The 140,718-nt window shown below is 40.6% G+C and overlaps 5 protein-coding genes across 11 annotated transcripts; 3 read left to right on the forward strand and 2 right to left on the reverse strand.

Moving 5' to 3' along the window:
- Positions 1–10,268: 10,268 nt before the first annotated feature.
- On the forward strand, positions 10,269–18,288 carry mRpL21 (mitochondrial ribosomal protein L21). The gene is made up of 5 exons (XM_045736570.2): positions 10,269–10,426; positions 11,645–11,812; positions 12,448–12,611; positions 14,603–14,759; positions 18,119–18,288. The coding sequence occupies exons 1-5, from the start codon at positions 10,366–10,368 to the stop codon at positions 18,220–18,222; spliced, it is 654 nt and encodes a 217-aa protein (XP_045592526.1). The 5' UTR covers positions 10,269–10,365; the 3' UTR covers positions 18,223–18,288.
- Positions 18,289–22,059: 3,771 nt separating this feature from the next.
- LOC123754309 (small ribosomal subunit protein uS8A) lies at positions 22,060–29,021 on the reverse strand. Of its 2 annotated transcripts, none has more exons than XM_045736571.2 (4): positions 28,907–29,021; positions 24,833–24,983; positions 24,032–24,197; positions 22,060–22,177 (listed from the first exon to the last, which is right to left on the reverse strand). In XM_045736571.2, exons 2-4 carry the CDS (start codon positions 24,963–24,965, stop codon positions 22,084–22,086), a joined length of 393 nt encoding a protein of 130 aa, XP_045592527.1. In that variant the 5' UTR covers positions 24,966–24,983; positions 28,907–29,021; the 3' UTR covers positions 22,060–22,083. The 2 variants fall into 2 exon arrangements, with proteins under 2 accessions (XP_045592527.1, XP_045592528.1); XM_045736572.2 differs by having other exon boundaries at positions 28,892–28,969.
- A 1,574-nt stretch (positions 29,022–30,595) lies between these two features.
- Positions 30,596–43,547, forward strand: Tango2 (transport and golgi organization 2). 5 transcript variants are annotated; one of them, XM_045736577.2, is made up of 4 exons: positions 30,596–30,669; positions 34,260–34,410; positions 36,286–36,859; positions 38,995–43,547. In XM_045736577.2, the coding sequence occupies exons 2-4, from the start codon at positions 34,275–34,277 to the stop codon at positions 39,125–39,127; spliced, it is 843 nt and encodes a 280-aa protein (XP_045592533.1). In that variant the 5' UTR covers positions 30,596–30,669; positions 34,260–34,274; the 3' UTR covers positions 39,128–43,547. The 5 variants fall into 5 exon arrangements, with proteins under 5 accessions (XP_045592533.1, XP_069182485.1, XP_045592532.1 ...); XM_069326384.1 differs by lacking the exon at positions 30,596–30,669 and adding an exon at positions 32,814–32,918; XM_045736576.2 differs by lacking the exon at positions 30,596–30,669 and adding an exon at positions 32,884–32,986.
- Positions 43,548–44,282: 735 nt separating this feature from the next.
- On the reverse strand, positions 44,283–80,134 carry LOC123754310 (macoilin). Of its 2 annotated transcripts, none has more exons than XM_045736574.2 (15): positions 79,919–80,134; positions 73,995–74,136; positions 69,509–69,635; positions 69,114–69,243; positions 67,840–67,906; positions 67,247–67,346; positions 64,356–64,430; positions 62,460–62,799; positions 61,303–61,471; positions 59,969–60,129; positions 58,137–58,295; positions 56,956–57,138; positions 53,366–53,661; positions 53,114–53,256; positions 44,283–51,372 (listed from the first exon to the last, which is right to left on the reverse strand). In XM_045736574.2, exons 1-15 carry the CDS (start codon positions 79,996–79,998, stop codon positions 51,100–51,102), a joined length of 2,445 nt encoding a protein of 814 aa, XP_045592530.1. In that variant the 5' UTR covers positions 79,999–80,134; the 3' UTR covers positions 44,283–51,099. The 2 variants fall into 2 exon arrangements, with proteins under 2 accessions (XP_045592530.1, XP_045592531.1); XM_045736575.2 differs by having other exon boundaries at positions 49,040–51,388.
- Positions 80,135–94,149: 14,015 nt separating this feature from the next.
- CycA (cyclin A) lies at positions 94,150–121,094 on the forward strand. The gene is made up of 8 exons (XM_045736579.2): positions 94,150–94,555; positions 109,429–109,688; positions 109,771–109,948; positions 110,121–110,344; positions 111,848–112,052; positions 115,480–115,581; positions 118,056–118,204; positions 120,417–121,094. The coding sequence occupies exons 1-8, from the start codon at positions 94,385–94,387 to the stop codon at positions 120,463–120,465; spliced, it is 1,338 nt and encodes a 445-aa protein (XP_045592535.1). The 5' UTR covers positions 94,150–94,384; the 3' UTR covers positions 120,466–121,094.
- The last annotated feature ends 19,624 nt before the right edge of the window (positions 121,095–140,718 follow it).

Here is a 140,718-nt window from a genome sequence, read left to right on the forward strand (position 1 = left end):
TTGGTGTTAATATCTGAGGCTCTGGTAAGGAGGCCACTGTGTTTGCGTCCTCTCTAGCATTTGACCGAGTTGGTGGTAGAGTCTGGTCATTGTGGAAGATTTTGAGGATCATGATTTGCCAACATTATATGGGTAGGATATTATGTAGAATACACTTCCCCAGTGTTAAACCACCCCGCCGTCAGACTAGGCTCGTTAACGCGGCGGTCGATTATCCCCCCCCCCCCCCCTCCCTCGCCACCTCCCAAGACGCATCGACTTTCATGTACTGTGCATTAAAATTTGTTTTTATCGTGTATAAATTAATTTTATTTATGTTTAATTAGGCGTATAGTAGGTTCGGTATTTAGGTTCTGTTGGCAATTATTTGCACTTGAAGTATGTGGAGGAAGAAGCATTTACAGTTGCCTGTCCTCAGGCCAGGCTTGTCAAGGGTCTACCCCCCCCCCCCCCATTTGCAGCTGTATTTTAAAACCCAGCAGAGTTTTGGCGTTTACGGCTTCGGCGGGTAGGCGGTTCCACGGGTTTACAACCCTATGGGTGAAAAGACATCTCCTGTTTCCTGTTCAACATTCTGACTTGAGATTGATCCCGTTGCTCCTTGTTCGTGTAACATCTGACCTTTTGAAGACATTGTTCTGATCGACAAATTGTTTAGTATTTTAAAGGTTTCTATGAAGTCATGCCTGGTTTGTGGTGTTAGCCCTGTGGCCCTCAACCGTTCCTGATACGAGAGATGACTAAGCTCTGGTATAATTTTTGTCGTAAGACATGGCTCCAGAGCAGCTATGACTTTCTGAAGACGAGGTCCCCATGCCTGGAAGCAATCATTCATGTGGGGGTGCATCAGAAACTTATACAATTGAATGTCTACTTTCTTTTCCTTGAAGGTAAAGGTACGCATGATTATTCCCAGGGTTTGGTTTGCTTTTTTACTGCCGCTCCCACTTGTACAACTATCAGTGATTGGTGTATTCTGGCTCCAAGATAATGTTGAGGATTTGGTAGTTGTGGTGTGTATTGTTATGCCTCACGTGATGAATTCTGACTACAAGGTCTTTTTCTTCATCTATCTGTTGAAAGGTAGTGCTGTCAATTTGGTAGTTGTGACGTGGATTATGCCCCACATGCAAGGTCTTGCATTTATCGACATTAAAATGTCATCTGACCATTTGTGGAGTTCATGTAGATCTCTTTGTAAGGTTTCAATATGACTTTCACTTCCCACTTTACCATAGATCTTAGTGTCATCTGCAAATTTGATGATGTGGTTTGTAATATTCTCATCTATGTCATTGATATATATGACAAAAAGGGTTGGCCCCAAAATGGACCCCTGTGGCACCCCACTTAGCACATTGATGGGGGGTTGAGTGAGATATTTGCTTGCTAGGCTTACGATTACACAAATGTTCGGCGTCCAGTTACATAACTGGTTGGGGTCCAGTTACACAACTGGTTGGGCTCCGGTTACACAACTGGTTGGGCTCCAGTTACACAACTGGTCAGGCTCCGGTTACACAACTGGTTGGGCTCCGGTTACACAACTGGCGGGGCTCTGGTTACAAAACTGGTCGGGCTCCAAGGGTGTCATTTGGGCTTCGGGTTGTGCATGGTTGGGCGTCAGTTCGTTCATGGTTGTGATCCAGGGGTTCTTTGGTTCGTTCATGCTAGGCTTGCGGTTACACAACTAGACGGGCTCCGGTTACACAACTGGTCGGGCTCTGGTTACTTAACTGGCTGGGGTCTGGTTACACAACTGGTCGGGCTCCGGTTAAATAACTGGTCGGGCTCCGGTTACACAACTGGTCGGGCTCCGGTTAAATAACTGGTCGGGCTCCGGGGGTGTCACTTGGGCTTCGGGTTGTGCATGGTCGGGCTTCGGTTCGTACATGGTTGTGCTCCAGGGGGTTGTTTGTGTACTAGTGCTCCCGGTTTGTTTGCTAGGGCTCTATGGTTATAGGTTTGCTAGAAATCCGGGTTTCTTTTTTTCGTATATAGCTAATTTTTTTTTTTTTTTGCTATGGCTTGATAGTTGGTTTCTAGGGCAAGGGGAGGGTTTTAGGTAAGGCTAAGGAGATTTTTGCTTGGTCGAGCTAGGAATGGGGTTTGGTTGGGATCTGGGGCTATTTAGCTTAGTGGGGGGGGGGGGTAGATGAGATGTATACTTGCTAGGCTTGCGGTTACACAACTGGACAGGGTCTGGTTACACAACTGGTCGGGCTCCGGTTACACAATTGGTCGGGCTCCGGTTACACAACTGGTCGGGCTCCGGTTACACAACTGGTCGGGCTCCGGGGGTGTCACTTGGGCTTCGGGTTGTGCATGGTCGGGCTTCGGTTCGTACATGGTTGTGCTTCAGAGGTTGTTTGGTTCGTTCATGCTAGGCTTGCGATTACACAACTGGCCGGGGTCTGGTTACACAACTGGTCGGGCTGCGGTTACACAACTGGTCAGGCTCCGGTTAAATAACTGGTCGGGCTCCGGGGGTGTCACTTGGGCCTCGGGTTGTGCATAGTCGGGCATTGGTTCATGCATGGTTGTGCTCCAGTGGGTTGTTTGTGTACTTAATCAAACTAGAAATGCTCTACAAATCAAGGGGCCCAGAATGTAGAATGACCTTCCCAACCATGTTAAAGACTGTACCTCTCTCAACCAGTTTAAGTTAAAAGCGAAGCTATACCTAATAAATTCCCTGTAACCTACCTTACCCTTCTATTGTCAACCAATGTCTGTTTTTTTCTTTAAAGAGCGCTGTTTGTCGACATAATTGTATTTGTGCTGCTTTTTCATCTATGTTTTCATTTCTTGTTTTCATTCTACTCATTATGCTCAATTAGTATTAAGCTTGTCATTTAAGTTTATCATGCCCGAAACGCTTTGCGTAATAGTGGCTTTAGGCATTGTATGTACTAGCTCTACATATAAGTCAACCAATCCTTGTAAAAATTTATTGTATGTATGTACCTTACCTAAATAAAATTGTATTGTATTGTATTGTATTGTATTGTATTGTATTGTACTAGTGCTCCAGGTTTGTTTGCTAGGGCTCTATGGATATATGTTTGCTAGAAATCCGAGTTTCTTTTTTTTTCGTACATAGCTAATTGTTTTTGTTTGCTATGGCTCGATAGTTGGTTTCTAAGGCGAGTGGAGGGTTTTAGGTAGGGCTAAGGAGATTTTTGTTTGGTCGAGCTAGGAATGGGGTTTGGTTGGGATCTGGGGCTATTTAGCTTAGTGGGTTCTTATCTTGAGGTTATCTTGAGATGATTTCGGGGCTTTTAGTGTCCCCGCGGCCCGGTCCTCGACCAGGCCTCAACCCCCAGGGGGTCCGTCTAATTACCACAAGCTACCACAAACTACACAAACTTCAGAAAGCTTCCTGGCAATACGTTAGTAATGAATAAATATGATATATTAAGTTAGGCTGACCTAACCTATCCTAAACTATCCTAACCTAACCTAACCTAACTTAACCAAACCTAACCTAACCTAACCTAACCTAACCGAAGCTTGGATCGTCGACTTGATTTGGCGTCACCAGCTTTTTATTTTCGTCTAATTTCTTTATAAAAAGATACTTTTTCAGATTAAAATTATGTTTTTTCGTGTTGTACATTCAGCACCAACATTATAATGAGTAAATATATCATATTTATTCATTACTAACGTATTGCCAGGAAGCTTTCTGAAGTTTGTGGTAGCTTGTGGTAATTAGACGGACCGCCCCCAGGAAGCAGCCCGTGACAGCTGACTAACGCCGAGGTACCTATTTTACTGCTAGGTAACAGGGGCATAGGGTAAAAGAAACTGCCCAATGTTTCTCGCCGGCGCCTGGGATTGAACCCAGGACCACAGGATCACAAGTCCAGCGTGCTGTCCGCTCGGCCGACCGGCTCCCAACCGGCTCGGTGGGGGGGTTAGATGAGATGTATACTTGCTAGGCTTGCGGTTACACAACTGATCGGGCTCCGGTTACACAACTGGTTGGGCTCCGGTTACACAACTGGTCGGGCTCTGGTTAAATAACTGGTCGGGCTCCGGTTAAATAACTGGTCGGGCTCCGGGGGTGTCACTTGGGCTTCGGGTTGTGCATGGTCGGGCTTCGGTTCGTACATGGTTGGGCTTCGGTTCGTACATGGTTGTGCTTCAGAGGTTGTTTGGTTCGTTCATGCTAGGCTTGCGGTTACACAACTGGCCGGGGTCTGGTTACACAACTGGTCGGGCTCCGGTTACACAACTGGTCGGGCTCTTGTTAAATAACTGGTCGGGCTCCGGGGGTGTCACTTGTGCCTCGGGTTGTGCATGGTCGGGCTTTGGTTCATGCATGGTTGTGCTCCAGTGGGTTGTTTGTGTACTAGTGCTCCAGGTTTGTTTGCTAGGGCTCTATGGATATATGTTTGCTAGAAATCCGGGTTTCTTTTTTTCGTACATAGCTAATTGTTTTTGTTTGCTATGGCTCGATAGTTGGTTTCTAGGGCAAGTGGGGGGTTTTAGGTAGGGCTAAGGATATTTTTGTTTGGTCGAGCTAGGAATGGGGTTTGGTTGGGATCTGGGGCTATTTAGCTTAGTGGGGGGGGTTAGATGAGATGTATACTTGCTAGGCTTGCGGTTACACAACAGATTGGGCTCCGGTTACACAACTGATTGGGCTCCGGTTACACAACTGATTGGGCTCCGGTTACACAACTGGTCGGGCTCCGGTTAAATAACTGGTCGGGCTCCGGTTACACAACTGGTCGGGCTCCGGTTAAATAACTGGTCGGGCTCCGGGGGTGTCACTTGGGCTTCGGGTTGTGCATGGTTGGGCTTCGGTTCGTACATGGTTGTGCTTCAGAGGTTGTTTGGTTCGTTCATGCTAGGCTTGCGGTTACACAACTGGCTGGGGTCTGGTTACACAACTGGTCGGGCTCCGGTTACACAACTGGTCGGGCTCCGGTTAAATAACTGGTCGGGCTCCGGGGGTGTTACTTGGGCTTCGGGTTGTGCATGATCAGGCTTCGGTTCATGCATGGTTGTGCTCCAGGGGTTGTTTGTGTACTAGTGCTCCAGGTTTGTTTGCTAGGGCTCTATGGTTATATGTTTGCTAGAAATCCGGGTTTCTTTTTTTTCGTACATGGCTAATTTTTTTTGTTTGCTATGGCTCCATAGTTAGTTTCTAGAGCAAGTGGGGGTTTTAGGTAGGGTTAACTAGATTTTTGTTTGGTCGAGCTAGGAATGGAGTTTGGTTGGGATCTGGGGCTGTTTAGCTTGGTGGGGATTAGACGAGATGTATACTTGCTAGGCTTGCGGTTACACAACTGGACGGGCTCCGGTTACACAACTGGTCGGACTCCGGTTACACAACTGGTCGGGCTCCGGGGGTGTCACTTGGGCCTCGGGTTGTGCATGGTCGGGCTTCAATTCATGCATGGTTGTGCTCCAGGGGTTGTTTGTGTACTAGTGCTCCAGGTTTGTTTGCTAGGGCTCTATGGTTATATGTTTGCTAGAAATCCGGGTTTCTTTTTTTTCGTATATAGCTATTTTTTTTGTTTTGTTTGCTATGGCTTGATAGTTGGTTTCTAGGGCAAGGGGAGGGTTTTACGTAGGGCTAAAGAGATTTTTGTTTGGTCAAGCTAGGAATGGGGTTTGGTTGGGATCTGGGGCTATTTAGCTTAGTGGAGGGGTTAGATGAGATGTATACTTGCTAGGCTTGCGGTTACACAACTGGACAGGGTCTGGTTACACAACTGATCGGGCTCCGGTTACACAACTGGTCGGGCTCCGGTTAAATAACTGGTCGGGCTCCGGTTACACAACTGGTCGGGCTCCGGTTAAATAACTGGTCGGGCTCCGGTTAAATAACTGGTCGGGCTCCGGGGGTGTCACTTGGGCTTCGGGTTGTGCATGGTCGGGCTTCTGTTCGTACATGGTTGTGCTTCAGAGATTGCTTGGTTCGTTCATGCTAGGCTTGCGGTTACACAACTGGCTGGGGTCTGGTTACACAACTGGTCGGGCTCCGGTTACACAACTGGTCGGGCTCCGATTAAATTACTGGTCGGGCTCCGGGGGTGTCACTTGGGCTTCGGGTTGTGCATGGTCAGGCTTTGGTTCATGCATGGTTGTGCTCCAGGGGTTGTTTGTGTACTAGTGCTCCAGGTTTGTTTGCTAGGACTCTATGGTTATATATTTGCTAGAAATCCGGGTTTCTTTTTTTCGTACATGGCTAATTTTTTTTGTTTGCTATGGTTCCATAGTTAGTTTCTAGAGCAAGTGGGGGGTTTTAGGTAGGGTTAACTAGATTTTTGTTTGGTCGAGCTAGGAATGGAGTTTGGTTGGGATCTGGGGCTGTTTAGCTTGGTGGGGGTTAGACGAGATGTATACTTGCTAGGCTTGCGGTTACACAACTGGACGGGCTCCGGTTACACAACTGGTCGGGCTCCGGTTACACAACTGGTTGGGCTCCGGTTAAATAACTGGTCGGGCTCCGGGGGTGTCACTTGGGCTTCGGGTTGTGCATGGTCGGGCTTCTGTTCGCACATGGTTGTGCTTCAGAGATTGTGTGGTTCATTCATGCTAGGCTTGCGGTTACACAACTGGCTGGGGTCTGGTTACACAACTGGTCGGGCTCCGGTTACACAACTGGTCGGGCTCCGGTTAAATAACTGGTCGGGCTCCGGGGGTGTCACTTGGGCTTCGGGTTGTGCATGGTCAGGCTTCTGTTCGTACATGGTTGTGCTTCAGAGATTGTTTGGTTCGTTCATGCTAGGCTTGCGGTTACACAACTGGCTGGGGTCTGGTTACACAACTGGTCGGGCTCCGGTTACACAACTGGTCGGGCTCCGGTTAAATAACTGGTCGGGCTCCGGGGGTGTTACTTGGGCTTCGGGTTGTGCATGGTCAGGCTTCGGTTCATGCATGGTTGTGCTCCAGGGGTTGTTTGTGTACTAGTGCTCCAGGTTTGTTTGCTTGGGCTCTATGGTTATATGTTTGCTAGAAATCCGGGTTTCTTTTTTTCGTACATGGCTAATTTTTTTTGTTTGCTATGGCTCCATAGTTAGTTTCTAGAGCAAGTGGGGGGTTTTAGGTAGGGTTAACTAGATTTTTGTTTGGTCGAGCTAGGAATGGAGTTTGGTTGGGATCTGGGGCTGTTTAGCTTGGTGGGGGTTAGACGAGATGTATACTTGCTAGGCTTGCGGTTACACAACTGGACTTGCTCCGGTTACACAACTGGTTGGGCTCCGGTTACACAGCTGGTCGGGCTCCGGTTAAATAACTGGTCGGGCTCCGGGGGTGTCACTTGGGCTTCGGGTTGTGCATGGTCGGGCTTCTGTTCGCACATGGCTGTGCTTCAGAGATTGTTTGGTTCGTTCATGCTAGGCTTGCGGTTACACAACTGGCTGGGGTCTGGTTACACAACTGGTCGGGCTCCGGTTACACAACTGGTCGGGCTCCGGTTAAATAACTGGTCGGGCTCCGGGGGTGTCACTTGGGCCTCGGGTTGTGCATGGTCGGGCTTCGGTTCATGCATGGTTGTGCTCCAGGGGTTGTTTGTGTGCTAGTGCTCCAGGTTTGTTTGCTAGAGCTCTATGGTTATATGTTTGCTAGAAATCCAGTTTTCTGGATTTCTAGCAAATCTGGGGCTGTTTAGCTTGGTGTGGGTTAGACGAGATGTATACTTGCTAGGCTTGCGGTTACACAACTGGTCGGGCTCCGGTTACACAACTGGTTGGGCTCCGGTTACACAACTGGTCGGGCTCCGGTTACACAACTGGTCGGGCTCCGGTTACACAACTGGTCGGGCTCCGGTTACACAACTGGTCGGGCTCCGGTTAAATAACTGGTCGGGCTCCAGTTACACAACTGGTCTGGCTCCGGTTAAATAACTGGTCGGGCTCCGGGGGTGTTACTTGGGCTTCGGGTTGTGCATGGTCGGGCTTCGGTTGTGATCCAGGGGTTGAATGCTAGTGCCTTATGTTTCTTTGCTAGATAATGTTTTTTTTCTTTGCTATGACTAAGTGCATGTTTATTTTCTAGAGCCCCTTTGTTGTATTTTTGCAAGAGTTTGTAACAGTTCTAGTAGCGAGTAGATTATCCCAATAATATACTCGCTCCAAATGTATACTCCATTGTTAATATTCCTGTCAACCTTTGGAGATGAATGAGGTGAGGCATTGCCCGGGCAACTCGGTGAGGTGTTGCCCGAGCAATGCCTCACCTCATTCATCTCCAAAAGTTGACAGGAATATTAACAATGGAGTATACATTTGGAGCGAGTATATTATTGGGATAATCTACTCGCTACAAGTTCCAGGTTTCTTTTCTGTATGGGGTTCAACTGTTTGTTTGCTTTGGCTCCAAAGTTAGTTGTTAAGGCAAGGAGGTGGCGGGTGGCTCTTAGGTAAGGCTAAGGAAGGGTTTGTTTGGTAGAGCTAGAGAGGGAGTTTGGTTGGGCTCTTTGGCTATTTGTTTGGCTTGGTGTGGCCTGGATGAGTTGTTTGCACGCTAGGCTTGCGGTTACACAGCTGGTTGGGCTTCGGTTACAAAACAGTTCGGGCTCCGGTTACGTAACTGGTCGAGCTCCAGAAGGGTCACTTAAACTTCGGGTTGTGCATAGGCGGGCTTCGGATGTTGATTTAGGTTGTTCATGCTAGACTTGAGGGTACACAACTGGTTGGGCTTGCATTTGGACAACTGGTCAGGCTTGTGTTTACACAACTGGTCAGGCTTGCGTTTACACAACTGGTCAGGCTCTGGTTACACAACTAGTTCGGCTCCAGGGGTGTAACTTGGGCTTCAGGTTGTGTATTTGGGCTTCGGTTCATGCATGGTTGTGCTTCAGAGGTTTTGTTTGGTTCGTTCATGCTAGTCTTGCAGTTACACAACTGGTCGGGGTCCGGTTACACAACTGGTCAGGCTTCGGGGTGCACAATAAACTACCACTCGCTGGTTGAATATGGGATGCATAATGAACTAACCACCTCTGGCGTCAAAAAATCAATGAAGTGTGCAACTACGGTCTAGTTGCAAATATTGTATTGTTTGCACCACCTTGAATCTATTTGTTCTGTAATAAGAGACAATTAGCCCTCGCTGATAGATAATAATAAGATATACAACATTATAAGCTGTGCGCTAAGCACGTCAGCCCACATTTAATATCTATATAAGAATAATAATAGTAATATTTATTCAGGTAAAAGTAAATACAATACATTCAGAGTTACAAGCAGAATGGATTTCTAGATAAAACTAGTACATATGCCTAATTAAGCCACTAAAACGCAGTGTTTCGGGCATCTACCTATAATGATTTTAGTATAGATATTTTGATATGATTTTGCAATATGAAAGATGTTAAGATAAACTTATTTTCTGACGAGGGGGAAAAAGACACAGGCCGAATGGGCTTAAATTTTTTATTAGTAAATTAAATTCTGCAGAACATGTAAATAATATAAGTAGGAATTAACAAATGTAACATGTCCATGTCTGAGGACTAATTAACTTGAAATGTACCCCCGTAGTAGTAAGCATAGCCTAGACATGGCAAACATGTTCTGCAGAAACCTAATGGCAGATGAAATATAATTAGAACTAGGTATAACAGTCAGGACACAAAGGGGGAATAAAGTGTATAGACACAACACAACAAGTTTCGAGTACTGCGGCGGTCGGGAGAAAGTGAGGGAGAGCCCCTCTCTGCCTCAGAATTTATATGGCCCCAGACTTCCCGCGCATCTGCGCGGGGCGCACTGCGCAACTGTCTTTGTCCCCCTCTTCAGAAACATCTCCGCTTTGTATTTCAAAGCAGAGGCCATTTAATTCATTCAATTGTATAAGGATAAATCGCCTCGCAGATCTGAAAAATACTTCTGTATTATTATAATATAATACACTCATGTGCCATCTTATTATTCACAATTTTAACTTATTCTCAATTTCTATTGGGCATTTTTTTTTTATCTTGAAAGACGAGAACCGAAGCGAACACACGCCAGCGCATATATGTGTTTTGTATTTGCGTTTTTGTCTACAACACATACAGTACATGCGTTTTTGTTTACACCTCGTGTATACAAAAGGGTTTCTCTGTTTGTGAACGAACTGGACTTTTGTGTACTGAACCGACGCCCTCCAAACCGATTATATACGATTCGACCCGTCTCCGATTGGCTGTTTGTCGAGCTTCAGGCATGTGGCTGGTCGGCCATTATTATTATATATTATTATCTTGTACCATCTGATTACTCGCATTAACTTAGCAAATTCTATCGTCTCATTTCGGTTATATTATTGCCTTGGAAAACGAGAACAGCAAGGGACATACGCCAGCTTAATGTGTGTACGAAAGGGTTCCTGTATGTACCTCCAGTAGGGGAGAAGATGGCGGCCATCAGGTGGCTGAGGCCGGCGGTGCTGGCCTCCAGGACCCTCTGCGGTGGTGGTGAGACACTTCATACATTAATTGTAGCACCGTAATGATGGTGTAGCTCGTGTGTGTGGCTGGGTAATGTGTCCGGTGCAGTGTGGCCGCGTTATGGCGTCTCCTTCCTGGCTAGTGTGGAGGACTGGCCAGGGGTGCAGGGAGGCTGGCTAGGGGTGTGTGGGGGCTACCACCACACACGGACACTGTCTACACTAAACAAATGGAACACTGTGTAAAGTGAGGCAGTGGAGCCAGTCTCCATACACAGCTTCAAATATAGACGTGACAAACCCATATAGGCTCGGGAACAACAACAACATTGGGGGTTTAAAGGCGGGGCCACAGAGCAGCCTATTTTGCACAATTAGGCAAGTTCTACTCCTCCACCCAACCCAACCCACTCGTGAGCCTATCTAATCTAGATCCACCTACACCTTTCCCACCCACCCTCCTTTTACCCTACCCTTTTCTCCATCCCCAAAGACTGGGGAAAAATCTGAGAGTAAATTCATTAAGCCAAAAAAGGTTGACACAACGTCTGCAGTGCATGCAAAGCCTTCTGGGGTACAAATCTCGAGCTATATGTACAACCTACATAACACTTAACCTCGATTATGCAGTTCTAGCTAGGAATTTATCTAAAATAAAACTTAAATCATCAACTAGAAAATGTCTAAGATATGTGGGAAAGAGCTGAAGGCTAAGAGAACTAACCAGGCTACAAGAACCTACCATGTGTATTCCCTACTGTATACAGCATGTCACTCCTGTGTACAGCATATATCACTCCTGTGTGTATGCCCTATTGTACACAGCATGTCACTCCTGTGCATATGCCCAACTGTACACAGCATACGTTACTCATGTGTGTGTATGCCTTACTGTGTACAGCATATGTCATTCTTGTGCCAATCTGACATGCATTTATACATGTTTTTATATATGAAGAGGTTTGAACAAATCCACAAGGGCCGTGATGAGGATCCTCTCGGACGTAGGTACGAACCTATGTCCAAGAGGATCCCAATCGCTGCCTTAATTGACTGAGCTACGACATGGTAAAAGAATTACAACCAGAAGTTTATTTGAAACCTTTGTGGATTTGTTCGTTTGATGCACCACGCTATTGTGATTTCTGTGTGTAACGAAGAGGTTTGTTCTTGACGTGACTGTGTAGTGTGCACTGTACTGTATGTTAATGGTGAATTTTTTGTGAACATTATTTTTTAATTTCAGAATTCATTTTAAAACAAGCATCAACCAAATTACCTCTGGTGACACAAGTTAACAAATTAAGAACTGTCTCCAATGTTGCTACAGTATTGAAGAGAAGTGCTCAACACCCTAATGTACAGCAAGAAGTTGTTGTTGACACAGACAAGGCAGGAGAGGAATTAACTAAATGTAAGCATCTGTACCCCTTTTATAATTATTTATTGCTGCTGCTGCAGTATTGGGAAAATTAATTGGAGCAATGAGGAGATTCAAACCCTTGACCCGGGTACTCCCAAGTACTATTTATACAATATATCACGTTAGTGTGATTTCCTTGTGTAATTATTATCCAAACGGAAGTATAATTTATTTGTAAAATTAAATTATGAAATTCAAACTTCTCTGTGGGGAATTGAGAACATAGTGGGGTGATCAGAACAGTCTGTTCACAACTGAAAACTTCTAGGTTCAAATCCTGTGGTAGGACCGATAATTCTGTTTGGTCATTTTTTTTTTCACATGCCACTTTTCACCCAGCAGTAAATAGATACCCGGGAGTTAGTCAGCTGTTGTGGGTTGCATCCTGGGGAAGGTCAGTAGTTGGCATAGGGGGGACCTCGATAAGTAAAACAGGCTTCCTGTTCCTAACAATGGGAAACATACCCAAGTGAGCCATTAAAATATTAGAACATCTTTAGTGTTAGATTAGTAAATGAATAATGGTTTTAAACTTAATAATAGTTTTAGACTTTAAATAACTAACTAAAACTAAAGTTTAGTCCAAGTTTAAAACTGAGAGAACCTTCTTGCCTTTATCTTGACAGATGTAATCCAGCAAGTGAATAGTCAGATTAATGAAAACAAACATGGGAGATTGTTTGCAGTTGCATTTGTGCAAGGGAAGCAGCACCTGGTCACTACAGAGGACTTGGTGGTGGTTCAGGGACTCTTCCCACCCAATATTGGTGATGTCATCAGACTAGAGAAGGTGAGATGCAAGGTTATGCTTTATATACTTGTTTACAGTATGCGTAAGTTAGCGCTCACACTCTTTGAAATTATCACAAACTGAATACTGTGCAGTGCAACTTTGATAGAACAGACTAATGAGACTGCAAACTTTCTAGGAAGTTTCCTTTTCTGTTTTCCTTGCAGCTAATGATACACATTTTTTTGCATGTTTATACGCCCAAGTAATTTATAAACGATACATTTTAAATACTGTACAATGTATGGTTACCTTGCAATAATTTCGGGGCTCAACATCCCCACAGCCCAGTCCTCGACCTGGCCTCAGGCTCCAAAAGTTGAAGTATTTTTTACAATCAGCCTTAGTCTGTAAAGCCTATTTACAGTGCAGTACTTGTGATCCAACCACTTGGACTGGACGGTAGAGCGACAGTCTTGCTTCATGCAGGTTGGCGTTCAATCCCCGACCGTCCAAGTGGTTGGGCACAATTCCTTCCTCGCTTCCCATCGCAAATCCTTATCCTGACCCTTCCCAGTGCTATATAGTCATAGTGGCTTGGCACTTTCCCCTGATAATTCATTCATTTCTTCCTTCAGAAAGCTTGTATACAATACCATACAGTGGTACTGATTAAAATACAGGGGTATTCATATAGTACTGGACTTGCCTATGATATTGAAATCAATTTTATTAAAAGTTTTTATTAAAATCAGACTAAAACTAAGTGGTACTGTACTGTACATTATTAATTAGTTATAAACTGGTAGAGCTGTCTGAGCTAACAATAGTACCCGTACTGCTTGAGGAATTGGCACTACTGTAATTAGAAGTTCTGCACCAGAGCTTTAAGATTCTTCAATGTCTACACAAACTATTTGAAACAATCAACATAGGCCACCCAGCTATTGAAGTGGTATTTTATAGTGTATTTCATCGCCAACATCATCCTTCTGAACATGTACACATTCAGCAATGTAATCCTATGTTAACAAACAAGCATGGTTGTGTTTTTGTCTGTAACCTTCACAACATTATCCATGATGTGAGGTCTTCATTAGCTTATAATTATTCTACTTGTGTTAATGTCAAAACCTTCAAAGTCATTGCTATCATCATAACCATCTTTCTCCATCGTATATTATTTCATAATCTGTGCACAATTTTTCTTTACACTCAGCTTTATTCCAGCTGCAAATGTCATCCTTAATTGTATACTTTTTACAAATTCTCTGTTCTTCTCCAAGTGTTCCCATCAACTAGCACCAGAACCTCGTACTGCAATTTTTGTTACAGGTCTTCTAGCAGCATAAATCATACTAGGTAAATCAAACTATATATATTTCATAGAAGACCCTTGCAGATTATTTTCCCATACACTTATTTCATGCTGTTCATATGAGGAACAAGAGCATTATCAAGCAGCAATAGAGACTGCACATAATTAGCCTTCTGTATGCTTTCTTACATTTAGTATCCCTTACCTTTACGTAAAAATGCGCTTGAAACCGGTCCAGTGTGTACGAACCAGTAAATCATATATGATTTGAGCATTGCTTGAGTGATGGTAGTGCTAATTTTACATTCTGCTAGTTTTCTGTACTTTACAAGCAAACATCTCGGATGGCAAAACTACAGTCTAGGGCAGTTTTATCGGTACACATATTGTATACGTAAAGAAATTTTATTTATGATCACAATCTGTTGTAGTTTTCCATGGAATGGTTTTACATTCCACTTCAGCATTTATTTTGTTGAGTAGATATTTCCCTTATAGTTCTTTGAATTTTGTTATAAAATGATAAATATTCAAAGCCAAATACTGTACAGTAGTCTTTTTTTTTTTTTTTTTAGTCCAAACCTTTGCCAGTACAGTAGTGCTCTTTTTTGGCATTGAACTTTAAAATATGCATTTTCTGCTTTTATACATGAACAGCATTAATGTAGATACCAAATTCCTCCGTCAGCTGCTACACTCCACAACCTTCTCACACGTTTCTTTCTGTTTTCAGATTCTTGCCGTGGGTGGACGAGATTTTACGCTTTTTGGAAGACCACTCCTAAGCAAGGATTTAGTCAATATTGAGGCAACTGTAGTGGAGAAGACACTCTCACACTGCCGCGTTTTTCACTCTTATAAGAGGCGTGAAAATGCGAGGAGAACAAAATGTAAGTTTAGTGCACATTATTGCAGTGATGTTCTTTGAGGTATTTTTTTTTATTTACTATGAAAAATATTTATATAGTTAGCAATAGGTACAAATTTAATGCAGGGAAGATTTCTCTGTAGTGCACTCTGGCACATTTTGCCTGCATACCACTAGGTCATGGTTGTGGCTCACTGCTTGATTTTCTCACAAGGAAACGTTCCATTGAAGATTGTTTTCCCTTCTTTGCAATACTTGTCTGTAGTGAGGCATCACATTGTCATTGAAAAGATTAATGCAATGACCTCCTACAGCTTTCTCTGGGTGAGTCGTTTCAATAAAAGTTTGCATTTCTTCCCACATCCTACACCACTTTATAATTGTTGAGGAAGGGACATTCTCTACTGCCTCATCCTCCTCTGAAGACATATCCTCTGCTGCCTCTTGTTGCTGCTCCTTTTGAAGGGCTTGGAGTTCTTTGGTGGTCAGTTCTTCATTGTGTTCTTCCACCAACTCCTCCACATCAGCACCATTCAATTCCAAGCCCATTTTCCGGCCCAGAGTAACAATTTGCTCAACAATAGGCACTTCATTTACAGGCTCAAACCCCCTCAAAGTCCAGTTCTGACACACATTCAGGCCACAATTTTCTCCAGCCAGAGATCAGGGTTCTTTGAGTCACTTCTGGCCAGGCTTTGGCAACGAGTTTTAAAGCACTACAAATGTTAAAATATTTTTTCCAGAACTCTTTGAGGGCGAGTTTTGTGGCATGAGTCACTTCAAAACATTTCCGGAAAAGTGCCCTTTCATAAAGTTTCCTAAAATTCGCAATGATTTTCTGGTCCATAGGCTGAATTAGAGGAGTGGTGTTAGGAGGAAGGAACTTTATTCTGACAAAATTAAATTTGTTCAACAATGCATCTTCCAAGCCTGGAGGATGAGCAGGAGCATTGTCAAGGAGAAGCAGGGCCGTGAGTGGCAAACTTTTCTCCCGCAGATATTTTTGTATGGCAGGGCACACCACACCTGCTTGATACCTGCTTGATGGGGTTCTGGGAGTTCTTCTACTCCCCATGCCCAGCCTGAGGCCAGGCTTGACTTGTGAGAGATTGGTCCACCAGGCTATTGCTTGGGGTGGCTCGCAGGCCCACGTATCCACCACAGCCCGGTTGGTCCAGCACTTTTTTTACAAAACAGTCTAGTTTCCTCTTGAAGATGTCCACGGTTGTTCCGCAAATATTTCTTATAGTTGCTGGGAGGACGTTGAACAGCCGCGGACCTCTGATGTTTATACAGTGTTCTGATTGTGCCTATGGCACCTCTGCTCTTCACTTGTTCTATTCTGCATTTTCTTCCATATTGTTCACTCCAGTACGTTGTTATTTTAATGTGTAGATTTGGGACCTGGCCCTCCAGTATTTTCCACGTGTATATTATTTGGCATCTCTCTCGTCTTCACATCATTCACTGACTCCATAAAAAAAATCCTAGTCACCTATGCCTTACTATTAGCCCTCCATATCACACACATTTGGTTTTTCTGCACACTATATTTTTAAAAACCCTTGGATTTTCAGAATGATACACAAGCAAGGGTTTAATTTTTAAATTGCCACTCGCATTTCCACACAGCACAAGCATAAACCTATCTTCATGGGCTTGTGTCTGGGCAATGATTTCTCCTCCTTGGTAATATATGTCCTCTTAGGCAGTCTTTTCCAGAACAGTCCTGTCTCGTCACAATTAAACACTTGTTGCGATAGGTATCCCTCAGCCTCTACAAAACCTTTAAATTCTTCAATAAATCTTTCAGACACTTGTTTGAGCTGGCAGCCTCCCCATACCTCAACACTATGAATACCACTTCTTTTTTTAAATTTTTCAAACCATCCCCTGCTTGCCTTAGTCTTTCGTATCTGCACTCGTTCCAGGGGTTTTCTTTACAAGGTCTTCATGCAATACCCTGGCTTTCTCACAAACAATGGCCTCTGAAACGCTATCACTTGCTAACTCCTTGTGTATCCAAATTAATAACAACTTTTCCACATCTTCAAGTATTTGTGTTCTTTGCTCCGTGATTGTTGAAACGCCCTTTGCTACTTTAGCACTCAAAATGTCTTTTCTTGGCAAGTACTGTACAGTGAATATCGTTGACATGGATTTGTTGTACTGCCTAGCTAGTTCAACAACAAGAGTACCATTTTCATGCTAACGAATGATCTCTTGTTTTTCCTCTCTGGTCATTCTCACATGTGATTTCTTGTCTTGAACCTTATCACTGGCTTTCTTAGGACCCATGGCGAGATATATAATAACAACTTTTATGGTCAAATAGCCAAAAATCCAAAAAGAAACTGTAAAGCCTTGTGAAGAATTAAGGCGGGATAGTCACTGGGCGCGAGGCAATGGTAAACTGAGGCGTGATGGCCGTGCCACCACACGCTAGGTCAGCCATACGTGTATCAACAAACTCGTATCCCGAGTTAAAGTTTGTATACAACCGTGGACATCAAAAGAAAACTAGACTGTTTTCTCAAAAAAGGTGCAGACCAACCGGGTTGTGGTGGGTATGTGGGCCTGCGGGCCGCTCCAAGCAACAGTCTGGTGGACCAAACTCTCACAAATTAAGCCTGGCCTTGGGCCGGGCTTGGGGAGTAGAACTCCCAGAAACCCCATCAAGCAGGTATCCCGATAAAAATTTTCCTAACAAATCGGGTATGTAACCCGAAAAGTTCATAAACCAAGGTACCACTGTACAGTATATATTTTTCGTTAAATTTGTTACATAATGTTTAAAGGCATAGCTGGAAATGGTAAGCATTGTAGTCATATTAATATTGTTCCATGACATTTCAGTTTAATTTCTTATTCGTTGTTTTTGGTTACATTCTGATTTTTGGTGGGACTGAGTGTAAAATATGGTGTCACAGCCAAAAAGTTACTCATGATTTACGTGGACATGCACAACTAAGGTATGCAGTACAATAATATTTATCAGTGTGTGCCAAGAAACTGATATTGATGTTTATACACTTCATCCTCCATTGAAATTCTACATTGAACAATCTTTCAACATCTTCAAAAGTACCGCTTGGTTTATCACTCCTTTAAATCCATGTGTTGTCTCAAAACACAGCCAATATATAGGTTTTTGTTATATTTTCCACATGTGGCAGTACTAGGATGTGATATTATGTGGTCCTTATGGAAACTAAGGCATCACTTTGAATGTTTTCAATTTTTGTTCTAGGGTTTTTTGGGTGAGTACACCCCCTCTTCATGAAAGGAAAATGGGGAAATAATGAAAATACTTCGGAAAAATTATACAAATTTCATAAATAGATTCGTCAGGTTATATTAACCATATATCATTCTTTCCAGTTGGACGGCAGACACACACCATGTTAAGAATAAACCGCATTGAAATTACGCACAACATTGATGAAGTTCAGGCAGTGGAGGGTGTTGATGGACGAATATTCTAAGTTAAGGGACATACAAGTTGTATAAAATTATTATAATTTTTTGTTTTCAAATAAATTTATGATTAATGAGTAATTTTCTTGCCATTTATTTAGCCATTTTACAGCTTAACTCTTGCTCCATGTTGAGTATAGTAAGTTATGCACTGTACTTGTTATAAACAATTAAAACTGGGGATGTTTATCTGTAACATCAGTTGATCAACATGCAAGAAATAACAAAGTGCAGATAATAGGGAAGACAAAAACAAATACTGTACTGTACTAAGGGTTCTTCCAGATATATAAATGATTAGGGAGACCATTGGACCATTGACAAAGGAGACGGGTGAAGGCTTTGAGCTGGGGAAGAGCAGAGTGCCCCGTGCATGCCAGCCCTCATACTGCAAGTAAGTATGTGCTGCACAGGAATTGCAGTCAGCTGTAATGCTCATGAATAACTAGAATTAAAAAACTCTGAACTGCAATGTCAATCCTGACCCTAGACGCTTCCGAAAAGGTTGTAACAGAACTCGTGGGCATCACACCAGAAACAAATACCTATTTGATATTCCAAGAGTGTGACTTAACCAAACTAGAAATGCTCTACAAATCAAGGGACTCAGAATGTGGAATGGTCTCCCCAATCATGTCAAAGGTTGTACCTCTCTCAACCAATTTAAGAGTAAAACCAAGTGCTACTTAATTAACTCCATGTAACCTACCTTACCCCCTAAATGTCAACCCATGTCTTGCTTTTGTTAAACAATGCTGTTTGTTCTCCAACTTGTACAATTGCTGATTTCTGCCATGTTTTCCCTTTTTTATTTTTTATTCCTTTTTACAACACAATTTATACCTAATCCCAATTACTATTAAGTTTTAGTCTCTTTTTTTTTTTTCCACACCTTGCCCGAAATGCTGTGTATATTAGTGGCTTTAGGTATTGTATGTACTAGCTCTATCAATAAATCCAACATTATATTTGTAAATCAACTATGTATGTACTTTTCCTGAATACAAATTTATTATTATTAATAGAAGCTTCTTTTATCAACACTAAGAGGTATGTGTTGATACTTTACAACAAATTTCAAGGCTTTTTGCATTTTAAAGATAATGGATATGGGTTGCCCCAGAAAATCAAGTAACAAAAATTACTTCAACAGTATTATCCTTATAAATAATTATGTATTATCCTTATTAAAAACGTTATTATGGTAGAGCATATTAAATTAAGAAAGTATGTTTCTTGTACATGTCATACAAAAAAGGTATGTCCTTATGTCCTGTGGAAAATGCACGAAAAGTGATATTCTGTTTGTCTTTTTTATAGTGTCATTTTCAAACTTTATACACTCAGTTTACTGCTGTCAATTACATCTATGTTGAATATATTTCGGAATATGGATGATTGAATGTAGCTACTGTCTCCCATGTTCGAGGCTCCTGATGCGCAAGGTGTTACATCCATGGTAGTGTTGTGAACAGTTTTTAATAAATATTGATTTATTGGTCCTGTAGCACAGTGATCTACATCTTCTGTTCACGCTCTAGAAATCCAGGTTCAATCCCCATGCAGGACAAACTGTTGTGAATATTTGCATCCTGGGTAAGGTCACTAATTGGCCTAGGAAAACTGCAATATCCTAAAATATATAATTGTTGTGGTAGAACCACTCCTCCCCCTTACCCAAATACTGTATTGGTTTAGATTAAAAGAAAATATTTATTAACTAAATACCTCTGTACTTGTGTGTGTTTTTTACACAGTGTTGTCTTAACCAGTTACATGGGAAACAGCATTGATCATTTTTGGGTATTTTTTCGAAGCTTTATAACATTGCTGAAAAGACGGGACGCCACGAGCGTAGCTCTTGTCCTGTAACTACACTTAGGTAATTACACTAACAATTTATCACAAATAAGGTATGTCATACTGGAATGTAAATGTGTGTTAACATTGGACTGACTTAAAATTACAGCACTTCTAACCCTGCAAGTAGCTGAATTGAGAAAAGTAGTCTGTGTGATGCTACTTTCAGTTTGTAAATTATATACAGTATATTTAAAATTTCAATGGTACTTAATTTAACAGCGAGAGTGGTACAAGGATTGTGTGATTAGTTTCTTGGTGGGGGCATTATTTCTAAGTGTAGTATCTTCCAGGGTGGAAAGTGTTCCTCACGTGTGCAGAGCTCCTGCAGTCTGAACATTTTTAACCAAGTGGCAATTTTTTTAACCCATTAGGTTTTACCCACCTGTTGTTGGTTCTGAGGATCAATGTCCTCATGGGCTGGTCTCAGCCCATGAGTGCCAGCTCTATTTACCAAAAATGGCCCACTAGATACAGATATGTTGCCAAAGCTTCAGCGTTCAAGCAAGCCCAGCATCTGGGTCAACAGTCCCCAGTTACATGGGGACGTTGGTCTAATGGTTGGTGCCTTTCTTGTCGTTCTTGAGATAATGCAGTTTTAGTTTTGTGGTTTTTCTTCACCTATAGAGGGAATGACACTCATTTAAGTATGAATTTATTTTTCTTAGTGGTATATGACTTGCACATACTGTACCTATTTCAAAGCCCTCCATACATTCCAACGTCACATCGTTTTCTGTTGACGTTCCTACAATCCATTCTTTGTTTCATTTTTCAAAGCGTACACTATTGTATATAATGTTTGGCTAAGGAAACATTATATGTAATAATTTAAGTGCTTATTATAATTTACTGAGAAGTACCAAGATTTCTCCTAAGTGCTACTAAAATGCGTCAAAGACCAGAGTCCAAAGGAGAGACCTGTGCCGTTCCGGACTCTTCCTTCCTGCACCTCTGGTGAGGCGAGGCGAGGGACGATGCGTGTTCATGTAAGGGGAACCCGAGAGTCGCGCCAGTGCCACAGGGTGTGATTGCCGTTATAAGTGATGTCAGACTAAGTGGTATTAGGTACTTTGAGCTCTGTAATTACTTCATAAACTTGAGGAATATTAGAAATACTTAATTTGTACCCAGCTTACCCTGGGGGGGGGGAGGGGGGCTAATAAATCGGCCTTATATTTTATGTTCTCATCTGACTTGGTCAAGAGTTTGTTATTGTATTTGAAGTTGGTATTTTCTCCCGCTGACTACGTATGACTAACCTTCCTGTGAGATGGGAATATTAGATGAACTTGTAGCTAGTTTTTGATTTGATGTAATCTTTCATATAGAATAGGGTAGCAGCACATTGCTGTGTAACCTAAGCCTGCTAAAAAAAAAAAAAGATGCACTGTATAAGTGATCTAAATCAAGGGTTGAAAGGACTTATTTTAAATTTTATAACTATTTTCAGTAAAGAGTAAATTATTTTAGTAGAGTATTAATCATCCAAAATACGAAAATAAGGATCCATATGTTTTAATAATTTTGGTACCCCAAAGTATACACCCAAAATCACAATATGCTAAAAACGTAATGCAACCTGGGATTCAACTGAATCCTCAGAGTCCGGAGGCTTCCACTGAAACCGTCTTCAAGACATTGGACAGTTTTACCCTCAAGCAGAGGGTAAAACTCCCATACCACGGCACCGAGTATGGTAATGCATGAAGCCCTTGGGACCCCTTGAGGATTCAGTTGAATCCCGGGTTGGCCTTACATTTGTAGCATATTGTGGTTACTGGCGTGTGCCTCAGAATAACCATTGTGCAGGCTCCAATCAACCTCGTGGCCCCCCTACAGATTTTCACTGTACTTAGGTTGAGAATAATAAATCAGTCAGGAGGGTCATTAAATATACACCCAAACTCTTACAGATGCCTAAAGTAGTGAACAAGTTAAGGCACATCACCATTGTGTGAAAAATAAGGATTAATTACACGTGATTGAAACTTCATTCATAAATTTATTTAGAAGAAGAATCCCAAGATCTTCCCTCCAAGATGCTTCCTTTTCGCTTCTTCGTGATCCATAATACCACCCGACGTCGTCAAGACAACATATCTGAAAAGAAAAACACAATGATTATACATCTACATTAATAATTTATTAAAAAGTACTGCCTACCCTAATCGCTTAGGTTTGTAGAGTACCATGAGTGTGTTACAAGAAACCCATTGTTGCTTGTTGTCTTGAGTGGCAGCTTCTTATTGCCCTCTCCTACATGTTTTCCATCATTCAGTATCTCACAGATGCACATCAAAGGCACATGAGGCAGTAGCTTCTCTAGTTAAATTTACAGATCAAATGATTTAGTGATTGAGTTTTTATTATTTACTATTTATACTATTGAATAATAATACGGCAAAAAAAAAAATCAGACATTGAAATAATTATGGAAAATTATATTCGTGGCATCTCCTACCCCATGGAGCCCCTGGGGCAAGTGCCACCGGCCTAACACTCAACACCCATGAATTGCTAAATTTCATTCATTCAACACAGCCAAATTAGGTTGCATATAATATATTTTTTTTTATCTTTCCTTGTGATTAGGGAGCACACTAATAAAATTAGAAAGAAAAAAATTGAAGGAATAAATTTTTATCTGCACACCACAACGTTGTCACATTTAACAGGTGCACAATACCAGTGTTAATGCAGGTATTTAGGCGTGTGTTAGTTTGGTGGTGGTTGGAATGAGTGGATAACGATGTAGAACAATCACCATTTCCAGCCTTACAGGGGGGCAGAGGGATTGGGAGTGGCCTGGTAACCAAGCTTCTGAAAACTTCATCCCACTAAAGGCAAGAGGTAGCCTCTGATATGGAATTTACAAGTGCTCAGACCCCAGGAAGCACACACAGGTTCTGAAGTGTTACATACAATGCTAGATTTATGCTAAACTATGGGAACAGATGCATAGGCAACTAAGTTTCTTTTTTTCTTTTTTGGCTGTAAAAGGCCCAAGAGGTGAAGTGTAAATATATCCAGAGAATCACATAATTGAGTGGAGTGAGCAATGAGGCATATCTCCAAATAGTGAAATAATAATAGGCATCCATCAGTCTCAGGAGACTATAGAGTTGCACTCTGGAGTGGCCTCTCCAGAATAGTTGAACAATTACTAGAAGACGAGTAATTATGAGAACATTTAGAGTGATCTTAACACGTGAAACTGAACAAATGAATCTTACCGAGAATGCTGCAATATTCAGTCCTAAACGCATTTAAATTTTCCAACCATTATGTCATGATGCACAAAGCTTTGATATTGCAACATGCCTTACCCAACATTCTCTTTACATTTATTTTTACTATACTGCACTTAAATTTCTGCATCTAAATATTTGTAAAGCAGTGTTAGCTTGTACTGGAAAGAAAAAATTGTCAATGTTTGGCAAAGCATAACACATTTAAATCACCCTGCCCCAATATAACTCAGCTGTGTTCAGAAGGGGATGCTAAAACTTGCAACCAATTCAGTACAGCATCATCAAAACAAGTGTGGGGGAAGGGGGGGGTGGAGCAGTTGTACACCAACTGTTGCAGTTTTCAGCTATCCATTCTATGATCATAGTACAGTACTCTTATTAACTTACTCTAATTCTATTAACACATTCATAGGTTGTAGATCATTGCTTTATACATCAAAAAGACTTGTTTACCATTATAGCTTCACAAATAAAAATGGTGAAAGCTTTTACATACACCCGAGTGAACAACTGAAGTAGGTGGAACGTGTTAGGTAGCCAATGCCACCCTCAGAACACTTAAATGCTAACCAACCTAATTAATCAAATATTCCACAACCAAATTCCCTCTTCACTGTACTGTATTTAGGAATCCCACCAAAATTGTGTGGTATCAACATTAGTGATCATAATCACCAGACGTGCACATAAAAAAGAAACTTACCCAAACTGACGCGAGGGAAGAAGGTTCGTTGTCCACTTCTCAATAGTATTAATTTTGACATCAAACCGAGGGGAAATAACACCACATTTGATAAGACGGCCAGTCAAGTTCACCACAATCTTGCCAGCTCGGTGATCATCCACAATTTCAAATTCTCCAATGTACCCTAAACAAGAAAGTTAATTGAACACTGAGAAGACTAATACAAGTTTATATAAAAATCAAGGTCTGTTCCAATGAATACAGTACTATACATAAAAGTACATAACATTATCAACAACTATTATTACCCATTCCCAACTCCCCCCATTTTGCGAGGTAGGGAGGAATCTACAAAAAAAATGTGAAAGATTACACTTGTCCAATCGTCTTACACTTCACACTTTATATCGTATAAATCAACACTGCCATTCTACATCAGTTATCCACAGCTTTATAAGGCAAGAAGCATACTGCTTCTTGCTACTTCTTTCATCTAGCCTTATACATCAGGCATGAAATTAACAATTACTCATGTTACTGGAACTGTAATATGAGTAAACTAAACAACAACTTCTTCTTGTTTAGTTTAAACAAACTAAGTTGCAACTAAACAACCCATATTGATTAGTTGCAATTACTCTCATCAACAAACTGAACATCCATTGAAGCTTTGATGAATTAAAAAAAAATTAAATAGTGCAAACAAGCATGTGAGGATACTTTCATAAAATAAAAATAAAACGAATTTTTTTTTTACCTACAAAAAATGTAACAGTTTTCATCAGCTTTATCTTAACACCTAGACTGCATGAAACTTACCATGTTTCATCATTACTGTCAGGAATTTGACGACTACTTTGGAGCATGGCCGAATCAATACCTGACGCTTGCCACGTTTTTCAGCATTGTTTATACTCCTCAGAGCATCTGAAAGGGCGTTCATTCGGACCATCTTGATGAATGGTTAGACCTGAAATAAATACAAAATTTAACAAAATTAGAGAAGTTTTAATTGTATCGAACCCAGAACCTCAGGACTACAAAGCACTGTCCATTCAGCTGTCAGGCCCCACTATACAGTATTTGATTGCATAAATTTCTTGAATTACACACTTTTCAATATTACAGAAAATCCATCATTGAAATAATAATGAACTATTATATTTGTGGCAAATGCCACCCCCACAGGTTTGCCGAGAATATCGTCGCGGAGGAGAGGGGTTAGTGTTTGGAAGGGGAGTCCCCATCCATTATAACAGGAGTGATGACATTTCTGGGGTGTACACACACTCACGTTTTACAGACATACCACTAGGACCTGGTTATGGTTCACTGCTTGCTTGTCTTGCCAAGAATCTGACTATAGACATTTGTTTTTCCCTACATTTTAACACTTGTCTGTAGCGAGACATCACATGATCTCTTGTTTTTCCTCTATTGTCATCCTCAACTATTTTTTCCGGTTGAACATTACCACCGACTTTCTTGCAACCCATAATGTGATAGGTAATAACTTATGTTCAGAAATCAAAACAGCACAAAAACAATGAAATTCTACACAAAGAATTCAAGCACGATCATCACTAGGCAGGAGACAGTGGCAAACTAAAGTGCCACTCGCTCGATTGACCCGTAGGTGTATAAACAAACTCCAAAATCCAAGGCAAACTAGTACAGAATCCAATTTTTCAAAGAAATTGAGTCACGAGTACCAATAAATACGAAAACAGAGGTTCCACTGTATATATATTTGTTTACTTTCCCATCAGGAAATGCATGTTAACATAATAAAGATAACATTATTTGGATTTTTTTTTTTTTTTTGCGCACAAGAGGGTCTCGTGTGAAGGCTGCAATGTAACAAATGTAACAGGGTTCAACCCATCCTTAGACCAAGTCCATTCCATCCAGCGGTCAACCCCAAAGTCACATTCATCAATTTTAACATGCTGTTCATTTAAAACAGGAATTTTCTCAAATATTGATTATTATAATATAACATGTGCATATTTATGCATTGGTTAGGTTAGGTGTTTAGGTTCTCTTCGCAATTATTTGTATTTGCAGTATGAGGGTGAAGCATTTACAGTTGTGGTTTGAACAAAAAATCATCAGTACAGCACTTGTTCTGGAAGTGCTTAGTATTCATGAGTCATGTGTAAACAGATAAACAGCAGGTTGAGTGGGTGCATGGAATGGACTATGGCCTTTGTTTATGAGGACAGGCTGCAGGGTTAATGCTGAATGGTTCTTTAAAAATGAGTCGCCAAACATCGAGACACCTCTCAAACACACCCAGATGCTAGTCTCTGGAACCAGAAATGTTATTCTAGGGGATGCAAGTAACTCTGTACAAAGACATTTCACCATTGGATTTTAAAAGCTTTCCCCCAACCTAACCAAATCTAGCTTGAGTCAAGCTAATGCAGCCTAACTTAAGCTTACATGGTTTTTACATTTAGAAAAGTAAAAATGCATGTGTACTGTTTGAACATACCCCATTCTAAGAGTGCTGGCAAATACTATAGAAACAATACTCTTTAATCATACTATTCATGGTTACAGAAGGAAAATTCCCTAACAATTGTGTACAAAAACTTCGGACTTGTTTTTGTAACAACTCTTATATGCTGTTACAATGAATCTATAGAAGACCTATTTTAGTCCACATGAATGCCAAATGTTTGGAGAACAATGTGTTTACTGAGCACTACCAAAGATGATTATGAGTAGGTGCTAAGCCAATATGACTATACAGCAAGCACTACCAAAATAAAGGTATGGTATTTAAATAAGATGGCCAAAATATTACTGATAATTTTAACTATGTACACATTAGTGTGCTCCATGGGTCTGTATCTAATGCACTATACTCACAAACCTTAGGTGATGTACTAGTAACAATTCTTTGTTCAGTCTCATGCACCACCAAGATAAATTTCAATATGGATTTAAAAAAAATGAAATACATATGAAATGTGAAATTATATGAAGTGACCAGTACATAAAAATGCCTGTGTACAGTGTTACCCTCCCCTATTCAGATGACATCTCAGTTACTCCAGAGAAAGTGCTGCACTTTTCAAGGGATAAGGGTCTCCCCAACAATGTGCATCATATGAATACAGGTCACTTTACCGCATACAGTTTGTAGATTTTTAAACCTAACACATCACATGGCTAAAATTGTTTGAAGCATATTGTATCTGGGGGAAAAAATAACTTCAAAATAAACTTATTAAAACAATTTACAGATAACTGACAGCCGAGTGGACAGCGCTTTGGATTCGTAGTCCTGAGGTTCAGGGTTCGATCCCCGAGGGAGGCAGAAACAAATGGGGCAAAAAGTCTTTCACCCTGATGCCCGTTACCTAGCAGTAAATAGATACCTGGGAGTTAGACAGCTATGGGCCGATTCCTGGGGGTGTGTAACGAAAAGGAGGCCTAATCGAGGACCAGGCCGCGGGGACACTAAAGCCCCAAAATCACCAACATAACCTAACGATAAAATGATCAATATGGGGTATGGTCAAATGACATACAAGCATTTTAAAAAATCTTTCAAATTGTAAAAACTCGTGTTCATTAGATTAGGATATATCAGCTTAGGCTCAGATAGGCTACACTAAGTTTGTTTGGGCTGTTAGGTTAGTACTTAGGTCATTATAGGTAGGTTTTAAAATTTGTTGAAGTATTGGGTACACTGACTTCTGTGTACATGACTGCAACATGACTTTAGCAGGGTAAATGGTATTATACAGAGTTGGGAACATTTATTTAATTAGGATTTTTAACACGCATTTAAATATGGCTGCTCAAGTATAATGGTATAGAGGCAGTTTTAGTATATGGTGCCATGGCAGTCCTCATGGTGCGCACAGGACCCCACACTTTATGAGCAATTTGGCCTGGGTTCGTATCCTGGTCAGGGATTGACTAGGCATCAATCCTTAACTATATGCGTCTTCACCCAGCAGTGAATGGGTACCCAGTGGTTAAACGATTTGGCGGGTCGTATTCCAGATAAAATCAAGATTAAGGACCTGCCTGAAATGCTGTGTCAGTGTTACAAGACTAAGAACAAACATTTTTCTAATTAAGGGATAATTTTTTTTTTGGGTGGGGGGAACAGGAAGTCTGTGTGTGTATGCATATTTAAGGCTCCAATTGAGGTTCCCAAACATCACTCTACCGACTCCCAAAGACGTAAACCCACAATTGCTAAACTCTTAACGTTACGTGAACAGAGGCAGCGGGTGAAAGAAAACGTACCCATCCATTTCTGTCCTTCCAGGGGAATCAAATCCGGGATCCCCCCAATCAAGTCATCAATGTCAAGTAAAACTACGTGTAGTTCTATTACTGAGCTTGTCCCACGAGTCCAATAATGACCAATGTGGATAACGTGATCATGTCTGATAATGCACACCAAAGTATACTAAATAATTTTAATTTCGTTTAGGTTAGAATAGGAGTGACCAGGCTAGGTTAAGATAGTGTGGATGTGTAATTGTACAAGACGTTATCCTTGGTAAGACAAGAACTGCACCAACACCCCCATACACACCACCTGCACAAACATCAACAAAATTATTAAATTAAAAAAAACTCTTCGATCAGAATTATTTCATATAGATTAGGAGGTGGACCTCAGCAGCAGGATGAGTCGTATGGAAACATATATACAATTATGGCCCCAGGATGTCAACAGCCGCGAGGTCCCCACAAGAGGCTCACGTGTACCTCAACACCTTCACTTCTACTCCTCTCAGCCACTCCCCCACACATATTCCCTGGCTCCTACAGCCTCCTGAAGGCGTGGCCGCCCCCAAGGCCGGTCAACACGCCCAACGCACACTATAAACACACAAAACACACCACAAGGGAGCTCACCCGACCCGCTCTCAGAATATGGCCGCACCAGAAAGAACACCCGCGGCCCGCCACCTTCACAATCTTATATGCTTTCATGACTTGTATCATTATTTACGTTACTTCTATTGATTTATTAACATACTTACTATCGTTTTATTTTTTAAATAGTTTGTAAATGTAAATAAATCGCTATATGTATTATAAAGATATTAAGTGTTGTTGAATTAAGCATCGAGTTGCGCACTGCACGTTCTCTTGCAGTTCGTATTTTATTTTTAAATTTTGTGAAAAGTATTCAATTCGTAAATATATTTCACGCATGATATGCATACACTGAGATTATTGCCATCAGCGAAACGTGGGGACGAGAAGACATAAATGAAGGAGAATTCAAAATCTAAATAAAAATAAAAAATAAATTATTCAGGTAAGTATGCATACATATAAGATGAGTTACAAACATAATGGTGGATTTATAGATAGAGCTAGTACATACCTTATAACCTACCTTACCCCTATATTGTCAACCCATGTCTGGTTTTTTTAAACAACGCTGTTTGTCGACCTAATTGTATTTGTGCTGTTTTTTCTGCCATGTTCCCCCTTTTTTATTTTTATTTTTATATGTTCTCAACACAATTTATACTTTAATCTCAATTAGTATTAAGTTTTAGTCTTTAATGTTTTTCGTGCCCGAAACGCTTTGCGTCATAGTGACTTTAGGCATTGTATGTACTACCTCTATTTATAAATCCATCAATGTTTGTATCACACCTTGTATGTATGTACTTAATTTTGAATTTGAATTTGAAAATGGTGGCAAACTAACAGTGGGAGTATGCCACAGGGCAGACACAGCAACAACAGAGGAAGTTAATGATTTAATGATCTGCATAATGTGATAAATGCTGCAGCTGAACCCCAAGCCATTATTATGGGTGACAACCACGAGACAATAGACCGAGTGAATCTAACATCACAATTGCAAAAACAATTTCTTAACCTAATGCAGGACTCCTTTCTCGTGCAGCATGTGACAGAACCCCCATGGGCCGCCCTCAAGATGGGTATAGGGTGCACTGCCGCCCACAGGATGGGTATGGGGTGCACTGCCGCCCACAGGATGGGTATGGGGTGCACTGCCGCCCACAGGATGGGTATGGGTTTCACTGCCGCCCACAGGATGTGTATGGGGTCCACTGACGCTCACAGGATGGGTATGGGGACTGCCGCCCACAGGATGTGTATGGGGTCCACTGACGCTCACAGGATGGGTATGGGGTCCACTACCGCTCACAGGATGGGTATGAGGTCCACTACCGCTCACAGGATGGGTATGGGGTCCACTACCGCTCACAGGATGGGTATGGGGTCCACTACCGCTCACAGGATGGGTATGGGGTCCACTACCGCTCATAGAATAGGTATGAGGTCCACTACCGCTCACAGAATGGGTATGGGGTCCACTACCGCTCACAGAATGGGTATGGGGTCCATTACCGCTCACAGAATGGGTATGGGGTCCACTGCCGCTCACAGAATGGGTATGGGGTCCACTACCGCTCACAGAATGGGTATGGGGTCCACTACCGCTCACAGAATAGGTATGGGGTTCACTACCGCTCACAGAATGGGTATGGGGTACATTGTAAATAAACAAAATTGTGTACGATGTAACTTAATGTATAAGTTCCGCTGTGTCACGCTGATCTGTACAGAACTGCAGTCAAGAGCCCACGTCAGTTCTACTCCATCTCTGCACCTCTCGCCTTGTTTTGGCCGTAAGTCCACATCGATCAGTTATTCTTTCTCGCGTTGGTGACAGAAAGGTTACAGAGCTAGTTGCTGGGTAAAGGGGCTGCTGCAGCCTAATGTTCTTTCACCAAAATAATATAAATGTTAACTATAACTCCATATTATGCTTCTGAAGTACCGCATTCCAATCTGCTGTGCTACAATTGGATGATAACAATTACATAATGAGTTCAGGAGGTACATGCGTTAAAAAGGTTGATAACTGGGTATTCCTCTTACAATTAAGTTGACGTGTTAGCAATTCGGGTTGTTGTGTTGATTCCGCCTCTCAACAGTCAATCAACTGGTGTGCAAATTCCTGAGTATATTGGGCTCTATCATATCTACATTTGAAACTGTGTATGGAGTCTGCCTCCATCACATCACAGCCTAATGCATTCCATTTGTTAACTATTCTGACATTGAAAACGTTCTTTCTATTATCTCTCTGGCTCATTTGAATACTCAATTCCACCTGCCCCCCCCCCTTATGCCTGCCTGAGACCGTGCCTACCTTAGGTAGGGATGCAGTACTGAAGCAACACATCTGGCAGGAAGATATGTTGCACGTTCGGCTTTCCAACATTATCAGGTTGGGGGACTGGCCTGTCAGGTGCCTACAAGTATTGCCACAGGAGGAGGAGTCTCGGGGTCCGGTATGGGAAGATAGGCTCAATTGACCCGAGCGTTTAAGTGGACAACATCCAGGCCGCTCTACGGGTGTTAGGTTCACCCTGCCTGCCCTGCGCAACACAGGACCTCGTAACAGGTCCAGCCATCGTAGCTGGGCATTCTAGTTGCTGTATTTCAACTTTCCTGCGTTACGCTGCTATAATTGCCATCTATTGGGACATAGTCGCCTCACCTGCTGCAATGCAACATGATGTGCAAACTGTGGCAACACAAATCATGCAGATAGATATAATGGTGGGTGCTCTGCCGCATCTCGCCACCTTTTATGCCATGGCCCTCACAAGAGTAGTGGGGACCCCTCGACAAGAGCTGTTCCAGAGGTTGCGCGCCCTCAATCAGCCTACCGTTTCTTTCCGCCTCCTGGTTGGCCTCTTCACAGGTAGGGTCTGGCAGACGTACTTTCCTGTCCCGGCCACATGCCTCATATTCCCAGGCTGCTAATCGATTTTCCTTCCTAGGTCGCCTCGACATGGACGAAAACTCCATCACGGATACAGACATGGACACTCAGTCCCGACCGGAGCCCGGCACTCGTCACCCTCCTGTCTCTCCCGTGAGAAGCCAGCACCGACGTCGTCGACACACCCGTCGATCGGGAGGTTCTGCTCCATCATCGGAGCAGAATAGAACAACAAATTCGTAACACTCGATTATCGGATAGTCCTGAGTATCCTCTGGTCCCCAGGTGCTTTCCCAGGGGAGGATTGTGACACCGGTGGAACATGAGGTCCAGAGTGAAGCACCCACCAGTGTGGGTGTTTCACCCACACTGGTGGGTGCACCCCATATGGAGTGTTTGCACAGATTTAGCCTGACTGGGGATATCAAAGAGATCTTTATTTCTGGTGTGTTGCTCATGGGTTCTATTTTACCTATCAAGGAACATTTCAGATTAAGATTAGCATTTAGGAACGGTTTTGTACATGTAGATAGCACATGAGAGTGTGTGTGGAAATTGAAATAAGTTTATTGAGGTAAAATACACACAAAGGGATGAGGTAGCTCAAGCTATCCTTTAGCATGTTAAGGGACTTAAACAGAGAGGCTGTGTGTTGTCTGAAAACAGTTTGTTATAGTTCTAATAGTTGATTTTTGCTGAGTGATGATAGGCTGCAGTGGTAACTCCATGCATAGATACCGTATGTAAGATAGGTATAGATTAGTGCATAGTATAACGAGAGGAGAGCAGAGTAGGGAACATAATATCTGATTTTAGAAAGTTTACTGACCGTTTTTACGATTTTTTTGCGATGTGTTGTATGTGGGTGCTGAAGTTGAGTCTCTTGTCTATGCATAGGCCAAGGAACTTTCCCTAATTTTTATTGGTAATAACATCGTCTATCTGAAGACGTCCGTTATGACATCCTTCGCCATACCTTCCGTTTCATTCGTCATGTCCGTGGCCTGAAGAGACTGTAAAGTATGTGGCCTGAAGAGTCTGTAGGGTCCCCATGATCAGAGAGTACCGTACTATCCCCCACCCGATAGGCAGCGGCCGGAGTATATCCGACCATCGTCGCCCCTCAACCATCAACAACAGGACGCGAGTATCGAGAGACAACAGTGCACAAGATTTCCTCTTGACTATAAGCTTACGGGAACTATACTTGTGTAACGGTTCTATTGTTATGTGAACTATGGTGACAATAAACACAGACACTACGAGAATAAATATATATTCTAATGAGAGATTCAAGGCTCTCATTACTTGGAATAGGTTTCTTAAGATAGAGTGTGTTTCACAGCTTTTAAGACTGTGTTAATTAATGAGCACTTAATGAAGTGGTGGTATTGCTGGAGTCAAAAGTGTAGGTTCTTTGTGAGGTGTTATGCTGTAGTGTAGGAGATATGGCAGTAAAGTAAATACAGTATTACTGTACTATACCATATAAAGAAGTAGATAAGAGGACTTTTTTTACAAGTCACAATTATTATTTTTATATTTGTTCTTATTTCTTCCAGGCTGATGCCTCCCCCCCATATTTTGAAAGTAGGAAATGGGCTTGTAGTGGTGATTTTTACCTGTTTTATGTTTATTTTACCTGGGGACCATTATCCACTAGTGGCCTCAACAGGGAAAGGAAGCTGGCAGCCTATCAAAGGTCCTCCCATTGTTCCTGAAGATTTTTCCAACTGGATTTTGGACTGAAGCATATGTCTTGGTATTAGTCTGGTGCTACATAGGACAGTCTATGGCATTGTGGTAAAGCACTTGCCTGCCGTTTCACGAGCACATTGGCCTGGGTTCGTATCCTGGCCGGGGAGGATTAGTTGGGCACTAATTCTTGAATGTAGGCTCTGTTCACCCAGCAGTGAATGGGTACCTGGTTTTTAAATGATTTGGTGGGTTGTATTCCAGGGAATATTAAGATTAAGGATTTGCCTGAAATGCTGTGCCTATTAGTTGCTGTACAAGAATGAAAGATCTCTTGCATAAATAAATAAATAAATAAATTAGTCTCGATCTTGGCATCTTCTTTTAATAATTACTTACTTGGTATTTACAGCTTTAGTGAGTAGGCAGGGCCATGACTTTATGACCATATGGGTGAAAAAGTATTGCCTGTTTTGTGTTCTACATTGTGCCTTGTTAAGCTCGAAGCTGTTGCCCCATGTATGCAATACAGTATTTTCCCTTTTAAAGAAATGGTCTGGATTCATTTTTATACTAAGTGTCACATCTAGGTGGCATCAACTGACATGGATATATTAAAGGTTGGCTCTATGCATTAGTCAAGCAAAAATGCATACAGTATTTACTTTTTGTTCTGCTGTTGATTTCAGTCTTTTTCTCTGATATGAGAATTCACTGCAGATTTTATTTGTAAATTTGTCAAACATAATATACTCTTTATTGACCTTAAAGAAGTTTCCTCCCACACAGTGAGAAAACGACATCATGTGTTTACTGTTCTTATATTCAAATCCTGACGTGAAGACGGGAAGATACAAAATCATATTGGTCAACAACCGAGATGAGACCTATTCAAGGCCGACGAAACCTGCACATTTATGGAGTTCCAAAATATATGGAGGTAGGATCAAAGATCTAACCTAATTCTAGTTAACGTTAGGGACTATGTTGTTTGATAATTGATGTCTTTTATTAATTTATATTTTTGTATTTGAGATCATGTAGAATTTTGTTTGTCATATTTATTTTACATAGATTACTGTTGTTCATTTTTATTCCTGAGCCAAGAAGCATAACGTCATTGCAATTATGAAAGTCCTGAATTAAAGTTTTCACTTTGTAATAAACATAAAAGAGTTTTTCTTGTCAGGGGACAGGAAGCCAGGTTATACATACAGTACATGTTAGGCTTAAACCGAGCCCCTTCCCAATCGAATTACTGACCCTGCCCAGGATGCAACCCCACAACAAGCTGACTAACTCCTGGATACCTATTTACTGCTAGGCGGACAGGAGCATGGGGTGAAATGAAAAGCCCCCAACCAGCTGTGCTGCCCGGGATTCGAACCCAGAATTCTTGATTATGAGTCGAGAACGAACCAGACTGTACAGTACTACCAGGACTCCCTTTTTTTTAATAGTAAACATAGCTGTACAGTATTTCTGGATTTGAAGTGAATAGCTTATAGCAGGAACACAAATGCCTATAAGAGCCTCCCTGGCAAGTGGTGGGGTTGTGGGCAGATTGCATGACATTTGAACTGAGAGGTGGACAGGGCCTGAGCTGTGTCACCCCACTCTTTGGGGGTAGGGGGGTCCACTAACAAGCGGGAGTACTAGTTTGCATACAGAATTGCTAGTTTCCTAGTTTCTTTTGTTTGCGAGGAGTTCTTCGCTTTTTCTAGTAGTTGTTCGCTTTTTACTAGCTAGTTGTTTGTTTTTTTGTTTTGGCTTCTGGGGCTACCTCCAGAAAAGGGTGTTTCATTACATTCAACACTGGGTTTTTTCTGACACCAGAAAGCATTGTTTTATGATGTACTGTAGAGAAAAAAATTTGAGTTTATGTACACCATGATATGAACTTAATTTTAGGTGCAGTTAGGGGGTTAAAATAATTTACCCAGTTGTCAATTGAGCCCTGTGACAACACTACCATATAATGTCTGGTGGCAAGGGTTTTGGGAGGCTTCTTGTGAGCTCTCAATGATTAAAAAATAGGTATACCCTAATTTTTGTTTGGAAATATGAAAAATCACTTGTGACTGAATGTCTTTGTGTAGTTTTAACCAAACTTATATTCTACTGGTATGTTACTGTATTGCATGTACAGTAATCATATATTGAGGCTCACCAACTATGGCTTATGGCTATCTGTATGTTTTATTGCAAGTTTACCCTCCTTTAATTTAGAATAAATATTTAAGTATAATAATTTTGATAGAGAGTTGTTATTGACAGAATTCTGTGCATGTTCATGCTGTTGAGCTTTTTAACAGTGGTTAATCTTTAGGGCATCTTATTTCAAGGATATTTCTGTTTTACTTTGATATTTTGTATATGTAAGTGAGTACCAGTCTAACAGTTATTGTTTGTGTGTGTTCTTTCTAGTATTTATTAATCCACCTTTAGTTGTTAGTTTTACTCCCATTTTGATTGTCTATCAATACAGTATACCTGTATCTCTAACACTAGATTCATTAATTACATGCCCTTGAGAGGGTGGACTCATGTAGAATTTGTCTTAAACATTTCAGCAGTTTGACACACATTTGCTAAGGAATTCTTGTTGCAGGTCTTATTTTAATTTATGTGGTATTAGTGCCACTAATCTACTTTTAAATAACAAAGATGTATGGGAAGGATAAAGATTTTCTTACTGTATACTTGCAAAGAGGAAAGTTGAATAGAAGCTGTACCCTTTATTTCTTAGCAGTTCTCATTTGGAAAATGAGATCTGTTAGCATTTTCATTTAACTGAAATAAGTGTTTATTTCAGGCATGGATATTCTCGAGGGAAAAGAGGGAGGAACTTGGCTGGGTATTTCCGAAGCTGGTAAGATTGGCTGCTTACTCAATATTTTCCAACCTTCAGACAAGTTCGAAGAAAATGTAACTTCAAGAGGTTTCTTAGTTGTCAATTATCTTAAAGCAGATCAGAGTGGATCAGAATACTTGGAAAATATAGCTAAGTTAGATGCTGTATACAACCCGTTTAATTTGTTAATGATGGACCCAGGAGAGCATTCCTACAATATAACATATTATAATAGTCAGATAAAGTTGTCTCAGAAGATTCAGTCAGGCGTTCATGGATTTGGTAACTCAGCAATCAACAAGCCATTCAAAAAAGTTCAGAAAGGTAAACAAAAATTCCAAGAGATTATTGAAGCTTATGGAAAAACAGAGTGTGAAGAAAAACTTATAAATGAACTCATTATTATGATGCAAGACACCAAAAAGTATTTTCCTGATGAACAATTAATAGATCAAGGCAAAGGTCACTCAGAAGACTTTGTGAAGACTCTCTCCAGCATTTGGGTCACCTTCCCTGCTCATAATTATGGAACAAGGTAAGAAATTAGTGAAGAGTAAAGACAAATGTAATAATGTAGTGTGAAAATCCACTAGGGCTAGAGGTGGGCGCAAACCTACGACCCCGGCATTGCCAAGCCGCATACTCTACCACTAGACCACCGCTGACTTGTTAATGTAGTGTGTTGTGGGGCCACATAAAACTGTTAAACTAAGTGCATACTACTTTGCTCATCTTTTTTCCATTTTGTTTTTTCTTCCTTGTTGTTTTCCTATTTCTTTCCTTCTGAATTCCCACTCACAATTTTCAGTCTCTCCAGACATTGTCTATACTGTATAGTCATACTGGCTTAGTACTTTTTTGTTTTTTATAATTTCAGTTTCTCCAGACATTGTTGTAATGACCACAGGTAACCTTGTGGTGGTTTGGAAGATTCATGGCCTTTATGGCCTGGTCTCTGACCAGGCCTCTAGGTTGATGGTTTGGTCAACCAGGCTGTTAAGACACAGGTGCTTGTATTCTGACTTATGAATCACAGCCCCATTGATCAGTTATCCTTTTGGAAGTGTTTATCAAGTTCTCTTTTTGAACACGGTGAGAGGTCTGCTAATTATGCCCATTAGGTTTAAAGTGTGTTGAAAAGTCTTGGGCCCTTAATGTTGGTAGAATTGTCTCTTAGTGTACCTATTGTACCTCTAGTTTTTAATGAGCCTATTTTGCACTTCCAGCCATGCCTCCTGGTTTCATGTGAGACCAGGTGGCATGGCAGAATTGGAACCAGTCCCTCTAATATTTTTCATGTAAATTACTTCGTATCTTTCTCGCTTGTGATCTAGAGAATACAGATTAAAAATTTCAAGTTGTCTCAATAATTTAAATGTTTTATTAAGTGGATTTTGACAGTAAAAGAGCTTTGCACATTCTCCAGGTCAGCAATTTCTCCAGGTTTGAATGGGGCTATTATTGTGCAACAATATTCCACTCTATGGAGCACTAGTGTCTTAAAAGGTATCATCATTAGTATGGCATATCTTCTTTGAAGGTTCTTGTTATCCAACCTGTCATTTTTCTTGCAGTTGTGATGGTTACTTTATTGTGTTTTACAAAAGTAAGGTCTTCTGACATGATTACTCCCAAAATCTTTTACATTGCTTTTTCATTATAATTGTGTGATTTGACTGCATTTTATATGTGGGTTATGTTGTTCCATAGCACAGGAGCTAGAACATATCTTCACTAAACAGCATGTTATTTTCTGTGATCCATTGGAAGATCTGATTTATATCAGATTGGAGGTTTGCTGTGTCCTCTATTTGTCAACTCTCATGAAAATCCTAGTGTTATTTGTAAAGGGTGATATAGAACTACAGTTTATGTCCTTGTTTATGTCCGATATGAGGTTGAGACAGGATCAAGCACAGTACCCTGGGGGGAATGAGCTTTTCAATGATCCAGATTTTACTTTGTTGACTATTACACTGTCGAGTCTGTTAATTAGGAAATTAAAGATCCATCTTCCTACTTTGCGAGTAATTCCTTTTATGTGCAATAACACCATGACCACGCTTATTGAAAGCTTCCACAAAATCTTTGAATATTTCATCAGCAGTATGCTTGTCTGTGATTCTCTATTATCATTTACAGCTGGCATACTCAGATTTCCAACAGTTTCTCTGCAAACATTTCCCATGCTAGTATTCATATACCTCAGCATAATAATTTTCCCACAATTATTTGATTGTTTCTAAACACCTCCATCTTGTTATTTCCTCTAACATTCTCCTCATTTATTGGGGCATAGGCACTTTGAATGGTGCCTCAGTATTTTTGCTTGAAATTTTTATAGTGTATATAAATGTATTATAGAAGAGCGCACAGTTTGAAAAATCAGTAAGCCATGGGTACACAAAGAGCTATTTATGTTTTAGGGGTCTTAAAAACTCAAAGCTAATTTCCTCTCTTCACGAGTGAGAATTTTGCGGTTTAAAATGTGTATTCAATTTACTAATTTTCTAGTCTACCAGTGTGTGTCTGCTGAGGTGCAGTAACTGATTAGAAAATGTAGTTTACATGCTTTTCAAAGGCATATGGTATTTGTTACCAATGCTGTGAATGCTGGTTAATTGAATTTTCAAATCATATGATAATAGTTATGTGAAAATATTTCCACAGGACAACTACAGTCATCCTTGTGGACCACTCCGACAGAGTTGTGTTTAAGGAACGAACAATGAAGGAACCAATCAACCTGGAAGCAATTGAATGGGAAGTAAATGAGTTTAGTTTCAATTTGAAAAAAGATTGAACAATTTCTAAATAAATATAATTACAATGTAACAGTACTGCATCTACATGTATGATACATTTATTTTGAAGGGAGACAGTGACTTTGTCTTAGCAACCTTTGTAGATGTGTTAAAAGTAATGCAGTCTGTGAAGACTTTTTATTAAGTCTTTTAGTGCCATGAACAACTATCCAAATTGCAATGCCAAATCTTTTTAAATCTTTAAAAGCAAATATATTTTCGTATAGGATTATAAGCATACAAATTCCAAATACATAATACACCAAAGAAAGTAAAGTAATATATTTTTGTTTCATGTTAATTTACAGTCCAATACTTCAGAAGAAAAGTAGCATGGCTTGACAGGGAATATTGATGCTCTAAGGGCTTGTGTATGTATAGGATGACAGCCCTTCGTGCAAGGCTAGTTATTTTATTGTATTGTTAGAGTTGACATTTTAATTTACATGCTACTTGTTGATTTTTACTTTGATTATATCAGAGTCCAAAGTAATATGTTAAAGTATCAAAGAGTATCATTAAGAGTAGCAAGAATGTACTGAACATTTTCCAATAATTAGGATAGAGTTGCTGGACATCAACCACTTGAGTACTAGAGTATTACTTTGTTTATAAGTTGATTACAAATAAATTTAATACTATTTTAGAAAGCTGTAAGGTATGATTTGAAGAAGGAGTCATTTATCCATAAATTGATGTCACATTTAGCTTGAAGATGTAACATGTACAGTACTGAAATATTAATCAAAACACTATACATAGATGGTTGTTATTATGGCATAAAGAAAGCAGTTGGCCACGTTGTACCAGTGGTCAGACAGGTAGTTATATCACCCAATTTTAAATGCATTTTACCAGCATGAACATTTATATGTATTATGATAGACATTATATCTACCTACCTTTCAATGCTATCCATTCCTGTAATATCCTACTAGATACCCACACAGTCATAATCCAAATGGCAATCCAAACTACACTGGTAGTTTGTATCATAGGAACTACTGAACACTATTGCCAAACATTAATGTACTCGACAGCATGGTGTCAGTATGTTTTGGTGGTATTTTCCATTGATTTGGAGACCCTTGATTTTGGACCACCCACCGGATTGGCAGGCTCATAGTTTGGTTGTTTCTTTCCTGGGATCCTTTGAGTGTTAAAATGTGATATTAATGTACAATTGCAGGGTACTGTAATCTGTACTGTAATTGTTTGTTAATTTGGCAAAAGTTTGTTTTGGTAGCTGTCCTTGAGCTCCATGTGGCACCAATTGTCAGCCATTTAAATTTTTCCTATACAGTAAGCACCATTCTGAGTGTTTACTTTTCTACATCCTAAAGATCTTACGTTTGACTGAAATTAAAAAAACAAAATAGAATATATTGTTTTAAATTAAAAATATTAGACATATTTCATGATATTAAATGAAATGAGTTAATTTATCTTACATTTTATGCATATATAATGTTGTGACTTGAAGTTCTAGAGATTTCATGTGGACACCCTGTATGTTTGAATAGCTCCTATCATTTAGATTTATTCAGCTACATATGCAGTATATTTTTTCTGATAAGAGCCTCTTGGTGGTTCCCCTGAAACTATCTTGCCGAGATGGCTCCCTACTACCAGGTCACATCAGCTGCAGGAGTACTGTTTGGTCTCCCAGGGATCAGAGCCAGAATGTGGTCCCCTCACAGGCACAAGGAGCAGGGGACTTATTGTCACCCTCATCAGGAAAGCATCCAGAAAGTCAGCAAAGCTTTACAGATACCTGCATAGTTCATTAGAAGTGAAGCATCAAAACAGCCAAACAACTCTGCAAATGATTCATTTGCGAATAATTGGTTCACTGGAAACTAGCTCGAACTCATTAGTATCAATGGCAGCCACCAGGTGGGCCAAGGCACCCAGGCAACAGCCAGCTCCCAAGGTCAGTCCTGTCGCTGATGTTGACTAGCTTACTAGTGTGCTCGTCAGGGTCACCAATTGTCACAGCAGGTCCCACTACTTCTCAGCTAAGTACTGGTCATCCTTTGGACCTGTCCTTTGTCTTTGTGATTTGCTTATTGAATTTTCTTTTAGTATTTGATTCACGTGCACGTGTTTATTTCCTGACAAAGCCAACTTGTGGTCTACCATCGGATCTGCGATATTCCTAAAAATGCTGCTTTGGCCGAGTTTCCAGGCCCATAATCACTTCTTCAACATAGTACCTGTCGTCTCTTCTAATTCTTGGTAAGTTTCTTGTTTTACTCTTTCTCTATGGATAGTTAGCTTCAGGGAGCTGCTAAAGGGTTCCTCCCAGAAAACTAGCCTTGAATGTCATGAAATGCCTCTCTATGGTGGAGCCCCATGGCTCCCTTCCTCCCTACTAGGTTTGTCAGATCATTGTGCATCAGCTCACCTACCAGTAAAATACGTGCCTGGAAACTAGACAGGTATTGTGGGTTGCATTATGGGAAATGTTTTATATAGATTATTAAAATTTTTTACTTAAAGCCCTAAAACTTACCCATATTTCTTCTCTTGAGTTTGAACGTGATACAGTAGTAGTGTCCTATACAGAGAATGTTAACCCCCAGTTGCACTAGCAGTTTATCTTGCATTTTCTTCAAATGTATTTATCACTTGATAACTATTTCCAGCTCTACTTGGTAATTTGTTGATGCCTATTACCATACTTGAATTTCACAAAATGTTACTCATTCTCACTCATTCAATCTTCTTTATCCCTTCTCTGGCGGTATGATGCCTACTTAATATCTAGCTTATTTTTATATTTACCTTATTCTAATTGCATATACTGTGCTGTAATTATTACAATACTGTACTGTAATTTCACCTAACCTGTGGACAGTAATAAAAGAAGCTCCAGTGGTATTTACAGTACATAGTGTTGATGTGGATAACACTGCATATTTTTAGGAGTTCTAGACATCATATGCTGAAGTAACATTTCATATTAGACCTTATGTATTTGAGCTTCAGATGGTATTATATGTGCTCACCTAGTTGTATTTGCAAGGGGGTGAGCCATGGCTTTTGGGTTCCACCTTCCAATTCTTAATCATCTGGCAGAGCTCCATATGAATTATGGAGTGAATATTATAGGACATTAATTATACTGTATACAATACCTGTATTTATACACAATATAAAATTTATTTGTTCTCAACTGATGTTTTTAAATATCTTATAACTACTCTATAAAAAAAAATAGAGCGAGTGAATGTGAGGATACGAGATGAAGTGGGGCTTCAGTGTTGGGGGGGTTACAATGGTGTGAATATTACACGAGAAATGGCAGAGAACAAGGCTAAGTGCAACTATGTTAAGGAGTACATGCTCTTTTTAGGAGGACAACTAATGAGTTAAATTTCAAGTATGTTTATTGAGACAAGAAAAAAATACATCTCAAAGGGATAGAGTAGCTTAGGCTATTTCTATCTCTCTAAGACAACTAATGAGCAGCACACAAAAACAGGCAATAAGACGACTGGAGTGCTGCTAATTCTCTATGATGTTCTCACAGTATGAAAGACTAATTTTAAATGTACAATACTCTAGTATATTCTTAACCATTTCCTGTTCCATGTGCTTGTCTTCTCCCTGCTGATGGCTCCCTACCCATTGGGAAATTAGTTAATCATGATGAATGGATGTATATACCATGTTGATACCTAATAACTTATGTCCTTTTGCAGTACTATTATGGTTATACAGTATTTTGCTAGTCTGTTGTTAGTCTCAGACATACTTGTCTGCAGTGCTGCCAATAAAGTTGCATAACATTGTTGTTACTGAAACTTGATAACTATTGTATACTAGAATACAGGATTCAACATGTTTGATGGCCCAGGTAGAAATATTAAATACAATCTCAGTTCAGCTTCAAACTGAATGCAAATTTGGAGACCAACTAGTATAAAGTCAAATGTGCAAAATCTTATTAGCCTAATGCAAAATTTTGCAAGGGTCACAGTTTACCTTTATCAGATTTAGTTTAAACAAAATTTATAAACTGTTTACATTCTTATTAATGCCTACAGCTGATTCCCTACAGTCAGTAGGCCTACAAAAAACATTGTCTAAAAAAAACAGGCCTACAAATTGTTGTTCTTCTTCAGTACTGTCACATTTTGTCCTTGGACGTCCCTTACTCATATCGTGTAGGGATCCAGTTCATTTAAATTTGTTCACAAGTTCATGAATCGTTTTGATCTAGAACCAAGTCTATGAAATTTCCTTGTAAATCTTTCTCTGATTTTATTATATTGCAATTCTTTAATATGCTATGTCGCAACAAAGATGCGTTCTTGTGTATTTATTATTAGTACAGTATTGTATTATGGTTCTGAAAAAAATTGACAATTTATAAATTTCACATTTATAACACATTAAAGATGATTACCATTACATTTTTTCTTATTTTAACCATCATAGCCTTTAATTGTTTCTGATTTCATATAAATTGGTAGCTAATTCTGAGACACCCTGTACATAGGAAAGAGAATGGTTAGCAACTACCAGATGTGACCTTTCCCTTTGAAATATCTCTGGCTAGGTTAAGTACTGTATTAGTCACAATTTTCTACTAATGGGAACTTTATAGAACAAAGGCCTACACCATATGGTCAGAACTGCATTGTCCTGCTAATAGTTGCACACTTCAAAGAATGTTTCAATTTTAAAGAATGGAAATTTTGCTTTGTCAGTAAAATCCTCCATGGATCAGTGTCTTTTGACATCAATAATCTTGCATTTCTGTTATTCAAAACAGTGGCTAGAAACTTCAGAATATTCTGTGACACAGTGCTTCTGGGGTTGATGCTTTCTTCTGATTACAGTAGTACAGTACAGTACTTTGTAGGCATGATGAAAATTTTGGTTACTGGGGCTTTGCATCATTTACTACATACTTATTTGACAGGAGCTCACTACAGTACATTCAAATTACTATTAGTAATCACCAAAAGAAAGCAAGTCTAGAAGCCCATACAGTATAGTGCAGTCTGTCAAAGAATATTTAGTATTATAATTGTTCAATGTTAGGCTCAAGGCAAAAACAAAGTACAGTATATCAATTTGTGAAATAAAATTCCTAGAGTAAAGTATAACTGGTAATAATTGAGGAACAAGAAAAAACAATAATAAGCGGAATAATGGCCCTTTTGGGTCCATTTATTTATTAGGACTTAACATGAATGCTAGAGAGCTCGAGGACCTCTCACTGGGTCCATTGTGACCGAGAACTGGGCCCCATGTCCTACACCAATCACTCCACCCTTGTTGGTGAATGTAATAAGTGTCTGTGACGTTGAGGAGTTGAGCTCAGAGTGGCCGCTGCTTCAGTGTCGTCTTTGCTTATCAAGATGTTAATGTGTCCATTTTCTCTCATGCAAAACTGAATTAGACTGACCCAACTTTTGCTTTCTTTTGCATCAGCAATAAAATTAAAAGAAATTGCCTGAAAAAGTTAGTACCTTCACATTTCACTGAAGTTAGACCACCGAGAGCTTTCTTTTCTGTCATCTGGGCTATTAACACATCCAAAAAAGGGCTGTGTTTTCTTCTGGATATATCTTGACAAAATAAATGAGCTATCAGCACTGACTGTCCCATGCCACAGCCGTCATCTGGATCACACTGCTACCCTGGGTGACAGACTGCTGGCCTATTGGTCTGGGGGTAGTGGAATAAGCTATATGGCTGGTTGGACTTGTAATCTGAAAGAGTGGACCAAAATCCTCCCTGTAGGACAGCTGGACTCGAGATGGCTCTGTGCCGCTTCACTGGTCAGCGGCTTGGGCTGCACCCACTATCTTGGTTCACAACACATATGGCAAAATGAAACACAACATTCAGACTTACATCAATGGTGCAAGATGCAGTGCCTGGAAGCCAAGTCAACCGACCAAGTACACTTTTTAAGTACCGCGCTTCACTAGGACTTGTAAGTACAAAAATAATAAAGTTTCATTGTACAGAGTTGTCTGAGTTTACAGTGGTGAGGTTTCCTTGACTCATAGTACATTGTACAACCTCTGGCTTGCTGAGTTCACATTCCCAGCCACCAGGTACTGCAACTGGCAGCACAATTATCAGTATCAGTCACATTGTTGACTTTTGTAATGATACAATTCAAGATCAAATGGTAAACTATTTCAATACTAGTAAAGCAGAAACAGAGGCAAAACAATGTGACACTCAAAATGCACAAGGGAAGAGAGGGAAGCACACTCGCTGAGTCACTGAGAGACTAGCTTCCGGGTATGACATTTATGTGTAGCCACAAAAATAAGTAATCTTGAATCAGGCTCACATTTTTCTAGTTAGAAATTTCTGACTTTAATAACAAATTATATAGATAATCAATAAAAGGTATTATGTTGCTCTTTCATTATTGCATGTAATAAACATAAAAAATAGCTACATTGGGACAACATTCAGATTGTAGCCAAAGTGGTTGCCTAACATCCTCAAGTATTTTGTAGTACTGTAATAAACTATTGTCTGAATGCAAAAAACAACAAAAAGGTGATCTTACACAGGGTTATCTCTGGCCTAGCCAACAAGTGTCTTAGCATGAGGAGCAAGGTAGGTCATTTGTTCTTCAGTATTACGTTCTCAATGAAAATGTGTGCTAAATATTGACTACGTTACTTTTATCAAACGGTATCCAGCTCTCATGACACTGTGCTTCCCATCTCTGCTTGTTATATACTACAGTATTCTAGGTTCAGTGAGGGGCCCATATTGTTTTTGGTTTTCTTCCCATGGTCTTGGCCAAGGTTCAACAATGCCAAATATGAATGTCACAAAAGCATAATATTCTTTTTCTTGAGTGAGTTTGGAACACAACTTGAAAATATCACAACATTGTTAATATCACAAAGAGAAACATTTTGTGCCTTTGGTTCATTCGAAATGACAAATAATAAGAAAAGTAAAACAGGACAGACTATTTGCAATGAAGTATTATGCAGTGATAATTTGTTTCCAAAAACATTTATGTAACAAAACAATATTCCTGAAAATTTGTTTTAGAAAAAATATAAATTAATGATAATGTTGCACCCTGCAGTCTATCTTGGCAGAGTGAGACTTCATGGAATTACATACAAAAATATCAATTTCTATGAAACAGGCAGAGTTTTCCATGAAGAGGACACATTGGAATAAAAATAATTCTCTTCCCATCATTATTTCCAACACTGAAGAGGAAGAATTAAATAAGTCCATAGTAAAGATGGGCAGAGAAGAGAATCTGCCCTAAACATAAAGCTATGTTACACACAGACACCAATCCATGTTTTGGGTTACTAACCTGGGTAATTAACAGTTAATAGGGACATTAAGTTATACAGCAAACACACTGCCCACAACTCTTAAGTCACTGCTTGAGACCTACAACATTTTCTTCAAACCAACTCAACATGATGACCACACTTGTTTTATGGTGCTGTCTATTACTTGCATGACTGACTACTGTTGTAATGATCGCTCAAGAGGTGTGTAAGAATTCCGGCCACTGTCCTACTATCTATCGACGGCTGTTTACCAAACCACATATCTGAGGTCATTCATTCCATTTTGTAACCCCTCACTGAGCATGTTTGACAGGATTACCTCACTAATAAACACTCGACTATTATGCACCCTTAGAATGGAAAGGAGCTGAAATGTAGACTTTCTGAGAGCAAGACCAGTTTTGTGCTGTGTCTGCTGCTATCACTTACATATTCTTTCCCTCCATTTCTTTTAAACATTGGCTCTGAATCTTCATGAGATTTATCATATGTCAAGAGCTTCTGATGTGCCAGAGTTATTAAAGTGAATGATGAAATGGCAACAGCTTAATCAATTTAAAGTTTACACATACAGAGCATCAATGTGAGGTTTGTTTATCAGTGTAACTTAACAAAAGAAACTCTCGAAACTAATTTTACATGATGTGAAAAAAATGTACAGGTACATACAATGCAAAGAAATTCTTTCATAAAAACAAGCCTATTTTTTTCTGGATAACCATTTTCTTAGTAATGTTATTAAAGCAGTCTATGTTTTTAATTAACAACACATTACACAATGAAAGTTAAAAGTATAAAGAAAAAAATCTACGTGTTGTATAACCATGCATGGCAATACAGTACTGTATATAAATGATTGTAGACCAGTTCTGACCTCATAAAATCAACAAATAAAACTGAGTCTGCATTAAAAAATAACTATCTTGCTACTTATCTGAATTTGCTACTAACAAGCAATCAAATTGTTGTTTACAGACCTAAAACCTGCCAGTCACTTACATCCTGGCAAACCAAGTAATGTTTCCTCCCTCTGGAGATCACGAGACGTGCACTGTTCACACATTGGGGTTTGCTCAGCTGTGTGTCAAATGCTACTGTATTCAAAACCAGTGTATTGTGCTGCAACACCAGAATTCCATTTAGTCACCATATGGTCACAAAATGCTTATTATTCAAGCAATTAACATTCATGTAAACTATTATAAGAATTTATACAAATGTAATATTTTAATGCAGTAATACCCAAATGGTTTTCATTATTAAATTCAATAATTCCTACTTGGCCAGATATGCTATGGCTATGTTTACCTTCATTAAATAACATTTCACTTAATGAACCACCCAAGTACATGGGCAATGCACTTGTCAAAACATTTAGATTATTAAATTACTGCTGCTGTTATTTAACAAACTCCTAAATTGGAAGTGTACCAAATCCACGTACAGTAATTTGCTCAGTAATCCTTCTGAAGCTATATCTATACCATGTAGGCTCTTATGCATTATAGAGCAAGCTGGCTTGTGTAAAGCTGTCTACAAACATTAAGACCTCTGGATGTTCTTAAGTGTACTGTGTCTTCTCGTCAATAATCCCTCACTAAATCTATCCATGTCTTCTTACTTTTACTTTTTGTACCCATTTCCACTTTCATTACTCAAGTGCACTCTTAGTTATTTGCATACCTTAAATTAATATTAGCTGTGGTTCATCTTTTTGCAGTACCCTAATAAATTAAGCCTTATTTTCATTCTACATGTTGAGAAGGCAGAAATCAACAATAAATTTGAAAACATGAGAATATGACTATGCTCTGATTAAGTAGCATTATATCTTGAAAAAGATAGAAAACTGAAAAGAATGGCATGTTCACTTGTTCACAGAAAAAAAATCATTCTTGTCACCCGAGATAAGGGAAATGTTTTTCCTAAAAGAAGGAACTATAACAATTTGTACTTATGGCACTTACTCTATCATAAATAAAAATTACTATTTACACAATACAAAATACTTTTAATTTGAAATCACCAGGTCAATTGCAGGAGGAAATCAGGCAGGTGTATATGACTGACCATCAACACTGAACAGGAAGATTAAATTACAGTACAAGAATTTCAAAGGCTAACGCCTTAGCATTGTGGAGATGGGAGGAGGGGGGGGGGAGCGCTTCTGTTAATACAAAAAAGAAGCTTATAAGATTATTTGTGTACATAATGGAATAATGCTAGGAGCATGTACTGTGGTGGGTTCTGAGGGTGAAGCCTAATACACTTTCCTCTCAAGTATGATGCTCTGTAATTTATGTCAACTCCAACATACAACATATGCATTATAATACTTTACAGGATCAAATTTTCTCTTGGTTATCCAGGACATGTTGGTAATAATTCCTATATTATTATTGGTCTGTAAAGAAGATATTTACCAATGCAGAATTTCAAGTAGTAAACACTAACGTAACCTTAACCCGATTATGACAACTCTGATCACCTATTGATCTCTTCAAAAACAAAGTAACCTTAAAACTGATGAAATTATCATCAAAGATACATTAGGAAAAACAGAATTTAAGGATGTTGTAATCTGCTAAGCATATGAGATCATTTTGGAAGAATTTATAAATAATGATTACAGTGCAAATCATATAGAATTATCCATTATTATTACAAATGCCAACTGTTTGAGAACAAGGTAAATCAGTTGTCTGATAAATTTAATAAGTTTCAAAATAATAAAAATATACACACTTTAAATAACATATAGAAATCCACTGAAACTTTCCAATAGTTCTCTACCCCACCCAATGAAAAATAATAAACTTGACATTTTCCTTATAATACCTAAACAAAATAATTTGCCTCAAGTAATGTTTTAGTTATACAGTATTTAACTGGTATGATCTGGGTAATTATATACAGTACTGAGAACAAAAATTAAAACCGAGTATTGATGCTGCCAACCCAAGAGCGAGACATTCGCAAGACAATTACTGATACACACACACGTACACACACAGCATGATGTACACACACAATCACCCACTCATAATCATGACAAACAGACTCGAGTGCAGGCACACACACCCATGGTCACATATGTGACAATAAGTGTAACCAAAGTTGCAAAACAGGCCAGCATACTTTCTAGCACTTCCCGCTTCATACTTATGTCAACATTTTAACATGAACAATTATTTCAAATTTGCTTGACAGGATAATCCTATAAAGTTAGCGTGAAAATTGTCAAGGGGCCGAGAAGGTATTTCAGCTACATTGCCATTCACTTGCTGTGTCTAATTTATGTAACTTAACCAAGGAGTTGTAAATAATGGCTAGGAAAACAAGTACTTGAAAACTTATAATTATAACTCTTTACCTGTGTTAATACACACCTTTAAGATAGCTTGCCACTATCTTTATTATATAAATGACTTTTCTAACATAAACATGCGGTGTCCTCGTGCATCACACACGGTGTTCTCATATAGCACACCACACATGGTGTTCTCATATAGCACACCACACATGGTGTTCTCATATAGCACACCACACATTGTGTTCTCATGTAGCACACCACACATGGTGTTCTCATGTAGCACACCACACATGGTGTTCTCATATAGCACACCACACATGGTGTTCTCATGTAGCACACCACACATGGTGTTCTCATGTAGCACACCACACATGGTGTTCTCATATAGCACACCACACATGGTGTTCACATGTAGCACACCACACACGGTGTTCTCATGTAGCACACCACACATGGTGTTCTCATATAGCACACCACACATGGTGTTCTCATGTAGCACACCACACATGGTGTTCTCATATAGCACACCACACACAGTGTTCTCATGTAGCACATAACACATGGGGTTCTCATGTAGAACACCACACATGGTGTTCTCATGTAGCACACCACACATGGTGTTCTCATGTAGCACACCACACATGGTGTTCTCATGTAGCACATCACACATGGTGTTCTCATGTAGAACACCACACATGGTGTTCTCATATAGCACACCACACATGGTGTTCTCATGTAGCACACCACACATGGTGTTCTCATGTAGAACACCACACATGATGTTCTCATGTAGAACACAACGCATAATGTTCTCATACAGCATGCAACAGAGTGTTCTTGGCCAGCACGTCACAGTGGTATTGTATAACTTGCATGAGAAACTGGATAATAAGAGCCAATATAAATGAACAAGGAGGATAAGATGTAAAATGCACGAAAGAAAATAACAAATATTATGTCACGAAAACTATTGAATAATTTATTTCCAAAGAAACAAATTAATGTCCTTCTTAAATTTCAATACACAATATATTGATAACAGGATTTTAAAATATTATTCCTTTTAGATTCAAGAGATTAGTTGGATCCTGATAAACAATTACTCTAGATCATACACTCAATGGCTGATCAGTAGACAATGTTCAACCACCTACTCATTAGCAGGTTTCAGACACAGCAAAAATGGTCAATTTTAAGAAAAACAAAAATTATAAAAGCCACACCTGAAAATACTTTGCTCTATTTGTGTTCACACCCAGAATATCAGCCTAAACAAATATGGAAACAAATAAAATTCTGCCTAAAACCATTCAGCTTTGGTCTTGCCATTCCTTGGCTCTTGACTTTAAGCCTCAGATGTCACAGTGCCCTTGGGGGTGTAGACCCGGGCGTTGGGATCCAATGTGGAGTGTTGTGGGTTTTTTGGAGCGGGTGGAGAGATGGGCGCAGGCGGGGAGATGGGGACAGGCGGGGAGATGGGGACGGGTGGAGAAACAGTGTGGGGACGGGTGTGTGCAGCAGGAGCAAAGCCAAGTCCACACAGAGAGTCCAGTGATGTCTCCATCAACCCATCAACCATCACCAGGGAAGCAGTGGGTTCCATACCAGAAGTTGTCACCTGCAGGATACAAGTTCTTGAACAGGCAATGCAATGAAGTAAAAGCCATGTTCAAAAGACATAAGTATTAGTTGATGTATTCAAAATTTTATAAAAGCCTAACATATAATTTAAAATTCTTAAAAATTAGGACTATTTATTATACTTTTAAAAACCTAAACATATAATTTAAAATGATTAAAACTGACAACAGTATTTACAATGGTTTTTACTTTATTTTTCCAGTAAAATGTTGCATTATAAAATACATAACCAGGTCAAAGCCATTATTTATTCATGTGCAAAGATGTAGTAAAAGAATGTTTTCATCTCAATGTTACATGGTGACTCCACAACAGCTTGATATAGTATTGAGAAGATCTTTCGGAGCAATACGATGAAATCGATAATGTTATTCCAAGGCACTGCCCCAAAATTATTTTCTCATAGCTATATCATGCTATTGTGATTTCATTGAGCATCTTAATACACTGAAAAAAAATATATATATATATATAATTTAGTCTTTTTAGAATAACCCTCTCTCCTCTCACCCTAATATGTAATTCACTATTTACACACACACCTTTCAAATTATAGGTGGGACAAAAGGGTTGATGAATAAAATACAAATGCACAAATGTTTCTAAGATGCAAACCTAACCTAATCTAAAGTACTGTAAATTTAAATGTAATTAGTCAATTGACAATAATGAACATGAAGTATTTCAAATATCTTTAGATTGCAGCTAATGGAAGAAGTTATTCTGGTTCTCCATATGAAACTTGATTCATGATGCAAACAATATTATGGAACACTGATAAAAATAATGAAGACACTGCACAAATACAGGAGCTGAAATGCACTCCCAACAAAGCTGTCAGTACGTAAGTATTACCGTATTTGTCAGGATATAAGACGCACTTTTTTATTTTTAAATCTATCAAAAAGAGTGCCCTGCGTCTAATGCGGCCGTATTACGAATGTGAGACCTAGTGGCATAGGCTAGGGAGCCGGACGAGAATACTGGGCAAGTTCGCAGGACACAAAAATTATTTCTAATAATAAAATATTGAAAGCAAGCCTGTTAGCTTGCAAGCTATCAGTCTGTTATCACAAACTTATGATATGTCGGCAGTTATGAAGGAAGCTCACATCTTACCCAGTACTGTATACATAATCCACACCTGATATGTCATACATCATTTAATGACTGTGTTACCTTTTAGACACATTTATTCATTATCTAAATGAAAAATGATCCTAGAAATTTTCAAAGGTATGTTCAACTTTCCTCTGCTTCTCAGCCATTTGCAATGCGTGAATGATAACACCACCGGTGTTGTGATGGTGCGGCACGACCGGGCGCGCCGCCCTGGTGACCTGATGCAGCAACACAAATCATCACATTCAGAAATACAAGTTTCACATCCTGTGTAGCAATTCTCTTGCCCAAAATATAAACTATTATTATGCTGATCTTAGAGGAGGTAAGAGTTGGGGTACAAAATCCACTTTAAAATATCTTTCAATAAATGTATGATGAAAAAGCTATAATAGTTTTTTTCCACAAAATATCCTCGTAAAATAGGGGTGTGTCCTATGTGAGGGTGTATCTTATACGCCAGCAAATACGGTGGTTTAACACACTCGTTCTACAGCTTGTAGTTGTTCTAGGGTGTAGATATTTATTTGATAAAACTACATAAAACTCTCTCAGAAACTGCTTTGACAAATTCTCTGTTTAATTATTCTACTGACCTGTGGTAAAAGCTTTGAAGTGTAATGAATGGGAGTCGAGTCCAGAGAGGCATTGTGGAAGCTAGTTGGGGGACACACTGCTAACACCTCTGTGATCTTGGCCTTCAGGTCTTCAATTTCCTTGTCTTTGGAAGACACCATTCCTAAGATGGAGATTATTTCAACAAATTAGAAGATAAGTAACCTGAATATTCATCACTAGGTAATAGTTTCTGCTTCAAAGAGTAACGTGGGTTTTGCCATAATTTATACCTTGTGAAATTTCCAACTGACGTTTTGCTTCCCCCAGAGCCGAGAAAAGGTCCAACTTTACTCTTGTTTCTGCAGACAGAGATGTCTCTAAGTGCGTATTCTTGTCCTGCATGGCAGAGAGTGCAGACATGAGCACCTCTGTGTCATTTTGGTTATCCTTGTACTGCCGTAAGGTCATATTCTCCCGCTCCGCATTTCGAACACGGTCTTCTGAAAGACGATGATCACGTCGCAAACGCTTTAGTTCTGCCTCAAGTTCATTACGACGACTGCGGCATGATTCACTGCATTCGCTTCTGAAAATGTCAAGTGCCCATTTAAGCAGTCACTTTATTATTAAAAGATCATCGATTTTTGTTAAGAATGAGCAGTACAATTGTTCCCTGAATAAAGGAACGGATTTGATTAAAATACTGTTCTGTACAGCATGGGGATAATTTGCAATGTAGAGTCTACAGCACTTAATCTTAATTGATTAACCAGTTTATGGGTAATATGATGTAAGTACACAAAATACTTGTAAGCAAATGGGTCAGAAGATGAAGCAAAAGGAAAACAAAATTGTAAATGCAAGAAAAAATTGCAAATGCTAAACAGAAGACAAATTAAATATAATTTCTACCACTCCATTAGGTAGCAGGATTTATATTATAAATTATATTAAAAACAAAAGATTAACTACTGTGGGTGTCAAACGTACTAATATTATGTATCTCAGACAGGGATGCTCACGCCATATCTGACCCTACCATGCGAGTCAAACAGATGATTTAGAGTACCACGTAAGATTTAAAAGTTCCACACGTGCACACAGGTTCACATTTGCTTTCTCAGGCCTCTAGTAATTAGATGCTATCTTGGAAAAAAAAAATCATGGGCATCCCTTGATTTATGGTGCATACAAATATAGATACTGTATACAGTATGTAATAAAAAAAATACTTTGTAATTTACTGTATGATGCAACTATAATTATTTTTAATTGTCAATGTTTTGCATGTTTTATTGAACTACAACAAAATGACACCTTAGTGAGCATTGTGAAAAAACTATTAAGTTACACTGAAAATAAATTGTTATGAATTTATTTGTGGCAACTCCCACCAATTGAATGGATCACACAACACCTCCCAAAGTTCACTACACGAGCGTCCATGAATTGGTGAAGTCCTCGCGAGATTTTTTGCTCATTTAAAGCCATGGTAAGTCATATTTAATTTTTTTATTATTTATCTGAGATCGGGGAACTCATTTTAACAATATGCGAAGGAAAAAATTGGGGCTATGTTTTCTCGTGCATCATGGCACAGTTAAGGAATAACATGTGTGGAGCCCAGGGGTTAATTATTATAGCAATCATAATATTGAAGGAGGCTTCAACAAGATGAAAACATTAACCAATCAGCTGCTCAAGCGATTCATGCAACACTAAAGTGAACATAAAATAAATTGATCTGGAAAAATTATTTGTTCTTTTGACATTGTTAATTAACATCCAGGAAGTTAAAAAAAAGTCCAAATAAGTCTTTATCTCTTATGGTTTAGCTGCAGTGGGCTGGAGAAGTTACTTTATTTTTATAGCAGAAATGAGATGAGGTGCCACATGGGAATAACTTTGTTGATTTATTTTAATTGTTTCTCGCTCTATTTATATATCGGGTAGTTTTTGGTTCTAATAAGTTGTTCTGATGTGTCAAAGATGGGATTCATTAGGTATAACTTATATATATATATGTGTGTATATCACGAAAATAAACACGTGATTAAGAATGTGACAATGTCAGACCACGGAGGAAAAATGAAACAGGAAATTTCCTTAAGTACTTTCGTATATTAAATACATCTTCAGAAGGACCTTCTGAAGATGTATTTAATATACGAAAGTACTTAAGGAAATTTCCTGTTTCATTTTTCCTCCGTGGTCTGACATTGTCATATATATATATATATATATATATATATATATATATATATATATATACACAGATATTCATAATAAAATATATATAAACCTATATATAAGCATAAATCCTATAATTGGAATAGCACACATTTTGCATGAAATATATAATGGTAATCACTTATTTGTTATTGATAAAAGTTTAGTGGCTCCTAGTATGGCCGCCCTGCACATTCACACACTGGATGGTAATGTTGCCAAATATGGTCCACATTTTTTTTTTGTACTAAGGCTCTAGAAGGAAAGTGACGGACTCGGAAATTGTTTTCAAAATGGGGGGTGTGTTACTGTAGGCCTGAAGAAGCAATTGTGGGCCCCAAGTATGTGTAAGACTTTTAATTTTAGGTAGTTCCCTACTACATCATATAATGTGATGTGTAGTATGAGCATATTTAAGTACCCCATCATATGTGATGTGATGTGCAGCTGAAGGGCTAAATTAAAACTGCTTTAGCTGAGCTTGTAAATGGACTTCAACATAAGAACATAAAAAAAAAAAAACATAAGAACAATGCATAACATATATGCATTGATTTTTGGTTTTACATTCTTACTAATCATAGCTCCCAGACCCCTTTCGCAATCCGACTTCACAATCTCAACACTGTCTAGCTCGTGTCTTGTAACTGTCAACATTGCCTAGCCTCAAAACCTTACATTTGTCAGCATTAAACTGCATCTGCCAATCTTTTGACCATTTCAAAACCCTATTTAGATCGTCTTGAAGCGATTATGAGTCTTCAGAGTTTATTTCCATTACAATTTTCATATATGAAGAGAGGCTAGAAGTGTTAAATATGCTAAAGCTATAAGATAGAAGAAAAAGAGGTGAAATGATCACCATTTACAAAATAATAATGGGAATTGACCAAACTGACAAAGAGGAATTCCTGAAACTGGCAACCTCAAGAACAATAGAGCATAGTAAGGAAACATAGATCATAGATTAAGCTAAGGAAACAAAGGTGCCGAAAAAATATTAGAAAGTTTTCTTTTGCAGAGAGGTAGACAGATGAAACAAGTTAAGTGAGAATGCAGTGGAGGCCAAAACCATCAGTAGTTTCAAAGCGTTATACAACAGAGTACACGGATAAATCATATTAATGTGATATATCAATGAACAAATCCAACAACGCCTGGAAACACCTAGTGCATAGGTTCAAACCCTCATCAAGGCTCCTGTTGGATTTGTTATATGACAGAGTGCTGGGAAGATGGGACATCACGAGCATAGCTCTCATCCTTTAAGTACACACACCATCTCTCCCACACACACATGTACACCCTCCATTTTATACACATACATACACACCCCATTCCCCACACACAAAGATTTTACACAACATGGAATGGTATAAAACCATTGTATGGGTTTACCCTTTCTGGGTACCTGGACACAGGTCAAAAATGGCACTCATGGGCTAAATTCTTCACACTGTGAAGAGAAACTCTTCACATCATTTGTCATTTGTAGCAAGAGGACAAATAATGGCACGTAATGGGTCAAAACAAATATCAGTTCTAGGAGGCAATATCAATTTGTTAACAGTACTGTATGCACAAACCATGATATGCCCCACACAAACTGAAGGTATGCAAGAGATTTTTGTGATAAAAAGAAAAAACTTACTTGGCAGTTGCTAAAGCATGTGCTCTAGCCTGAGCTTGCTCTTCAACTTTCTTTTGTCGCCGTTCTAGCTGCGATACTTGATTCTCAGCAGCAGTGCGAGCACGCCGTTCTTCCTGAAGTCGACGTTCAAGCCCACTAATTGTTGATCTATCATTTTGTCGCGCAGTTACCAGCCCATGAAGTCTAGAAAGAATAAATAGGCAATACTGTAGAATTTGTTTAAATGCAAGCCCTGTTGCAATCATCTATCATAAAACTTACCAGTATCTTGAGGTTATCTTGAGATGATTTCGGGGCTTTAGTGTCCCCGCGGCCCGGTCCTCGACCAGGCCTCCACCCCCAGGAAGCAGCCCGTGACAGCTGACTAACACCCAGGTACCTATTTACTGCTAGGTAACAGGGGCATAGGGTGAAAGAAACTTTGCCCATTTGTTTCTGCCTCGTGCGGGAATCGAACCCGCGCCACAGAATTACGAGTCCTGCGCGCTATCCACCAGGCTACATAGGCCCCATACAGTACAGTACATTTATTTTAAAAGTGTGAACTGTATACAGTAATTTATTTTACCATTTGATATCAAACATTATTTATTTTATATGAACATTTTGCCAAATGACTTTGCTCAAGCACAGTACTGTATCCACTTTCTTATATATAGGTAGGCTATTTTTCTATATTATAATATATGAATTGATGGAATAGTGGAATCTTCCTAGAAAGGACCACCCCAACAAAAGCTTATCTCATTTATCAATGTTGGAAATTAACATGTAACATTTCAATCAAAATAAAGAAATGAGTTTCTAAATTATAAAAAAAAAATTTAAGGTATCAGTGTACCTTTCAACAATTCATCAAAACTAACTCTTTGGCTTTACAGGATAAGACATAAATTGTTGTGTAGCCAAATAAAATTTTATATATTAGATTAAAAATTTGATTTTTTTCAAGTAATTTTGATTCTGAAATGTGCACAGACGTGTGTTCTATCTATTACTAAATATTTTTTCATTGTCTAGTCAAATATTTAAAAAAATCTCTGTACAGTGTAGATTAAAAAACATTAATAGATGCTGTCATCTCCCAATTCAACAGTGGAAAGTAGTCAATTTTTAAAGCAAATAACAAACAGACTTTTTACTGGAAATAGAGCAAAGCAAAATTATATACAGTGACTTACTTATTTTGCAAGTTGTCATTATCTTGCTGAAGCTGGTTCATCTCCTGCCTCGTAATTTTATCACTTGAAATGAGTGTATTTATCTGATTGCGTAGCTCCTGCTCTGTTTGCCTCGATGCTTGCAGGTCTGCCTTTAACCTCTTGATGTCAGCTTCAAGCCTGAGGAAGGATATTAATCATTTGTTGTATACAAATCAAATTAATACATCATCATTAGCCCATTTCCCTACTGCCTTGAGGATAAGAGAAATAAAATCTAAGGTAAACAAAAAAAACACTAATCTATTTGCCATATCACAAACTATACATCAGACCCTTCCTATTCACTGTTTGTCTATTTGTAGATAATAGAATCTTTCTATTATCAAAAAACTTTACAAAAATTGTTTTCATTATTGAATTAATCAGTCAATGGCAGGGAAGAGGCAAGGACTGAACACAAAAAAAGCAGAAAGCCAAAACATGCAGGAAAGTACTCTCCTGCAAAAACACAGGAGAGCGAGCGGGGAACCAGACCCACACGATTTCGGGCCGAAAGTGTCATCGACCCTGCAAACAGCATGCCGGAAGCAGAACAGGTGATCTCCACCCTGAGACAGGGGCAACGAACATCATACAAACTTGCACAAGGCGAGATGGGACTCGGAAGACACGTCCATCGATCAACCAAGCTCTGACGGGTTTCCAGGGCCCATAGGGGGATATATCCCTATGGGAAGCCTAGGCACTGGTGCTGTCAAAGCCGGTTGTAACCCTGTATATTATCCGGGCAAACTGGCCTCTGTGAGGTGAGCAACCTTGGAGACCCAGAGGACTGCCAAACTGAACCTAGGTATCACCTAATAGAAACCCCAGAAGCCTCCCAATGGGCAATAAAGAAAACTAAAGGTAGAAAAGAGAACCCTGAGGAAGCACACAACACAGCGGACCAGAAAGAGGCACAGCCACTGTGATTATGCAAGCTGTGCAGCCCAGTGTGCCCCAACAAGCAACAACCATCCCCCCGACTCAGGACCAAACAAAAGTACTGAGACCTAAGCTGACCCCAAGGGCGGGGCAGAAGCCAAGCAAACGCTGCCTCTACGGGAATGGAAACCCAAAGGACGAAAAGAAAAGAACTCTGAGACCCAAGGGGTGTACTTATAGGGTGCTTTAGGGAGCCCTAAGCGCATGCAGCTCTTGGTACCAACTTCTGGCCACTACCACACCAACACACAGCAGGAACATCACTCGGGTGAAAAACCTGTCAGGCCCACCAAGACCAGGGTAGAAGGTACTACCTTCAATACAGTATTCTCTTCTTAATAAGCAACAGCTCTGTATATTCCTGCTAGAAATGAGCAAGTCCAAACAGGCAAAATTTTTATCTCCAAATAAAAGTCAACTTTCATTTTGGTGTTTCTCTTTTTGTGCTCCATTTAACCTTTCACTAACAATGTCTAGTGTTTGAAAAAGACAATTTTATGTACTGATTACTAAACACATCCCCTATTAACTTTTTCCTCTTTACATGCCAACAACCACATGATCTTCTATTATAGGAATGTTTTTGTTCATAAATTATACTAAAAAAAATTGTGTTTATCTGAAGTTCACCAATACACAACTCCCTTTCAACTTTCATTAAAATATGTATAGTTAAACAAGATGCACAGACTATTTTAATTGAATTTTCTAAAAAAAAAATGTAAAAATAAAATACTAAAGATACTATTGTGAAAGAGAGTTAGGAAAGCTGACAAGAAAATGCATTATTAAAAATCAATCTACAACCTACAAATCCTTTTGAACATTTGGTACAAAATCAGTATCAATATAGAGGCATAAATTACCGAATAATGTTGACAGTCTCCTCCTTGGGCCCATGAGTACTGTCTTTGTTGCTTTCTTTATTTTTGTTTTTCTTATCTCTGGAAACAGGTCCACCGCCCCCTGAGCCAGAGTCCCGCAAATTGTTTGTATGGGATCCTGGAATCTTGGCTGATCCATTACTCTGCAAATATTAACAGAGAAAATGAATTTCCATAAATAAATTATACAGTAATAGTATTAGAGAGGAAAAAACAGTTGAATAGTCAAGTACAGCACACAAAAACTGCCTTCTTCACTGCTATATATACTATTATTTACAAATTGTTAATTCAACTCATTGTATGCCTTCAATTGTATTAACCACTAGAAACTAACATCTATAACCATTCTGAGTCTTGACTGCGTTTCATTTCCTCGAGCAAGTTTCTTTCTAGGATAGTTACCATGCATTTTTTGCCCATTTCTGAAAGTTTGAGTAGCAAATTACATACAATGTTGCAAGGAAGAGACCTTTGTAGTGGGTGTGCTAAATAATGTGGGTTGGAAAAGTATATTTCAAAACTCCCACCAGTTTAGCAACTAGCGCAGTTCGTGCACAAAAGCATATTTACTTTGGGAGAACTGCATTCCCATTTGGGGGCAATCAGGTAAGTATAACAGGGTTCGGGTATTTATACATTAGAAATGATTGTTTGCCTCGTTTCTCTGAAGCAGCTGCTTCATTTGTTGCACCTACAGTTTTTTTTACAGTTTTTGTGATTAATCTCCGATTTCCTGCTGCCTTCACCTCATACCGTGAGCCAGATTTTTGTTATGGCTTCCTTCCTTTAACTGACCTTTGGATCTTGGAACCTTTGTGTCTTAAGCTAAGACTTCCTGGTATCAGTTAAGCTTGTGAAACTAATAAAGGGTTCCTCTCAGAAATAAACCAAGATCACTGATACCTATATAGTCCAATGATGCATCAGCCTTTTAATATACCCTTTTTTTATTTTTAGGTTAAACATTTTCCATTTAATGTAATGTTATGTGAGTAAAGTAATATTTAAGATTTGAGAGATTAACACAGCTTATGATGTTTATGACACTATTGATATTATGTAATGCAGTGTTGTACATATTCTTATACAAATAAATGTTAATGGAATATTATAATGGTTTAAGTTTTTATCTTCATTAAAAGTGAACCACATTAAATAGGCCCCAAAACACAGAGCCAAGAATACTTTGACTGCATAATATAATGTGTGTATTATTGCATCTGAAGCTATAATGAGCTCACTTATATGATAAACAGTAAGATGTATGTAAGGGACCACGTAAGTAGTAACGTTTACATTCCGAGCAACCGTACCTGAACTGAAGCATTAACACGCTTCTTTTCAGCTTCTAGACTGCCATTGAGGCCAGAGGTTTGAGTGGAAGAAGAGCCACCACACGGAGTGCTTCCTCCGGAATTAGTCTTCGCACTCTTATCTTTCTCCGCTTCACTTTCGTCATAGTCGTTCACAGACTTGGACCACCTAGACATTCAAGGCAACAATTGCAATTATTACATACTATGCACAACAAAATACAAGACATTTAAGGCTCCCTGCAACATTTTGGAGATGTATAAGAGCACAGGTGTATTATCTTCTAGCAAACTCTATGGATTGAGCTATGAGTTCAGTTATTATTAAATTATATTAGTAGTAGTTTATTTTTTTCATGAAGCTTCAATGTAACAATAAAATGCAAATAGAATGAATGTTCTATTGAATGTTCGAAAAGACGAAGCCAGAGGCTTTCAAAATAATAAGCAACGTTAAACATGCATTAAAACTGCAAAACTGATGTGTATCATAACAAAAGAGAGGGAACTAAAAACAGAGGGGAGGGGATGAGAGGGAAGGGTTGGGGGGGGGGGGAAGAGAGAGAGATAAGAAGAGCAATGCCATCTTAATACATGGGCATCTTGGGCAGTTGCCCATGGGCTTCATGCCACTACAGTACAGTATATTTATTGTTCATGAGAGATCTCTTTGGCAGAGTGGATAACTACTCCACCTCCCGCTGGAAATGCTGGGGATTCAAATCCCTTTTTAATTTAAATTTATAATATAAATAATTTGTGAATAACTGTCTAATAGTAATCCTGTATTTTAGTGGACAGGCAGGACCCATCACATGGTTGGGTGGGTGGGGGGTGGGACCCATGTATTGCTATGCCTAGGGCATACAATGCTATTAAGATAGCCCTGAGGACGAGGGCGAAGATGGGGGAAGAGGGGTGAGAGAGAGGGGAGGGGGAGAGAATGAAGGGGAGGGGGAGAGAAGGAAGGGAAGTGGGGAGAGAAAGTGCAAGATGTGATAGAGAAAGGGAGAAAGGGAGAGGGAGGGGGAGGAGGTAAAGGAAATATGGAGTAAAACAATTACAATACAATCCACATGGTAATGCTATCAGTGAAATGATAACCCAGTTCCAGTGCATACCAAGAATATAGTGTAGTAAATAAGAAAACTACATACCCTTTTTTCTGCATATATTCAAGCTCGGCATGAATGGTGCCATTAGGAAGGCGATTTTTATCTGGCCGGTGTATAGGTGGCGGGGGACTATCCTCACCAGGATGGTTTTGCTCGGGCAACTTCGTTTCAACCCGCAGCGCTCTACTTCCTCTGCTACTACCAACACAACCACCCCCACTCCCTCCCACAACACTTCCACCCCCTCCCCCACCACCACTTCCTCCTCCACTACTACTGCTGTTGCTACTACTACTACTACTACTGCTGCTGCTACTACTGCTACTGCTACTGCTGCTACTACTACTACTACTGCAACTGCTAATAAGACTGCAGTTTCCTCCTGTACAAAATAGAAAAAGAAAAAAGAAATAAGTTTTACATAGGAAAAGAATATCCTTAATTTCATAGTATGATTCCGAATTCAAATACATTAATGAACTCAAGGATATACTGGTAACAGAATTTAAAGTGCATTACTAAATTCACCATCTTCAAAGAACACACTGTAAATGAATTCAAAGTACAGTACATTACATCATTGAATACCAAACACACAGTAATACTGAATTAAAAGTATATCACTCAATTTAATCATGATGCTAGTACTGTACTATTAATCAGTACTAGGTGCACTGATTAATTACATTAATCAGGGGCAGTCCGGGTCTCCCCACCCAGGGGACAGGGAGCTGCGTGAACAAGCAGTGGCGGCGGTGGTTAACATTTGTTTATTTTCCCTCGTTTTCTTGTGCGGAGTGCTGTTTCTCTATTTGGTCTTGGTTTTTTTGCAATTTCCTACCATGTGGAGTTTGATTTGAGATGCCTATCTTTCTGGGTGCCTAACCCTAGTCGATGGCAGACAGTGAATACCCCCCAAATACAAGGGGGTTTCCCTAGGCCATTGCTCCCTGCGCCTCTCTGAGGGGACCAGGTTCTGCCTCGTGGTCGCCCGGTAGGCAGAACTCCATTGACTGAAGCCCCAGACTAATATTGCATATATCAGTTCTATATAGCTTCAGGGAGCTGAAGGGGCTCCCCATAGAAAAGTTCATTCTGTATTATTAAATTAGCTAAGATGATATGTTCTAAAAAACTGGGTATGTAACTAAGGAACCTAACCTAACCTGATGTGACCAAATAATCCTAGACATAATATATACCATCCACTAATACACACATCTTAAGATAGTATGTGTAAGTACATATATGTGCTCACTAGGCCAAGGAATGCAAGTTCTTTAATTTATTTTCTGTGGCCTCTACAAAATTAATACTGTACTAAACATGAACATTGTTGGCTGCAAAAGTCCACTTTTGTATTTTTGACCAAATAGTTACTATAAATGTTATAATTTTAGGAGGATGGGTTGCATTATTGACATCTGACACTGTAAACATAACATGAATGTAGAATCATTGAACCCTACAGGTGGTCATTAAGGGATCATTGACCCTTTAAATTTGTTAAACTGAGTACACACTATAAAATAAGTGTGTTTCGGAGTTATCACACATAGCTGCCATTTAGGGTAAGATCAGCTATGTCCACAGGACACAATTTTTTACTTATAAAAATAAAGCCTCATGTATTTAAAGGTAACAACTTTGATTCAACTAACAAAAGAGAGAAAACCTTGCTCTTAGCCATTTTTATACTTCTTTATAATAATAGTAATGATGTTTATTGGGGTAAAAGTACACACATACAAAATGAGTTACAAACAGAATGTTGGATTTCTTGATAGTGCTAGTACATACAATGCCTAAAGCCCCTAATACACACAACATTTCGGGCAATGTTACAGTGCCAATATACTTTACAACTCTCCCCCCCCCCTGGAAAAATTTGTACAGGTGCCCCTCCTCAGATACAAGTGACACCAACAGAATTCTTACCTGTGTGGTTGATGGAGGCCGCAGTAACTTCCACCTCACTACTGATACTGAGATCTTCACTCTTCTCCTTCACACCTGTCAAGGACCAATACAAAGTTGGTGAATTTAAATATGCTTGTAATAATCCCAGATAACCAACAAATACAGAAATGTGATGTTGGGTCACGTGAGCCATCGTGAGCAAACACCAGGTTAGGGTCACGTGAGCCATTGTGAGCAAAACTCAGGTTAGGGTCACGTGAGCTATTGTGAGCAAAACTCAGGTTAGGGTCACGTGAGCCATCGTGAGCAAAACTCACGTTAGGGTCACGTGAGCCATCGTGAGCAAAACTCACGTTAGGGTCATGTGAGCCATCATGAGCAAAACTCAGGTTAGGGTCACGTGAGCCATCATGGGCAAACTCCAAGTTACAAATACTGTATTAACAAAAATTGTAACAACAATAGGAAAATTGCACGTCGGTATGCTTACCTACTACAGTACCATGGGAAAGAGAAATCTAGCACTTTTTGCCGTGCCTATTAGCCTTTTAATCCTGGCGAGCTCATCACATCTTTCGACATTCAAGTTTTGTCATAGGTAAGGTAGGTAGCTATCAGGAGAAAGTGCCTTTAGTGATTTCTTTCAATACATTCCACTTGTAACCACATGTACATGGAACAAGAATTTCCTAATATGCTATCTCAATGACTCATTTGCATATCCAGTTTTCCCTGATATCCCTAACACCCTATTTTCTCACAATTTAAATAGGCAGTACTTATCCACCTTATGTATTCCCCTCAGTATCTTGTATAGAGTGATCATATTCCCACTCTGCTGCTTCTTTTCTCTAAGGTTGTGAAGTGGAGTTCCATTAACACTTCCACTGCCCAATGACGCATATTGCAGCATAAAACCAAAATACAGGGCATTGCCAGATGATGTCAATAGGCGTCAATAATTTTTCAAATTTAGAAATTCCATTTAATGTCCGAATACTATGGGACTTGTTTTAAAACGTGTGCCAACATCTGCCCATTCTCTGTATACCCCACGTGGCATCCTGACCCCGTCATGTGAGCACCCACCCACACTGGAGGCTCACTGTTCTCATGACCTCGCTTGTGACAGCCGAGGCCTCCCCTCGAGGCGAAAAGTTTCCTTATTCTTGTTATTTTATCTCAGGTATTTGTTGTTACTGGCTTTATAAACACTGCAAATTGCCTTCCAGATGGATACTGATCAAGAACAGAGCCAATTCATAACAAAAGCAATGACAGCAACACGTATGAGGGAAACGTTATTGAGTTTTCATCAAAAGAATGGAAAAGTTACTTATATGTTCTTATATGCAAATATCCATTTACAACATTCTATTGCGAACAATTTGATACCAAACTGAATGACATAGCATGAAAACTGAGGTCAGAAAGCTGGAAAGAGAATAAACATTGGAGTGGTGAGCTTTCGGGCAACGCTTGGGCACCTTGCAGTGCACGGCGGGATTAAAGTATAGGAAAGAGACATATATATTCTTATATGCAAATATCCCTTTACAGTATTCTATTGAGAACAATTTGATACCAAATTGAAAGCAGCAGCACGAAAATTGAGGTCAGAAAACTGAAAAGAGTATAAACATTTCTGCGGGGTGGTGAGCTTTTGGCCTACCTCGCAGTATGCGGCGGGTCTAAAGTACTGTTTAGGAAAGTGAGACATATGTTCTCATATGCACACATTCATTTAGAGCATTCTATTGCAAACAATCTGATACCAAATTGAACGTAGCATGCAAATTGAGGTCAGAAAACTAAAAAGGGGTATACACATTTGTGTGTCGAGTTAAGTGCGCACTGTTTGAGTCGCCTGCCGGGGCAGCGACCCGCCACAGTTAGTATGTCTCCATATTATGTCGGCAGTTAATATGTCTTCATAGCTCAACCCTCTCAATTCTCTAATGCTAGTCTCATTACAAACCTTTGTACTTTTTCAAGTTTCCTTTAGTGCTTCACAAGCTGCAGAATTATGCTGCATACTCCAGTAATGATCTCATATAGACAGTGTATATAGACAAAAGGCCTCCTTTTTAGATTTTTAAATGCTGTTCTTGTGTTCAAGAACTTACCATATTGCTAGCATTATCCTATTTTTATTCAGTTTGATAACTTTTTTTTTTTTTTTTTACTTACTCCCATGTGCCCAAAGACTAAAATCAGAACATCCACGTTCCACGACTCATCCTTGGAAACCACTGCCTCTTAAGCTCTGATATTATATACAAGGAAGCATGATGTGTGTAGCATGCATTGGTGTGATTTTCAAATTGATTTAGACATTTGAAATGGGGTCAATTTCAGTATTGGTCTAGGGGCCTCAGTATTACCATTAATGGACCTTTCCAAGCTAATGTTAATTGTTATATTTATATACCATGGTCAATCCTAGACTACTGCGGCGTTTAACACCTTGTATTCAACCCTCTGAATAAAAAAACTAATTTTGGCCTCAATAAATAAGGATAAATGATCTGATAACTTTATCAGCACAGTAACCTATATTATTATCAGCACTTTAGCATCAATGAAAACTAAATATAGATCTAAAGTACAGTGCTATACTTTAATATCAGTACTTTACAGATACACAACAAACTGAGAAAAGCCTATCATGTTCAAGCCCAAGAGGCTTGCCTTAAAAGCACTCATATGAGATGAGTGCATCTGAAAAAATTGTGACACATTCTCACCAATAAGACTAACCTATTGTCTGAAATATGTATACTGTACTATTGTGACATAAAATAAGAGTAAAATATGCACCACCAACACTTGATTTTTATAAAGACATTAGGTGACACTCAACACAAAATCTAAACATTGGCTGCCACACAAATTATCAATACACTTACATTTATCAGGACTAGATGTGACTTGCAACTCTGGTGGCAATGCCTCTTGGAGTAGTTGCAAATAAAATTCATTTTCTTTTGCAACTTCACGCTGCTTTCTCTGTGGGGAAAATTTTTTTTTAGCCACTATTCATTACTTTTGTTTGGCAGTTTTGAGTTTCTGAATATTTAACATGCTACAATACGTTAAAACCTTAAAAATTTAATAACCTGAGAAAACCAAACTCTTCCTTTAAATATATAGGCAGTATGCTCTGAATTGAAATCTCAGCTGTTGACTGACAACCTTTCAAGTCAGATTTTTGTTTTTTAAATTTCAGTTTTCTAAGAGTCACAAAGTGAGAGCTATGCAGAAGACTATACAGCTAAAGCTGTTTAGTATAAGAAACCTTAATTCAGAGACTATAATATGCCTGAGAGCTCATTCTTTCATATATGTTTCCTATAATTACATTTTGGCTACTAAATGAGAGCATTTTTAAACTTTATTTTAAATAAGATTTTATTACATAACAAATCAGCCTCTGTGATCAGGAAAGAATAATGTAAAGCATATGCAATCCTTTTATATGAAATACAATATCAGTGCTCACCTGTCTCAATCTGTACCCAACATAACTTTTTAAGCCGAACCCTAAAGTTACTACTGGGTACCCAATACTGAAAAGAAAAAAAAAATATAATAGTCACCAATCAAACATTTCCTAATGGACACATTATAAATAATTACAATATTACAGAAAACGTTTAAAAATTTCCAACAAAAAGGCAGTGGAGATGCACAAGTGGTTTCTACTATAAGTACAACATACAATTTTACTATACTGTACTGGAAGTTTATATATTCAAAGGGATAATTATGTACTATATATAATAAAAAGGTTACAATTTCCAATATTCCAACTTATTCTTCTGCTTAGATAGTAGTTTTTGTAACTATGTGCACCATAGTACAAAGGTTGCCATTCTAAGCAAATGGATAGTAGAACTTTGTACTATTCGCTTTATAGTCGGAAAAAATTAAGCTAAAAACAAAAATATTCCTAGGCCTAATATAGCACACACATGTACAATATTATGCCTCAGATATAGTGTATTAGGCCTAGGAAGGTTAGGTCAGTTTAGTTTGTGTTTGCAACATAAGTAGAAAATAGTTTTCTGGTTAATCCAACTCAATAGTGCCGATTTCTACTTTCTAATTTTGTTGTATGTCGTCGTTACTGCAAGTATACTTACAGTACAGTACTACCAAAACAGAAGGATGGGCTGAATATTCAATAAACAAGTTACAATCATCAAACTAATTTGAATCATACTGCAATTTGTTAAAATGTGATTACATCTACTAAAATCTGTACATTAACATAATACACAATATGAACGGTACATAATTATAGTACATAATTAACACACATTCATGTTGACAAACACAGAGAAGAAGGACAGAAGCAGCTTTATGTATCCTTCTGACAGGCGAAGGAAAAGAGTGGGGGGGGGGGGGTTGTCAACACAGTACTGTATATAGAAGAAAAATGAATTTTTATACACAAACTGTACTTATCTTCAAATGACAGCACATGACTGCACAGCACATAGTGCCAATGGCTGACAAATATTATGAGTAACAGTATTTTAAAATAATATTTTTAAGATATTACTGAGACAGAAAATAAGTAAACAGCAAAGCACCTTGATAAGATATATTAAATTAAATTAGTTTTCTGGCACTGTGAGAACTCAATGCAGTACAATACTCAAGAGTATACATATATACAGTACTATGTAAGCAAAACATTCATTCTGTAGAGAATAATACTCATAAAAAATATTAAAGCTATTAAATTGATTAAAATGAGTAGTTACTCACCAATGTGCAGCAAAGGGTCTGCACAAATCTAAGTGGAAGGGAACATTTTTTATATCTTTGAGGCGCACAAGTGCCTCAATGTAGATGAAGAGTGCCCACAATATTACCGTGGGCATACACACGCCACGTTCTGCAATATGGAAGCACATAACAGTTAATTAGGAGTGACAGCAAATGGTACTATGTTTGTTTCAAATGGTGACACTATAATCAAAACAAATTGAAGTGTTAGCTATAAAAATCCTTTAATCAATCCATTAACACTTTCATAAAGTAACTAAATCTGCTGTGGCTTACAGTTAATCACAAAATGTCATCAGCCAATTTAAATTTATTTTATGTCAGCAAAATTAAAACCCTTAAGAAAATTTTATGCTAAAAACTCATAAGTGTACCTGTGTGCCAGACAAACTGGACCCAGACGTAGGTGGAAGCGGCGAAGAAAAGCCAATTCACCGGGATGAAGAGGAGGCAGATCATGTCAGATGTTAGTGCCATGCACACAAACAACACGGAGAATGCCTGTAATGAGACAATATGACTGTAACGACTCACTAAGGTGCAGTTAAAAACCAGCTATATTTAGAGGACAATAGTGGAAAATCATTCACATGCTAATATAGTATACTCAAGCTTACATGTACGCTGAACATACCATATGTCTCTAGAAATAAGAAATAAGACCACTTTCTTTACATTACAGTAGAGTATTTGATTATCCAGTATAGTTGCAGAGAAACTATTTCAGGTAAATGTTTTATGACAAATAGTTATTTCAATAACTTTATTATGATGATAATGGTTTAAATTAAGGGGCCGGGAGACCCAAAAATATTCACATTTAACAAAACTTACTGAAAAATGTAATACAAATCTCCAATTATTTGGCAACAGCGTCATGAAAATTTCATCCCAATATGTTAAAAATGGATTTTATATGAATATTTAAAAACAAAATAGTTCTGATTGCAAGGAGAACAGCTCCTATTAACTGGAACCGAGAGATAATGCAGTGATAAAGAAATGCAAGCACCTGTCCGATGCACAAAGAAGAATAGTAGTAAGGAGGGTCCACAGAGTGGATATGCAGCTGGTGTCTTTCTAGCATTACTGAGTAATACATAATAACACAAATAATAATGAGTAAGTATGATATTATGCTGCACCTGTATTTTGTTATACATCACATAAATACATTGCTCAATGGCAATATCTGTTAGCTTTACCAGTGTCCAACAATTTTTTGGGGAGGGGAAGGTTATCTTGAGATGATTTCGGGGCTTTTTAGTGTCCCCGCGGCCCGGTCCTCGACCAGGCCTCCACCCCCAGGAAGCAGCCCGTGACAGCTGACTAACACCCAGGTACCTATTTTACTGCTAGGTAACAGGGGCATAGGGTGAAAGAAACTCTGCCCATTGTTTCTCGCCGGCGCCCGGGATCGAACCCAGGATCACAAGTCCAGTGTGCTGTCTGCTCGGTCGACCGGCTACCTAGAAGGAGCAGGGGAAGGGGGGGGGGCAATTTTTGTTTTTTCCTTTGTTTATAATCAGATTTTACTGTAGCTTTTACATGTTGGGAAATGCATACCCATCACTATGTATGTAAAGGGTGAACGAAATTGGTCAACAAGTTAATCAGTTACAGGTGGCAGAAATTATGATTTTTTTTTTTGACGAAAATTTTTACAGATTTCAAACTCTATTCTCTTTGTCTCTTTGGGTTGTTTTGAAGAATGGGGACCAGATGCAGGCCTTATCACTTAAAGTATACTTATTACTGTAACCTTATTAACCCATTAACCTTATCCCTATACTGTAGTTGTTTTTTTAGGGGATTATTTTTCTTGACTTTATTTCAACACATATTGACCTACAACTTTCACATATTTGAATACGAATGCCAACCAATATTTATTAAAATTTACTAGATATGACAAATTCGAACTGCTATATTTATTGTCGAGGAGTTTACTTTCATTTTTCTCCATGAACAGGACTTTCAACTTAGAGACAAGCTGTTAAATTCAGTTTCTGAGCAGTTCTCATCATTTTTACATACAGTATGTGCAAAGTAATTAGTTCTAAGGTTTCTTCAATTGCGTTTATTCATATACAGTACCTATAACTTTGGGAGTTATAAATTTTTGCATCTAAATTTTGCACATACAGTACAGTATTTTGAAGGCCAAAGTGACTTTTTTACAGTAACTTTACTCTCAAACTCAATTTTAAATTGAGGAAAATGAACATTATATGCCATTCTGAGCCCATAATGAATAAAATAATAATTGGTGAAATATTAAATTTGTCAGCTTAATTTGAAATTGTACAATTTTCAATATTTTTTTTTTTCCTGTCCATGTTATGATACTGAACCATTATTAAAAGTTGGAGTATTTACCATGTAGATTATGCACAAAACGTGTGCATAATCTTTCCAGTAATTTCCATGTGTACATTATTTTATTTCACTCTCATCTTCTTTCTAGGAAGTACATTTGGAGAACTTTGAGACAATCCCAATAATTTAGGTACAGTACTTCATTGTGTCTATGTATGCCGTATATGTTCCCTGCATTCCCTATACTGTATTTCAGTAATCTCTCCCACTCTGAAGGGGAGAGTGATTATCAAGCAGTACTCAAGACGTGACAGTACAAGTGTTTTGAATAGTACATATACCCATTGTGATGGGATCCCTGGATTTAAAGATTCTCGTAATCCATCCTATCATTTTTCTGGCTTACACAAACATTGCGTGGTTATGTTCCACAAACGCTAGGTCGTCAGATATCATTATTCCCAGATCCCTTATCTGCTGCTTTCCTACTATGAGCAGATTTGATTGTGTTTTGTATTCTGTATTTTGTTTAAGGTCTTCATTTTTACCATACCCGAGTACCTGTAATTTATCACAGTTAAACATGTTATTTTCTGCTACTCGGTCAAAAACTTTGATTAATATCTGCCTGTAGTTTTTCAATGTTTTCAACAGAGGTAATTTTTATATTGATTTTTGTGTCATCTACAAAGGATGATATGAATCTGTGACTTGTTTTTTTGTCTATATCTGATATGAGAATAAGGAAAAACAATGGTGCAAGGACTGTACACTGGGGTGCAGAGCTTTTAACTGTGCTTGGACTCAATTTTATTTGGTTGACTTATTATGTGTTCTGTTCGACAAAAAATTTATTATCCACCGTCCTACTTTACCTGTTAATCACATTGACCTCATTTGTATGCTATCACTCAATGGTCACATTTATTGAATGCCTTTGTGAAGTCTGTGTATACCACATCTGCATTTCATTTTTCTTCTAATGCCTCAGTGATTTTACTGTAGTGGTCAAGAAGCTGTGAGAAACATGATCTTACTGCTCTAAATCCATGTTGGCCTGGGTTGTGGAGATCATTGGTTTCCATGAAACTGGTGACCTGTCTCCTAACCACTCTCTCAAATACTTTTAATATGTGGGACGTTAGTGCAACTGGTTTATAATTCTTAGCCAATGCTTTGCTCCCTCCCTTGTGCAGAGGAGCTATGTCTGCTGATTTAATTGCATCTGGTATCTCCCCCATGGCCAAGCTCTTACTTCACATTACACTGAGTGCCCATGCTACTGGTACTTTATAATTTCTTTATAAAAATTGAATTCCATGAGTCTGAACCTGGGGCCGAGTGAATGCTATCCTGTTTTATGAATTATCTGAACACTCATTATTCTGAGTGAATGCTAAAATGTTGTCAATTTTTCTTTCAAAATCTTTTGTACTAGAAAATGGTAGTGGCTCAAGAAATTGACAATGTCCCATTTTCTGTTTGTGGGTCCTCTGGTAGGTTAGGAAAAGGCACTTTAGTACAACAGTTTCTTGACATTCTGAACTCTCACGAGAATGGACTGTGTCCAAACTGATGGCGGAATAGCCAGTGAGCTGTAACCTGCCCCTATCTCCCCTCAAACGAGGAGAAGGGTGGAGTGAACGAGAGGGCGCTGGTTTATAACATTATCAATCATTTGTTTACATACTGTAGTTTGAGGAGTTCTATGGCCATTTTCGAGTTTGCAGGTATTGGAAGCAGCCAACTGTGGTTTGTTTTGTCTCACTGACTTTCTGGACGATTCCCTTGGTGGTGGCATAAATGAACAACTTAATGCATAAATGCCACAGCTCCCTGCACCTCTGTGAGGAGACCAGGTTCTGGTCCTCACTAGGCCAGAGAAATCTACAACTGATGGCATCTAATAGATAGCACCTACATTGGAGATGGTATCTTCAGGAAACCACAAGGGGCTCTCCCAGAAAAATTAAAGAAATTTTTGTTATACATTCAAGGTCATATGTCATGGCTTGTCATCTTGAAGTGAAAAAATTCAATATTTACTGCAAAACTTCTTTTTTAGCTTCAAAACAAGTCCAACATTAAGGTTCTACCTCAATTAGCAACAAATTATGAATTTTTGTTTGTTGACCCTGTATGTACAAATTTTGTATTGTTTCACATTGACAACCCTGCTTTTAGACTATTGTGCATCACTTAGGGCTAAAATTTTACACATGTAAGTTACGTCATGTACTCTAACATCCAACCAAATTTTATGTAAATCTGAGATGGTTGGATCAGGAGCTGTGATGATTTGGCATGGAATGAACCTTATACTTAATCACTGAGCTATGGTTGTCAAAGACTGCTTAGGAAACACCAAAGTATTATGTAGTCTCTCAAGAACATAAATGGTTACTCACTCTCCCCATGGTCTCACTCTTAGACAAAGATAGATACCCATATTAAGTAACAAACTGAATATTTCAGCCACAAGCAGATCACCCTCTGGGAATGGATGAATATAAGAAATAAGGCACAAAATGGTATACTTACCAGACCCTGATAGCGGAAAGAGTCGTAGACACTACGCAGAAGCAGCCAAAAAGGCCACAAGTATTCAAAGCGGAACTCCAGAAGGAAATCTGCCGCCAATACAAGCAGCCATACCAGGAGAAACTTGATGTACACAAAGGTGCTGTTTGAACAAATAAACAGAAAAATCTATTAGTACCACACTTTTGAATCTTGTTTATTAATAAATTATGCTGTACTTTTCTTAAATAGAGTAATACTATCACGTTAACCTTAATATCACTTATAACGTATGTGATATGCAAGTAATATACAGTATGCTGGATATTACTGCATTTCAAGGAACAATAATTCTTATATTTATTACTGATATGTCAACACGGTATTGTATGGTTCTATAGCAGAAGGGCAAAACAGGCCTTCCACAGCCAGTGTACCTAAAGATAGAAAGGGAGTGGGAGCATGGGCGACAAGCACCAGGGGGACATAATAAACGCCAAGGGGACGAGACGAATGCCCAGGGGATGTGATGAGCGAGGGGATACGTGATGAGCACTGACGGGACACAATGAGTGCCGAGAGGACAAGATGAGCACTGACGGGACACAATGAGTGCCGAGAGGACAAGATGAGCACCGAGGGGGTTATGACAAGTGCCTGGGGTATATAATGAGTGCCTGTGGGATGTAATGAGTGCTGGAGAGACATAACGAGTCCCGATGGATGTGATGAGTGCCAGGGACATGGGATATGACATGGGGGGGAGGGGACTTGATATGTTTGGGGGGGACTTGATATGCTTGGGGGGTGGGGACTTGATATGTTTGAGGGGGGAACTTGATATGTTTGAGGGGGGAACTTGATATGTTTGGGGGGGGGGGGACTTGATATGTTTGGGGGGGGGGACTTGATATGTTTGGGGAGGGACTTGATATGTTTGGGGAGGGACTTGATATGTTTGGGGAGGGACTTGATATGTTTGGGGAGGGACTTGATATGTTTGGGGAGGGACTTGATATGTTTGGGGAGGGACTTGATATGTTTGGGGAGGGACTTGATATGTTTGGGGAGGGACTTGATATGTTTGGGGAGGGACTTGATATGTTTGGGGAGGGACTTGATATGTTTGGGGAGGGACTTGATATGTTTGGGGAGGGACTTGATATGTTTGGGGAGGGACTTGATATGTTTGGGGAGGGACTTGATATGTTTGGGGAGGGACTTGATATGTTTGGGGAGGGACTTGATATGCTTGAGGAGGGACTTGATATGTTTGGGGAGGGACTTGATATGTTTGGGGAGGGACTTGATATGTTTGAGGAGGGACTTGATATGTTTGGGGAGGGACTTGATATGTTTGGGGAGGGACTTGATATGTTTGGGGAGGGACTTGATATGTTTGGGGGGGGGGGACTTGATATGTTTGGGGGGGGGACTTGATATGTTTGGGGGGGGGACTTGATATGTTTGGGGGGGGGGACTTGATATGTTTGGGGGGGGGGACTTGATATGTTTGGGGGGGGGGACTTGATATGTTTGGGGGGGGGACTTGATATGTTTGGGGGGGGGACTTGATATGTTTGGGGGGGGACTTGATATGTTTGGGGGGGGGACTTGATATGTTTGGGGGGGACTTGATATGTTTGGGGGGGACTTGATATGTTTGGGGGGGACTTGATATGTTTGGGGGGGACTTGATATGTTTGGGGGGGGGACTTGATATGTTTGGGGGGGGGACTTGATATGTTTGGGGGGGGGGGACTTGATATGTTTGGGGGGGACTTGATATGTTTTTTTGGGGGGGGACTTGATATGTTTGGGGGGGGGCTTCGAAATGTGTGGGGGGGGGGAGACTTGATATGTTTAGGGGGGACTTGATATGTTTAGGGGGGGACTTGATATGTTTAGGGGGGACTTGATATGTTTTTGGGGGGACTTGATATGTTTGGGGGGACTTGATATGTTTGGGGGGGACTTGATATGTTTGGGGGGGACTTGATATGTTTGGGGGGGACTTGATATGTTTGGGGGGGGGATTTGATATGTTTGGGGGGGGATTTGATATGTTTGGGGGGGGGAGACTTGATATGTTTAGGGGGGGGACTTGATATGTTTAGGGGGGACTTGATATGTTTAGGGGGGACTTGATATGTTTTTGGGGGGACTTGATATGTTTGGGGGGGACTTGATGTTTGGGGGGGACTTGATATGTTTGGGGGGGACTTGATATGTTTGGGGGGGACTTGATATGTTTGGGGGGGACTTGATATGTTTGGGGGGGGATTTGATATGTTTGGGGGGGGGGGGGATTTGATATGTTTGGGGGGGGGGGATTTGATATGTTTGGGGGGGGGGACTTGATATGTTTGGGGGGGGACTTGATATGTTTGGGGGGGGGACTTGATATGTTTGGGGGGGGGGGGACTTGATATGTTTGGGGGAGGGGAAACTTGATATGTTTAGGGGGGGACTTGATATGTTTTGGGGGGGGGGGAGACTTGATATGTTTTGGGGGGGGGGAGACTTGATATGTTTAGGGGGGGAGACTTGATATGTTTGCGGGGGGCGACTTGATATGTTTGCGGGGGGGGGGGGGGGGACTTGATATGTTTGGGGGGGGACTTGATATGTTTGGGGGGGGGGAGACTTGATATGTTTAGGGGGGGACTTGATATGTTTGGGGGGGACTTGATATGTTTTTTTTTGGGGGGGACTTGATATGTTTGGGGGGGGGACTTGATATGTTTTTTGGGGGGAACTTGATATGTTTGGGGGGGACTTGATATGTTTTGGGGGGGGACTTGATATGTTTGGGGGGGGGACTTGATATGTTTGGGGGGGGACTTGATATGTTTGGGGGGACTTGATATGTTTGGGGGGGGAATTGATATGTTTGGGGGGGGGGAATGATATGTTTGGGGGGGAAATGATATGTTTGGGGGGGGGGGAAATGATATGTTTGGGGGGGGGAAATGATATGTTTGGGGGGGGGACTTGATATGTTTGGGGGGGGGGACTTGATATGTTTGGGGGGGGACTTGATATGTTTGGGGGGGGACTTGATATGTTTGGGGGGACTTGATATGTTTGGGGGGGACTTGATATGTTTGGGGGGGGACTTGATATGTTTGGGGGGACTTGATATGTTTGGGGGGGGGACTTGATATGTTTGGGGGGGGGGACTTGATATGTTTGGGGGGGGACTTGATATGTTTGGGGGGGGGGGACTTGATATGTTTGGGGGGGGAGACTTGATATGTTTGGGGGGGGAGACTTGATATGTTTGGGGGGGGTCTTGATATGTTTGGGGGGGACTTGATATGTTTGGGGGGGGGACTTGATATGTTTGGGGGGGGACTTGATATGTTTGGGGGGGACTTGATATGTTTGGGGGGGGACTTGATATGTTTGGGGGGGACTTGATATGTTTGGGGGGGACTTGATATGTTTGGGGGGGACTTGATATGTTTGGGGGGGGACTTGATATGTTTGGGGGGGGGACTTGATATGTTTGGGGGGGGGGACTTGATATGTTTGGGGGGGGAGACTTGATATGTTTGGGGGGGGGAGACTTGATATGTTTGCGGGGGGGGGGGGGGACTTGATATGTTTGCGGGGGGGGGGGACTTGATATGTTTGCGGGGGGGACTTGATATGTTTGGGGGGGTCCTTGATATGTTTGGGGGGGACTTGATATGTTTGGGGGGGGGACTTGATATGTTTGGGGGGACTTGATATGTTTGGGGGGGACTTGATATGTTTGGGGGGGACTTGATATGTTTGGGGGGGGGACTTGATATGTTTGGGGGGGGGACTTGATATGTTTGGGGGGACTTGATATGTTTGGGGGGGGGACTTGATATGTTTGGGGGGGGGACTTGATATGTTTGGGGGGGGGGACTTGATATGTTTGGGGGGGGGACTTGATATGTTTGGGGGGGGGAGACTTGATATGTTTGGGGGGGGACTTGATATGTTTGGGGGGGGGGACTTGATATGTTTGGGGGGGACTTGATATGTTTGGGGGGGGACTTGATATGTTTGGGGGGGGACTTGATATGTTTGGGGGGGGACTTGATATGTTTGGGGGGGGACTTGATATGTTTGGGGGGGACTTGATATGTTTGGGGGGGGGACTTGATATGTTTGGGGGGGGGGGACTTGATATGTTTGGGGGGGGGACTTGATATGTTTGGGGGGGGGACTTGATATGTTTGGGGGGCGGACTTGATATGTTTGGGGGGGGGGGGACTTGATATGTTTGGGGGGGGGGACTTGATATGTTTGGGGGGGGGGACTTGATATGTTTGGGGGGGGGGGACTTGATATGTTTGGGGGGGGGGGACTTGATATGTTTGGGGGGGGGGGACTTGATATGTTTGGGGGGGGGACTTGATATGTTTGGGGGGGGGGACTTGATATGTTTTGGGGGGGGTAGACTTGATATGTTTAGGGGGGGACTTGATATGTTTGGGGGGGACTTGATATGTTTGGGGGGGGGTAGACTTGATATGTTTAGGGGGGGACTTGATATGTTTGGGGGGGACTTGATATGTTTGGAGGGGGGACTTGATATGTTTGGGGGGGGACTTGATATGTTTGGGGGGGGGGACTTGATATGTTTGGGGGGGGGACTTGATATGTTTGGGGGGGGGGACTTGATATGTTTGGGGGGGGGGGCTTGATATGTTTGAGGGGGGACTTGATATGTTTGGGGGGGGACTTGATATGTTTGGTGGGGGGGGGGGGACTTGATATGTTTGGTGGGGGGGGGGGACTTGATATGTTTGGTGGGGGGGGGGGACTTGATATGTTTGGGGGGGGGGGGACTTGATATGTTGGGGTGGGAATTGATATGTTTGGGGGGGACTTTATATGTTTTAATATGTAAATGAACAGTTTATAACCATACACATTTTAAATATTGTTTAATCTAAAGATTAGTACAGTATGAATGAGGAATGTGAATGAAAGGAGCAACTTGTCTCCATACATTGAGTAAACCACCTGAATAAACAGCAAGACATACAGTGAGAATTGAAAAGGTTCCTCATGACTAAGTCCCTTACAAATAAAGAAAATGGTTGGAATGAGCTTCAGGATGCAAATTTGAGCTGAATCCACTAAAAACCTTACTAATATCCAAGATATTAAATCAAAGAGTACAGTATATCATGACGATACTCTTGCAACCACACGAACAATTCCACACACATGACGATGCTGATGTGGGTAGCCCCAGACCTCCACATTACAGGCTTCATCGTGAATAATCACAGACCATGCCAGTTAACCATATTTTTCTAGGCGTTCCTGATGTGAAAGGTTTCGTTAAGCTAGGTTAGGATATATATGTTGCTTTTAATTTAGAGCACTTTCAAAAAAGGCAACAACCTGAAACAAGCTCTTATGTGTGCCTCAAGTTGCAAAATATATGCAAGAAAGGGCTATAATGACTGAAGATGCAAGGATGAGTCGTCCATTTTCTAATTCATCCCTAGTAACAACCCACTCTTATGGATATGTTAAGTTAGGTTTGTAATTTGGGTAGTATGGCTACTTTAGGTTAGGAGCAAGTTAGGGAAGACTTGCCCTGACTAAGACTGCCAGCAACTTACCATAATGGTTGACAATATGGCATACATTCTTGGCAACTATTGCTTCAATTAAGCAGCAATTCTGGCCTTAACTACAATTATTTTCTCGACGCAACTTCTAAATGTGTCTAGCTCTAGTCTGGTGTGGAGACGGCAACAGTGGTGAGGAGAGGCCACAGACTTCACCGTCGCCCTTCACACACTTCCTAAGACACCGGGGCTCCCCACAGATTACGTCTCTACCTCTTTGTGACTTTTTCCCGTTTGCCTTGCTATCTCTGAGCTATATTCATACAATTCGCCAAGTAAAATACAAATAAGGTCAGCCATATTTACAATTTTACCTACCTTCCGTATAATCCTTCACCAATTTTGGTCCGTTTTAACGGTCTACGAAGCTTAGCACAATCCACATTTCTCCTCTTCATTATTTAAGCTTTTATTTTTTTACCCCATACATGTAGTACACAGATCCAAAGTCGAATATCATTTAAATAAAGTTGAGTGTCTGTTGTATAGAGTACTTTGTTGTTGTGTCAGCCATGTAGGGAGTATAGATGAGTGAGCCGGGAGGGAGGCGCGACCGTCACTTGTCTGGCTATAGGCGCCTGGGGAGGATCGCATCCCCCCCGCGCGACCCGACCCCACCACCACCGCTCTCACTCCCATTCCAAATGTTTTAGGCCAAAATGACATTTTTCTAAACACGGGGAATATGGAAATTTAGCCATCTCTCGAGACCGGTTGCGCACGCACCTAATCTACCAAAGAAAAGGAAAACCATTACGGGGGAGTGAGTGAAGTCTCGCTGGCCAAACATCGCATTTGGCGTCAGCGGTGAGGCCCGGGCGCCAGCCTCACCGCTTCCTTGTTTCTTAATTGTTATAATCACCTTCACACTGTGTGATCATCACTGGATACCTGAATGATCACTAATTACGCTCTCCACTGTTTTATCTAACTTGTATTTTAACCTTAAATGGTCAACTGTAATTTGAAATGCAGCTTAAATCCTTATATTGTTATTGATGAAATTTTGCAATATTTATATATATGTTTAACAATAGTTAATTAACAAAATCTGTGCATGAAAATCCTATATATATATATATATATCTTTTGAAATAATTTTAGCAGCCGGAAAATCTAAAAAAAAAAGACAATCACAATACCTCATTTGAAGCAATTTCTACAATTTTATCCCTTCGGGTTGTTAATTAATTTCGTATGAATTCGATCACTTGATAAGCTTATTAATTAATGCGATTGGATATAACATAATAATATACAAGGAATAAAGGGTAACACATTTTATTTCACACGTTTAACAGCGAACTGAGGTAAACAAAGAACATGTAATTGATTATGTAAGAATGTGATCCGCATGCGTACGTGTGCGTGTGTATATGTGAGCGTATATGCGCGTGTGTATATGTGAGCGTACATGTGAGCGTACGTGTGCGTGTGTATATGTGAGCGTATGTGTGCGTGTGTATATGTGAGCGTATGTGTATATGTGAGCGTACGTGTGCGTGTGTATATGTGAGCGTACGTGTGCGTGTGGATATGTGAGCGTACGTGTGCGTGTGTATATGTGAGCGTGCGTGTGTATATGTACTCACCTAATTGTGCTTGCGGGGGTTGAGATTTGGCTCTTTGGTCCCGATGTGAGCGTATGTGTGCGTGTGTATATGTGAGCGTGCGTGTGCGTGTGTATATGTGAGCGTACGTGTTCGTGTGTATATGTGAGCGTACGTGTGCGTGTGTATATGTGAGCGTACGTGTGCGTGTGTATATGTGAGCGTATGTGAGCGTGCGTGTGTATATGTGAGCGTACGTGTGCGTGTGTATATATATGAGCGTATTTGTGCGTGTATATATACCTGGTTGATGGGGTTCTGGGAGTTGTTCTACTCTCCAAGCCCGGCCCGAGTCCAGGCTTGACTTGTGAGAGTTTGGTCCACTAGGCTGTTGCTTGGAGCGGCCCGCAGGCCCACATACTCACATATGTGAGCGTATGTGTGTACTTACCTAGTTGTGCTTGTAGGGGTTGAGCTCTGGCTCTTTGGTCCCGCCTCTCAACTGTCAATCAACTAATGTACAGGTTCTTGAGCCTACTGGGCTCTATCATATCTGCACTTGAAACTGTGTATGGAGTCAGCCTCCACCACATCACTACTTAATGCATTCCATCTGTTAACTACTCTGACACTGAAAACATTCTTTCTAATGTCTCTGTGGCTCATCTGGGTACTAAGTTTCCACCTGTGCCCCCTTGTTCGTGTCCCACCCGTGTTAAAGAGTTTGTCTTTGTCCACCCTGTCAATTCCCCTGAGAATTGTGTGGGTAGTTATCATGTCTCCCCTTACTTTTCTGTTTTCCAGGGATGTGAGGTTCAGCTCCCGTAGCCTTTCCTCGTAGCTCATACCTCTCAGTTCCGGGACTAGTCTGGTGGCATACCTCTGAATCTTTTCTAACTTTGGGTTGTGTTTAACTAGGTATGGACTCCAGGCTAGAGCTGCATACTCCAGGATTGGTCTTACATAAGTGGTATACAAGGTCCTGAACGATTCCTTATACAAGTTTCTAAAGGCAGTTCTTATGTTGGCCAGTCTAGCATATGCCACTGATGATATCCTTTTGATGTGGGCCTCTGGGGATGTGCTTACCTATCAATAATTGCCGGTCAGTGACTATACGAGGCACAGATCCTTTGCCTCTCATTAGTCTAATCGCCGAGGCTTCATTTATCTCTGAAATTCTGTCCCCAATACCCTGTAAGTTCAATCATATCACCATTATCTCAGTAATAGTAGTTTTTGGGCCATGAGAATAATCTTGGGATTATTCTCGTGGCTTCATTTTATACCTTCTCCAACTTGTTTAGGCTGTCTTTACCAAGACAAGACATGACAGGGGCAGCATGATCAATAAGAGATCTCACAGTATGCCATGTGATCACCATTGGAATATGAAGTATAGAATATGATTAATAATTGTGTACTGTATGAGTCTGTGAACCCCTTGATGGACCTTATATAGACGAAGGTAGAAATAGCCTAAGCTACTCTATCCTTCTGAGATGTTTTTTATTTTCTCAATAAACTTACTTGAACTATACGAGGAAGTGAAGTCTATAGCTCCTTATATCCCGCCTACTAACTTTGTTGTACATGTTGTGTTATAGTTTAACTATTCTGGCGTTCTTATTCTTTGTTTACGCTGGCCTTAAAGTTGTGGATGGAGGTGGCTTCCACAATATTTTCCTGCAGTACATTCTACCTAATTAATGGCCACCCGCACTGGATACGAGTACTTCCTAACATTTCTTAGATTCCGGTATTACCAGCTTTCATTTAACTGTGTCCTCTAGTCTCAATATCTCTAAATTTAAATAGGCTGTCCTAGTCCACATTGTCTCTCTCAGTATCTTGTATGGTGTGATCATATCCCCTCTGTTTTTATATATATACAAGAATTCTTACATTCTTGTAAAGCCGCTAGCACACATTACGATGGGCAGGTCCTTAATCCTAATTTTCCCGGAATACGACCCGCCAAATCGTTTACATAATTGCATATGACATAATTGCAACACTAACATCAGAGGCACACATAGGCCAGGGGGACATTGCCAGCATTTATAGGACGCTGGCGAGCATTTAAGCGTCGTTTAGACACCTAAATCAAAACCGTCATTAGAAACCTAAACCAAAATAAAAGTCTACACAGCTTATGTTAGACTGAAATATGCAGCTCCGGCCTGGAATCCATATACCTTGTGAAGCATTCAACTAAGATCGAACAAGTAGGAAGGTTTGCAACAAGAGAACTATGAGGATAGGTTGAGGGAACCCAGGATGGGACGGAAATTTTTAGGTACGTTCCATTTCACATAATGCCTCTGTCCACCTAGCACTAATTAGATAAGTGGGTTGCATCCTGGGGAAGGTCAGTAGTTTGACCTTGGGGGACTTCGATACAAGCCTAAAGTATATATTATATACACACTCGTCCTGTCCCCGACAACAGGAATTATAAAGAAAATATATCGCATGTATTGTAAAGCCAAATAAAGATAACATACGAGATAACGTTGAAGCCTAGTTGGAACATACATATATATATATATATATATATATATATATATATATATATATATATATATATATATATATATATATATATATATATATATATATATTTATATATATATATATATATATATATATATATATATATATATTTATATATATATATATATATATATATATATATATATATATATATATATATATATATATATATATATATATATTGTCAATTAGATTAGTTACCTGCAATAAGTCGTAATATACCTATCGCGGGTTACCAGGCCCCATTTTCCCCCTTATACCCGCATATACCACCAGCTCAGGTGGTATATTCCCAGCTGATATGAAGAGTCCCTCAGGAAACGACGAGATAACGCCCATCTGTTCATGTCTGGAGTCTGTGTCACAGTTGATGTACCTTGTGTACAATGGTTACTGTAGGTACTTGTCGGTGGTACCTGCACGTACCATTACCCCATACAACCGAGCACACTGTATGTTCGGTCCGTCCCATAGATAGAGGATGGGGGGGGGGGTAGTAGATCATAATAGACACTATTTATCTAGTACAAGTTCAAGTACGTTCATTGAGACTATAAAATACATCTCAAAGGGCTTATCTAGGTAACAGCGTGGGCGAGGATACCGATTGAGCTCTAGGGGCCCCGCCTCATAAGATGATTGATATAGATTAAGCCACCCAAAAGGGGGCACGGGCATGAATAGCCCGTAAGCCTCATAAGACCTGTACCGGCACTTGTATATCTCCCAACTCTCCAGTTGCGAGGCTTGCTCCTGGAATGGTGGGGGCTGCCACCTTCAGTTCAAGCTCATTCCACTTGTTTACCACTCTGTACCAGCATTTCCTTCTGTTGCATCTCACCTGAAAAGGATTGAAATTGAATTGAAATTGAAATAAATTTATTGAGGTATAAATACACACAAAGGAAAGAGGTAGCTCAAGCTATTCTCACCCCGTTTAGCACAACGTGTTCAAACATATATAGACACACATCAAAAACAATGAACATATTACCGAACATTCTGAGCGATGAACATATACATTTCTTCCTTTACACATGTAGTATGTTACCAGATCATGATCCACATCATGCAGTATCATAAATCTTTCCGTTGTGAAAAGGATTGTATATATCTAGTTTGTCAGTTCCCGTCAATATCGTGTACGCTAGGTTTATGTCTTCTCTTGCCCATCTGTTTTCCAATGTCGTTAGCTGTAGTTATTATGGTGATGATGTTTGTCCAATCATCATCACGTTACATTAATTTACTTGATTTTTTTTCCAAATATTTTCAGGTTAGCCGACAGGCAGTGCCAAAAAATGGTGGTAGGGTTGTGAATGTGACCCTGCCACGCTGTTCCTGTTTGAACAATGGCCACCCCATTGGGAGCCGGTCGGCCGAGCGGACAGCACACTGAACTAATGATCCTGTGGTCCCGGGTTCGATCCCGGGCGCTGGCGACAAACAATGAGTAGAGTTTCTTTCACCCTATGCCCCTGTTACCTAGCAGTAAAATAGGTACCTGGGTGTTAGTCGGCTGTCACGGGCTGCTTCCTGGGGGTGGAGGCCTGGTCGAGGACCGGGCCGCGGGGACACTAAAGCCCCGAAATAATCTCAAGATAACCTCAAGATAACCCCGAACTCAAGATAACCCCGACCAGCCTATGTTCATCCCAGACCCCAGACCATTATCTCTGTCAATTTGGGTGAAGCTAGGCTCATACATCTGGCCCTCCAACTTTGAACAAACAGACACACACACACACACGTGTGTGACGTGGAAGACGGGACACCACGAGCGTAGCTCTCATCCTGTAGCTACACTTAGGTAATTACACTTACGTAATTACACACAGAAAGACACACACATACAAACAGACACTCACACAGACACACACAGTTTGTCCACACAGATCAAAAGGAAAAAAACGAAATGCAGATGAGAAACCCACGGTTTAATCAGAGATGTAGGCTAGTTAAGCAACGAAGTACAAGGGTGTGGAGAAACTATAGAAATAACAGGACACTTGGGAGCAAAGAAAGATACTAGAGTGCCAGGAATGAGGCAGAAGGGCAATACGAAAATGGCATAGCAAGCAAGGCAAAGACGCAACCTAAATTACTGCACAGCCACATCGGGAGAAAAACAACAGTTAAAGAATAGGTAATGAAACTGGGGCTAGGGGCAAACAGATTCACTACAAGGAAGTGTGAAAGGAACCGAAAAAGAAATTCCAGGTCTTCACATTAGAGCAAGGCATAGACGACCTTGGTTTCTTTCAAGGCGTTCTGTTTGGTGTCTGGAGAGTTCTTCATGACAAGAAAACGGCCAACCTACTCATGAAGAACTCTCCAGACACCAAATTCAAATTCAAAATTCAAATTCAAATTCAAAATTCAAATTCAAAATTCAAATTCAAAATTCAAAATTCAAATTCAAAATTCAAATTCAAAATTCAAATTCAAAATTCAAATTCAAAATTCAAATTCAAAATTCAAATTCAAAATTCAAATTCAAAATTCAAAATTCAAAATTCAAAATTCAAATTCAAATTCAAATTCAAATTCAAAATTCAAATTCAAAATTCAAATTCAAAATTCAAATTCAAAATTCAAATTCAAAATTCAAATTCAAAATTCAAATTCAAAATTCAAATTCAAAATTCAAATTCAAATTCAAATTTAAAATTCAAAATTCAAATTCAAAATTCAAATTCAAAATTCAAATTCAAAATTCAAATGTTTATTTAGGTAAAATACATACATACAAGGGGTGATACAAAAATTGATGAATTTATAGATAGAGCTAGTACATACAATGCCTAAGGCCACTATTACGCAAAGCATTTCGGGCAGGGCAAATTAAACGCCTTAAAAGAAACCAACGTCATCAATGCCTTCACATGCCCACTTGGGGTCTGTCAGTCTCAAAGATCTTAGTATATAGGCAAGACAACAACGTCTCTTTCTAGGCGATTAAAAATGCACAAACAACAGGGCTCCATCAAGGATCATATAATCTCCTCACACAACCAGACCATCACCAGGGAGCTCTTAACAAGCAACATAAAAATTATCGACAGATACAACAATAACAGGAGACTCGACATCAGGGAGGCCCTACACATCAAAAAGTCAAAGTGTAGTGGGTTAAATGTATGTGAAAGTATGTGAATAAGAACATAAAAACCTAAGAATAAAGGTAACTGTGGAAGGCCTATTGACCCCTAAGAGGCAGCTCCTATTTATAACCACCCAATCCCATTTGATCTTGATCTTGACATTACCAAAGACCTTGGCAAGGTTGGTGGGAGGAAGAAGGATGGGGCGGTGAAATTCTTGGAAGAAGATTTGGATGTAGAGAGAGTAGGCTTGAAAGTTCGGTGGCCTTTCCACCTTGGATTGGAGAAGTTTTTTCGATCTCCAATCCCACTCATATACATGTCCAACCCACGTTTGAAACACTCAAGGGACTCCATCTCCACCACGCTACGCGGTAATTGGTTCCACTCTGTTACCGCGTACTGAATACTGAAATTAAGTCTCGACTAGCCTATGTAGAAGCCAAGGAACTTTCCCTTACTTTGACTATCAATGTTTACATTGTCTATCTGTAGTTGTGTTTGGTAAGATGATTGTTACACGATTGTTGAAGCAGTTTATGAGTCACAGTTTAGGTACAAGGGACTGAGATGCCAAGATATTTAGATGAGACAGTCAATAGGCCTAGGTATGTTATCAGTCCTTAGCTTGTAGGGTGTCCACTTTTGTGATTACCATTGTCTGCTAAACGGCTTACTTCATCTGCGATTACAAGTTTAAAGTTTTTACAATTTGTAGGAAAATTTCCAGGTTTATATAGTTTGTATACCAGTTTTCAGTGCGGTCTATGAAGATACTTGCTATTTAGTTATTGTTAACAATCTCGGTCTGATGCATCTGGCATCAAGGAAGGAAACACTGCCCACGTATTAATAAATGGTCACACATTAGCTCATACTACGGGCTCACCATAGCCCGTACTACTTGAAACTTTTTGTTCCAAGTAGCGAATCCTAAACAACAACATTAGCTCATCTATAATATTAGTCATGTGTATATGTCAAACCCAATAAACCTAACGAACACTCCGCAAATATGTGTTGATTCTTATCTATAATTTGTGTGTTATCAGAAGCTTTTAGACGTGTTTTCAATCGTGTGCTAATGGTGTTTGTGTGAGATGTTGTTTTAGATTCAGCTACTTAGAACAAAAGTTCCAAAGTAGCACGGGTTATGGTGAGCCGTAGTGGACTTACCTGGCACAGGTAAGCAAGTCTGAGCCAGGCTGAGGTCACGACCTCCCCGTAGGGTGCAGTCGCACCTCCACAGATCTCCAGTATCAGCTAATGATACTGGTAATGGCTCCAAAGGGCTACCACTGACGGGCTATTCATGCCCGTGCCACCTTTTGGGTGGCTTAATCTTTATCAATCATCTTAGGCGCCCCAGACGCCCACGGAGCTGACCTCAGCCTCAGGTCACCTGCTGAACACAGTTCTGTTCTAATCCCAGAGCAGCCTCAGTCACCTACCTCGCCCTGTCCCACAGCTTCTTGTAGGTCACCGTTCGATCCCCAATGGTCCAAGAGGTTGGGCATAGTTCCTCCACTCCTTCATCTTATCCCGAATCCTTAATCCTCATACCCTTTCCAAGTACCATGCTGGCTTAGTGCTGTCTCCTCATCATTTCCCTACTCTATCCCTAATTAAGGGACTAATGCACTGTGGTTTTCAATTATTCCCTGAAGTCATGTGATGGTTACTTCCGATTTCCCCAAAATATAATTTTTATTTAAATACTGAACATTATCCCTGCCAGTGACAGACATCAACATGGCTCCTGGCTCAGACTTGTCTTGTCTTGTCCAAGATATATGCAATCATTTAAACTGACTACTATTCAACATCAAAGTTCCACACATTTTGATATATAATTTATATAGGTTTGTACCATAGAACTTGATTTATTTTAGGTAATACAGCCGAAATGCAAGTTATTTGCATACTATATATTTTCCAAGAATGAAATTCAAATTCAAATATGTAAGTATTATCATTCTCAAAAAATAGGGAAATAACTTTGTAAATAATATATGTAACTGTTGTTGATGTCACGAGGATATCCGTCTAACGCCCGTGGTTCTTCACCATTATTATCATCATCATCAAATAATAGTTAAAATTACTATTTGAATTACCACTAGGCCTCTTTAGGCCGGCCTAAGGAGAGGCGGCATCCAATTCGAAACATTTTGGCGGGTCTCCTAACATTCAAAATGATGGAGACAAATTAGCTTTATGGATTACTAAAAACTTACTTTTATTATAAAAAACAATTATGTTTATAATAAAAGTAAGTGCCGCAAATAAGTACAAAAATGCTGCAAGAAAAATATTTTTTCTTGTGGCATTCATCACCGAATTGATTAAAAAATTATTGTATACTTAATGACTGACTCCAATCTGTCTGTCACAAAGAGTTCAACAGACATTCAACTTTAGCTTGCAAATGTGTGTTAGTTTACCATAAGCTGCTACTGCTGTTGTTGTTCTAGATTCAGCTAATGGCAACCAAAAATTGCAGGCAGCACGGGCTATGGTGAGCCCGAGGTGGACTTACCTGGCACAGGAGCGGAGTTGGAGAGGTTACTACAAGCCTCTACAGGTTTGGCTCAGTTGGAAGGCAGTTTTACTTAGCGGTGATAAGTAGATTATCGTCCTCTGGGCCCCTTGAGCGCCTGACCAGCGCCGCCCACTTTATAATTGACAGGAATTGATCCAATTGGCTTAAAGCCGGCACGTCCAGCTTCATAAACTATTGTCATCACCATTATATTGTACGTTAAACATTATCGTCAGTCATCATCATCACCACCAGCTTCAGTCTTCACCATTATCACAATCATCATCACTCACCATCAATATCAATCATCACAATCACCATCATTATTAATCATCATCACCATCATCAATTATTAACATCTACCATCACCATCATCAATCATCACCATCATCTATCATCACCATCATCAATCACCATTAACAATTATCACAATCATCATCATTTACCATCACCATCATCATCTATTATCCCCATCATCATCATCATCTATTATCACCATCATCATCATTTACCATCACCATCATCATCTATTATCACCATCATCATCATTTACCATCACCATCATCATCTATTATCACCATCATTAATCACCATCAGCTATGATCATCATGAATAAATTTAAATTTTGCCCCGAGGGGCGAGTTTATTGGGCAGCGCCACTCATCTTGTGAGTGGACATACCGCCATAGCAGAATCATTACCGCTAATCACCCCGACCACCATAATCACCTGCCTGGTGCTTATCCCGGCCTGAGCACCAGCACATCCTCCAGCCTAGGCAGTAAGTTAAATACAAACGATGATGGTAAATACAAAAGATGGTGATGGCAGTATTCATGGATTGTGCTAAAACCTTTTGAAGTACCACATGACAGACTGGCAAAGAAATTACAGGCACATGGTACTTATGCATCTTGAGCAGCCTCAAAGAACTGGGTTCTAGGCTCATTGACACTACCAGAGATCCAAGGGCTGTTGGTTTCCTCTTTCAGCAGAAGGGGGATAGAAATAGCCTAAGCTATTCTATCCCTTTGAGATGTATTTCTTTCTTGTCTCAATAAACATATTTGAACTTGATCCTCTTTCAGCGCCTCAGTGTGGCCATCCAGAAGATAAAGTTTGCTGTGTCCTTGGTTTCTGTACGGAAAGTGAGGAGCTCCAAGAGATGCACAACCTTTAACCTTTCATTGTATTCACCGACGTGTATAACTTGTAACCAATAAAATATTAGATAAAACAAAATCAAACATATAAAGAAGGGTGGGAGAGTGGTCCCTTTCTTCCAGCCATCTTCTGATGGTACTCCTTTGTATACACATCAACCAATCATCCTGTTTAGATAGTAATTGATAGTAACAGTCAGTTAGACCATACTCTCACAAGTCAGGGGCCTTGAGGAGTAGAAGAACTCCCCAAACCTCATCCAGGTACATTTTATGAGTCGGGTGAAAACAAATACCATAGACGATATACCATTTTATTAATTTAAATTATTAATAATAAAATATTTGCAACTACAAGTTGCAAGGAATATTGTGCAAATGCAGTTGCTAGTAATTTGCAACTTGAGCTGTTGGAAATTATTGCAGCTTCCCAATTCAATTTCTTTCTTTATTATGCACCCCATACCCATCCCGAGGGCGGTGGTGTAAAGGATTACAGAGGCACATAATCGGCTCAGGAACTGAACCCTCTATAGTTCGTTTAGCTAAGCAAATAACAATCTTTTGACGCTAGTTACAAAACTATTAATGTTATATATACATGTACACATACTCATACATACATGTATGGCTAGAAAGTTGCAACTGTAGTTGTTAGAAAATTTCAAAAGCGAGGTGCAGCCTTTAGTGTGCATGTGCAGGGATACATGTTAATATTTAAGCGGCCTTAATAACTATACTTGTATACCTATTTTAGGTAAGTACGGGCACATGCACCCGAACATATTATTACGTAACTAAAGTATACAAGGCTAAGAGAATTCATCCCAGAATTATATATGGTGCACTTAACACAAATGTCGAAGGATGTCTATCCCCTATGCACAGTTAATCCTAAATAATTAACATGATCCAGATTAAGCGAAGCGCGGTAAGCATAATATGAGTTAAAACCTAAAATAAAGTTGTGTCGGATGAATTAAGGGAAGGGGGTCCAGTGAAGGACCCCTACGCCGGCTGGCGCGGAGACCCCCCAACCCCCTCATCCAGGAACAATCCTATATTGACGTAATGGACGGTTAAAAAGTAAAATTAATTTGGCACTATTGAATTATAATGATTATGTTGCAGATAAAATGTTGATTATGCATTTTCATGATGAATTTCAAGTGAATAGTATCAAATTCTACGTCAATATATGTACGATCGTCCACATAGTCACAAAGGACTATCTAAACAGGAGGATGGGTTACAATATATATATATCATCACATAGAGACGCCAGTGGCCGGTATATAGAATACATAAGAGTGAGTAATGTTAAATATAGCAGCTCAGCGTAGGGAAGTTCCCGGCGGGAGCGTCTACCCCGACCTTTCCGTCCGGAGGTATATAGGTCCCACCTTCCATCTATATACCCACTCTTATCTAGCATATACAACTATACTTCAAGCAAAGCCCCATGCAGTTCCAATTATTTTTCATAGTTGGGTGTATGGCTTAATGACGATTCAGAGCCATTAAGGTATGTATTATCGTTGAGAAAAGGGGAGCTTGTATGAGTTAAATGCCATTGTTAATATAGCAACTGGTAACTCGTCAGGCCTCAGCTCTCTCACACTTCAAATTTGAATTTGTTTACAAAAGTAAATTATTATTTTTGTTATATTTGCTATTAAATATATGGAGTTATGGAATTTGTTGTTTTATTTATGTTCTATCTCCTAAATTATAAATAGCATATATATATATATATATATATATATATATATATATATATATATATATATATATATATACACATATATATATATATATATATATATATATATATATATATATATATATATATATATATATATATGTGTGTGTATATTTGTTATTAACATTATTATTATATAAAATAATAAATACAGTTAGTGACTGAAAAGCTTAAGTTACCCCCTTCAATCACTTAATTTGAATTGATACATACCGTCCTACACAGGATTGTCCACATGGTATACTTCATATGTCACACCAATCCTGAAATATGCGGCTCAGGCGTCGGGTCCATATATCTAGTCAAACACAACCCGAAGTTAAAAAAATGTTTGAGGTATGCCACCAGGCTAGTCCCCGAGCTGAGAGGCATGAGGTATGAGGAAAGACTACTGGAATCAAACCTCACGACACTAGCAGAAAACCAGACCACTTCAGGAAATAGAAATATAGGGCAAGAAGAGCAGCAGTCACTCAAGAGAGAGCAGGATGCACTATATATTTAGTTAAAATGGCTAGAACTAAGAACTATATTTGTACTGACAAACGCAAAATGTGTCCACCAGATAATGTGACGGTGTAATTGCCAGAATTAGGCTGGGATATCGTTAACTTTAATTAGTAGGGATAATTGCACATACTCATCTTCCCAAGAATGAGCACTCCAACTGAAAATTCAGTCAACAAGAGTGTCATGACACCCTCCTTAGCATAATATTACTAGCGAATACCTTGTTATTAATGAGTTTAGACCAAATTACATGATACCTAATTTGAGTTTTGTAAATACTAGGATGCTACCAGCCTGCTGTGTACCTTTATATGTTGCTAGCAACCACTTCGTGAATAATAGCCCCGAGCCATAAACCATACAAACAAACAGCAACCCGCAGCTCTAACTATTCTAGCCATTGGTCGGTAGCTTAGTGGTTAGTGGCTGGATGTGGTCTGCGGTTCGAGGCTATGTGCCTCTGTAATTCTTTATACCACCGCTCACGGGATGGGTATGGGGTGCATAATAAAGAAAGAAATTGAAATTGAATTGGTTCGAAGCTCTTATATTGTCCAAGTTTACATTTACAAGATTACAAAGAACTCTTGTATATATAAATAAATTTAAATTAAAAAGTGATATATATATATATGTATATATATATATATATGTATATATATATATATATATATATATATATATATATATATATATATATATATATATATAATGTATGTGGATTTTCTATCTGAATGAAAACTTATATTCAAAACATTTACAGACGCGATTTATACATTTGAAGACAAGTCAAATGAATTATAAAGTGTATGAATAGGCCGCAAACATTTTAAATTTAAACAGTATAATGTCGGTGGAGACTTCATTGATAAGTATTGCAGTACGCAGCTGGCGATGTGCTTATTTGCGCAGTCTGTTCATTATGGGGGCTAGATCCCCGTTTCCGCCACTTCTTATTATGTAACGTTAGTTTATAAACGTTTATATCCCGCTTTAATAACGGAAAATCGTATTGTTCGTTGATAAAAATTACATAGGTTCGGAGCACATGTCAGCGAACCTTCATGGCCTTTCATATTTCCGTACACAGTTTAAATGTCCAGATATTACTGAGTCGCCCTCGGGGTATTGAGCGCCAATTTGCCCTTACTGCCTTCAAAATATCCATCTATCGTGCCAGAACCCCCTTACATATGAATTTACCACGTTTCTTTATCGATTTGACTTGAAATAAAGTCGAGGGAGGAGATAGAAAGAGGTAACAATTAAATATTGATAGATCGTGGTTTGGCAGTGGAGGGCGGGAGGCGGCGTGCGTGCGCAGGGAGGTGAGGAGGGCGGCGCGCTGTGATTGGTCGCTTCAAACTGTCGGCGGTGTCCGGCCGTCAGCTGAGTCCTCGCCCCCACCACACTCACTCTCCCGTTTAACTGTCTCCTACTGCCTTAAAACACACTCATGTGGCGTCTCTAGTGCAGCAAGGCTTCGTCGGGCCTTGGTTTACCTCGTAATCTGATCTAAGCTTAGGCCGCGTGTGTGTGTGCGTGTGGGGCTCTCCTGGGTCTGTGGATATAAATATTTTTTTAAAATTGTGTCAATATGTCTTCTACGCAAATATACGAGGACCAGGAAAATATAGTACCGCCTCAACGGAGAGGGAAACAGGAGTTAGAGGCAAGGACTAGCAGTATAGTGCCAGGGACGAGGAGACCAGTGCTGGGAGCTATCAACCCTAACCTACGGAAACAGCCGACGAGAGCAGCTAAGCAGGTGAGCCTACCTTACATTTGGCCTAGGCCTACCTGATTTTATGGTTCTTGGGTGAGTGTGGTTCCTTGTGTGTGGTGCAAAGCTTCCACGGAGCTTTACTGCCTCCAAGGATGAACTTTGGAGGTAAATAGTAAATTTTAAAAAATGTTGAGCTGTCTTAACCTTAATTCGCCTTATTACCCCAATGATTTAAGGCCCAATATAAAGGTGTGAATATGGGTGGTGGCGGGTTACCTCTGGGGCTAACTATAGGGTAGGCAACTGTGGCTGGTAATTGTTCATCGTATAGTTCACCAGAGGAAGTGTTCCTACATAGTATGAGATAGATGTAAAACTTGTGTGCATATTGGGTGTACTAACTCCCAATCATCATCTTGGGAACAAGACTGGTAAGGCTGTTTGACCTTGCCTCGGGAGGGAAAGTTTAGGTTGTAAAACTTTCTTTGCATGGGTAAGAAGCGACTGGTGCTCGCACTGTAGTCTACACATGGATTAGTTTTATTGATGGGAAAATCATTAAATTTAATGTAAAACATTGAAGATTATCTTGAGGTATTTTTTTTTTTTTTTACAGGCAATATCAGTGTACTGGTATAGTTTTATAAGTGCAGGGGAAATTTTTTTTTTAAACCTTTTGGATCAATGAAGATTGGCACGTGCATGAATAGCTCATAAGTGGTAGTTATCAGACTGTATAGTAACAGGCACTTCCTATCACCTAATGGCTCTGTTCACCTATCAGTAAGTAGGTACCCAGGAATTAAGTCTGCTTGCTGTGGGGTTGCATCCTGGGGGAGCTCGATATAAGCTAGACATGGGACAAGCAGCCAGCGTATTTATACAACACATTAGCTGTTATGACCGATTTCTTAATTTGTTGTGGGAGGGTGTGAAAGGTCCGTACTCTAAAACGGTCTACATTATATATACAGGTAGCTTGTGCAAAGCATCCGATTTTAAGCTACAACTAAACTAGTGGAATGTCTTATGAATACAATCTTACATCCGAAAACCTTGTCACCATGAATATTAACCTTGACCAATAGTGACAGGTTAAACTGCAATGTTCGTCTAATTTGATATTGGTCTAAAATTGCGGCGTTCCCGCTTGTGTATTTGCTGGGTTTGTAAAGCTTCGTACGCATGTCTTGTATTCTAGACATTATATTTGGCCTCCAACGATAGCTGCTCGAGATGGCCAATCTTCCTTCCCTACCACAGCTATTTCTGATCACCTGACAAAGTACTGACGTGATTGGTGGTATCAAATGTGTTCTAGTAAATGGAAGGTGAAACTTAAAGGGGGGCCCAAGACAGTGCAGTAAAGTGTTTATACTTTTAGCTCCGTACGTTACGTACACATTCCTCACTTTTGCATAGGAACCCTATCGTACCAAAGTGCATGAGCTAAAGTTCGTCTTCAGAGAGCTAATTTTACTGATAGGTTCTAATTGTAAAAAGTAAGTTATAGTTGAGTGGATTTTAAAATTGGCGAAGTCTTGTACGTTGCGACTATTAACAAGGGCGTATCACTCGAAGGCAGTTTGCCATTTTTTCCTGTATAAAAAGTTGCTCTAGATTACTGTGGGTTGCTAGTTTAATGTAGCTAATCTTTACATTGTGATAACATCCACAAATCATGCTTGTTAACTACCACACTTAGTTTGACTAGCTCTATAGCGTAATCAATGCAAATTCTGCGTTCCATATCTTTCGGGTCGGTTTCATAAAGCAGTTGTTAAAGAATTTTCGTAACTTTCATATCGGCTTCTCGGCAATAACATCTAGATTCGGTAAGGTATTTACAAACTCAGATCATCATAAGAACAACCCTTCACACCGACTCCCAAGTACCCGTACCTTTACATAAACCGTATAAAAGTAAGTTTTACCGGGAACTCTGAATACAGTACACTCAAATTAAAACCTAAATAACCAGTTAATCACCTAAACTTCCCTCTTCCCTCCATTTTAGGATTGAGCTTAAGGCCTATCAATTGCATGATGGTTGCATGACCGTGACAGTTGCTCGCTGACCAACTAGCACGTACTGTATACGTTTATTCATGAACATGCCAACAAAATTTTACTACTGTATATACAGTATACATCTACAAATGGGTTTCAGTGTGTTGGTAGTTTAATATTAGTAAGTTATGAAATGTCATTACATGAACTAGTTACAATGTACACCTTTTTATATTAAATAAAAGGTATATAAATGACATGACAAAATCAGCCAACGGAGGTATTTAGTTCCAGATTGTGTAGTAGACCGTGACTTGGTATTGTTTACATAAAGGTGCTCCAGGGGTGTCATAGCTTGGAGCAGTGTTCTTGAAGTTTTGCATTCGTAAATAGTAACTGCCATGAAGGAGATTAGAACGGTTTTGTAAGTTTTTTTGCAGAAATACACTAGCAAAATCTGGGTAGAACAAAATGTTCTCAAATATTTGTATAGTAGTAGTATTAACCCCCCCCCCTCTTCTATAAGCTCTTTCTAGTGCTAAAGATTTACTTTTAGGAATGTGTACTCGTGGAGCATACACGTGTAAGGCGGTAATTTTTCTGTATTGAAGAACCAAGCTGTACAGTATAATTTATAATTTGAGTAAGTCACTAATGCCGAAGAATAATTTACCATTTTATATACCTGTACTATCTGTGGTTTATATACCTGTACTGTGTATGGACCCAGATCAGATTTGAAAATTTACCTGTAGTTATTTAAAACCAATTAGGCTTGAAACTGAATTGCAAATATTTAAATGTGTACCTAATTTTTGTTCTTTAATCCTGTACTTCAAATTACTGGACAATATTTTTTGTTTTTAATGTATTTAATGGGAATTAATGGTTTTGAATTGGCAATCCTTATGAAGCAGGAATTTGGCTGAATCTCTTAAATGGTTTTAGAGGTGCTGGAACTTGTTAGTTGCATAAATGAGGGAATGTCCACTTAATTGTCCACAATATTTGCAGTTGTCATTTTAATGCTGGTCTTTCATGCATATTTATAACATACTGTAGTTGCAGTCTGTCGTTTATTCAGCACTGATGGTCTAGACCCGCGGTTGCCAACCTTTCGGAGCTCGCAGATCACCAAATTCATAATTTTAAATCCCATGGACCACTAATATGAATCCTGCAGTTCACCAAACAAGAAATGATAGTTATTAAAGTCAAACTATGATGCCATTAAATGTAACTGTTAGAGAATAGTTACACAAGATACACAAAATTCTCGCGGACCACTGTTCGCTGCATGCATGCTGACAGATATTGACACTGGTCTAGACTGAAGGCTGGTACTCTGTACCTGGTAAAATTATACTAGGCTACAGAAGATGGTGGAATGTGATTGCTATAAGACTAGATTTAGGCCAGGTTTTATTTTTTGGTAACTAGTTGTTGCTGGCATATTGAAATTTGTTGGTTTACCCCACTTGTAATTGTTAATTTCCATAGATCCCAATGTGACTAGGTACCCAGTTATACAGTAACTATTGTAGCTGAAGGTTGTGAAGGAAGCAAACTGGTGATAGTTTTTCTTCATTTAGGATTCTTTAGGGGTTTAATAGGTGTTAGTCTATTTAAAAATTATGATGGTTGTAATAATATTCCAGGAATAATTTGAATGTGAATAATTTGGTTCAAAATATGGAGGCAGTCACTTTCTAATTGAAGGAGTAGAGTTGGTGCAGTTTGTGTGGATTGTCGAGATATAGGTAGCATCAGTATAGTATATAATTTTGTTGAGGGATACATTATGGGTCGTAGAGATGACGACTTTGAGATGGTGTGGGAAATGCATTTCCTTAATTTTAGTAGGATTAATCTCTGCAACAGGAATAGCCCCAAGATTGTGGTGCTGGCTTGTAGCCTGGTGCAAAAGTCTGGTCCATCTTGGAGGGCATTTTAAACTATGTAAAAAAGTAACAGGATGGCAAGCCCACTAGTATGTCACTTTACTATTAACAAAAGGGTCATTTAAAAAGTTAGCTTAAATGGGAATCCTAATTGGGCCTCTATTTGAGGCACAGAATTGATGTACAGTATGTAACAAGGTCAAGAGTACAACAGTACTGTACTTAAGACCATTGTGAACACTGCCTGAGGTTTTGATGATCTCCCTTACAGACTTGTGCACTACTCACAAACCACACTTACACCTTACTCTTGTTGTCACTGCCTATGCTTTCATCTTTTATAAGTCATGGGCTGTGTTGAGGTCCTGCAGTATCTTTAATCTGCTGGTAATTGCAAATGGATTAGAAAGGCTGCAACATAACATCATATATGCTCTTGATCAGACCTGGCTGTTTTGTTAGCACCCATAGGAGCGAGATTTCTCGCTCTAGTAACTGGTTATTGCTATGACGAGACCTGTTCTACTGTTACGTGTCTAGAATATTTTACTCTTCTGCTTATCCTATCAACTTTAAAAATACTGAACAGTTTGGAAGATGTTGATCAGGCTGGCTTCTTCGAAAGGTCTGATGTAACACTAGTAATGGTTTAAAGCTCGACAGTCCACAGTTTAGGACTGAAAACAGGATCCTTTATAACTGTCATAAACCCATGGCCTTGCCTGTCTGCCAAGCCAGAAGTGTCAAAACTCTGAACTGTCAGGTCCAGCTTGAAGAAAAATATTAGGACAAATGACGAGGGTGGGGGGGTACCTTTTCGACGAGCTGCCAGCTTAATGTCCTCGTTGAGGCCACTAGTGTTGGTGACCCTCGGGTAAATTCAGGTACTGTAAATTCGGTTGGTTATTCTGTTGCATAACTGCAACTGCAGAATCTACAACTAACTTGAACTCTCTGATGTTGGTTCTAGGTTTCTTTTGGTTATTGCCATTTCTGCCCTCATAGGTTTGTTCCATGTTGCTTTGGGCCATTTTCAGCTGGGTTATTTAGTAATGGCAGTATATAATAGTTTTGGTGCTGCCAATTTGGGCTATTGTCAGTTGGGTAGGTTCTGGTGCTCTGTACAGTATATTCTTTTACTCGGCATTCGTGTATGGATACTTTTTTTGGGAGGGGGGGGGGTGTGGGTGATGGGTGATACCCAATTATCTATGCCAGGTCTGCTGGTTGGGACTACAGTATTGTATATTATTACGGTAGTTTTGGCTCCAAGGGGCCAAGAGATTAGTTTTAGTAAAAATTGTTCAATGTCGACCAATATTTTTTGACGTTGTATGGGAAAAAGGCTGCAATTGTTAAATTTCAGTACTGCAGCCTAAATGGCAAGAGATTTAATTTTTTTTTTCCAGTTACACATTTTAAAGTGTACAACCACACGTTTCAGATATAAACATTGACACATTAGCATACAATAAAGGATCTGTAGTCTGGGATTTTCTGAAACATGTTTAGTCTTCCTAATACAAAGTCAGTCAGTCCTGTCCCAGCCCCCAGCCCCCCCTCAAAAATGCCAATGTAACATGTTTATTGCTATTATAAAATCAATAAATGAACTTGGGGAAAAAACAATGACTACACATTTTAGACATACTTTCTTCTTACAAGGTGTAAGTTTCATGTAAATTGAATAAAAAATGAGTTGTATGAATGTTTGTTACTTGAAGTAAATAAGTAAAAAATAGTCTAAGGTGCTGCCATCTGTGGCCGAGGTTGACATCAACCAATTTCCTGGCCCCCTTGGCACCCTTACAGATAGGTTTACGTGCCATCAGGTGTGAAAGTTTCATGCAAATCGTCCAATAAACAAATAAAATGAAATTGAAAAGATTTTGTTCTTTTTTTAATAAAACTAATTTTTTTTAATGATTGTGATAGCAGTCACACGATTTCAGTTGACAAATGTTTGATAAGCATTTTTGACCATTTTTGAAAAATTGACACCTACTTCAATATTTTTTCTCCCTTCCTCTTTATGCTACGATACAGAGGCTTGAACCAGATGAAACACTTTTCATATACAACTCGTCAAAGTTTGATTGAAATCGAACCAGTTTTCATTTTTGGCATATTTGATTCTCTTGGCCCCTAAAGTTTTTTTAGGTTGGGCTGCTCATGACTTGGTTCATGCACAAGCATGACTTGTATTGCTTCTCCTTCATTGACCTTTGTTTTTTGCCCATGCATTGATCTGTAGTTCTGAATTCAGTTTTTTATAGGAGGGGGAGGGGCAGAGAAAATTGCATTTGGTCTTCATATACCAAAACCTCTAGCACTCGAGACAAGTTCTTGGACAGGTTCTCAATAAATGTTGAAAACTTTCCCCTGTCTAACCTTTACTCGTAGTGGGATTTTTCTCCTTCCATTGAAAGATAAATTTGTTGTAGGGGGGGGGTTATCCTTTCCTACTATTGTGCATCCTGTGACTTGTAATTTGTAGAAATGCTTTCACTGCACTTGGTATATAGGTGATAGTGTACCCCCAGGAGGATTTCCCTTGTTTGACTAGCTGGTATTTCTGGTCTTGTAATTTACTTCTTTAGCAATTTAAATACCGTACTGTTTTTTTTTTTTTTTTTTTTTACTGTGTACTACTTGTCCTCTGTGTAGCTTATCTTTGTTGGCAGTGGGTTAGATGTTTCATATAACATCTCTGAAAGATGTTTCACATGCTTGCTGAAAGCTTCTCTGAAGGTCTGCTAGTAACCTGAACATTGCCTTAAAGCAGTTCTCCCTTGTACTCTGTAAGGCTTCTTGTTTGTTGGGGTTCATTGTTTTGCCTCTTTCCTGGCTCTTCCTGGAAGAAGTTTGTAGACTGTTTATATCTGCATTTTTTTAATGGCTCCAATGTTTGTATTTAAGAACTTGATTATGCTAGTGAGGTCTCGACTTGCTTTGATGTCCTAATCCTATGGACATTGTCGCCTGTTCATATACAAGCGTTATATTTTCTAAAGGACCCCCTTGTAGCACTGGGGTTAACTTGTTTGTATTGTGTGGGAATCGATGGCCGTCAAGAGAATTCTTGACTAAAAATTTGGTTTAGCTAGACTGTGTGCAAAGATAATGTCTGTACGGCCTGGCTAGATGGTAGACTGCTAAATTTTGCTGTGTATAGCATAACGTTCGTAATTTGCGAACCTCTAGTCGGCAATTGCCTTACCAAATGTTACTGTTCAATCATTTGTTTTAAATTAGTGTATAGTAAATTCTAAAAAAAAAAAAAAGCCCTGTGGTACTGATAATTTCTCCACTTGCACTAGACTGAACTTGCTTTAATTAGGCTTAAACGCTTTGGGTCAAGTCTAGGTAAATGTACTGTAGTTCTATCCATAGAATCCTTTAACCCCTCAACTGCGCCAGCCAACAAATGTCGTTTTGAGTTGTCAGTTTTTTAATTAGACTATATTTTAATGTTTTTTAATATTTTCATCACTGTTTTGAAATGAAAATAGTTTAGTTTGGAAACATTGACATTAACATTACCTGAACATTTATAGTGTCCTTAACAATTGCACTTTGAAGTTTTTGCCAATAACAGGTGTGCAGTGCATAGGTTAAATACTAAACATTTATTAAACATGATAGGTCTGTAGTGGCACAGTTGGTTAGTTGCCAGCTTGACTCGCATAATAATTTGTTGGACAGGAAGCCTGTGTGGGTATATGTATAGAGGTTCCCCCTTGCCCCTCCCTCCCTCCCTCAAGATTGAACTACTGACCCTTCCCATGATGCAACAAACAATTTGCTTAACTCTTTGACACCATTTTACTACTAGGTGTGAACAGAGGCATTAGGTAGGAGACTTGCCAAACCATTTGTCCCGCCCAGGAATCGAAACGGGGGATCCCCAGTAGTGTCTAGCAAAAGCACAGTAAAATAACATACTGGAGTGAATGATATGGAAGAAAATGCAGAATGGATTTGCAGAATAAAATATTGTTTGTGCTTGTGTGTGCCTATTCGAGAGTTCATTTTAGTGCTAGTCTTGTTTATGCAAGGAACTGAATTGACTACTATACTGTAGTATTTACCCCTCCAACCTCTGGAAAGGGGCGAGTGGCAAATCTGGAAGTCATGTTGGCATACCTCCTTACCATCCCAGAGGCATAGTTTGTGCAAGTAGATGCCTTATTTAATGCATGAAAGATGATCAGTGACTAGATTGGTATCTTTCAGTTAAGAGCCCATTGGAGTTTCTGCACCGACTCCTAAATTAATAACTTCTGGGTGGTAAATTTTTGAGACTTCTTTCCATGTAAGGAAATTGTGAAATGACACTTATTGGTGTAGGCAATATAGCTGTTGCCAATAGTTCACTTGACTAGCAGGACCTCACTCGTCCAGTTTATGCACAAATCGGTCTTTCCATGAATGCCTCAACACTGCTTTTGGAAAGTTTTTTAATCGGTTTATAAATATGCCTGTTTAGCTATTGCATAAATTTCAGCCTTAATACTAGTACATAGTGCTAGTATTAAGGTTGCCCTTAATACTTTGCATATATTCCTTGCTTTATATGCAGCCATTTGACACTTCTGGCATAATCTACTTATGGGAGTAGTTCCTTGGACTTGAACTGCTGGTTGACTGCTAGAGTACCGTAATTACCTCACTCGTACACAACTTTAGGTTGACAGATTTGCAAACTCGAGTTGCTGCGTTAATTTTGACAATATTGCTAGATTTTAGTGGCACAATCCCAAATTCAGTGCAAAATTCCCCTTTCGCTATCATGCTCGGTTTCCTTTAGTTGAGCAAATAGACTTCCTTGCAATATGTACTTCTTCTGGTGTCCCATAGTAGTGTATACCAAAGACTTTATCTTAACCGCTCTCTACTTCTTGGCTTACTTGCTTGATACCTGCTTGATGGGGTTCTGAGAGTTCATCTACTCCCTAAGCCCAGCCCAAGGCCAGGCTTGATTTGTGAGAGCTTGGTCCATGTCCATTCATTAAAGCCATACTTTGCAACCAAATATAATGGTGATATTGTCAGGAATAAAAATGGGCATCTCGTACTAAGCATGTACCTGCCTAAAGTCGGTAATTGGATAAACACAATTCTGCTGAACATTTCTTGCTACAGTGTCAGATTTGAGGGGGTTGATGTAGACCTCGGTAATTTTCCTCTGTCCGGAAGGAATGAACGTGTGCCTACTCGCCTCTTGTACATCATGTAGGACTGGCGTGGGCAACCAGTACCTAGTGTTTCCCTCCTTGGGTTTCTTGGTTTGGTGGTGGCCCCCCCCCCCCCCACATGACACCCTCCCCCCCACATGACACACCCCCCACGACACCCCCCCATGACAATTCAGGGCAAGCACAGCAGTTTGAATCAGATTTATGGGTGGAACAGCTTGCAGTTACTAGATAGAACTGCTTGTAGTTCCTATTAATCATACCATGGCCCATTGTAAAGCTAAAGGGATGATTTCACTGCCAACTAACACACACACACACACACACACACACAATGGTACAACCAGACCTGACTGCTTAGATGAATAACCTTTTGATCCTTTAGTAACTAAGACAGACAGTTCTCGGGAGCTGACCTCTATCTTCCTAGTCAGCTTTATCACCTCGATACCTTAAAACAAGCAAATTCATCAGCTCCTAGTGTTTGAAGGAGGTCATGTTGCACACTTGGTCTACTGTCCTGCCACCTATCTTGCATGATCCAGGATGTTTTAACCACATGTTTGTCAGTGATGTAATTATGAACTGGCTACTAAAACTGCCTTCTGAGCAACCTTTCTGGCTGCAGATGAACTCGGTCTATCAGTCAGCCGGGTGCTAAAATGGTGTCTTTATTGAATGTACCATTCTATCCCTGCATGTACTAGATGCCTCTTGCAAGATAATGTGGCAAGAAATACCCCCCCCCCCCAGCTGATCCTCGTGCAAAATAAGTTTTTTTTTGTTTATATTTATACAAGTCTCCAGATCCCTTGGACACTGTAGATAGTGAGAGGTATCTGCATAGAATGCACTGGGAAATCCTGTTTCTGGACTGCTACATCTTATGGAGTGTATCACCTGCATACTTCTGTATACTCTACTAAATATATATATATTCTCTTAGTGTCTGTGTTTATTATCACCATACTTTACATAATAGAACCGTTACATTGGTTTAGAAAAAAGAATAAAGGCCACCCTTTACATAAAATTTTTTTTATTAAGGGGGGCCTTTATTCTTTTATTCTTTATTCTAAACCAATGTAACAGTTCTATTGTTACGTAAAGTATGGTGGTGATAATAAAGACACTAAGAGAATATATATATATTTAGTAGAGTATACAGAAGTATGCAGGTGATACCTCGGCGAGCAACGGTGAGACTTGAGCGCACAGTTGGTGTTATTCTTTATTCTTATTCTTTTTTCTTTTATTCTTTTATATTCTCTTTTTTCTTTTATATTCTCTTAAAAATTTATAGAGTATAAAAGGAAGAATATAAAAGGAGGAAGAAGAATATAAGAGGAGGAAGAAGAATATTCTTGTATAAGAATTCCTGTATAGGAGGAGGCAGAAGAATTCTTGTATAAAAGGAGGAGGAGGCAGAAGAATTCTTGTATAAAAGGAGGAGGAGGCAGAAGAATTCTTGTATAAAAGGAGGAGGAGGCAGAAGAATTCTTGTATAAAAGGAGGAGGCGGCAGAAGAATTCTTGTATAAAAGGAGGAGGAGGCAGAAGAATTCTTGTATAAAAGGAGGAGGAGGCAGAAGAATTCTTGTATAAAAGGAGGAGGCGGCAGAAGAATTCTTGTATAAAAGGAGGAGGCGGCAGAAGAATTCTTGTATAAAAGGAGGAGGCGGCAGAAGAATTCTTGTATAAAAGGAGGAGGCGGCAGAAGAATTCTTGTATAAAAGGAGGAGGCGGCAGAAGAATTCTTGTATAAGAGGAGGCGGCGGCAGAAGAATTCTTGTATAAGAGGAGGAGGAGGAGGCAGAAGAATTCTTGTATAAAAGGAGGAGGCGGCAGAAGAATTCTTGTATAAAAGGAGGAGGAGGAGGCAGAAGAATTCTTGTATAAAAGGAGGAGGAGGCAGAAGAATTCTTGTATAAAAGGAGGAGGAGGCAGAAGAATTCTTGTATAAAAGGAGGAGGAGGCAGAAGAATTCTTGTATAAAAGGAGGAGGAGGCAGAAGAATTCTTGTATAAAAGGAGGAGGATGCAGAAGAATTCTTGTATAAAAGGAGGAGGATGCAGAAGAATTCTTGTATAAAAGGAGGAGGATGCAGAAGAATTCTTGTATAAAAGGAGGAGGAGGCAGAAGAATTCTTGTATAAAAGGAGGAGGAGGCAGAAGAATTCTTGTATAAAAGGAGGAGGAGGCAGAAGAATTCTTGTATAAAAGGAGGAGGAGGCAGAAGAATTCTTGTATAAAAGGAGGAGGAGGCAGAAGAATTCTTGTATAAAAGGAGGAGGAGGCAGAAGAATTCTTGTATAAAAGGAGGAGGAGGCAGAAGAATTCTTGTATAAAAGGAGGAGGAGGCAGAAGAATTCTTGTATAAAAGGAGGAGGAGGCAGAAGAATTCTTGTATAAAAGGAGGAGGAGGCAGAAGAATTCTTGTATAAAAGGAGGAGGAGGCAGAAGAATTCTTGTATAAAAGGAGGAGGAGGCAGAAGAATTCTTGTATAAAAGGAGGAGGAGGCAGAAGAATTCTTGTATAAGAGGAGGAGGAGGCAGAAGAATTCTTGTATAAAAGGAGGAGGAGGCAGAAGAATTCTTGTATAAAAGGAGGAGGAGGCAGAAGAATTCTTGTATAAAAGGAGGAGGAGGCAGAAGAATTCTTGTATAAAAGGAGGAGGAGGCAGAAGAATTCTTGTATAAAAGGAGGAGGAGGCAGAAGAATTATTATATAAAAGGAGGAATTCTATTTTCTAAACCAATGTAACGGTTCTATTGTTACGTAAAGTATGGTGGTGATAATAAACGCACACTAAGAGAATATATATATATATATTTAGTAGTATACAGAAGTATGCAGGTGATACCTCGGCGAACAATGGTGAGAGTTGAGCGCACTTATTCTTTTTTACTTTTATTTTTTAATCTTTATTCTTTTTTCTTATTCTTATTCCTTTTTATTCTTTTTTTTTACATTTTCATATTTTTTTTTTTTTAAAGGTACATTGGGTTTGTGAGAATACATAGCATAGTATTTACAATCTTGTAAAGCCACTAGTACACGCAGCGTTTCGTGCAGGTCCCTAATCTAACATTTTAAGTAGGTAAATTCTAGCAGAATTAATAAGATACATTGCAAGAGATGAGATTAGTAAGTAAAAGCACATTGGTATATTAACGCTCTGATTAGTGACAGCTTGATTGGCAATTTAAAGATTAATAGGCACTATACAGCAGATTGATAGTGCACATAAGACAGCTATGATCACAATGGTAAAGATGTTCGGATTGGGTACATAAAGATTGGGAGATTGGGTAGCAATAGATGCAGTGCAATTTTAAAACAAGGTAAAAAACTATGAAGATGAAATTAGGTACTTTAGTTTTGTTTTTGAATGACAGTTGGACAGCTTTTAAATCAGGGAGTGAGTGCCATAGACTGGGTTCCTTTATTTGCATAGTGTTTACACAGATTAAGTTTGACTCTGGAGATATCAGATATTTATTTCTGATGTGGTGATAATGGGTCCTATTACATCTGTCCAGGGAGAGTTTCAGAGCAGGATTTGCATTTAAGAACAGGATTTTGTAAATGTAGTTGACACAGGAGAATTTGAAGTGAAATTGTTTAGCATGTTTAGGGAATTTAACAAGGAGGCCAAGTGTCTGAAAGCAGAATTTATTATTCTGATAGCAGATTTTTGCTGGGTGATGGACTTGAGGTGGTTTGCAGTGGTTGAATCCCATGTACAGATACCATAATTAAGATACATCTAGATTAGTGCATAATATAGATGAGAGCAGAGTTGGGTACATATCTGATTTTGGAGAGTATACCAACTGTTTGAGACTTTCTTAGTTGTTGTTGTTGTTGTTGTATGTGGGTGCTGAAGTTCTCTTGTCTAGGAAGAGGCAAAGAAACTTTCCATTTTTATTGCTAATGTTTACATTGTCTATCTGAAGCTGAATTGCATTTGTAGATTTGCTTTGAAATTGGATGTAGTAGGTCTTTTCTATGTTAAGTGTTAGTTTGTTGATTGACATCCATAAGTGGACTTCTTTAGTTCATCATTATTAACATTATTTAGTGTATGTGGGTTGGGGTTGGAGTAGATGAGGGTAATATCAGCAAACAATATAGGTTTCAGAATGTTAGAGACATTAGGCAGATCATTGATGTATATAAGAAATAGGGGAGGTCCCAAGATGCTGCCCTGTGGCACTCAAACGGTTATTGGTAGTGGGAGGTTATATTATTGATGGCTACACATTGGTGTCTATCACTAAGATAGGATTGGATATAATCCAGTGCATGGCCGCTGATTCCATAATGGAGTTTACGTAAGAGGTAATTGTGATTAACAGTATCAAAGGCCTTTCTCAGGTCAATGAAGAGTCCAATTGGAAACTCATTTTTGTCAAGGGCTGAGTAAATTATATCAAGGAGACTAATAATTGCATCATTGGTTCCATACATCCCAGCATCATTAGCATCTTTAAAAAAAAAAATTGCATCGTCGGAGGGATCAGAATGAGAAGCAGCGGGAACGCACAATGGTTTTCTCGTTAATCAAACAAGCGCTCGCCAATTGAGACATTGTCGGCGATTGGCGCGCTCGTTATTCAAAATGATCGTAAATTGAGGGGCGCGTCGTGCGAGGTTCCACTGTATTTGTCCCACTGCCACCCCCCCCCCCCCCCCATCCTTTCACCATCTCTCCTGTAATAGGTATTTAGGGAAGCTGATCCATTAACCTGTTGAAAATTGCCTTGTGGTTTCACCTCAAACCAGCTACAGCATTTAGTGCCTCTCCTTTCCTGCTTGTACTTGTGCTAAACACTCGCTGTGACTTGAACCCTTCTCCCTTCTCCCCTCTTCCCCCCTTCCTTTTTCAACAAAGTTGCATAATGTTGCAGAATTTTGCCATAATATGAACAAAACAAGAGCCGTGATGAGGATTCGAACCTGCGTCTGGGAGCATCCCAGACCCTGCCTTAATAGACTGAGCTACGACATGGTCAAGAGTTGAAACTGAAGTTCTACTGAACTTGCTGGATCCTATAGATATTATCTAAAGCTCTTGAATTAGATTTGGTCAAAGTAAAAGGTTACTAGGACCATATTTTTACTAAAATAGATACTGTACTTGCCGATAAAAACAATATTTTGTACATTGTAAATATTTGTAACTGTACCACTGGAAAGAATGGCCAATTTTCTCAAATGCCAAGAAGTTACAAAGTATGTAGTTTAACTATGATTTGGCAAAAATGTATACAGAATACAATATATATGAAGCCTGTCCATACTAGGTAGAATAAAGAATTAAGGAAACTGAATTAATGATTGGGCTAAAAATAGCCTAAATGGCAGACCATGTATGTTGACCTGCTTTTTAACCAGTGACTTCTCCAAATGTGGTATGGTACTAATTGTTATGGTGAGGCTTTGGTTGCTCAAGCTGCCAATAGGATGAATTAAATACTGAATAAATTTAACGTTATATTAGTCCTGTTTAAATATGGTTTTCTACAGGTGTACTGTAAAAGTTTTAAATGCCATCATAGTAACTTTGTTAGATCTTGCTTAATTTTATGTAAAGACTGTCATGCTATTTAATTTTCAGTCGGGAGGAAAATTAGCTTTACACATGCGTAAAAACTTTGGGTGTCTGCATCTTGACTTTGAATTTGACCTACATGATCCAAATTTGAGATTACAGTAGACTGCAGTAAAGTATAGGGAAAATTATACAATTTTTTTAGGTTATTGAATTTAGTAGTTGAAAGTAATTTATTGTTGTTTTATAGGGCGTCAGCTATGAAACTGGAGTTCCACAAGTCGGGGATGAAAATGTGTGCCCCAACCCCAGATTGGCTTCGAGTCAACCTTTCACAATTCATGAAGATGAATCCTCTTGTGTATCCATGGGATCCTCCGGATCAACCAACTTGATGAGTAAAAGCATCACTTCGGTGTCCTTACCATTACAAGAACGGTTAAGTAAACCCAGAGAGACAAAATCAGAAGGCACTCCAGAAATTGACCCATCTATAACAATGCTACAAAAGTAAGTAGTGTGGCATTTACAGTTGGTAATGAAATCTGACTGACATTGATATAGTTTTGTACTTAACATTCATTCTTTACAGATCTTCAGATATAGAAAGTTCTGGGTCAACGGATGTTATGGAAATGAGTGTTTGTGAAGATGATCTCATGGTAGTAGAAACAACACCCAGAGAGGATGTCCTTCATAGTAGAAATGATGATATTTATGATGTACCAGAATATGCTGCAGATATTTATCAGTACCTGAAAGAAGCGGAGGTATGATTGTTTAAATTCTTGTGGAATCTTTGTACAATATTTTCTTTAATTTCAATACTAAGGAAATTATTATAATGCCTATATTAGCAACTTTTTTTCATTCGGTGTGGGTTAATGAATTAGTTTGTGATAAACATTTACACTAAACAAAACTTTTAATGTTCTCAACCAGGTATGTCACAAACCTCGTGCAAACTACATGTCGAAACAAACGGATATAACAGCAAGTATGAGATGGATTCTAGTAGACTGGCTTGTGGAAGTTGCAGAAGAGTACAGCCTTCACACAGAAACCTTATACTTGGCAGTGTCTTACATAGACAGATTTTTATCCCATATGTCGGTTAAGAGAGATAAGCTGCAGCTTGTGGGCACTACTGCAATGTTTATTGCTGCGTGAGTATAACGGTTCAATCAGGTCCATCCTCCTAAAGTTATAATATAGTACTTGAACTATTTGGTTGAATGTACAAAAATGGACTGTAGCATCAAACATTTTCCTATTTGTTTAAATTTAATCACTTTAAAAAAATGACTTGCTTAGTAATTTTACTTTAAATTTAAACTAAAATTTAGTAATGCTAAAGTGTGGTTCATTGGGTCTGTCCATTTTTTTTAAGTGACCAAATACTTGACATAAGAACTATAAATCTAGAAGGCAGATATAGTTACCTTTTTTAAAGAGTAAATTTTGATTTTACTCTAAACGTGTACTTACTGGATTGAAAGCAGTAAGGATCCTTAGATTTTAGTAGTAAGATTATACTTTCATTGCAATTTAGTTGTCCTTTTGCAATATTAAGATATCACTAGTTTAATGTTTACTTGAAATAGTTCTGTAGTTGCTTTTCTTTTGGTTCCTTCTCCTTACTCTATTAATTATCAAAGGCACCTGATTAATCAGTTTCAAAACAAAGGGCGCTGGATGTAACATGGATTGGAGAAGATTGTCACTCTTACTTTAAACTAATTGCGCACTACAGTAACGTTATATTAGTCCTGTTTAAATAAGGTTTTCTACAGGTGTACTGTAAAAGTTTTAAATGCCATCATAGTAACTTTGTTAGATCTTGCTTAATTTTATGTAAAGACTGTCATGCTATTTAATCTTCAGTCGGGAGGAAAATTAAGTATTGTACACTTCAGTATTGGCCTGCTTATCCTTTTAAGAATGGCAACTTCATGCAGATTCCCTCTTGCTCTGAACATGCTTGACTTTGCACAGCTATTTTTGGACTACTGTACTTGGTTTTGAGAAACTTTGCAAATGTTAGTGAAATTGTTCTGTGAAATTGCTTTGGAATATTCTCCTAATACAGTATTGTAATTTTTCTAAAAATAGTAAGCAAATACTGTAGTGTATACATGATTTTTAAAGTTTTTAATTTTATATGTTTGGAATTCAAAACCTCCCCAAAGTAAAAGTTTGGGTTGGCTATAGATTCCTATTTTTGTGTATCGTGTAAGTTAAAATTCTTGCACTGTTTTACATGGAAATTCCCCTCTGATGAGGGAATCTCTTTCTGGGGGGGGGGGGGAGGCTTCTGCTAGTTATGTCTTTGCATTGCTTCATAGTTAAAAACCAGTAGTACCACTCTGGTGTTTAACTTTGTGTTATCACAGTTGATGATAAATCCTTAAATTTGCTTGCCTGTCCATGGGAAAGACGGGCAGTAGGGCACATTCCACGATGCTTGGTTAGGGAGCCTCCCCTACTTTCCACGATGCTTGGTGGGGGGAGGCCCCCCCCCCCCCCTTTGCACGGTGCTTGGTTAGGGAGGTCCCCCTCTGTACGATGCTTGGTAATTACCCAAGTGTGTGTGTGTGGGGGGGGAGGCATCTTAATTTAGTCTGGATGGACTAACACTAAATTATGAAAATGTCATTCCTATTTTTCAGAAAATATGAAGAAATCTATCCCCCAGATGTAGGGCAGTTTGCATATATAACCGACAATACGTACAAAGTTGGTCAGATCTTGCGCATGGAGCACCTTATACTGAAAGTGTTAAGCTTCGATATGGCCGTACCAACAGCACACTTATTTGTGAATAAATTTTCAAGAATGTGCAAAAATTCAGAAGAAACTTTGCATTTATCCTTGGTAAGTGATATTGTAATTTTTGTCCCAAGTTTGGCATATAGGTCTGACATGCTGTAGTGTTTCTGGAAACTTGTTAGGCTTCATCAGGTAACTGAAGTCAAACTAAAGGTTTTTTAATATCGATTCTTTCTGGTTCTTGCACAAGTGTTCATATTTGGGGTAAGGTACATAGTTAAATATACAATTTTATTTTGCATATTCATTGTGGAGGAGTTGCCTCTAATCAAAGTTAATACATGGTAAATATTTAATACTAGACATATTTAAGCATAAGACTTGCCTCTACTTCCCCATTGTGGAAGGATAAATTTTAAGTCCAGTGTAGCAATCAAGGTGCCTGGGTGTCCTGTTCTGGTTTACTCTTCAGGGCCTGGAAATTCCCTGTGGGTTTGGTGGTTCTATAGATATTCACCCCTGACCCTGCTCCTGTTTAAGAGTTTGTGGGTTACTTGTCATTGGTGCCATATTGACTTGAGAATGGTCCATCGACTTGAGAATGGTCCAGGACGGACCGAAACGTCGTCGTCCCTTCAACTTCGTGTGTGGTCTGGTCAACATACTTCAGCCACGTTATTGTGACTCATCGCCTGCATTGGTGCCATATGTGGTGTAGATTCTTTTTGTCGCCACTGCTTGTTTGGTCAGTGTCACTTTCAACCTAGTCCTGTAGGGTTGCTGTTCCCATGTGGCTCTTTCTGGCCCTTCTGATTGAGTTTGGAATTACCAGGCAGCCACTATTTTCAGTTCTCTAGGTTGTGTACCACAGAGTTGCCCTGATATATTCATGGTCCTGGAATTAGAAGTATTGGCGAGTTCAACGTTGGCTCCATCTGCCCCTCTACATCTCATTCCTCCTCCTCCTGCTTCTCGCTCCAAAGCATCTGTGGATTTCTGAGTTGGGTCAGGGTTTAACTCGGGCTGTAACTTAACCAGCTTTTGGGGGTTGCCATTTCAGATTTGGGCATAAAGGTAGTCGAGCCTGCTGATCCTACCGAGGCTTCTGGGTTTTCCTTTCAGCTAGCCCTTTCTTCCTTTGAAGCCTCTCCCTTGGACTGTTTTATATCCCAGGTGATGGGTGAGGATGCTGGCTCTACCCTGGGGCTCTCCACTGCAGCTTCCAGGGCTTGGGAGGAGGGTTGGATTTGGGCCCTTGGGATCCCTTTTGGACTCTGGTTCCTGGTTCCCTCCAAGGATGGTATTTGTAGAGGGAGGGGGTGTTCATGTCCTCCCTTCCTGTATGTGGGGTGTTTGTGGGGCTCCACTCCCCCCCCCCCCCCCCCTCCCCAAGGGTTCATACCCATGTGCTTTTGGGCTTGTTGATCTTCCTTTTGAGGTATCTTGCCTCTTGAAGTCCCCTCCTACGACCGGTCAGGAGGCCCTTTTTCTTGCCTCCTGTGAATCCTGGTTTTGCCTCATTACTGGCCCCTTAATCTTTGCGTGTAGGGTTGTTGTTTTTTATTTAATATTGAGGCTCTTGGGAGTTTCCTGGTTGGCTGATAATCCCATATTTTTGCTTGGGATGGCTTTTGTGTTGTACATTTCTGGAGGGCCTGTCTTTTTTTTTGGCTTTTCAATGACTGCCCGTTCTTTCCTGCTCTTCCTGGAGTACAAGGCACGTGCATCTTCATCCACAGATCCCCTGTTGCTGGCAATGTATGTCCCTCGTGCTCGTCTGCATTTGGGTTCCATTGTTTTTCCTTGGTCTCTTTGCATTGCATCAAAATTGACTTCTGGAGAATGTTAAGATACTCAGCAGGGGGCCACACAAGGTGGTCCTAGACTGTTGTGGCATCTGCTGCAATTCCTAAGCTGTTTGGCCCTGTGCTCCAGGAGGCAGTGGCAGTGTTCTTTGCTGTCTAACTTGTTACAAGGCTGTGTTGGCAGTTTAAGATTCAGCATGGTGGGGCCCGTGCTCTCCTTGACTCTTTCCTAAAGATGTTGAAGTGCAGTTCTTCACATCAGCGGCTGCAGCTCAATTGCCCATTTCGAACCACCTCGGTGTTCGAGGTTCTCGTTCTTTGTGGTTGGACAGAGCTGAGGCGTTGTCTGCTCTTGGTTTAGGGAGGTCATTTGTAGAGTCAAATGACAGGTTGCAAGCACTTTCCTTGTCCTTGTCAGCATTGTGCTCACTCTTTCCAGAAGACAAGCTCTTGTTTTCAGGTCCTAGCCAGATTTGGGCTGGAATTGTTCTCACACTTGGCTCGAGTCATCATGGCTCGTCTTCAGTTGTTGGGGGTTTTGGCCTACCTTGCAGACTAACTACTGTGGGCTCCCATCTGGGCTTACTGTCTGCTTGTCAATGATATAGTTCTCGGCTTGCTGGGTTTGGACATGGTTAGGTCTCGTTTGGAAGTTGGTTGGCATCACTTTCTCTGCCTCTAGCAGGGTTTCAAGGCTGTAGCACCATCTGGTGTCGAGATGGCCCCCCCCCCCCTCCCCGAGTGACAGTTTGTGTGGGAGCCTGAATATGGCCTGCCTCATTTTTTGTCTGGGTAAGGTTTAGCTCTGGCACCTGGTCTGCTATCTCCAGGGCAGCCCCTTTTGTGCCACTGTAATCATTGGATGTGGGCCCTATTGGCCTTTTGCTGGCTACTGCATCATTGGCTTTCTCTTCAGGCTGTGTTTTGGCTCTGTACTGTCAATGTCCGGTGTCCATTGTCCTCGCAGATGGGCTGTCCTGGTTCTTTTTCCATTTTCTCAGTGTGGACCATCAATGCCATTTCCTTCCAGTGTCTTTGGGAGAAGTTTGGGCGCCCAGAGCGCTTTGTTGGCGTGGACTCGGTGCCTTTCCTTTTACGTGGCACAGTTCCCAAATTATGAAGCCTGTGCAGTTGATGCATTTCTCAACTGGTAGAGGTGGGGGTTCTGATCCTCTTCACCCCAGTCCAGCTGTTGCTCTGGGTCCTGGCCAAGTTGGTCATACCATGAGAGGGGCCTTGGTTACCAGCTCCGCCCTAGTTTCAGGTATTGCTTGTCATAAGTGTCCAAACCCAGGCGTCTTTCTGCAGCTACAACTATCTGAAGCTTGGTTTATACCTCACTGGTACCTCACTGGTTCAACCTTCTCTCCATTTTTTTTGTCCCATCTGCCTCTCTTCTCAGCGACAGGATAACGTTTCGTGTTGCTCATTTTGCCACTTACATTCCTTCGGTCTTTTTTTTTTTAACCTAAGAACAATGTAGTTAATGTCTTGGTGACTGAAGATGGGCAGCTTTTATTTTAATAACCCACAATTTATTTTTAACATGTCTAGTTTATAAAATTTTTAAATTTTGTTAAAACTTTTGAACTTGTATTATAGTATCTGCCACATTAGTTCTTAAGACCATTTAAAGCTGTACAGTGGTACAAAACTCCTGATGGATGTTTGCATTCAGTACAAACCTCTTGTATTTTATTCCAATGCCTTCATGTTTTTTATTGCAGTTTTTAGCAGAGTTGTCAATGTTAGACTGTGATCCATTCCTACGGTTCCTACCATCTATGATAGCGGCTTCTGCTGTTGCTTTAGCCAATCATACCACACAGGTAAAAAGCTTTATTAGTACTGTAATTTAGTTGGATTAGTTTCTAACCAGTTTGTATTTGTGATAATTCTTGACGGGTAACTTAGAAATTTGCCTAGACCTATCAAAATGTTATAGCCATGTGTAATACATGAAAGAATTGAGGAAAATATTGTAAATGGTGTTTGCATCGTACAGTGATGGTTTAACCATAATGTTATGCAGGATAAACTTTAATAGAAAAGTTTCCACAACAATGATCAAAGGTGAAAATAATAGATTGGTTAAAGAATAGGTTAATGGACCTTGATGACATGCAGTACACACGTCTTGGAGAATGGTGAAATGTCTTATCAATGATGGAGGATAGTGTTTACTCTTGACTAATTTTTTTAGAATGGGATTTTATGGAAGGTTTTGCAAAAGTGCCATAATGTACCAAATGGGATAATTGGAAGGTGTTGAGCTGATGAGAAAACTATTAGTAAGAATTAAAGGCAGGAGAATGATGGGGGGGGGGGGGGAAATAGGTGACATGTATAGGTAGTACTTTGCCAGAAGATAAGAGCAGATAAAAAAAAATCAAAGTACCAAGTTCTGCCAATTGAGAGATTTATTTGTCGACAAATTTCAATCTACTCATAAGTAGGGACGAGTATACACTCAAAGCTGTAGAAGTCACAACAAAATCAGATTGAGGGGGAAAAATTGCTCCTACCCACCCAAAAAAACAAAAAAAATTTGGACATTGGCGAAAGTAAGATGCATACCAAATACATTACCCAATGTTGATGACAATAAGCATAATCCCATACTTATTATTTGTATTGCTCAGCAATGCTATAAAGGCACTAGCTGCAAATCCACTGTGGACACTTCTTACTACTATTCTTTGTGCATCAGACAGGTGCTTGCATCCCTATATTACATTATCCCACAGTTCCAGTTAATAGCTTTTCTCATTATAAAAAAAACTTAAAAAAAAATTATTCTAAAAATCCTTTGTAAATATTGATCAAACTTTCACGATGCTGAAGCCAATAAGTTGGGGATCTGTAACATAAGTAATTTTCATGCAATTCAAATATTTTTTTTAAATTCCAGACCCTTGTGCTGTAGCAGTACAAGGGTTAATGTATTGGACAGTAAATGTCGGTTGCCCTTTTTTTATATGTATAATTCAAGAAGAGTACAAATAACGTGTTCAATTCAATAAATTCCTAAAATATTTGCAGGTAAGATGGATTTCCCTTTCCAGGATTTCCATACATTTTGATATTCTTCAAAGAAAGGGTCTAAATTCACTAGACAGCTCTAGTATACCTAAGTAGTTGCCATTTTTTGCTGACCCAATTTGTTTTTCTCCAAAATGGCAGACCTCTAGAGGCAAGGAAAGCGAATTACAGAAACCACAGGTGTCAACACTATCTCTCTGCTCTGAGTGATGTTGCTAAAGAAATAATCTACACCTCCAGTTTCTTTGCCTTATCAAATATGCTGTTATGCACTTTTGATCTTTTCCACTTTCATGTTCTGCAATAACATTGGGGTTCAATGACTAAACACGGCAATATAGCAAAGGAAGATTCTTCCTTGGACAATAGGTGACATTCAAAGCGGTACAAACAACTTTGGGATGGTGACTAGAGAAGCCATTGACGTTTTACTCCCCATTCCGCAGTTCACGTATGAACACAGTTTGATAAACTTTGCCTTCCTATTCTTTACTCCAGCTGTTTTATATACTGCACAAATTTGAGAGGTGGCTATCGAGATTGACGTGATGAGAGCCCACTAAGAATCCAGTAATCTATAGTTGGTATCATTAATGTTCCATTGCCCTGGATTTCTTTTGGATTGCAAACACCTTTACTGTTACAAATTTGGTTATTTCCCGTCATAAAATGTCACCAGCAGCATCAGTAATATGTTTGCTGAAACTAGACGATTGGTAGCAGGAATGAATGTGTGCGCTATATCTGAAGGACCAGTACTAGTGGCTGACATTGCAAGAGGATGCTGATGTGGATGCTATATATTTGCACCCGTGTTGAGCCATATTAATTTTGGAAGTTTTCCAGTTTTCTTTCTCTGCAGCTCTTACTCTTGTGCTTCACTCAAAACATTTTTCATTTCTGCTGAAAGGGTTACTCACCTGGAAATATATATCTTAAATATTTAGTCACACACCAGGATGTAGGGTTGTATTATACAAGTGTGCTTGCAACAAGACCCAAATATTTAAACATTCTGCTGCCACAATGAACATGTCCTTTGCTCATGGGGCCCCCGGGCAAGTGCCCATCAGGCCCATGCGGTAAGACTGGTCTGAATGTAAAGTTTTTGGGCATGATAAAGTGCATTAATTTTTTTTTATATACTTGTATATAATAGCTTTTCCTATACAGCTCTACAAATCTTGGTCTACACATCCCAGTATGACAAGTCTGTTTAAATCTGAAGTGGCATTTTCTTGAATTTATTTTTCCTTTTTAGGCGAGATTTGCCTGGCCACAGCATATGGCAGAATCCACGGGATATACGCTTGAAGATCTAAGAGAATGTTACGTTAACTTGTATAGAGCGTTTTCTAGAGTTCAAGAACCACAGCAACATGCGATAAGAGACAAGTACAAAAGTTCAAAGTAAGTACAGTAAGGTAGTAGTCTCTGCTGGTTGCCAATGCAGAAATTTGTGCATGTTACTTTTGAGTTTTTACTCTCCCTACTTTTTAAATCTTATTTAATATTGGCAAGTCGCCAATAAATGCTTTTGGGGTGAAGTTTAATTTTAGATTTGAGGTATACCACATAAATTGGGTATGACTTGTTCAGTGAAACCTTGTAAATCCTGTGTAAGTGGTGCCCAGAACCCAACGTTGTTCTGAGCACCATTTTTTCTGGTTGCCCTCGGTCTCTTCCCTCTTGGCATTTTCTTGGCTCTGTTGACAATCTTGCCATCTGCTGTCAAGGTGATGACTCCTTTCCTACAACAGCAGCTTTAACTTGATTGGTGGACCAGGACAACACTGCATCAATCGTATCTTAAAGTTCTCTACAACTAAGACTTGTGCTATGACCCTTACTCAGAAGCAGGTTGTGCTTTGTCTCTTCTCCCCCCCCCCTTTCCTTTTCACCTTATGGTAATTCTCTGTATAAGGATTCTGCTGAACTAATGAGGTTAATCTTTGACACTTGTATCAAAGATTGTGTTAGTCTTGGTTACCCCATATCTCTTATCTCGGTTGAATGCTCTGAAGCCCTTAACTTAAGGTCTTGTCCCATACTTGCTGGGGAGCTGATAGGCACACGCTCCTCTTTATTCCTATCTCTTGCTGTCTAAACTAGATCATGTCTGTCCTGCTTATTCGTCTGCCTCTCCCTCAACTCTTCGTCTTGATGCTCTTCACCATATTGGGTTACTCCTCCGCCCTGTTGCCTTTCATTAGACGCCTGCCCAGAGCCTGTATGTTGAAACTGGCATCCTGTCTACAAGATCACTGTGATCACCACGGTCTTCGCTACTTTGTGGGGTCTCTACAACACCCTCGCTCTCGCTTATGTCGTACTTTGACCATTACCCCTCCTGTGGACACCGTTTCCTTTCACGACCTTCCCCTTTCTGTACAATTGCCTCGCTTGCAAGATTCTCTGTTCGTGTTAACAATGTTTCTCCTCGTGTTCCGTCCTTCTACCCATGGAAGGGTTCCTTTTTTAAATTTTGTAGAACTTTGACCCGCATGACTAAAGCTTTTACCCCTCCTGCAGTTCTGAAACGCCTTTCCCTTCGTCTTCACACTCCAGCCTGTGTGTGTCGCCTGCCTACGGAAACTAGCATCTTCATGGCAGAACTTTATGCAATTGTGTGTGCTGTTGACTGCCTTCACGCCGTAATTCTCTCAACAATTGTTGTACTGTAATTGACTTTCGCAGTACCCTCATGGCTCTAGAGTTCTTTAATCATGTCCATCCTGTTTAATTTCAACAACCTCATTTGCTGTTTATCTTGGCAGATTTAAGTAGAGTTTTGCTGGGTTCCCAGCCATATTGGGGGTTTCATTAAATGAGCGTGTGGACACTGCCACGGAGGCAGCTATCCACACTTGTTAAATTTCCTGGAAAGGCATTTCTTTAGACTTCTACCCAATTATTTATTCCTCAAACAGTGCCCGGTGGCAGGATCGCAGGTCTTGTTACCAGTAACATGCTGCGTGCTCTTAAGGGTAGTGTCCCCATGGCTTTCCTCCTACCACCATAATCAACGGTGGGAAATGGCTCTGGCAAGGTTATATATTGGTCATATTCAATTAACTGTCACTTTAAAGAGCAGGGCAGCACTCCATTTTGTCCAAAACTGCATTGTTCCTAGTTGTGCATATCTTTGTTGAATGTCACGACTACAGGATGTGTGCGCTTCTCGACTGTCCCTTGCGGTCACCTGTCCCTCGATAGAATCCTTTGTGAATAGGACACTTTTGATGTTTGTCTTGTGGGCTTTTAGCATCCTTGGTGATATTTAGTGCCCTCTGATTATTTCGCGCATTTGGTGGTGCTACATAGCCTTCCCGGTTTGGTGCCGCCTTTTGATGCTTGCTTGTGGGGGGGTTTTTGTTCTAGTACTGGCATAATTAGTGATATTTAACGCCTTTTGAATATCCAGTACATTTGCTGGGACTACATAGCTTTCCTGGCTTGGTGCTGTCTCTTGATAATTACTTACACCATTTAGTTAGGAATATCCCAATTTAACTTTCATTGCTATGTCATTAGATAGACAAACTGTAGTATTAAGTGTGAATTTTATGGATTTTGCAATGTGGAAACATTACTGTTTTGACCTAATACAAATTTCTTGCAGGTGGCACGGAGTTTCTCAACTGGTTCCTCGACAGAATTTTCCCTGGTGATAAGTGTTGTGAATGATGCTAATGTGTGCTCAGGTGTTTGGTGTGTGTATATTTGAGAGTTTTTGTGCTAGATTGGTGTGTTTAAAGCGTACATGGATAAACTCTTGATCATGAGTGTAGTAGTAATGTGTGAAGCTCGTGGTAGATGCAAGTATTATGGCTATAAAGCTCTTGATTAAACTTGGACGTTTGCACACGGGTTACAATTTTTATGAAACGCAGGATCTATGGTCAGATTTTTATTTTTAACTTTAGTGATTTTTAACCCTAAACAGTCACTATTTCCAGTGGCCTGTTGTGTAAGAATTTTTATCACTAGACCAGCTTTTGGCCTATACACACTGCATGACACCTGGTTTGTTCCTTGTATGAATTTCAGTATTTTGTAAACATGGGTTACTCTGTTTAACCTTTGCTACATTGAAAACATATCAGTGTTAAGAAAGACATGTATAATTGTCTGTAAATATGTAATCTAGACTTCATTGAAGGATCTTAATCCTTTAATATTTTAGCAGGAATGACTTGTTCCAATCTTTATCTTCATCTCCTATCCCTTAATTTGATGTAAAAGTTCAACCATTTTCATTCCAAAGAATACGTCATTATGGAATAAAACCTTTTCTGAATTTCTTGTTTTAATGAAATCCTTTATTGTATTTTTAAATAACCTCTTGCCTGACTTTGATTTGCTGATAATTTATGGAAACAATGCACCTGGAAAGGTTCCATGGCTCATAAAAGACAAGTCTTTATTGCATACTCTTGTCTGACATAACCTTGAAATGAGTGTTGGATTTTCATCCTAGTTTGCAAATTTGACTGCAGATGTATGGAACATGTATTTGACAAGTGTTCCAATTGGTGTCCCTTACTCCCACATCTTGCAAGAAAGTAGTCTCCAGGAAGGCAATGTCCTTATTTTCAGGGTTAACGATAAATTTTCTAGAACTTTCTACTAGTATATTGCGTACAAAACGATACTGTGTAACCATTTTGGGGTCTCGCAAAATGGTCAAAAGCTCTATGGTTATCCTTTAAACTCCGATATATAATACAGCTCTTAACTAGACTTCTATTGAACATTTGCTTTAATCTAAATCCCTATGCATTTCCTAAAGCTTAAACCCCTAAATAAGATATGAACTGGCATTTTCCATTTTTTGAAAACTTTCAAATTGGAGGTTATTAATTTCTTAAAAGGGGCACAACTAAAGTTTTACCCAGACTGATGTAGAGTATGAATTTAAATATGTAGAGCAACTACCATGTTTTTTCTGGCTTATCTTGCCGTGAGGGGGACTCGTGTAAGTATTCCATGGACTGGTTCAGGTCATCAGATCGCCTGCAAGAGTGCTAGCACCTAGAGGTAGGACTGGGTCTCTAGGCTGGGGTGAGACCTTTGCACTAGTGTGGGAGAATATTGCCAGAGGACTTAAAAAAAAAAAAAAATAAAAAAATAAAGCACTGCATGGGACGATGCATGCACGCCTGCACCAGCCAATGCTCCGCCTCCCTCGTAGCCATGGTGGTATGTATTCCCCAAGTTCTGGGATCCAAAAATATTCCCCCCCCCCCCCCCCCCCCCCCCCACCACCACCACCACCACCAAATCCCAATCCCCACTATCTCCCTACTTCTGAAAGTCCAGGGGCAGATGATTAGACCCCCAAGCTGGACAGTGATTGAAGCTCCTTATCCCTGGGTACTGTGGACCCCAAACCTGGCTGTCTAAAGTTCACCCAATTGACCCTGTTTCCCTCCCACTTCGTTAACAGGTTTAAATCTAAAGTCCCCAGTGGTGACGACTGTCACCTGGAGTCATGGTTGTTAGAACTGTCATTTGCTCTTAAAGTGGAGTTCCATGTTCTCAAATATGCATGGTTCTCCATGACCATAGCTATGTACCATAATTTACTTGGTTCTGTTAAATGACGCAACTATTTTGACCCTTGCCTTCCCTGACGATTTACACATACACGTTAACTTGAACCTTACCCGCATCGTTGAGACCTAAGGAGGCAATTGCCCACTTTGTACTCTCTCCCACATTGGTAAGATCCCAATTTGGGTCTCAAAAGACGTCGGTCAATGAAAGCCTTTGCAGTTATTTTACCGCCCAGTGTTCCAACTGGGGACAACTGAACTGTGTTGCTGCGAGGCCATCAAATTCGTTCTAGACGCTCGAGGATACTGGTTCTTCCAGATTGATATGCTGTCAATCCCTTTGATTCATGGTTGTAGATGCCTTTGGTAGTAATTTTTCTATGTTGGAATCTTCCATCAGTTAATTCTAGTAAAATGTAAACCCGGTTTCTCTTCCTCTCGGAGGTAAGCCCTCGGTTCTCCACTTGGCTACCTCGCTTCTTGTTCCTGCTTATCGCAGCTTGATAGTGAAATATTCACCTTTTATGGAAGTTTCTATTGTTCCTCTTATACTGTCCCCTAGTTCCGAGCACATGGCTGCTTGTCTAGTCGTCCCCACTTCCTTGACATTTTGGTTGGATGCCTGACTTGGCAGTCAGAGAGCAACCCCCTCTGGCTGTTGATTCCTTGCTGGACCCTGCTGGCTCACATATGCTTACCACAACCCTTGTCATCAAACTATAACTTTACCTATGCTCCCCAATCCTAATTACTCAGAACCTATTACTAATCTCCCTGAATATTATCGTTCTTTGCCTTGTATAGCAGTTTGAACTGTAATTTTCATTGAAGTATAAATATTTGTTGCCTATTTTAATGCATTTAAACTTTTAATCTTGGTTGTCATATTCTTCCTCTTTAACACACCCCCCCCTTTCCCCACTTGTCCAGCCTAGTTACTGCTTGGCACTCGCCCTGCCGCTATTCTCTCCTCCCCCCTTCAGCTTTTGCTATAACCTTTAACTCGACTATTTAGTCCAGTATCCATTTTTTCAGTTCAATATTTATTCCAATGCTTCCTGTATGAGCAAATTGTATAGTGCGCTCCATTTCTCCCCACATTCAGGTCTTTCCCAGAACATTAATGCCTCTTGCTCATTACTAGAGCCTATGCCCCTTTTTTGGAGATTCTTTACTGCCGGCATGCCCTTTGAGGCAGTCTTTTAGAACCTTTTGTCATCTCCATTTACTCTTGAATTCAAGAAAGCCAACCTTGTGTCGACTCGCATTTACTTGTAAGAGATCTTTCTGCTGCTCTTCCTTTACATGTACCTGACAGGGAGTCTCGATAACAATAAGTGACCATATTGCCATCCTTGTATTTTCTTTTTTTCCCTGGTTTCTTTTGCTCCACCTTCCCCCCTGGAAGGTGAACATTGCCTTCTCTTCCCCTCCTTCCTCCCCAGGGTGTGAACGTTGCCTTCTCCCCTCCCCCCCAGGGGGTGTGAACGTGGCCTTCTTCTCCCCAGGGGGGGGGGGTTGAACATTGCCTCCTCCTCCCCAGGGGGTGTGAACGTTGCCTCCTCCCCCCCCCCAGGGGGTGTGAACATTGCCTCCTCCTCCCCAGGGGGTGTGAACGTGGCCTTCTCCTTCTCCCCACGGGGTGTAAACGTTGCCTCCTCCTCCCCCGGGGGTGTGAACGTTGCCTCCTCCTCCCCCGGGGGTGTGAACGTTGCCTCCTCCCCCGGGGGTGTGAACGTTGCCTCCTTCTCCCCCGGGGGTGTGAACGTTGCCTCCTCCTCCCCCGGGGGTGGGAACGTGGCCTTCTCCCCACGATGTGAACGTTGCCTCCTCCTCCCCCGGGGGTGTGAACGTTGCTTCCTCCCCCGGGGTGTGAACGTTGCCTCCTCCTCCCCCGGGGGTGTGAACGTTGCCTCCTCCTCCCCCGGGGGTGTGAACGTTGCCTCCTCCTCCCCCGGGGGTGTGAACGTTGCCTCCTCCTCCCCCGGGGGTGTGAACGTTGCCTCCTCCTCCCCCGGGGGTGTGAACGTTGCTTCCTCCTCCCCTGGGGGTGTGAACGTTGCCTCCTCCTCCCCCATGGTGTGAACGTTGCCTCCTCCTCCCCCATGGTGTGAACGTTGCCTCCTCCTCCCCCGGGGGTGTGAACGTTGCCTCCTCCCCCGGGGGTGTGAACGTTGCCTCCTCCTCCCCCGGGGGTGTGAACGTTGCCTCCTCCTTCCCTGAGGGTGTGAACGTTGCCTCCTCCCCCGGGGGTGTGAACGTTGCTTCCTCCTCCCCCGGGGGTGTGAACGTTGCCTCCTTTTCCCCCGGGGGTGTGAACGTTGCCTCCTCCTCCCCCGGGGGTGTGAACGTTGCCTCCTCCCCCGGGGGTGTGAACGTTGCCTCCTCCTCCCCCGGGGGTGTGAACGTTGCTTCCTCCTCCCCCGGGGGTGTGAACGTTGCCTCCTCCCCCATGGTGTGAACGTTGCCTCCTCCTCCCCCATGGTGTGAACGTTGCCTCCTCCTCCCCCGGGGGTGTGAACGTTGCCTCCTCCTCCCCCGGGGGTGTGAACGTTGCCTCCTCCTCCCCCGGGGGTGTGAACGTTGCCTCCTCCTCCCCCGGGGGTGTGAACGTTGCCTCCTCCTCCCCCGGGGGTGTGAACGTTGCCTCCTCCTCCCCCGGGGGTGTGAACGTTGCCTCCTCCTCCCCCGGGGGTGTGAACGTTGCCGCCTCCTCCCCCGGGGGTGTGAACGTTGCCTCCTCCCCTGGGGGTGTGAACGTTGCCTCCTCCCCCGGGGGTGTGAACGTTGCTTCCTCCTCCCCCGGGGGTGTGAACGTTGCCTCCTTTTCCCCCGGGGGTGTGAATGTTGCTTCCTCCTCCCCCGGGGGTGTGAACGTTGCCTCCTCCTCCCCCGGGGGTGTGAACGTTGCCTCCTCCTCCCCCGGGGGTGTGAACGTTGCCTCCTCCTCCCCCGGGGGTGTGAACGTTGCTTCCTCCTCCCCCGGGGGTGTGAACGTTGCCTCCTCCTCCCCCGGGGGTGTGAACGTTGCTTCCTCCTCCCCCGGGGGTGTGAACGTTGCCCTTCTCCTCCCCCGGGGGTGTGAACGTTGCCTTCTCCTCCCCCGGGGGTGTGAACGTTGCCCTTCTCCTCCCCCGGGGGTGTGAACGTTGCCTTCTCCTCCCCCGGGGGTGTGAACGTTGCCTTCTCCTCCCCCGGGGGTGTGAACGTTGCCTTCTCCTCCCCTGGGGGTGTGAACGTTGCCCTTCTCCCCCGGGGGTGTGAACGTTGCCCTTCTCCTCCCCCGGGGGTGTGAACGTTGCCTCCTCCTCCCCCGGGGGTGTGAACGTTGCCTTCTCCTCCCCTGGGGGTGTGAACGTTGCCCTTCTCCCCCGGGGGTGTGAACGTTGCCCTTCTCCTCCCCCGGGGGTGTGAACGTTGCCTCCTCCAGGGGGAGGGTTCGTATGTTTGCGTGACCTGGTGACCACTGCGAGTGTTGCTCTCACGCAGCGGTAAAAACTGGTTTATTGCCAACCTCAGGCGGGCCACGTGCGGGGCTCGTGTGGACTCTGTTTCCCCCTATTTAAACATATTCAAGTTGGATATGGATTTAATAAAGTCTTGTTCCATGATGTGAGAAACATCTTGAGCAATAAATGGCTGGTAGAATTAAACCCCCTACAAGTGTAAAGTAACGAAGGGGGAAGACAGACAGCCCCCCCCCCCCTATATACGTGTGTGTATATAGAGCCCAATAGGCTCAGGAACCTGTACACCTGTTGAAAGGCGGGACCAAAGAGCCAGAGCTCAACCCCCGCAAACACAACTAGGTGAGTACAGATACAAAGACGGGCACAGACACTGACACAGATATATAGATATAGATAGATATCGACCTGGAAAAAAATTGAAGTAGATAGAACTTCAACACTAACACCGGAGAGACAAATAGAAGCAACATCGGCAGCATTAGAATGTCGTCTAAAAACCTAAATCACGATTTTCCGGGCAATCTGCACAGATTACGTTAGACCAATACTACAATATGCAGCACTGGCCTAAAGTCCGCGCCTTATAATGCACTAAACTAAAACTGGAAAAGTAGAGGTTTGCAACAAGATTAGTCTGGGACTGAAGAGGCGTGAGCTACAAAGATCGGCTAAAGAATTTCTCAGCCCTGAGAAGAGAAGAAACGCAAGAGATTTGATCACAAAAGATACTGAAGAAATAATCAAGATGGACAAGAACAGCGCTCTATCCCTTTGAGATGTATTTCTTGTCTCAATAAACATACTTGAACCATGGACAGCTTCTTTTAAATTTCGAGAGGGTAGGAGAGGCGGCCACAGATGGAAGTTGGAAAAGCCAGCGAGTCGGACAAATGAGGACATGCTCGTACTCCTGTACGGGCGGTTAACAAGTGGAATGCACTGAAAGAAGTGGAAACCACCTCTACCCCTCAAAATTAAGGCTGGATTTGACAGCGAATTTCAACGTCAGATTAGTTGAATTATAAGGCAAAAGGTACAACAAGGCTATGGTAGGTACAAATAGCTAGACTTCACTCCCCCGTAGTCACTACTGGGGAAGTGCTTCCTCCTCAACCTCGTCCCCTTCCTAGTCCTCCACCTCCTGCTGCTGTTCTTTATCCACTTCCTAGTCCTCCGTCTCAACCTCATCCACTTCGTCCTCCACTACCAACTATAATATTATGAAGCTTCAGCTTAAGTCTTGATAATGAGTGTTATGTTACTAACAATTTAGGTGACCGGGTGCCAGGCGCTTCTGCTTGCTCCTTGTTCTTGTATACTCTGTGTTGATCAGTTTTCTCTCTGGGCCTGTGTTGACCAGCTGAGAATAGCCTCAGGTCCTCACAATTCCCAAGGTGTAGGACCAGAACCCACTGTTCCTAATTGGTGGGGCCGGGACTGAATACCTTAGACAGTTGTTTAGATTCAGCTTCAGAGTTGTTACAGTCTTGTAAAGCCACTAACACGCATAGCGTTCCGGGCAGGTCCTTAATCCTAATTTCCCCCGGAATACGACCCGCCAAATTGTTTAACAACCAGGTACCCATTTATTGCTGGGTGAACAGAGGCTACAGTTAAGGATTGGCGCCCAGTCAATCCTCCCTCCCCCGGCTAGGATACGAACCCAGGCCAAAGTGTTCGCAAAGCTCCCGGCGTAGGGAAGGGAATTATCAAGATTGATAAAGATTAAGCCACCCAAGAGGTGGCACGGGCATGAATAGCCCGTAAAAATATCAAGCGCTACTATATAGCACCTGGAAGGGGTCAGGATAAGGATTTGGGATGGGACGGGGGGAAGGAATGGTGCCCAACCACTTGGACGGTCGGGGATTGAACGCCGGGCGAGTGTCGTATCACTACGCCACGGGGACTGCTTAGCTTTGTTGAACTGTCTAGTTTACGATTTGACAACAGCCGATCGGTCTATTCTTTTGTGGCCACGGTGGCCCATGTCTGGTGTGGCTCTTGCTGGTGGGAAGAACAGGAAAAGTTATTTATTTGGTTATTCTATGCTAATGATCTAGTTCCTACGAGGCCAGATAAATTATGTATATATCAATCAATCAATTAATTAATGCATCACAGTCGACTGATTAATAGGAAAGAAACGGAACCGAGCAGCTGAAGCTCAACCCGCAAATATTGGAGAAATGAGCTGCCGCTCGATGCTTCACTTCCGTGGTTCATGAACTATTCAGACTCCAAGCCCGCCTGGTCTCACTCTAGTCAGCCCGTCCTCCAGCCCGTCCCATAAACAAAGGCCAAAGTCCATTCCATAAACCCTCCAAACCCAATGTTTATGAATGAAAAACGGTTTACACACGACTCACAACCAACCCGTCCTAGACTCAAGTTCATTCCACCCAGCGGTCGACCCCACAGACGCATTCATAAATTTTTACACGCTGTTCATTCAAAACGGGAATTTTCTCAAATATAAATTAATATTACAATATATTAGCACATTGTGCATATATAGACATAGGTTAGGTGTTTAGGTTCTGTTGGTGATTATTTGTGTAGTACGTGGGTGAAGCATTTACAGCGTTGTGGTTCGAACAAAATTCGTCAGTGAAGCACTTGTTCCGGAAGTGTTCGAACGAAATCAGTCGAGTCGTGTGTAAACCGTTTTTCATTCATAAACAGGGGGTTTGGCGGGTGCATGGAATCACTATCGGGTCTGTTTGGAGGATGGGCTGCCATTCCAAGAACCCGCTAAACCCCGTGTTCATGAATGAAAAACGGTTTGCACACGACTGACAACTGATTTCGTTCGAACACTTCCGGAACAAGTGCTTCACTGACGAATTTTGTTCGAACCACAACGCTGTAAATACTTCACCCACGTACTACAAATACAAATAATCGCCAACAGAACCTAAACACCTAACCAAACCAGTGCCTAAATATGTACTATATATACTAATATATAATAATATTAATGTATTATATATACTAATAATAATATTAATTTATATTTTAAATGAACAACATGTTCAAATTGATGAATGCGTCTTTGGGGTCGACCGCTGGATGGAATGGACTTAGTCTGAGGACGGGTTGGGTCCTCAGACTAATAATGACCAAAATGCTTGTTAATCTTGCAGCTCGTTAATGAGAAACACAAACAGGCGACACTAAAGTTATGACGTCGTACTTTTCGCGAATAGTGCGAAGTGCTTCATTTACGTCCTGTGTTCGAATCGTACTTCTGTAAATGCTTCACACACTAGAATATTATAATAATAATAATAATTTTTATTCAAAAGAATGTGTGTACAAAGAGCATAAGAATAATGTACAATTGTGGGGTTAGGAGTTACAAATGCTAATGAAGCCACTCTTTTGCAAGGCATTTCGGGCAAATAATTGACTACAGAACTAAATCACAGTTAACCTATTCCAATCCTAACAGTACACAAAATGATAACATACATTAAGACAAAAGCACATGGAAACTGTATTAGAAGGTACCTAAAAATCCCCTTTAATGCGTTGTGTGTGCTTTTCTCCGAGGCTAAGGGTCCCCTTCTTCCAGTATGAAATATAGTTTTCGGTTACAGATTAAATTAAAATATACGAATACGTCTTTGGGGGTCGGCTGCAGCTTGGACGAGCTAAGCCTGATTGTCCCTTTTTCCTTCCGCCCTGCTACTTGTTTCAAACTTGGTTCCTTCCTTCCTGGTGTTTACGCGTTCGTTGGTGCTTTAATGATTCTTGGTACTTGAGCGGGAGATGGTGAGCGAGGTGCGCTCTGTGGGTCTGCCGGTATCGATCCTGCCTTCGCTGCATGACCAATTTTCTTTGTCAGTAAGTTTTTGAGGCTGTGTGCGCGCGCGTTTGTGTGTGTGTGTGTGTGTGTGTGTGTGTGTGTGTGTGTGTACTTGCCTGTCAGTGGCGATGGGGAAGTTAGGTCTATCTATTTATACAACGACTACGAGGAAGTGAAATATAACTGTTTTTGTACCTGATGTGGTTTTTGGTTTATAGCTTGTCTGACGTTCCAGTCCTGAAATATGTCCACCACATATAACTACTACTATCAATGTATTCCACTTGTTGACTACTCGTACAGGATGCGAGTATTTCCATACACCTTCCACCTGTATGTCCTCTTGTCACATTTGACAAAATCAAAAGGGCACATTTTGGAGGTGCATACTCCATGCTGGAGTATGCAGCTTCCTGGGGTTGTATGTGCGATAAAGAGAAGTTTACGAAGTAGACATAATAGAGGAAAAAATAGATTGGTTAGAAAGCAAGGCTCCAAGAGCTAATAGCTCGATTTTGCAGGCACACGTAGTAATTACAGACACAAAAAAGGTTAGCATTGAAAGGAGTCGTTCAATAGGTATGGACACCGAGGGAAGGGAAGGAAGTGTGAGAAGAAAGCGCCAAGTCATTACGACTATATGAACTTATTTGAACTTGGACGGTCAGGGATTGAACGCCGACCTGCACGAAGCGAGACCGTCGCTCTACCATCCAGCCCAAGTGGCTGGGTATGGAAAGCGAGCTGACTAAATCGAGGGATTGTATGGGTGAAACAGGTGGAGAGGTCACACACTCCGGTGCTGTTGGAGAGAGACAGGAGTGGACGAAACTGTTGCCTCGGAGAAGAACATTTATGCCTCAGAGAACACTGTACATCCTGGTCACCGTTAAGAGCGTTAGCTTGAGTGCGACGTGTCGCTCAGCTAAGTTTCGTCCCAGAATGTTACTAATCTTACCATCAAGACAAAACAGAAGAGCACATTGTGTTGAGAACATTTGTGAACGTGTGAGCAGCAGCACACACAAGTTCCCTGCTGACCATAACAAGAGAGTAAGGCAGGCCGCAGCTGTGGGTAGCGTCCTCAACCATACCTCTTAACCCCTCATCTTATTTACACTTCTCCCTTGACACACGACCCGCCAATTGGTCTATAACCAGACACCAGTTACTGCTGGTAACAACGCCCAGGAAGCTTGAACACAGAGGCGATATGACCACGACATACAAGGTAGCTACGGCTTTCATTAATCGCAACGAGGAATAATATTGGCTATTTTGCGCCATGTATATAACACCACCGCTGGAGTATATATTTGCCCGAAACGCTATGCGTACTAGTGGCTTTAGGTATTGTATGTACCACCTCTATCTTTAAATCTAACAATGTTTGTACTGTAACGCTGCAACTATGTATGTACTGTTCCTAAATAAATTATTATTATTATTATTATTATTATTATTATTATTATTATTATTATTATTACCAGCATAAGGGTCACACACCACATGCAATACATGAAAATTATTAAGGACTTCATAGTGCTAGAAGAAGCTCGAAGACAGAGGGGATATGACCACGCCATGCAAAATACATCAAGTGGGACCAAGACGAAGTGTACCGGGAGGAGTTGATCAATTGGTTGAGCCAGAGAGATACCAGAAGACACTTCTGTTGTGCAAACAGCCCGGAGATGATTCATGGCGGGGGAACAGTCTTCCAGATTTGGCATTCATCCTACTCAAGACATTCATGAGGCAGTACTCACCTACACGCAACTTGCACGCCAGTTACCGTCTTCCTGCACGCTAATATTTCTCCATTAACCGTACACGCACTTCCAGTCACTGACCGTGCAAGATCCTGGCGTCATTGGCCGTGCAAGCATGCATGCATGGATATATATATATATATATATATATATATATATATATATATATATATATAACTGAAAACTCACACCCCAGAAGTGACTCGAACCCATACTCCCACAACTGGTATGTACAGGGACGCCTTAATCCGCTTGACCATCACGACCGGACAAAAGGAAGTGATAGCCGAGGCTATATGAACCACTTCCCCGCCGGCACTCGGATGGTAATCTTGGGCATAGCATTTTATCAAATCACCTCATTCTTTGGGGCACACGTGAGGAACACAAATGCAAACAAGCCTGAATGGTCCCCAGGACTATATACAACTGAAAACTCACACCCCAGAAGTGACTCGAACCCATACTCCCACAACTGGTATGTACAGGGACGCCTTAATCCGCTTGACCATCACGACCGGACAAAAGGAAGTGATAGCCGAGGCTATATGAACCACTTCCCCGCCGGCACTCGGATGGTAATCTTGGGCATAGCATTTTATCAAATCACCTCATTCTTTGGGGCACACGTGAGGAACACAAATGCAAACAAGCCTGAATGGTCCCCAGGACTATATACAACTGAAAACTCACACCCCAGAAGTGACTCGAACCCATACTCCCACAACTGGTATGTACAGGGACGCCTTAATCCGCTTGACCATCACGACCGGACAAAAGGAAGTGATAGCCGAGGCTATATGAACCACTTCCCCGCCGGCACTCGGATGGTAATCTTGGGCATAGCATTTTATCAAATCACCTCATTCTTTGGGGCACACGTGAGGAACACAAATGCAAACAAGCCTGAATGGTCCCCAGGACTATATACAACTGAAAACTCACACCCCAGAAGTGACTCGAACCCATACTCCCACAACTGGTATGTACAGGGACGCCTTAATCCGCTTGACCATCACGACCGGACAAAAGGAAGTGATAGCCGAGGCTATATGAACCACTTCCCCGCCGGCACTCGGATGGTAATCTTGGGCATAGCATTTTATCAAATCACCTCATTCTTTGGGGCACACGTGAGGAACACAAATGCAAACAAGCCTGAATGGTCCCCAGGACTATATACAACTGAAAACTCACACCCCAGAAGTGACTCGAACCCATACTCCCACAACTGGTATGTACAGGGACGCCTTAATCCGCTTGACCATCACGACCGGACAAAAGGAAGTGATAGCCGAGGCTATATGAACCACTTCCCCGCCGGCACTCGGATGGTAATCTTGGGCATAGCATTTTATCAAATCACCTCATTCTTTGGGGCACACGTGAGGAACACAAATGCAAACAAGCCTGAATGGTCCCCAGGACTATATACAACTGAAAACTCACACCCCAGAAGTGACTCGAACCCATACTCCCACAACTGGTATGTACAGGGACGCCTTAATCCGCTTGACCATCACGACCGGACAAAAGGAAGTGATAGCCGAGGCTATATGAACCACTTCCCCGCCGGCACTCGGATGGTAATCTTGGGCATAGCATTTTATCAAATCACCTCATTCTTTGGGGCACACGTGAGGAACACAAATGCAAACAAGCCTGAATGGTCCCCAGGACTATATACAACTGAAAACTCACACCCCAGAAGTGACTCGAACCCATACTCCCACAACTGGTATGTACAGGGACGCCTTAATCCGCTTGACCATCACGACCGGACAAAAGGAAGTGATAGCCGAGGCTATATGAACCACTTCCCCGCCGGCACTCGGATGGTAATCTTGGGCATAGCATTTTATCAAATCACCTCATTCTTTGGGGCACACGTGAGGAACACAAATGCAAACAAGCCTGAATGGTCCCCAGGACTATATACAACTGAAAACTCACACCCCAGAAGTGACTCGAACCCATACTCCCACAACTGGTATGTACAGGGACGCCTTAATCCGCTTGACCATCACGACCGGACAAAAGGAAGTGATAGCCGAGGCTATATGAACCACTTCCCCGCCGGCACTCGGATGGTAATCTTGGGCATAGCAGCCTCGGCTATCACTTCCTTTTGTCCGGTCGTGATGGTCAAGCGGATTAAGGCGTCCCTGTACATACCAGTTGTGGGAGTATGGGTTCGAGTCACTTCTGGGGTGTGAGTTTTCAGTTGTATATAGTCCTGGGGACCATTCAGGCTTGTTTGCATTTGTGTTCCTCACGTGTGCCCCAAAGAATGAGGTGATTTGATAAAATGCTATGCCCAAGATTACCATCCGAGTGCCGGCGGGGAAGTGGTTCATATAGCCTCGGCTATCACTTCCTTTTGTCCGGTCGTGATGGTCAAGCGGATTAAGGCGTCCCTGTACATACCAGTTGTGGGAGTATGGGTTCGAGTCACTTCTGGGGTGTGAGTTTTCAGTTGTATATAGTCCTGGGGACCATTCAGGCTTGTTTGCATTTGTGTTCCTCACGTGTGCCCCAAAGAATGAGGTGATTTGATAAAATGCTATGCCCAAGATTACCATCCGAGTGCCGGCGGGGAAGTGGTTCATATAGCCTCGGCTATCACTTCCTTTTGTCCGGTCGTGATGGTCAAGCGGATTAAGGCGTCCCTGTACATACCAGTTGTGGGAGTATGGGTTCGAGTCACTTCTGGGGTGTGAGTTTTCAGTTGTATATAGTCCTGGGGACCATTCAGGCTTGTTTGCATTTGTGTTCCTCACGTGTGCCCCAAAGAATGAGGTGATTTGATAAAATGCTATGCCCAAGATTACCATCCGAGTGCCGGCGGGGAAGTGGTTCATATAGCCTCGGCTATCACTTCCTTTTGTCCGGTCGTGATGGTCAAGCGGATTAAGGCGTCCCTGTACATACCAGTTGTGGGAGTATGGGTTCGAGTCACTTCTGGGGTGTGAGTTTTCAGTTGTATATAGTCCTGGGGACCATTCAGGCTTGTTTGCATTTGTGTTCCTCACGTGTGCCCCAAAGAATGAGGTGATTTGATAAAATGCTATGCCCAAGATTACCATCCGAGTGCCGGCGGGGAAGTGGTTCATATAGCCTCGGCTATCACTTCCTTTTGTCCGGTCGTGATGGTCAAGCGGATTAAGGCGTCCCTGTACATACCAGTTGTGGGAGTATGGGTTCGAGTCACTTCTGGGGTGTGAGTTTTCAGTTGTATATAGTCCTGGGGACCATTCAGGCTTGTTTGCATTTGTGTTCCTCACGTGTGCCCCAAAGAATGAGGTGATTTGATAAAATGCTATGCCCAAGATTACCATCCGAGTGCCGGCGGGGAAGTGGTTCATATAGCCTCGGCTATCACTTCCTTTTGTCCGGTCGTGATGGTCAAGCGGATTAAGGCGTCCCTGTACATACCAGTTGTGGGAGTATGGGTTCGAGTCACTTCTGGGGTGTGAGTTTTCAGTTGTATATAGTCCTGGGGACCATTCAGGCTTGTTTGCATATATATATATATATATATATATATATATATATATATATATATATATATATATATATATATATATATATATATATATATATATATATTAGTATATTTTGGTAGCAGTCTTTCCTGTAGACATATATTATTAAATATGACCGAAAAAGTAAGATTAATAATTCTAACACGAATTTTCTCAATCTTTCGTACATTACGCTTCACTGTTGGAGGTAAATCAAAAATCACTTCTCCAAAATTCATTTTTATTTCTAGTCTGACGCGACACGGGCGCGTTTCGTAAAACTTATTACATTTTCAAAGACTTCACAAATACACAACTGATTAGAACTTACGTCTCTCTGATATTATATCTACATTTGAGTGAGGTGGGAAGGGTGATGTGGCATTAACACAAGACAGAACAGGAGGGGATATTAATAGGGTATTAAAAGTATCAACACAAGACAGAACAGAAACAATGGGTATTGAATAGAAGTGTTTGTAGAAAGCCTATTGGTCCATATTTCTTGATGCTTCTATATTGGAGCGGAGTCTTGAGGTGGGTAGAATATAGTTGTGCAATAATTGGCTGTTGATTGCTGGTGTTGACTTCTTGATGTGTAGTGCCTCGCAAACGTCAAGCCGCCTGCTATCGCTGTATCTATCGATGATTTCTGTGTTGTTTACTAGGATTTCTCTGGCGATGGTTTGGTTGTGGGAAGAGATTATATGTTCCTTAATGGAGCCCTGTTGCTTATGCATCGTTAAACGCCTAGAAAGAGATGTTGTTGTCTTGCCTATATACTGGGTTTTTTGGAGCTTACAGTCCCCAAGTGGGCATTTGAAGGCATAGACGACGTTAGTCTCTTTTAAAGCGTTCTGTTTTGTGTCTGGAGAGTTTCTCATGAGTAGGCTGGCCGTTTTTCTGGTTTTATAGTAAATCGTCAGTTGTATCCTCTGATTTTTGTCTGTAGGGATAACGTTTCTATTAACAATATCTTTCAGGACCCTTTCCTCCGTTTTATGAGCTGTGGAAAAGAAGTTCCTGTAAAATAGTCTAATAGGGGGTATAGGTGTTGTGTTAGTTGTCTCTTCAGAACCTCTGAAGAGACAACTAACACAACACCTATACCCCCTATTAGACTATTTTACAGGAACTTCTTTTCCACAGCTCATAAAACGGAGGAAAGGGTCCCGAAAGATATTGTTAATAGAAACGTTATCCCTACAGACAAAAATCAGAGGATACAACTGACGATTTACTATAAAACCAGAAAAACGGCCAGCCTACTCATGAGAAACTCTCCAGACACAAAACAGAACGCTTTAAAAGAGACTAACGTCGTCTATGCCTTCAAATGCCCACTTGGGGACTGTAAGCTCCAAAAAACCCAGTATATAGGCAAGACAACAACATCTCTTTCTAGGCGTTTAACGATGCATAAGCAACAGGGCTCCATTAAGGAACATATAATCTCTTCCCATAACCAAACCATCGCCAGAGAAATCCTAGTAAACAACACAGAAATCATCGATATATATATATATATATATATATATATATATATATATATATATATATATATATATATATATATATATATATATATATATATATATATGTCGTACCTAGTAGCCAGAACTCACTTCTCAGCCTACTATGCAAGGCGCGATTTGCCTAATAAGCCAAGTTTTCATGAATTAATTGTTTTTCGACAACCTAACCTACCTAACCTAACCTAACTTTTTCGGCTACCTAACCTAACCTAACCTATAAAGATAGGTTAGGTTAGGTTAGGTAGGGTTGGTTAGGTTCGGTCATATATCTACGTTAATTTTAACTCCAATAAAAACAAATTGACCTCATACATAATGAAATGGGTAGCTTTATCACTTCATAAGGAAAAAATTAGAAAAAATATATTAATTCTGGAAAATTTGGCTTATTAGGCAAATCGGGCCTTGCATAGTTGGCTGAGAAGTGCGTTCTGGCTATTAGGTACGACATATATATATATATATATATATATATATATATATATATATAATATATATAATATATATATATATATATATATATATATATATATATATATATATATATATACCTCTACTGCTACGTAGGAGCCATCAGCTGCGAGGAAACCTGCCTAAGCATTTCCTTCCAGCCTGGAAATCAAACTTGGTATCCCAGACTGTAAGTGGAGAACGAAGCCAACTGTACTAGGTGACCCTATGTGCTCTGTCATAGCAGAGGATGGGCACACGGGGTGTATAATGAATGAGGTGAACACCCCGCGGGTGTCTACACTGACTCACCGCTCTCGCGCGCCAAATGAATACTTTCACAAGTACTGATTTAAATGTTTGAGAAGAGAGGTAACCAGCAATATACGAGTGTCCTTTTTTTATAACTCAAGCGATGAATATTGAATTTGTGGCTGTATAATACAGGGCACCAGTGTATAGTTATACACAGAGATGTGTCACGCTCCACGGTGTATACACACACACACAGTTTACTGTAGTCGAGGGCTAAAGTATATTTGCTAATTGCTCGGTAAACTAATTTCACGGTTAATGATCCTTCAGAGGTTGACAGACATTAAACCTAACACCAAGCCAACCATTAATTCTATTAGTATTCTTAGCAGTTCAGTTACGAGACTATTGGTGGCGTCCTTGCAGAAAGTGGCGGACCATCTGGGTTATAATGAATATTGGGGCGTGCGGGTCGCTACACGCAACAGCTTGAGGGATCACAAGACAAGCTCGGCCTCCGTGCCCAGCTTGGGGAGTAGAAGAGCTCTGGGAACACTGTAGGTAACGTCATTGTCAAGTTTAACGACACATGTATGATGATGACACAATACACGTGTATGATGACACAATACACCTGTAAGATGACAATACACGTGTATGATGACACAATACACCTGTAAGATGACAATACACGTGTATGATGACACAATACACGTGTATGATGACACAATACACGTGTATGATGACACAATACACGTGTATGATGACACAATACACGTGTATGATGACACAATACACGTGTAGAATGACACAATACACGTGTATGATGACACAATACACGTGTAGGATGACACAATACACGTGTAAGATGACACAATACACGTGTATGATGACACAATACACGTGTAGGATGACACAATACACGTGTAGGATGACACAATACACGTGTAGAATGACACAATACACGTGTAGGATGACAATACACGTGTAGGATGACACAATACACGTGTAGAATGACAATACACGTGTAGGATGACACAATACACGTGTAGGATGACACAATACACGTGTAGGATGACAATACACGTGTAGGATGACACAATACACGTGTAGAATGACAATACACGTGTAGGATGACACAATACACCTGTAAGACAACATAATACACCTGTAAGACGACACAATACACCTGTAAGACAACATAATACACCTGTAAGACGACACAATACACCTGTAAGACAACATAATACACCTGTAAGACGACACAATACACCTGTAAGACAACATAATACACCTGTAACATGACACAATACACCTGTAAGACAACATAATACACCTGTAACATGACACAATACACCTGTAAGACGACACAATACACGTGTAAGATGACACAATACACCTGTAAGATGACACAATACACCTATAAGATGACACAATGCACCTGTAAGATGACACAATACACCTGTAAGACAACATAATACACCTGTAAGACGACACAATACACCTGTAAGACGACACAATACACCTGTAACATGACACAATACACCTGTAAGATGACACAATGCACGTGTCAGGCGACACAAGAGCGTGGCCGCGTGGTGAGTGAGAGTTGGGTTGGTCACTGTGATATCCTCAACAACACTCCCTCACTCCATACTCTAATTTTTACAAATCAACTCACAAACTATAGTCATTGAAAACACTCAAAAAGTTGGACATACTCGAGAACATTACCGTCCACGGAGAACATTATCTCCATGCTTGAAATGTTCGGGGAAAGGCTTTGAGAAAATGTTATTAAACAGAATAAATAAGTACATCGAACATCACTAAGTATATAGAGAGACAATGTGGTGTTAGCTACCAGCCATCAACCCAACATGGCAAGGCATGACATCTGGGGCTCTTGAAACTATCTGAAAACAAAATCCGACAGCACTCGATCCCACCAGAGATGTCGAGAAGGCTTTTGATAAGTCTTCGGTTGGACGGACTAATGTTTATATTGAGCACTGTACTACTACACAATTTTTACTCCTTAGATTACTAAATATTTCTCTAAACGAATAAGAAAATAAAACCATCACTAACCTACACCGCGGAGTTGTTCACTCCTACAACAGGTGTGTCCTTCACTCCTACAACAGGTGTAGTGTCCTTCACTCCTACAACAGGTGTGTCCTTCACTCCTACAACAGGTGTGTCCTTCACTCCTACAACAGGTGTGTCCTTCACTCCTACAACAGGTGTAGTGTCCTTCACTCCTACAGCAGGTGTCCCTCAAGGAGCGTGTCTCAGCACAATTCTGCTGAACATCCTCGTGACTGACCTCTCCCAACACACACTAACATCCAAAGCAACAAGGAAGGACCGTGGAAGATACGCGCAAGTTACCGGTAAAACTAACGAAGCACCAGTTTGTATAGCGAGGTGGGAAAGAAAATGGAGGATCACAACCAATCCTGAGAAAATATGTTTCAGTTATTGGATGTTGCACCACAATCGATCGAAAACAAATGAGATATGAGCGTGCTAAGGTGCCAACATCACCACCCGAGGAGGCCTGGTCGAGGACCGGGCCGCGGGGACGCTAAGCCCCGGAATCATCTCAAAATAACCCACATCAATATCCTTGACAATGATGACCAGACCACACACTAGAAGGTGAAGGGACGACGACGTTTCGGTCCGTCCTGGACTATTCTCAAGTCGGTTGTGACTCAAGTCAAGTCATTCTCACAATCGACTTGAGAAAGGTGCAGGACGGACCGAAACGTCGTCGTCCCTTCACCTTCTAATGTGTGATCTGGTCATCAAACTTCAGCCACGTTATTGTGACTCATCGCCTGCCTTGACTATGAGTTATCCAGATGGCACAACCTCACCAATCATATCCATTCCAAGATAAATGTTACAAATGCAAATAGGTTTTGCTCTGCTTCACCACAGATTCAACTGCATCTGTATAAGGTAATGACGGGGCCACTTCTAGAATAGTATACCCTCGCCCCGCACCACAGCGACGCCCTCTGCTTTGTGACAAAAGTTACATAAAATAACAAGGTGTGAATGGAGCACCTACACATTACAGTTAAAAAAGGAACCTAATCAACAAATACCTCGGCTTTTATTGAAACTTCTGTATAAAATAATAACAATGCAAGAAGTGTAGGTCCTAGACCTTGATGACCACGTTTTTCAACACCTCTAGCACCGCGCATGGAGGACCAGCTCCACCACACGGAGCGTGGAGGACCAGCTCCACCACACGGAGCGTGGAGGACCAGCGCCACCACACGGAGCGTGGAGGACCAGCTCCACCACACGGAGCGTGGAGGACCAGCTCCACCACACGGAGCGTGGAGGACCAGCTCCACCACACGGAGCGTGGAGGACCAGCTCCACCACACGGAGCGTGGAGGACCAGCTCCACCACACGGAGCGTGGAGGACCAGCTCCACCACACGGAGCGTGGAGGACCAGCTCCACCACACGGAGCGTGGAGGACCAGCTCCACCACACGGAGCGTGGAGGACCAGCTCCACCACA

The sequence above is a fragment of the Procambarus clarkii genome, chromosome 18, assembly GCF_040958095.1.
Source record: "Procambarus clarkii isolate CNS0578487 chromosome 18, FALCON_Pclarkii_2.0, whole genome shotgun sequence".
Lineage (NCBI taxonomy): Eukaryota > Metazoa > Arthropoda > Malacostraca > Decapoda > Cambaridae > Procambarus > Procambarus clarkii.

Excerpts from the sequence above, each read along its gene's own strand:
- LOC123754310 (XM_045736574.2), bottom strand. The coding sequence starts at position 79,998 with ATGAAGAGGAGAAATGTGGATTGTGCTAAGCTTCGTAGACCGTTAAAA. Across the intron at positions 57,139-58,136 it reads AATGACAACTTGCAAAATAA|ACTTCATGGGCTGGTAACTG; the intron begins GTAAGTCACTGT and ends TATTCTTTCTAG. Across the intron at positions 51,373-53,113 it reads CTTCAAAGCTTTTACCACAG|GTGACAACTTCTGGTATGGA; the intron begins GTCAGTAGAATA and ends TGTATCCTGCAG.
- CycA (XM_045736579.2), top strand. The coding sequence starts at position 94,385 with ATGTCTTCTACGCAAATATACGAGGACCAGGAAAATATAGTACCGCCT. Across the intron at positions 109,689-109,770 it reads TCTATAACAATGCTACAAAA|ATCTTCAGATATAGAAAGTT; the intron begins GTAAGTAGTGTG and ends CATTCTTTACAG. Across the intron at positions 110,345-111,847 it reads ACTGCAATGTTTATTGCTGC|AAAATATGAAGAAATCTATC; the intron begins GTGAGTATAACG and ends CCTATTTTTCAG.
- Tango2 (XM_045736577.2), top strand. The coding sequence starts at position 34,275 with ATGTGTTTACTGTTCTTATATTCAAATCCTGACGTGAAGACGGGAAGA. Across the intron at positions 34,411-36,285 it reads GAGTTCCAAAATATATGGAG|GCATGGATATTCTCGAGGGA; the intron begins GTAGGATCAAAG and ends TGTTTATTTCAG. Across the intron at positions 36,860-38,994 it reads GCTCATAATTATGGAACAAG|GACAACTACAGTCATCCTTG; the intron begins GTAAGAAATTAG and ends ATATTTCCACAG.
- LOC123754309 (XM_045736571.2), bottom strand. The coding sequence starts at position 24,965 with ATGGTCCGAATGAACGCCCTTTCAGATGCTCTGAGGAGTATAAACAAT. Across the intron at positions 24,198-24,832 it reads GACAGTAATGATGAAACATG|GGTACATTGGAGAATTTGAA; the intron begins GTAAGTTTCATG and ends TTTCTTGTTTAG. Across the intron at positions 22,178-24,031 it reads CTTCCCTCGCGTCAGTTTGG|ATATGTTGTCTTGACGACGT; the intron begins GTAAGTTTCTTT and ends TTTTCTTTTCAG.
- mRpL21 (XM_045736570.2), top strand. The coding sequence starts at position 10,366 with ATGGCGGCCATCAGGTGGCTGAGGCCGGCGGTGCTGGCCTCCAGGACC. Across the intron at positions 11,813-12,447 it reads AGGAGAGGAATTAACTAAAT|ATGTAATCCAGCAAGTGAAT; the intron begins GTAAGCATCTGT and ends TTATCTTGACAG. Across the intron at positions 12,612-14,602 it reads ATGTCATCAGACTAGAGAAG|ATTCTTGCCGTGGGTGGACG; the intron begins GTGAGATGCAAG and ends TTCTGTTTTCAG.